Genomic DNA, 144,179 nt, shown 5'->3' with positions numbered 1-144,179 from the left:
GGAACACAACAACAGAAGTTTGGCGCGTGAATCTGAATGCTTGTTAGCTTTGTGCTGTGCTTCGTGTTTATTATTTATTTAGCTGTTAGTGTTTGTCGTGATAGTGCTGCGTTAAAGGATAATGGATGTGATACAAGATTTGCTGGTGAAACCTTTTGGAACAAGATCTTTTCAGGAGAAGTTGCAAATTGTTAATACAGGTAGGCCAGTGCCATAGCTTGAACTTATTTCTACACACAGACAAAAATCGGGAATATGTGAGGCATTTTCGCAAGCAAATTATGACAAAACACCATGGTTGACAGGAAGTATAAGTGTTAATAAGCTTTTTTGTTGGCCGTACTTACTTTTCGGGGCTGAAAAGAATGTATGGACGCATGGCGGATACTGTAATCAAAAATCAAAAAGTCACATAACTTCATTTGTTAAGCTGCAATCTTTCGCACAGACACGTATTGACGTGCAACTGGACAAACAGCGTGCTTTGGATGTGGTACGGCACAAGTAATCGGGTCCTGGAGTAAGTTGAATTTTGCACTTAAATTAATATTGCGGGTTTCTATTTCACTAGTGCACGTCTTCCATTTTATATTTCATAGGGTGTTTTTTATAGCTTTATAATACTGTCTTGTTTTATTATTTAAAATTCTACACGTATATTAAACTGCAATAACGAGAATTAATTGATTGTGGTCGTAGCAATAAGACAAACATTCCCACACAATATTCCTAAATCCAATATGGATCCTGACATAAATTGCACGGAAACGTTTGGAGTTTGAGGATCAAGGGTCGGAGATTACCCACTCGTTAGAACCAGCATACGCCACTACTGTAATTGAGTTACTTTTTAAAATGAGTAACTGAAACTGTAACTGTTACTTTCTTTTTAAGCAAGTAACTGTAACTGTAACTAGTTACCTTTTTAAAAGTAACTTTCCGAACACTGTTCACAGGAATTATAATTTTAAAATTGTTGTAACCCTTAACAAAAAGGACGAAAATACGATGGGAAAATGTCTGCTTAATACAAAGAAAACATATGTTAATAATAAGTTATCGGATAGGGCATTGCGTATAATAATAAATATCATGCGCTTACTCACTTAATTCATTTTCTTTCTTTGTAATTTGGGTAGTTTCCCCGATTCGTACTCCCGCCGTTGAATTGCACATACTCGGAAGTCGCAAGAAGAGGAAGAATAACTCCGATGGCGTAGCCGGACCCTGTGACCGAGTGGACGAGAGATTGGGAGTGTAAAAGCAGTGCTACAAATTAATAAGTTTCGAAACATTAGATTGCAATCACGAGTCACGTTTGTTAATGTATATACTCTTTCGAAAGTGTAGTTTATAGCCAAAATACTTCCGATGCAAATGCTTGATGTAACAAAGCTGAAAAGTGCAGTGAACTGGTTTGTGTGGAATAGGCAGCTCACGAGACCTTGTGTTTACATAATGCTGGGGGAGGCTTGAATCTTGGACACGTGCACCACAAGAGCCAGGCGCTCCGCATTCAAACGGACATAGAGACGATGATTCAGAGCCCTGATAGCCTTACTAGTCATGTTCTTCGAGACTGCTTGGCCCATATACAGTTGGGCTCCCCCATAAACGTGACTAACTTCCCCACAACCTTAGGTACCTCCGTGATACCTTAGTAGAGATCTGCTATGGCTTGTTACAAACTCCTACCCTGTCTGTTCCAGTAGTGTCGCAAATGTACAGAGGAATGCGTGTAGCGTCTCAACAGGCGGTTAAAATACAGTGCGTCCATTTCGATCTGCAGCCGAGAGATCGGGAGAAACGTGGCGGGCGGCGCTGACGGAGATGCCGACGTTTGAGGCTTGTAATGCCCGCTTATTTTTGTGGACATCTTGCAAAACGAGCACTAACCTGTGTTATAACACGCAAAAGTTCTTCTGTAATTCTTCCAAGTTCCACCCTTATATACACAAATAAATACGCTTTAGAAATTATATTAAGAGCCACAGATAATACTCTGTAAAACATTTTAATCATAGTTTTGACCAGTAACGTCCTGCTTAAGTTTATATCCTTGAAAGAGTTTTGTGTCGATGGGGATCGTTTGGAGGTTTCGAATGTGCAACACTGTATCAAGATTACGGTGCAGACGAACCGTTAAAAGCTAATGGTGTTCGTGAGCTTCCTTGCAATCCGAAATCTCCTAGCTCAAGTTTTTTGTTCCTTCGCGACTACAGAGCTGTGAATATAGTGGCAGGCAGATGTAAACCAGGAGCGTGTTAATTTCGTACTGTGCGTAAGAGTGTTATTCTTGGTTACTTGCCGTTACTTGTTTGTGTTATTGCAGTGTGTATGTGTGTTGTGTCAGTCAGACGATTGGAATGCCAGCCGCAAGGTTCACGTTAGAACAAAGAATTTTTATGTATGACACTTACGTGAAAACAGACTCGTGTCGAGACGTGTGTAGGCAATTTGTACAGAAATTCCCAGGCGTTTCACCTCCACATAGAGATACGGTTAGACGTCTTGTCCTTAAATTACGAGAAACTGGATCGTTAAATTTTAAAACACCTAAGCAAAAACGACGGATTCTAACCGAAGCAAAACTCGATGAAATTGGTGCAGCGTTAGAACGTTCTCCAAACAAACCTCTACGCCGTGTTTCACAGGAGATGGGCGTGTCAAAATCATCAGCACATACAGCCACTAAGCTACTAAAATTAAAACCGTACAGAGTTTCTATAGTGCAAGAATTACGGCCCCCTGACAACGTAAGGAGAGTAAATTTCTGTAATTGGGTTTTGCAGAATATTGTAGATGGTATTGTTGATCCACAGTTAATATTTTTTTCGGATGAGGCATGGTTTCACTTGCGTGGTCATGTTTGTTCACAGAACAATAGATACTGGAGCACTGAAAATCCCCGAATAATACACGAAGTTCCGTTACACGATGCAAAAATTGGTGTGTGGTGTGCTGTAAGTGCCAAAAGAATAATAGAGCCTATATTTTTTGAAGACACAATAAATTCAGAGAGGTACCGCACACAAATACTCGCGCCGTTTTTTCAGTTGTTATCAGATAATGAGAGACAATATGGGTATTTTCAACAAGATTCGGCCACAGCCCATACCGCCGCTGATTCTTTGGACGCTATAAGGGAGGTGTTTGATGACAGAATAATTTCAAGAGGTTTATGGCCTTCACGTTCGCCAGATCTTACCGTATGTGACTATTATTTGTGGGGAACCTTGGAAAATAGTCTACCGAAATAACCCTCATAGCATCGACGAACTAAAAGACAATATAAGGGCAGAACTAGGAAGAATTACGGAAGAAGAACTTTTGCGTGTGAATCAAAATTTCATCAAACGATGCCAGGAATGTGTGAATGTAGGTGGACATCACTTTGAACAACTCTTATAACACAGGTTAGTGCTAGTTTTGCAATATTTATATAAATGTCTGCATATGTCCATAAAAATATGCGGGCATTACAGGCCGCAAATGTCGGCACCTCCGTCAGCGCCGCCCGCCACGTCTCTCCCGATCTCTCGGCTGCAGATCGAAATGGACGCACGGTAGTTGCAAGACAGCCGGAAGTTCGTTGGGCTTTGGTGTGGAAAAATATACACGCCAGGCATCTCCCAACAAGAATACGATCGGCGTGGTTTGTTATAGTGCATCAAATACTGCTGACTCGAGTGAAACTCTATGATCTGCACATGGCAGATTCATCATCATTATGTTTAATATGTAACGTGCCTGATAGTTTAGTGCATAAGCTCAGTGAATGCTTAATAACCGCTACGTCATGGAAATATGTTGCGAAACTCGTAAGTGTCATCTGTCGTACGTACCAATGAGAAGAATATTACAATTGATCATCTTCTGTTTCCCAATTTTAGTTATTACCCAAAAAGAAACAGAACAGTATACTGTGGTTACTGGGGCACTATGATTGGTTTGCCTCTACTTATCAGCAACTTGACTTTCATGAATAAGTTGTGCATTACGTAAGGCACACATCTCAAAATATGTCGGCAAACAAAAAGAACAATGTCTATGCGAATTTTCTAAATGTAATATATCCTAGTTTGTAATAACCTGTATAGTAGTCATCAAAAGTTTGTTATAATCGGATGTAAATAGTAAAGGGGAAAAAAGTGGTTAGCTCATCGCGCTTATCGCGCTCCAATGTAAAGCTTAGGGCAACCAGATGACGAACGAAATTCTTTAGGAACACAACAGGTTTGATTTCATACGACCATGAGATGGATGATGCCGCCGGATCTAGATGGTAAAAACTAAGAATAAATTGTCATCAATTTTGAATTGCACTGCCAAACCTTTCCTCTAGCGTAAACGTTTGCCAGTGAACAGCCCCATTCTGTCGGGAACTGAATAAGAGAAAGCTTTCACACGATCGTCAAGAGGAGGAGGTACAGTGTAAATCTTTAGTAAGGCCTCACTGAGGCCTCACCTTTTACAAAAAAAGAAAAAAAACGATATTGAATTGGAAACACTGCAGCGTCAATGCTGGAACTCTATCCAAGATAAGGAAGCAATGCACAGCTGTCAGTCGTGAACACCACACAGAAGAGCAATGTTAACCATAAGTCATCAAGGAATTAGCACAGCGTTTCTTTCTGTGGTCATTCGGCCTCGGAAGAAATATTTGTTGTCCATTTTAAGCTCTCAAGAAATCAGGTTCTGAGCTGGCGATTTATTTCCTTCATGAATGAAAATAGTTTGTTCATCTTCTCTAACATCACATTTACTGCCACTTTTGGCTAATCGCTACAATGAAGATGAATGACTATACAGCAGTATTCGAAGTCGGGGTGCAGGAGGACACCCCCCCACACACACACACACTACCACCAACTGCACAATCTAAGTATCACCCAACCTGCACGATACGAGACGAACGTTTTCTTCTGTCCCATCTCAATTCGAAAACATTCACTTGTCCCATCTCCTTTTATGAGACAAGGCGGAAAATGTTTGTTGATTTATTGATTTAGTGTTTTAAGTCCACTTTATGCACAGTAAGGCTAATCAGGACTGGACCTACAGTTTAAAGTGGGATCCAAACCACTTGTGCCTCCACCGGATATCGAACCCGGAACCACTTGATTACAAGGCGACGACGCTACCACTGCGCCATCGGGGAGGCCGGAAAATGTCTCGTCTCGTGAGCAACACTAACATTAACAATAGAAGCATCCCCTTAGCTGTCCCCAAAGTCTCGAGCAAACATCCTCCCATGTAACAATTTCCAGTTCAATGAAATGTCACTCACAAGGAAACAGTCATGCCCAGGTCGAGAGTCAAACCTGGAACATGTGACTTCCTCAGATAAATCATGAATTTTGTGTATAATAATTACAACGCCAGTTCATTCCTGGTAATTCTGAATCTGCGGTTTTGTTTGCATATACAGGGTGATTGGTAATTCGACCTATTCCTGGAAAGGGGTAATGCTAGAGCACATTTGCAACAAATTTGACCCTATGAACCGGGGGTCGGAAATCAATGGGTTTCGAGTTATTGCAGTTTGTAGATTTTCGTGAAATATTCCGACTTGCGACAAAAAAACTAATAATTGTGAAAAAACTACTACACCCTGGACACTTAATCGACACGTTGCTAACAGCTGACGAATGAATGACTACTGGGGAAAAAATTCATGCCAAAAATTCCCATACCCACAGAAAGAAACAGTCATTGGAGCACACATCATGAAGAAATTTGGAAATTATCGTTTAAATCGAAGAGGATTACTCAAAAAATTGGCAACACACTTAGCGTAAAAATTACGGAAAAAACTTCCTCGTTTCATAAGCTCTCCAAAAATATACAAATGTTGTCAACTGGCACACGGGTTGGGGGAAGAATCTGAATAAAAAGCGGAGAAGGCGCGTTGTAGACCTCTTTGTAAAGTGAAAAGAAGTTGTCGGTTATGAGAAATAAAGGGACGAAAAAGAGTGAAATAATAATGTTATTTACCATTCTCATGATTCCAGGTTGTCAGAATTAACTGTTACAAAAACTACAAATCCTGTTAAAATTGCCTCCCCCGGTTACGTATGCAAGCACGCAGCCTGCGGCGTACTTCAGACACAGTCACTCGCGTTGACACTCTGTCTCTTATGTCTCACTTCTCTCTCTCAACTCTTCTTGGGAATCCACTGGTGTACTGTAGATGAACTCTTTCATCTGACCCCAAATGTAAAAGTCGCATGCTATTGAGGAGGGATATCCTGTCAGAAGGATGGATTTTTGTCGATTTTTACTACATACCGACACTGGAGATCCCCATCACCTGACAAGAATTCTGTGGACGGACGAATACAAATTCGACCGCGATGGTATTACGAATTTGCATAATGCTCATTTTTGGGCCCCTAAGGGTCATAACCCAAGAAAATCTAAAGAAAATTCTCACCAGAGAAGATTCTCACTAAATGTGTAGATGGGAATCATCCACAATCATGTGATCGGGCCATTCTTTCTGCCACAAAACCTAAACGGCATTACCTATGAAAACAGCATAAGGGAAGAATTGACGACGCTGCTGGAGGATATGCCGCTCGCCACAAGATGGGGTATGATTTACCAACATGATGGCTGCTCAGCCCACTATTTCCGGGGTGTGCGACAGCGGCTGGACGACAATTATCCCATGCAATAGATTGGTCGAGGCGGCTCGAAACCCTGGCCGGCGAGGAGTCCGGATTTTACGCCATGCGACTTTTGCATTTGGGGTCACATGAAAGAGTTCATCTACAGTACACCAGTGGATTCCCAAGAAGAGTTGAGAGAGAGAATTGAGACATAAGAGACAGAGTGTCAACGCGAGTGACTGTGTCTGAAGTACGCCGCAGGCTGCGTGCTTGCATACGTAACCGGGGGAGGCAATTTTAACAGGATTTGTAGTTTTTGTAACAGTTAATTCTGACAACCTGGAATCATGAGAATGGTAAATAACATTATTATTTCACTCATTTTCGTCCCTTTATTTCTCACAACCGACAACTTCTTTTCACTTTACAAAGAGGTCTACAACGCGCCTTCTCCGCTTTTTATTCAGATTTTTCCCCCAACCCGTGTGCCAGTTGACAACATTTGTATATTTTTGGAGAGCTTATGAAACGAGGAAGTTTTTTCCGTAATTTTTACGCTAAGTGTGTTGCCAATTTTTTGAGTAATCCTCTTCGATTTAAACGATAATTTCGAAATTTCTTCATGACGTGTGCTCCAATGACTGTTTCTTTCTATGGGTATGGGAATTTTTGGCATGAATTTTTTCCCCAGTAGTCATTCATTCGTCAGCTGTTAGCAACGTGTCGATTAAGTGTCTAGGGTGTAGTAGTTTTTTTCACAATTATTAGTTTTTTTGTCGCAAGTCGGAATATTTCACGAAAATCTACAAACTGCAATAACTCGAAACCCATTGATTTCCGACCCCCGGTTCATAGGGTCAAATTTGTTGCAAATGTGCTCTAGTATTACCCCTTTCCAGGAATAGGTCGAATTACCAATCACCCTGTATAAGCAGGATAATATTCAGTTTTTGAGGGCTGTACCGTCGAAACGAGGAAATAAGAAGAAGAAAGTTTTTCATTTGTATTTATAATGATAAGCCTTTGCATACGTTGTTAATTCGAGAATTGCCTTCCCAAACCGAGACGGATGTTTATAAATCGAAACGAGACTGTCAATGAGACATTTACAAATAAACACGAGACAGATATTTACAACTCTCAACGAGAACGAGACCAAGGCTGCCATGTCACGTCTCGATAGGATCCTTAGTGGTGAAGTTGTGAACCAACTAATTAATGCGCTCGGGGTAACGAGATGAAGCGGCTTTTCTCGCAGTACAAAATTCAAAATATATCGTACCATTTCAGTATGGGATATTGTTATACACATGGGCGTATATATAGTTCACGTGCGGGGGGGGGAGGGATGGATCAACTTTGGTATGATTAGGGTTGTTTTATTTCGTAAGTGAAAATCCAGGACACTGCTGGCCGGAAGCTTGTTGGGGAGCAGGGGGGGGAGGGGTGTCGACCCGACAAAGTTGTGTGTATGTAGTCGCGAAGTCATGCTACTTAGTATTGATACTTTTCTGTTCATCTTGTGTCACTACGTTTTTAAGAACCAAATTTCTTTAATATGACTCGAGGGGGGAAAATTACTGATTTGACAGTCTCAATGCAGTTTCTTATCACAGAAATTCCGAAACTCTCAGGAAATTGCAGACATTGGTCTGCAGTCCCATCTGGTGTGTGGAATTACGAAATTTCCTTCCCATCCGTCCTATACGTCTCTATTTAAGAGAATGAAATAAGTCCGAAGAAATTTTTATGAACAAGCGGATATAACAAGTAAACTGGTAATTTTATTGAACCAAAAAAAGAGGGGGGTTAAACCCGTTGAATCCCCCTTAAATACGCTCATGATTATACACATTATTTCCTTGTAATAATTATACATAAACTAAGTATAGATATGTACTGTGCAACTAATGTAATCTTCTCAGTGTAATTTCTCTTATCTGCACAAAAATATTTGATCATAATTTGCGCAACAGAAATGGAACACTAACAGAAATTGCTTTATGGAAAAGAAAGTTAAATAGGCTTTATAAATAAAGTGAAGAATGTGAAAATTCTTATTTTGCACTACATAGGTTACAGTAAATATCGATAAATATAAATTTAAAAAATATTTTTGAGTGTCTGGTCAGCAACCAATTTTATAAGCAATATTTTTCGCATGGCCTGAGAACACACGCAGCTGAACCCTTTCATTTATCTTGCAAGTGAGCAGCACGGATATTTCATAGAAGAATGATCATTACAAAGCATAGCTTTCCTTTCTACTATAGCTCCTTCTTCCATTATTTAAATCGTTACAGATTTGTAAAACTGCTGCACGTGTTCGCTCACCGTGGCCTACCCATCCGGTAAACTGGTCGCTCGAAGCAGACGACAAACTAGCTCTCCCTAAGTAGTGACGTATTAACATGGCGGCGGCGTGTTTTCAGCGCAACGCTAGCCTCGCAACTTTGGAAGTCTCGTTTTTGTCTTAAACTCAACGCAGAGAAACGCGAGAATTTGCAGGGGTCATTTTTCCAGGGTGTAGTTTTTAAAATTGTTGTAAAAAAATTGAGTGGAAATGTCCATTCTAAAAAAGAAACAATGGCGTATCAAGAGAATGAATTTCTCTCCATATTGCAAGTGAAAGCTTTTTTTTTATGTTGACACGATATTTGAAAAATATGAAGAATATGAATTTTCGGAATCCCATTTAGAATCAACTTCAACTTCAAATTACGGCAAATCAAATTGGAGTTTCAACTTTTCTGCTTGACGATTACTTCTTCAAACTGCCCTCTTCCCGTTGATATCATTTTCTATTCCATCGAAGTATGATATTCCCAAGATGACAAATCAAATAATTCTCCCATATGGCCAATGCATTTCGCCTCCTGGTAGTGTTGCCAAACCTGGTGCGCATAAAAAGAGCTAAATTTCACCTTAAATGGAGTTAAAATTGACTTTCAAGAAGCTAGATTTAGGAAGTGCTTCCTAGAGTAATGTTAGTTGCCAAAGGTATGGGGCGCTGCTATTACCGTTAACTCTAAATTGATGACAATTTATTCTTAGTTTTTACCATCTAGATCAGGCTGCATCATCCATCTCCTTGGTATGAAATCGAAAATAAAGGATTCCCTGATAAAAATATTATGCCAATTTCACGTCAACACGGCGCTATATAAAAAGTAGCTTGGGATATAAAAGGGGGTGGGGCGACGCAGCCAATATAACAATATCACGTCTCGTGCAAAGTGTATAATCATGGCAAAGTTGGTCTATGTGGGCCGGAGCCAGTGATGGTATCATAGTGAGGCACGGGGGTGGGCGCCCCAGTTCACAGCCAAACGAGTGCAAGAAAGATCCAGATCTGGCTCCAAGAGAGCTGAGTTGGCAACACTGACTCGGAGGGAAAAGCCGGGCGGAGACGTGGGTTTCGGAGCGGAGCGGATCAACGCTCCGGCTGCTGCCCACGCTCCGGAGCGAGGAGCGAGATTCTAAGAAATGGTTCGCTCCGCTCTGGAGGGGAGTGATATCTTAGCCAGCGGGAATCGAAAAAGTTCCCGCTCCGCTCCGGAGCAAGGAGCGAAATTTTAGGAAATGGTTCACTCCGGAGCGGAGCGCTACCTTGAGATGCTCCGCTCCGGATCGGAGTAGAGGAAGTTGGAAAATTCCTCTCTCCGCTCAGGAGCGAGGAGCGAAACTTTAGGGAACGGTTCACTCCGCTCCGGATCGGAGCGATACCTTGTGACACTCCGCTCCGGAGCGAGGAACGATATTCTAAGAACTTGCCCACTCCGCTCCGGAGCGCTTCGAACTTGGATAATACGAGTGTATACAGAAAACTAACGATCAAGGGTTCCGAGTACATTAGTAATTTTCTTTGTGGAATTTGTACGGCATTTGAACATCCCCGTTATTGTTGTTATAAAACTGATTATTACTAAAGCTAACGCCACGAAAACAGTCCAGTTAAGATCACGTCACTCACCTTACACAATAATCCTTACACAATACACCAGGGAAGGCACAATGAACCGCATGCGTACAACGCGCAATGTGTCAACTGTGAAGCGTAGAAGAAGTGTGGCAAACCTGAAGCGCCAGGGGTCTGGAGGAGGCAAGGGGAAGATTCGATCTTCACTGAACTGTTTTCGTGAAGAGAGCGATATTATTATTATTATTATTATTATTATTATTATTATTATTATTATTATTATTATTATTATTATTATTAATAATAATAATAATAATAATAATAATAATAATATTACTATCGTCATTATCACTTTCACTACTCTACTACTACTTCTGGGGACAATATATTTCAATAGCAGGTGTGCCACCTGTGGTTTTATAAGCTGAGAGAATGAAACCACTCTCTCATTTCCTGCCACCAGGATCGCGACTGAAACTCATTTCGGTTCAACTTCTGGTTCGGGCTAAGCACTTCAGCATATCGGCCCGACGTTACAGACGTTCGAGTAACACTGGCGAAACTAAAGGTAAAAAAAAAAGGTAAAGTGTTCCCCTGTGCATAGCACCACGCCATGAAGGCGTATAGGGGGTGTGGGGGTAACGCCCCACACTTTCTTGATCCGGTCGTGAGTGGGGATGATGTGATCAGCATCACGCCCCTGACCGCCTTTACCCCCCAGGGTTTCCCCCAGGTACCCATGTTATTCGACGCTGGGTGTGCGCCGGAGCCGCTTCCACCGTTAGAAAAGTTCCCGGATTTGAACCGGCCGGGGATCGAACCCGGGACCTTTAGCATGGTAGTCAGACGCGTTACCGACTGAGCCACCGCGGCCACAACACTGGCGAAACTACTACAGAGAATCTATTGGACCTTCTAAAGGCCAGGAGCGCGCACAGAAAAGGCGAAGCAACGTGTACGGACGAAGATAAAAGGCAGACAGGTGTTCATGCATAACACTCGCTGGTGCATGATTGCCATATCTCACTTTTTTTACGCTGGTTACGTATGATACTTTGAATGTAGCGAAAGGGGAAAGTTTGAAGTAATTGGAAAATTCATGTTGCTAATTTTAACTTTTCGATTTTTGAATGTATGAAGTTGAAAATCGGAATCATGCTTATTAATGTTACCGTAAACACGGCCAATTGGGAAACGTTTTAATTAGAAATAAACAGTTGTCATATCTAACTTTTTTAAATCCTGACACTAGAAAGTCGAAGAAGTTGTCGGTTGTGATAGATAAAGGAACGAAAATGAATGAAGTAATAATGTTATTTACCATTCTCATGATTCCAGGTTGTCAGAATTAACTGTTACAAAAACTACAAATCCTGTTCAAATTGCCTCCCCTGGTTACTTATGCAAGTATGCAGCCTGCGGCGTACTTCAGACACAGTCACTCGCGTTGACACTCTGTGTCTTATGTCTTGGGCGGCTGCCACAATTTTCTCTCTCAACTCTTCTTGGGAGTCCACTGGTGTACTGTAGACTAACTCTTTCATGTGACCCCAAATGTAAAAGTCACATGGCGTCCTTTATTTCTCACAACCGACAACTTCTTTCCACTTTACAAAGAGGTCTACAACGCGCCTTCTCCGCTTTTTATTCAGATTTTTCCTCCAACCCGTGTGCCAGTTGACAACATTTGTATATTTTTGGAGAGCTTATGAAACGAGAAAGTTTTTTCCGTAATTTTTACGCTAAGTGAGTTACCATTTTTTTGAGTAATCCTCTTCGATTTAAACGATAATTTCGAAATTTCTTCAAGACGTGTGCTCCAATGACTGTTTCTTTCTGTGGGTATGGGAATTTTGGGCATGATTTTTTTTTTAGTAGTCACTCATTCGTCAGCTGTTAGCAACGTGTCAATTATGTGCCCAGGGTGTAGTAGTTTCTTCACAATTAGTAGATTTTTGGTTGCAAGTCGGAATATATCACGAAAATCTACAAACTGCAATAACTCGAAACCCATTGATTTCCGACCGCCGGTTCATAGGGTCAAATTTGTTGCAAATGTGCTTTAGTATTACCCCTTTCCAGGAATAGGTCGAATTACCAATCACCCTGTATAAATTTGTAATTCTGTTTAACAATAAGAGACTTCACTTTCCTTTACATCTATTCACAAGAGTATAAAATACAACTTGGAAATTAATTTCCAAATGAACAAAATCTTATTCTTTTACGTGTGTGTGTGTGTTTTTTTCTTAAATCTGGCAAAGTCCTAATAATGTATTCATTTCATAAGTGTCTATTACATAACAGAAAGCATCATTGGGTACTCAATATCAGATGAATAACGAATTGCATGGGAATATTTCTATGAGTTCGTGGATGTGAGTTCAGCTCTCAACGACAAATGGTGTTGGTTTGACCCGTGTTAATATAATTGGTGTTTCCTTTGTGTTTGTTTCTCTATCACAGTATATTCCTTTTCCATAGTTTCGGTGTCCTATTTTTTTACCGACTTATCTAGGATTTGTTTAAAATTAAGGATCATGAGAAATATACGATTAAAGGCAAGGTAAAGTTAATAGTCCGGAAAAGACAAATTGAAACTTATACTTAGTTGAAAGGACAATTGGTCATTATTTATTACAATTATAGAAATAACTTGTTCGAAATACTTGGTTTTCTTTTACATACAATTTTGTAATTCTTTTTGTGCACCTTTCCATTCCTACTTGAACAGGTAGCCTATAAATAAAAACTCGGCATGATTTCCTTCAATTCATTATTTCAGTATAGACCTTCCATGACTCTCGATGCTTATGATGCATAGAACTAACAATTAAGGATTTTTTTTGTTGTTCTTGTATATTGATTTAATAAATCTAGTCACCTTATAATTTCATTAACCGAGACTGGTTGGAATGATTTCTCCATACGCATGGACGTCCGGAAGGGAGGGGGCCAAGCGGGACCAAGCGGGGCCACGTCACAGTATATGTTAATTATTGCAAGGGCGTTGCGGGAACATGATAACTTCATACTGAAGAAATTTTTTAAAGGGAGTAATACTATTTTGGGGAAATTCTGCCTCATTGTCGTCGTTCCCCCTCCCTTAGAACTAACAACAAAATGTAATATTATACTGCTTGTCCCTTCCAGGAAAAAATCCTGAAGACGTCCATGTATCAGCGGCGTTAAAAATTTCATTAAATGTCCATATATCACCGTTGACAAGCACACCATATAATATGCATGTAATGATACATGAGAACACAGCTTTTAAAGGCTTCTTTTTATGACAGTGAAGAGAAGAACAACACGCGCAAGTAATGCTTTTAAAAGAGAACAATTTAGCCAGAATTGGTGTTGCATAATTCTAATACGACTGGCAACAATTGATCTGTCTGGCAAAGGCGATGTCTCTACCATGTACGGATAAGTTGGACTCAACGTACAGCGCAGCGAACGAAGTTCTCAACCCAGAAAACACACACATACAAGCTACAAAAAAAAGTACCAGTTTCACCCTCCTCCCCTCTTGAAACGGGCACAAGACCAATGAGCTAGGCGATAGCACTTACATCAGTCACCTGTAAGGAACACGGAATGCGGCACAAAACGAAGCTGTTGTATGGGGGAGGTGGGTTGGACAAATCCGCAAAGCAGAAAAACTGATTGCTTGAAATGATTCGTAACCCATTCAACAAATAACATTCAAACTCTTATATCTAAGAGTCACAATACAAAATAGTACATCTCTCAATACAGAAATACTATTTACGTAATTCATATTTAAACTGACATCAAATGAACAATTTACGTATTATAGCTCTCTCTCTATATATACAGGGTGTTTCTAAAGGTCGTTTACAACGCTTGGGAGGTGATTCCTCACACGAAAACAAGCAAAAAGTCTAAGTTCCATTTTTACGACAGAGGCTTCGTTTCCGAGATAGGAGCCTCGCAAAAGGTGACAAAGTGAACGTCACACTTAACTGGGACGAATACTATCACAGATAGAGAGGCGGTTCCAAGGGAATCATAAAGGAATCGTATGTGCTCAGTCCGGAAGTCACTATGAAAAGTTCACTGCACGCATGCGCAATGGAGTCCTCAAAGGAATTGGGGATTTCCAGCAACAACAATGCATGGAAAAGGTATGTAACGCAGCAAGAAGGACCGTGACAATGAGAAATGCGTTCAAGACAACACATCCCGACCTCAAACATCAAAACATGACCACCGAACACAAAATCCGAAAAGTTGAGCACGGTTGCATACCCCAGTTACACGCGAGGAATGAACGAATCATGTCATGTGGCATACGAGAGACAGGAGGAGGGAAAGAAAAACACAATATCAGATGATTGCGACAACGTGTATTTTTACACGCGACAACTGCGTAATATCCCCCCCCCCACACACACACACAACAAACAACAAATGCTACAATATCTTACGCACAGACAGTCCGTGTCACTGTACACCAACTGAAGATGTCACTTTCACCACACAAAGGGGGTGGGGAGCAATACCAAAAGTGTTCTCACTGGTATTTGCCGAGGGCAATAATCACAGACGGTTTTCAAAATGTCTGCCGTTTACTTCTACGCAGAGATGACAGCGACGAATCAAGGATTGTCGAGTACGAGCAAACAAGCCAGGTGTATCTGCTACCGTCGCGGCGGCGACGTTGATGCGAGCAACGAGGTCCTCAGCTGATGTGACAGGTGTGTCGTATACGAGGGTTTTCATTTCTCCCCAGAAGAAAAAATCGAGAGGGTTGAGATCTGGCGACCTCGGTGGCCAAGGCACAGGCTCATCCCTACCAATGAACCTATTGCGAAACACGTCATGCAGGAAATGTCGTACATTACGATCGAAATGAGCTGGTGCACCATCGTGTTGGTACCACATTTCTTGCCGCAGTGCCAAAGGTACGGTCTCCAACAGTTCAGGCAGAACCTCACTAAGAAATGCATGATACGTGCGACCATTCAGGCGAACAGGGAGAATGTATGGTCCAATTAAATGATCATGTACTATCCCGCACCACACATTCACTGAAAACCTGTGCTGGTGATGGGCCACAAAAAGTGCATGTGGGTTGTCAAAGTCCCATACATGACTGTTTCTACTATTGAAGACATCCATCCTGGTGAAAATGGCTTCATCTGTCCACAATAAGTTTGCCCCGAAGTGAGGGTTTGTGTCCAGCTGATGCAACAACCATTGGCAAAACTCCATACGAGGGCGAAAGTCACGAGGTAACAGTTCTTGTACTTTCTGCAGTTTAAAAGGGTGCATTCCTTCATCTGACAACACTCGCCAAACATTCACATGAGACGTGTTTCGTGCCCGAGCGAGCACTCGCGTACTGGTGCCAGGATGTTCTGCGACCGCTGTTAACACATCTTCTGCAAACTGATGTGTGCGTACACTTCGGGGTCTTCCAACTTCTTGTCGCGGTGGTAACACTGACCCTGTTTCACGCAGTCGACTGTCCACTACCTGAAAGAAGGTGTGAGACGGTAAACGTCTATGTGGAAAGCGTTCTCCATAAAGACGCCTTGCCTCACGGCTATTACCACATGCCTCCCCATACATGAGATGCATGTCTGCTAGCTGCTGGGTCGTATACGCAGCCATCTGTGTAATAGGGAGCTGGAACTGCAAAGTATTGTTTTTGTTTAACACTGGCACACTGCACAAATTGGCCGTATCACCGTACGAACACCACAGACCAATTGTTGCGATACTTGACTTGCCCACTCCACCACGTCAACTTCTTTCAATGCAACATACTAGTACTCTTCAATGCGTATGACAACCTAGAGCGAACTGCTGATCATATCCCAGCACCTGCAACACGATTGGGACGACTGCCGGAGAGAACCAACCCTTCGAGCTCCTCTCGCGGGAACAGCAGTCATGAAGGTCAAACGTAGACTACGAGAGCCAGACTTGCCTGTGCAGCGCTTCCAAAACTGGTCTCTTTTACGTCACAATGATCGCGTGCGAACACTTTTGGTATTGCTCCCCACCCCCTTTGTGTGGTGAAAGTGACATCTTCAGTTGGTGTACAGTGACACGGACTGTCTGTGCGTAAGATATTGTAGCATTTGTTGTTTGTTGTGTGTGTGTGGGGGGGGGGGGGATATTACGTAGTTGTCGCGTGTAAAAATACACGTTGTCGCAATCATCTGATATTGTGTTTTTCTTTCCCTCCTCCTGTCTCTCGTATGCCACATGACATGATTCGTTCATTCCTCGCGTGTAACTGGGGTATGCAACCGTGCTCAACTTTTCGGATTTTGTGTTCGGTGGTCATGTTTTGATGTTTGAGGTCGGGATGTGTTGTCTTCAACGCATTTCTCATTGTCACGGTCCTTCTTGCTGCGTTACATACCTTTTCCATGCATTGTTGTTGCTGGAAATCCCCAATTCCTTTGAGGACTCCATTGCGCATGCGTGCAGTGAACTTTTCATAGTGACTTCCGGACTGAGCACATACGATTCCTTTATGATTCCCTTGGAACCGCCTCTCTATCTGTGATAGTATTCGTCCCAGTTAGGTGTGACGTTCACTTTGTCACCTTTTGCGAGGCTCCTATCTCGGAAACGAAGCCTCAGTCGTAAAAATGGAACTTAGACTTTTTGCTTGTTTTCGTGTGAGGAATCACCTCCCAAGCGTTGTAAACGACCTTTAGAAACACCCTGTATATTGAGCCAAAACAGCATTCTTGTATTGTTTTATCAATGTTTAATGTGCATGATTGATTGATTGATTTGGTTCATTTTTCTTCTCTTCTTTGTCGCTTTTGGCTAATCGCGAAGATGGGGATGATCGATGTTATGATAAAATTGATGAACGATACACACAAACATTGTACACTCGCCTCCGGCAGTTTGTTTCTTTATACAGCATATTTGCAGAAGATACAACTCAACATATAAGTGTATCAATATAAGTTCTATAAAACAAACTTATTACTAACTTCCTTGACCCTGCACAAGCCTATGCCGGGATTTGAACCACCCCACGGATCCCTGACGTCGTAGGGTGCTGTGCTGTAGAGCGACCACAACCAAAAAAGCTTCGGCCAAAAGTCCCCGCGCACCTCCCCCTTCACCCATTCAACTAGGGCCATAAGGAAGCATGATCATCTCTGTCCCTCCCCTACAAGCGGGGGCGATCATACAGACAAACAACTAGAGTACGATGCACAGGAGTACATGTAGTTCCACTATAACCACTCCGTCACGAAAGTCTGCTTTAATGTACTGCACATTCCCATTATTCATAGTTGCATTACAGCATTCGTGTAAAAAAAAAAAACTCCTAACTGGATCGGAGCGTGCGTCTAAAAAAGCTAGGGGTGTGCGGGATCCCGGAAAGTCGGTACCGGGATCGGGAAAAAAGTTCCCGTCCCGATTTCGGGAAATGAATTCCTGACTTTTCGGGAAATACCGAATAGTCATTTTAAAAAGTCGTCAATTCTCGACGTTTTCTGCATTGTAAATGTCTGGAACTTATCGAAAATTGTTAGTTTTTGTACCAGAAATGCAAAAACAATCACTTAAAGTGAAAATGAAGTGTAGAATTCGAGATTTCCAGAGCTTCGGGAAATTTTGAACATTTCCCGTCCCGAAAATTTCCCGACTTGGTCGGGAAATTGCGAATTATTCTCGTCCCGAATGTCGGTATTTTAAAAATTTCCCATCCCGACCCAAAAAATTCTGTCTCGCACACCCCTAAAAAAAAGCTGAACCACTCCGCTCCGGAGCGGAGTACCTACTGCTGTATCACGCTCCGCTCCGGATCGGAGCATGTGTCTCAAAAAGCCGAACCACTCTGCTCCGGAGCGAAGCGTGTCTCTCAAAAATTCGAACCACTGCGCTCCGGATCGGAGTGCTGTCATACGTACCACTTTCCTTGTAGCCAGGGTTGGCATGTTTAAAACAAAAGTGTTTAAAACAATGTGTTTTAAACATGTCTTTTTAGAAGTGTTTAAAACACATTTTGGTACTTGATATTTTATAGTCTGTGATAATTTTTTTTTGGTTGGCCACCCTGTCTTTGCACGGGTCTCTTATCGCACAACACTTGAGCAATCGTATGTTCTGACGTCACGGGAGAAAGCTTTTTTAAATTATAGGCCAAATGCCTAAGCCTCGCGTCAGGTCAAGTTTGCAGCAGGTTTTTGCATATGTAGATCCAAACGTGCGCGCAGAATATAGTTCCGCTGAGACGGGTTCCATTCCGACACAACTGGACACTTGCAAGAATAACAGTTATTTAATTTGTAATATATAGAAAAAATGATACATCCATTAGCAGGTATGGACTTGATCGGTTGCAATCACTGTGCAGACGAACTTGGATCCGCAGATTCGCCAACTGGAGTTTGTATTGCGCTGAAGAATCGCTGAAGATCAAGAGCGAGTCGAGCGAGACTGAATACGTTGCAGAGCGCGTGGAATCCGTGATACCAGTGTTGCACATCCCACTATTTTAACCCTATGTTTATCGTGATTCATAATCGTGCTATACAGTGGCGAGAATGGCTGAATCGAGGTCTCCTGTTCAGTGCCCGGCTTTGCCCGAGTATTATTTTGAGCATCATCCAAAGGAAAAAGCTCTTCAAAATCAAACAAGATGTTTTAAATCCATATTCCTCCTTAAGGTAACAAGACCAAAATAAAACAAGGCGTGACGTGATTTGCCGTTAATGTGTGCACGAACTGTGTCTCGGATGTTGAATGATTTGCGGTTGAGTTTAGGAGTAGGAAACGATTGTTTGTTGTTTGACGACAAAGGAATCTCCGCGGTATTAAAAGATATCGCCGTGAAAAAACAACATGTTAATTATTTGGACGAGGCATGCGTCAACGCGGGGCGTACATTGATTCGAGCGTGGGAGCGTGCAAAACCACCGACAGGGCTGAAGCAATCAACGGGGAGGGGGAGGCTTATTGTTTCTCCCACTGGCGGCAATGAAGGCTTTGTTGAAGACACATGTTTACTGTTCCGTGCAAAGGAAGGGAAGAAATGGACAGACCAACATTTGACTCCTGATTTAGTGGAGTGATTCATAAATTAAAAGCAAACCGGGTAATAGTAGCAGACAATTCACCACACTGTATATATCACCAATAACAAATCATGCTTTTTTGGTAGTATAAACTTGAAGGGCGTGTATCTTATAGTAACGTATGTATTGCGAACGAAGTAACCAAGATTTTCATAACTTTCTTTCTTTCTAAACGAGAAACAATAAATCGGCATTAAATTCAAGAGGGGCATGTCGTTTACTTTTACCTTTGTTTTTCTTCTTTTGTGCGTGCTCGACATATACATACATGTCCTCATGTTTCGTAAATAATTCGCGATTTATATTAAGTAAGGACACATTTATTACATAATTTATGCGCAGAAAGTACTTTAAAAATTGTATGGTTCAGCTGACAAAAAGAAGCAAAAATGCATTCAGCTTGACATGCATGTACGGATTTTGATGTGTTAAGGGGTTGGCAATACTGCCGATTCTCTCATTGTCGGCGGTTCAGACAAGACTTGCACGGATGATTCTGAGCTCCGTTCTCGCGCGGATTAATACATAAAACCTGCTGCAAACTTAACCTGACGCGAGGTATACGTTGTTAGGCAGGCTAGCTATGTATGCATAAGGTAGCAAAACTGTTGTGCGGCAAGAAAGACCCGTGCTTTACTGTAGAAATCGAAACTTCTCAGTTCTTTGTTTCGTACCGTCCTGTAACTTTGAGACTGGTGGAAGCTGAAAACTAATATCTGAATACACAATGCGTTATTTTGATCATGACGTGATTTTTTTCCTCTTGCGATACGATTCATTGGTTTGTATAACTGAATGAAGCGCAGATGCTTACTTTTGGTAACATAATTTTGTACTTGGAAAGATAAATTGATCTGGAGAATCTATTATGGCACTGCAGGTTGTTTTCTGCTATATAAACCATATGTATAAACTGTTCAGGCACCAGGAAATATTTCACCCTGATTTTTCTAGGACGAGGATAGTAATTCTATAGTATTTAGTTTCTTGAAATTTAGATGGATATGAATCCTAACCCACTTCAGCAGTGGCGGAAAAGGGGGGGGTTATTACCCCCAACTTTTGTCCCTGCAGTAGAGGTGTGCGGGATCCCGAAAAGTCAGGACCGGGATCGGGAGAAAAAAATTCCCGTCCCGATCCCGATTCGGGAAATGACTTCCAGACTTTTCGGGATCCCAAGCAGTCAGGAAATACCGAATAGTCATTTTAAAAAGTCGTCAATTCTCGACGTTTTCTGCATTGTAAATGTCTGGAACTAATCTGAAATTGTTAGTTTTTGTACCAGAAGTGCAAAAACAAGCACTTAAGATGAAAATTACGTGTAGAATTTGAGATTTCAAGAGCTTCGGGAAATTTCGAACATATGTCCCTACTTTGTCGGGAAATTGCGAATTTTTCCCGTCCCGATTGTCGGGATTTAAAGAATTTCCCGTCCCGACCCAAAACATTCTGTCCCGAACACCCCTCCCCGCAGTATGGTAAACCTTATCTCCAAAGGGACGTAAACTGTCCTTGCCGCCATTGTACTTCAGCAATATAGTTTCATAAAAATGAGGTTTTTTTTCTTTAGGGGGGTTCTAAAGCCATGTTAAAGCATAGGCCCAAATTTGAAAATATAATCGTACAACTAATATAGATTCGGTAAGGAAGAAATTTTCCCATATAAAAGATTGTTTTATTCACTAGAACATGTGAACCTTATAATTTTGTTGCATATATCTGCATCAGACGGGTCCTGTTTTTCCGAATCTCCCTCTTCAGCACTCTCCTGTCCCGGTCGTCCAATTTCGTGGGTCTTCCACTTCGTGGTGTATTGCTGCAGTGTCCCTTTTCCTTCCACTTCTTGATGACAAAGGCTACAGTTGATTTAGGGACCTGTCGGGCATCAGCTATGCTACGTATACTCATGCCTCCTATGGAGCAGCCTACTATGATCCCTCTTTCAAACATGCTGAGCTCTTTCCTGTTCTTCATTTTAACAGCGATTGATCTGAGAAGCCTCCTGCTGCCATATATATACCCGTCTGTACTCTCTTTTCCATGAGGAGTTCGTTTCAGAGTTGACCAATGACTTTCTTCCACATAGTGTATTAAATTAGGCATAATGCAGATATTACAGTTTTGTGATTATTACTAGAGCATAAAATACCTTAATATAGATTATATTCTGGCATTAAATCGATATTTCACAAAATGCTCTACTATCGTTCCTGGGAGATTATTTTCGTATTTCACTGGTGCTATTCAAATGTACGTACATCGGAATTTGTATTACAAATCAGTCGTTCATTATAGTTTCACTTTGCCCTTGTACATGGTTGGAACGAGTCGTTTCTGACCTGTTTCGAACAAGATTTTCCTCTTTTATGTTTTTGAAACTTGAACACAGTTCATAAAGCTCGCAAATGTTAAATGCATTAAGTAGGTTAAGCTGTTAGGTTGGATTGGAATAGATTTAATATGAGATCCCCGAATTTTGTGCAAGTTCTGGACAACGTTCTGTTATCTTCTTTCACAGAATCAGATCAGAAAACCGGTTTCGTAATCTGTATAAAACACTTCGGTTTTATCGCTCTTTTATAATTTTGAACGCCTTGTAATGGTAGTGCAGCATTTCCAATAAGTTCAAGCTTTATGTATTTAAAGTGTAAAAGTACACCCTAACAGCTAAAAAAGTAAAGTCCTAACAGTCTACCAAACAATAGTTTGCGTGTTTACTGAGAATTTACAAATTAGTATAGATTAGTAAGTATTAGAAGTTCGCATATTTTACAAGTGCAAGGCCAATCATTTATACTTGTGAGTAAGATTGATTAATTTTCAGAGAAATCATAATTTGTCCAGATTATGTTACGAATATTTGATTCAATAACCTACTGAAGTCCAAGTCATATTCATAGGCGTGCGCACGGTGGGAAGGGGGAGCTCACGGACGTTCGCAGATTTTTTCCACATAGGGACAAGCAAGATGTTTTTCCGTGGGGCATATTACCCCGATAATAGTGCTGCCCCCTCAAAAACACCACTTGAATTTGAAATTATCGCATACTTGCGTCCCTCCATTACATAATAATTAATGTAAATTACTATGACTGAAATCAAATTATACGTGTGAAATATATACTTTTAGGTATAGATTCTCTTTTTTTGAAGAGGAAGGTGTGGTAATCCTTGCCCCCCTTCTAGACGTTCCATGCCCTTATATTATTATACTTTCAACTATAAATTTAGTGTAGAGGAATCTTATGACTTATTAAACGATATTATTGGAGAAAATGAAGTATTTCAAGCCGATGAAAATTCAAAGCAACTACGGGGAAGGGGTTACAGTGGCGCAACCACAAGGGGGCAGAGGGGCATTGCCTTATCCCAACCTTGGACGGAAATCAATTCTAGGAGGGCAAACATTGAAGTAAGAGAAAGTGAAACTAGCAGAAATTAAGAGTAGCAGGACAATAGGATACTCAAAATGGAATTAGTTTTCACGTCTTTCTATCATCATTTTTTCCAGACGGCCAGAGGCACTTTGTAGGGTGTTACAGAGGGGCAATTGCCCCTCGACTTCAAATGTTATATACAAACAAAAATACATTTCGTAAAATTTTCTTGCTCGGTTCGCTCGCAATATCTGCTTTCCTTACAGTCTTGTCAAGGTCATAGTCATAGCTAGGGGAAGGCGGAAGTGTCCCTGGACGCTGAACAATCTGAATGAGAAGAATTGTAAAAGAGAACGCCATGGCGTCCCGTGATTTTTTCTTGCGCCATATTAAATCAATACAATTTTCACTTTGCAAAAGTTTGTATCGTGAAATTTTCTTGCTCGCTTCGCTCGCAATTTATTTTCCGTAGTGCATTGTAAATTACCAGAGACAGTGTAAGAACAATTAAGTACTTCAGACAGTAGCTCCTGTAACAGCATGGTTTGGAGGAAAAGGAGCGCGCATATTTCAGAGACAATTTATAACATTTTTGCTATTGGTTTGTTATTTGGCGGATGAATTGATTATGTAATGTATATAAATAATATGTCATATACACACGCGCACACATATACCCATCAATGCAATAGAACTAAAACAGTGAGATAAAGTGAAGTTTTTCTTTCCCGACTGAACTTTCAAGGCTTTTGCCCCCCCCCCCCCAATCAGAGGGTCTGTGCACGCCTAAGGTCATATTTAACATGCACTGTAAAGATAGATCTGAGTCACTGAAGTGATCTGATACCGTAAATCAAACCTTTCATAATTCTGTTATAAAAGGACCACTTCGTTAACCACTATGGTGCAGTTTAGATCAATTATATTCACATCCACTTACACAACATCTCTAAGTTGTTTTCATTTTATTATTAACTCAACTTGTCTGTGGATGTAACAATGTAATGATTTTTTTTTCATCTTTGTTAAGTTCATAGTCTCCTACACCATATTAACAATATTTTTATTTGCTCCTTTTGCAGATGAACATTTGAGAATCTATTTGATGTGTCTTCTAAGAATACCTTGAAATTTGTAAAAAGGTCAACAGATTTGACTAACAATGGCAACCCAATACCGTGGAAGTTTGTGGATATGCTTCTATGGAATAAAAATCGTCTGTGTGGATTGTTTGAACCGTACACAATTTTCACATTACATGGTTGGATGGTGATGGTTTACAAGATATCAAGAGTCCAAAATATACTCAAGAAATGATGTTGCAAGACTTCTTAATATCTGGTTGCAAGTAGTCAGCAATTGGGAATGGTATATTTGAGAAACTGAAAATAATGGGAATGGTATAACTTGTTTGTCTTGTCTGTCAAGTTATAGCACACATTCCTTGAAATTTTTGCTAGTTCCAATTTTGAAGGGTATTTGCCCAAGATCTTAGGATATTCATTGCTTTCTGAAAGGCATGATGATTTCAAGACAGCAAGAAGCATACACATCTATGAGAGAACCACATAATGTTGCAGGATGGGCAAGAAGGAGAATGAAGTTACATTGAAAGAAAAATGTTAATGTGAATTTATACGTATATCCCGAATATATAGTTTTAGTAGTCCCTTCATGCAATGATTTTTGAATGATTTGAATTTTATTCTAATGGTAATTATTACCATATTGTATCTTAGAAAACTTCTCTCGCAATTCTTATCTGAGAATTTATATTAAGATATCTTAATTATAACTATACTGGTTTGTATATTATATATTAATTTATATTATATATATATATTATATATATTAGACGCTGAGCTCTAAGATATCGCCAGTGTTTGGAAAGTTACTTTTCAAAAGTAATTCAAAGTTAATCACTTCAGAAATTAATTCAGTTATAATTACTGTAGCTTTAAAACGTACTAGTTTAGTTACTATTACAATTACTTTATTCTAGATTAGTTATATCTTGTAAGACATGGTTCAGAACATGAAATGCAAACGCACTATTTATTTCATTACAGATGACCACCAACAACTTAGCATTAAGTTTCATATATAATTGAGGACTAAAAGTGGTAAACATTGTAAGTGCCAAAAGCGAAAGTGTTGGGAAATCGCATCGTTCAGCACATCAGCCCGTACGAACGTGCACACTAGTGACCTATTTACACGCCCTTTGAACTACTTAGAGGTCTACCAGCCACATTTCCCATTTACCACATTATAAAGCATGGCACATTTCACAGTTCAACGTGGAAAACGGTGTTTGAATTCTTGTGGCACTTACAGCGTTTACAAATTTTAGTCTTCAATTATAACTGCTGGTGTCCCTGTTGGAGTGGTTAGAACAGCGCGTTAAGACGCTAGGAGTCTCTGGTTCGAATCCCGGCATGGGTATTCTTTGTATGTGATCCTTCATAAGTTTCATCATTCATCACTTATTCTCATCTTTGCGATTAGACAAAAATGGCAGAAAAGCGTAGTAAAATGAACTAAATCAATCAACCATATAATTATAACTAAGTTAATATATTTTATATGTAAATACACAGGCAATAAAATCCACATATTTTACTTAAATATGAAAAAATAATATTTTATTGTATTTTTGTTGAGCAAACAATATATTATTCAGAATTACTGTTGAACTGTGGTATACCAATGAGGATTGTTGGAGATTATATAGCCTTATGTCGAAATTATTCTAATTAAAATACACTTGGAATAGATACATTCTGGTTCTTGGCAATAAATAAGATTGTTCTCATGGTCTCACGATTTCAATAATCACTAATTCATTCATTCTTTCAGGCGAGGATATGATTCAACAAATTGTAAAAATGGAACAGAAGAAAATTTCTTTCTATGCGAAAAAATAGTAATTGTATACTTCTGTTCACATCAATTGGTACATACTTCAACTGTTCGACCCTATAAAGAGTGACACTTTATGTGAACAGGAGTGTACAACTAACTTTGAACTTAGTTAGGTGGAAAAATAACTGAATTTCAGGTACTAATTTCATAAAGTAAGTAGTTTACAGTTAATGTTACTCGAAAATGTTACTGTTACTTCCAAAGACAGCTGCAGAACAAACCAGTATAATTCGTGAAGAACTGTGAAACAGGACTTTGGACATTGTGCGGAAGCAACGTGTGTAAAATTGTACTTAAGTATTTTGAATCGAACAAACAATCACTCTGCTGCTCGTTTACCTTTATTCCCAGTTCTCAAATAAAGGCCTCCCCGATGGCGTAGGCGTAGTGGTAAAATCGTCGCTTTGTAGCTACTCAAGAGGTTCGATACAAGGTGGAGGCGCATTGCACAGTGGTTCGGATCCCACTTTAAACGGTAGGTCCAGTCCTGATTAGCCTTTCTGTTCGTAAAAATGACTTCAATCGTCAATTTAAGGTTTTCAAATAAAAAAAAAATCTTAAAGTATAGTAATTTGAGCTTTAATTTCCATTGTAGCACTGTTAAGCCTTGTTTTCATGTCATTAAAATGTTGACGAAGGAAAGCTTCCATAGTATAAAAAAAATATACATAAAAACGTGTCAATAAAAGGGTTATAGAATATTCGTCCTCTTCAGACGAATATTCACAATTGACAATAAGCAAAGATTATTTGGTCTTATCGTCATCCTGAGAAAATGGAACATTTTTTTGTATCAATTGGAATTCTGCAAGAAAAATACATTAAGAAACTGAAATTTACGGCCTTGTGGAAAAATTAACATTAATACTTTTAAGCATTTTTCAACGATGTTTATAATTGAAAAAATTGAAAATGTGTTTTATCTTTAATTTCATTTTACTAATACAGGGTGCGGAAAATAATATCTTGCAAATGGCATTTCAACAATGAAAGTACGGTGCGTTGCGTTGCGTTCTACCCAAGAATATTTTGAACGGTCGCTCCATACACAAGAAAAGAACTTCGCTGGAACAAGCGAACGAAAGCAAGTCTCTGCGCAAGTAGTGACGCGAGACGGCTCTACCAATGAACATGTGAGAGGGAACAGGATTGTGTGGAACAGCGGAAAGCTGCTGTAGTTACCAGCTTTCGCAGCATCGTGTACTGCTTCGCTCTGCCCACTCGATCACCCCCCCTCCCCTTTCCTCTGCCGCTATGTGCAGCCTTGCTGCAACAGAGATAGTTGGGACAGAGTATAAAGTCTCCAATCAAAAGTAGAAAGTACTGTCATACAAAATGAAGTGTACAGTCAACGCAGGCACGTATCCAGAAATTCCTTTCGGGGGGACAATATATTTTTCAGGGGTATAGATAGAACCTCACAGGTGTATATTTAAGGCCAGTGGTGCCCTTTTGGTGGCAAAGCGGGGAGGGGGGGGGGCAACAAGGAAAGTTTACTTCCTCTTGGTAGACAAGGCCTAGCATTAAGAGGCCATAGTGCGGAGGCAAAAAAAATGGGGAGCAACTGTCCCCTAAATAGTAGCCACCGTTTATGGCTGCCATTTTTATTACATGTTTGTCCGTTTCTTCTCATCAGGCATCAAAACATCTTTGGTGTCTTTGAGTGTCTTCACGAAGCTGTTACACAATGGATGGACAATCCACTCGACGATGCGAGATTCAAACTGTGGGCTGTGAACTGGATGCACACAGTTCTCGAATATTTCTCTCTGATTCGAGCCTGAACACCACTAATGTGTCTTGTCTTCCCATGTATGCAGTTCTTATAAAAGCTGAAACCCACCAAATTGTTCATATTCAGGCCTAAGCACTCGCAAGTGTTCAAAATTGTCCGTCACAGATTCCGCAGTCTTGTCATATATCGGCACGAAACAAGGGAAGTCTTCTCGAACACAGCTGGATCGAGAAACAATTAATGCACATTGAAAACCCTTCCGATCCCAACACATCTAATGTTTCGACTTCCAATATAATAAAATGCTCACTCATTTATCTCCAGTTGCGTGATGGGGGTCATAACCCTCCTTTGGCCCAGTATTTCTAAAAAAAAATGAACGTCAAAGGCAGAGAAAGATGGCAAAATGAAGACTGGCTACCGAAAAAAAGTATATGTAACACCCCTCCCCCTTCGAAAATCCTGGGTATGCCAGAAGAGCAACGGCACGACATGCCAGAAACCCTGGTTCGGGTACTGGCAGAACCTGAAAATTCCGCTAAAATATCTACATATGCAACATCTTCCTGCTTTCTCTTCTCGACATTCATATAATTTTCGGCTGTCCCTTTGTAGTAGTGTAGTAGTGTTTGAGTGTGTGTCGAACCCAGTTGGCTTAAATAAAAGTCATTTTTATCCCATGAAAGTCTCGGACTTCATACACGAAATTTGGCCCGGGCACAAATAAAATTACAGTTGATCTGTGCAACTTATTTAAGTCTTAATAAACCGCCCCAATATCCGGTACTCCTGAAATATTCACTTTAGACCTTCGATTTCTTCGGTTCATGACCTAAACTAGCACTACACTGAGGCTCCTAGAGTTCCACAGACGTCAATATATCTTCAACTTTGGACACGAACTAGAAGTAGACTTCGGTAGTTTACGGGAAATTGTCTCACTATACCTGCCGCAAAATTAGTTTGGTATTGACACTTGAGAACCACGTTTTGAAATCGGGTCTACGTCACTGCGGGAGGGTGGGTTGCTGGCATGCGAGCCAATCAAAATCTTCCCTAAGCTTCACCCAGGCCCTGGTTACCTAGCAACAGAAAACGTTTTTCTCGGTGTTGCCGCTTATCGGGCGATTCTTCCTGCGATCAGATTTCATGTTGTTGTGAGAGGACGTGTTGTTTGTTTGTTGCGTTGCGTTACTGTGATATTTTAACCAGTCCGTTTGTTTAGTGTTTATTGAATTTAGAGTATTCTTTGTTGTATATAGCGTGTTGTTTTAGTGTGATATTTTTTGTACATAATTTTCTGTGTTCTGCTTGAGTGTGTCGTGTGCTTGTGTGAAGAACGTCAGGCACAGGAGGCAATACTCGAGAAGACAATGTACCAAAGAGGCCATGCACTAAAAGAAAAAGGAATTCTTCTCAAAGGCCAAACGCGGGAGATGGTTTGTTCTGAGCGCAAATAATTTGAGCAAGAGAAAAACAATGGGGGTCGAATCATTTCTGTAAACAAAGTTCTGGACAGGACTGCTGCTGCTTTCGGCGTGTCTAAGAACAATATTGTTACCATAGGGAAAGAAAAATATAATGTGGTAGAAATAAATAAATAAATGCGAGGCTTCAAAATTGGAAACCCCAGGAAAGAAGAGGAATATCAGTAAACGCGTGACAAATTTAGATACTTTTCAGCAAGATGCTATTCTCGCCATATTTACTCTTATTATAGGAGGAAAGATCATCCCACTGTTGGGAAACTGCGCGTTTCGTTGAAAGATTCGGCATTTTTTCAAGGTGGGGAAACATCTTTAAGGAGTCATAAAATATCTGGGATTCTCATACAAAAAAAAAAAAATAATGGACCCAAAATAAACTATGGAGGCATATGGAGATGTGGAGGTAGAGCTCCACACATTCTCGACCTCGACCTAGGCCATATTATGGAGGTGATGCGGTGATGTGGTTCACCAACCGCCTTTACCACAGGTTTGCCCCAGGTACTCACTTGGGCTGAGTCGACCCCGGAGCCGCTCGGGATATTTGAAAAAGTTCCACAAACCACCGCGGGTCTCACGCGTGAAAGTCAGACGCCCCACCAACTGGACTTTGTGCACTTCAGTTGCGGTATAATTGAAAGACGGGCAGACTTTAACGGCGACTTCGGAAAGAAATGATTATTGAAAGTGTATATACAGAATGGATTGAAAAGGTAACCTGTAAACAATGCTCGTTTCATTAATTCGTTCATGTTGTAAGGGAGATGGAAATGAATAGAAAAAACAATAACACATTCATCATTGGTGTCATCATTGTTATTCCATTTTCCTCGAAAAACAATAACACATTTAATCATTGTTGTTCCTTTTCATAACACGTTTTCCTCGACACAGCGTCAGACGGCTGCAGTGCGTACTGTACCGCATGATATGGCAACACCGTGACGCGTGTTCCTTCAGCTCTCAATACGAAACTAATTTTGCGGCAGGTATAGTCCTCTTCATTTTCTAATTACTAACAGATTCTGTTGTACTGATCAACCGGGAAATTGAATCCGGGTATTTATGTCTTCATTATATTCTAGAATGTTCCGCAGGTAAAACGTTTCGTTAATATTACCAGTGGTTCGACTACACCTCTTATTTAAGAACGTTTCCCTTCCCGCTTTCCAAAGAATAAATAATACAAAGAATCGTCCTACTCCTGGCACGCTTTGTTGTGCAGCTTCCAAATGATGACACATCTTTACACAAAGATCGCGCTCGCTGCGACAACAACAATGAAAACGCAAGAAAAGTTTACGTGCAATATTGTCAATAAAAGGGTTATAGAATATTCTCCGTCTTGCCTCGATAATTACTCTCCTTAAATTATCGTCCCATTATTCAAGAAGCCAAAAAACTAATTTATCCAGTGTAAACTGATAAGATTCCCTGCGGGGGCTCGGCCCCCTGATCTTCACCTTGCATACGTGCTATGATCATAATATGGTTATGGAACATTCTCTACCTTGCCCCGATAATTATTTCTCTCCTTAAATTTTCGTCACATTATTTTATTTCACACACACAAGAAACCAAGAAGCCTCATTTTATCTAGTGTAAACCGAAAACTTGCGGGGGGCTCTAGCCCCTTGAGCTCCCTTGGAAACGTGCCTGAGTCAACGCAGCATTTGCTTCAAACGAATTCACAAAATGTTTTCAACTATTTCAATTACTGTCCTCACTTGGTCCGTTTCGTGTTTGAATTAACTACACTTATTATTGTATTTTCTTCTCTGCGTTCTGAATATTAAAATAAATACTGAACATAAAACAACGAATTTTATATTAATATTTAACTACACTCGTTATTGCATTTCCTTCTCTGCGTTCTAAATATTAAAACAAATACTTAATATAAAACAACGGATTTTATATTAATATTTCGACTATAACTACCTTCCACTGATGATATATTGCTTATTTCTGTAAGAAGAACATATAACTAAATCTCATGATTATAAATTTCCCTGATTTACTACTATTTTTTTAATTCACTAACTCACCTCTAACCAATATGGCGTCATCTCACATCGAGTACCCTAATCGACCTACCTGTATGTATCTATCTTGGTTATATTTACGCGGAGGAGATCTGGCAACATGGCCCTCGGTAGCTATGGCAAACGGTGCTGCCATCTGTTATCGAAAAATTACCACAAAATTGCCTTTACTACTTCAAGGCGCTGTACCTTTACTACGGGTTCTTTTGTTTAAAACATGTTTTTTTTTTAACTCATGTTTAAAACTATGTTTAACACAAAAAAACATGTTTTAAACAAACAAAAAGTTTCGTGAATCGCACTTTACTACATCTTTTACTACAAAAAAAACTACAACATCGTTGTGGACTCGATTATGTAGTCATTTTCGTGAATCGCACAGGAACGTGTGACAGACGAAAGTCAATCCAATGTGATTTTCGAATTGATTGTGAGCGAAATCGCCATTCATGTGTTGACAACACTGACGTAATGGACGAATGTATCATAATCATGGCCTTAGCAGTAGATTCTGTAACAATGCTTATGAATCAATTATCAAGAGAATTTAAAGTTTATGATGACTGGCTAGTTATGATCGGATTATTTTATGTAGGGAAATTTGCACTATCCACGACGTGGTCTTTGATAGATGGACTAAAGGCACATTTGGTACCAAGGATATGGTCCACAGTCGACTTGGTTTCTAGATATGGAAAATGGGCAGGTATGATAAATCCTATAATTTGCGCTCTACTGGTTAATTTTAATGTATAGCTTCGATTGATTTGAATCCCACTCGAAACTCTTAAGTGCTATTTTGTTTAACCTATCCGTGCATATGAATATAAGCAGTACCTATTTCTGGGGATTGACTGACAACTATCTATTTACTGTAGGAAATATATATTTTATGTGGTGTTCTGTTGTCCACACACAACTCTACACATCAGTATTATTATTGTGATTTCTTGTGCAGTATTTACAGTATATTTGCCTTCTCAATAGACCAAACCAAAAGGGGGGTCTTGTGACCTTGAAAATTTTTATTTTTTTAAAATTATTATTATCGATACATTTCTATGTAACATACAATTTATTTCAATACGCTGAAACCACAAAAAACATATATTTGGTCCTGGGGCACTGCACCATTTTTGCGTGAAAACCTGTTGTATGCACACACAAATAGTTCCACTGATTAATTTCAGTTTATAGTTTCGAGTGGTTTGAATCCCACCAAAATTACAGGAGAAACTACTTACGCAAATCATTTTCTGTAGCGTTGTTGATGTTCGGGAATGTAGTTTTCATCCATTTTAATACGAATGCATGTGGTTTTCTACGAAAATCTATTTCCTACGTGCTATTGCTGCTGCTGCTGCCATTTGCTAATGGAACCTAACCTAACGGGCCTAATCTAACCTAGTAGGCATACCTCGTCCCCGTGATGGTTCGTGGGGCTATCGTGAATTTTTGGGCTCACGTCAATAGTTTGTTAGTCTAACGTCAATGGTTTAATAATTACTCTTTATGTCAAAAATTCAATTTTTTTTTGGTTAAAAAAGTTCATGAAATGTTTTTAATTTTTTTTTTAATTTAGGTATTTTGGTAATGATTAGATAAGCCAGAGACACATTTCTTGAAATTTACAGGAGAAAAGACGAGAAAGTACTAATGGAATTGAGTTCTTGTGGACTTTCTGAAGCTGCGGAAATTGTTTTTTCGAATCATGCAACTTATTTGGCCTGAAAGTAAGGTATTTTTCTTCGTTCATGCATCTCCGTTGCACGATAGCTCGTGCCACCATTACCGTCGACTACGTGAATCAAATGTTCCGTGCGTTCGATTACGTAACCTCCTGTCAGTGCACCAACCACGCGGTAGTTTTACAAGATGACGTGTGAGCGAGATTTTTTTTCCAATTTAATTTTCTATGTTTGCCTAACCTAACTGAACCTAACCTAAACTTCCGGGAATGGTTTGTGGATTAATAACAATCATTTTTTGGTTAATAAGTGTTAGTGTAACAACCACGCGGTAGGTTTATAAGATGGCGTGTGAGCAGGATTTTTTTTTCCAATTCAATTTTCTATGTTTGCCTAACCTAACTTACCTAACCTAACCTTCCGTGAATGGTTTGTGGATCAATTTTCTCTTAAAAACCTTTTGTGAATAGTTTGTGCGGCATTTATCAGTTCATAAGTTTGGAAACACTGCACATCAGCTGACGATAGACAACGTGAGTCAAGATTTGCCCGCCGAATTAGCAACGACCAATAAATAATTATAATGTTAAAAATAACACTTTTTTTCAAGTGATCCAAAGTTGAAAAATGTTCAGCTATGCATATGAGGTAAGTGGAAATGAATTTTATTTGAAAATGAACGAGTTAAATGTGTCTCCCGCTTATCTAATTGGTACCGGTATTTTTCATTAGAAATTCATTATTTCACCTAAAGAAATGTTCCGCAATGCAGAATAGTACGTTAGCAATGTAAAAAATGCGAAATAAATCATTGATAGGTGTCTCCGGTATAGTAAAGTAGTACCCAGTATTATTCTGATTAGCCTATCTGTGCATAAAGTGAACTAGACTTGCAGACTAACAGGGGTCGGAACGACTTGAGATGACCGGACCCCTCTTCGATTTTCTTCATAATTGGTATACTCACTAATTGAGGCCTTCTAATCACGAATCTTAAGTTAAAATTTGTCGTAAACGTCTAGAAATTGCAAAATAAGCTAAAATAAGGCATTAGTTTTTGTAATGGAAAGCATCGATTTTCGCGAAATTTTTTGTTTCACAAGCAAATATATATATTCCTGATACTACCACGACACCAAATTTTAACTATGTTTGCCTAACCTAACCGAAACTAACCTAACCACGCGCCAATTGTTTGTGGGGCTAGCGCCAATGGTTTGTGAGGCTAGTGTCAATGGTTCGCAATTTCTAGACATTTCAGACAAATTTTTACTTCAGATTCGTGATTAGGAGGCCTCAATTAGTGACTATGTCAAATATGAAGAAAATCGGAGATGGGTCCGGTCATCTCAAGTCATACCCAGGGGTCTAATGTTCTGGTTGTTTAATTATGAACTAATCATTGTGTACACACACACACACACACACACACACACACACTAACACACTTACTCACTGTTAACATGGTTTCATTTATCTTCATGCCTTTACACACACATATTTTCCCAGGTTATTGATGTTTAGTGGAGAGAGATTTTATTCTCTTACATATAGGCCTACATCAATATGTATATCGCTTTTCTGGTGGCCATTCATTTACTGTTGTCTTGGATATGGACTTTTGCGGGGCCGTCGACCCACTGTACCCCCTCGAGAATTACGTCGATTTTTTTTTAATCGACAGATTTCAACGTTTTACGTAATATAAAAGTGGTTCCAGCATTAGGAAACCTCAAATAACGGAGATATTTGATCGCAAAGTATGACCTGCATAAGCACAAGAAACTCCTATTCAGGACTACTATTGCTCATTTTTCCCGTAAAAAATTCCCAAACAGCAGCAAAACTAACACTCCTGGCATATCCTAACATTACTACGACCCCAAATTTTAACTATGTTTGCCTAACCTAACCTTACATAGTTCGTGGTGCTATCCGTGAATGGTTTGTGGGGCTACCCGTGCATGACATCAGTGTCAAATTTTAACTGCAGATTCGTGATTACGAGGCCTAAATTATTGACTATGCAAAAAATGAAAGAAAATGGGGAACTGTCCGGTATTGTAAAATCATGCCACAACCATTTCCAATACGAACGTGAATATATAATTTTAAAAAGTATTAGCCTTAAAACAATGCACTTTCTGCTACGTGGTTGCCCAGCTAAAGAAAGCTACGATACTGAAAATGTTGATACACTCCCCAATATGCATTTTTAATTACAGAAGGTCGTTTCAGGTCCATGGTAACAAAGTTAGAACCCACCTCACCTTAAGGAAAACCGTGACGCCACGAGCGGTGGTGCTCCACGTGATACCCCTGTCTTGCAGCAATGGCCCTGCAGCGGAGTTTCCATTGGAGGAGACTGCGTTGAAGAACACATTGGTCCAAACGATCATATTCCTCCTGACAAGCTTTCCAAAGACCCTCAATAGTGCGGGGTCATCTGCTTCCCAAGGCTCGTTTCATCAACGGAAACCCACAAAAATCCATGGAAGAGGCATCGGGGGATTTCACAGGGATGTCTGTAAAGGGAATTTTATGAATGCCCGTTTCACGTGCCATCCGATCCATGTATGCCTGCGTGAACTTTTCCGTATGACTGGAAGCCTTGTCCTGGTGGATGACAACACGAGATGTATCGCTGCCATAGAGAGAAGATATATCATGTCTGTAAAGTGGCTCCAAAATATTCGTCTGGTAATAGGCTGCATTTATTTTAGCCTTTTTTTCCACTCTGCGCAGTGGAAGTTTGCCGTTATGGCAGTAACCACCAACAACCATGAACCCGCGTGGAAAACTTTCAGCACATTCACGTACCCACTCAGATCGACCTCTTGCATCAAGTGGACGATAGTAGATGGCCCTTTTTTTACCACATCCCGACAGCTACACCCATGCTTCATTCAGGGACACCACATACTTCCAGCGGTTCCCTGCCAGATGTCGTTCGTAGAGCTTCCGACTGTTGGTCTTCCTCTCATGGACATGTGAGGTACGAAACTTATGAAATTGAGCCTTGTGCTTCCGCACAAGTTGTACATCTTGGGCTATGATGCGATTTACAGTTGCAGGGAAACATTGCACTGCCTGTGCAATCACTCTTTGCGTTGCAGGGTTTTCACATCACACCAAGGATCTCACTTTCCGCACAACATCGGAGGAACACTTGAGCTTCCGATATGTCCGAGGCCCACTTTCACTGGTTCCAGCAACAGGTACAGTGCAAGCTTTATGGCGATTTAACACTACATTGATGCCCTTCTTTGACACATGGAATGCTTTCATGTGGCACTGTTTAATTATCTGGGCATAACTATAACCAATGCCGGAAAGGGCACAGATGTACCCCTCCCAAAAGACTGGAATTTTTGGTGCCATATAAACACTCACTCACACACCAACCATCGTCTTTGCAAGTCAACACACAGTACTTTCATCCTACTGGCTCTAGCTGCTCTGTGCTATGCCTACGTGCTGCTCCCTGGTGATCGAAATCATTACCATCAACGTGAAACAACCTTCTGTAATAGCACTTACCACACTAAAAACGCACGCCCACCTTGGAAACAAAATCCCAGTACCATGTGACATGAACCGAAACATTGTCTGCAGTAAATCTCGCGCAACCTGACGTAACACCAGAATTGCCAACTTTCAATCTCAGATATTTCCAACCCAGCTCCAAGTTACATAACACAAATAACGTAACAACATGTTCCTTCATATCACATGCAGATGGCACTGATGAAAATGACGTAATAAATTGTCCCATCAAAACTCTTATTACTCCACTATAATACATCTCCTAAAGCTAAAAACAACACACATTGCTCGTGTAGAACATAATCTTCATAAAGGACACAAAAATCATCATCTTATCGCAGGGGTATGGAGCGTCGATGGTACGACTTTTGTTACTACTACATCACATAACATAAGGTGCAAAGGCATTTTATGTTCTTAAATGCCTTCATCATTAGGTTAGGCAGGTCAATTTAGGGGTCTTAGTATTAAAAATAGGCCCAAGTTCCTTTTGTTTAATTGCAATCTCAGCATGCTACTCATGCATTTTTTACATGATTTGATTTTGATTTATGTCTGTTAACACATACTGTGGAGCTTTAGCGATTACTTACTACGTCTTTCCTTGAGAATGTTTTTTCTCTTCCATATTCTACATAATTCTTTACTTGCCACCAGCCATTAATTTACTGTCACCGTAGTTACGGAAGGTAACACCTTCTCAGTCAAGCACCATATTTCATCTTCTGATGCCAGCGCGGAATGCTTTCATGGCTAGGTTTAAATGTCTTGGCATAATTCCCCTACATTTAGCCTGACAATGAAAATATTTAACCTAACGTCAGATTTTAAGTTTTTTTTTTTTTTACTAAAAATACCTATTTTTTAGAAATTCAAACCATGCTAATTACTTTCAAGGAGGTTCATATTTGGAATTGCAATCATTGCCACAATTTTACGATAATTGGTCTTTATCCTAGAAGACTTTGAAAAAATCAGTAAACACTTGGAACAGTTGCCCAAACAACATGATATCTAACAAAAACATAATGAAGATATACACACACATCTTGGAAATATACATTTTTGCTATGTTGTTGCAGGGGATTGTGTCACGTGCGTCTCAACTCAAGAAAATATACTCAGGGCTCTTACTTGAAAAAATCACAAACTACAAATTTCCGTAACCTCTAGTAATTTCATTATCACCAAACATTAATAAGCACACAAGTTTCCATATCACAGTTAGGCACAGGGTAACGGTTCTAATTGTTTAATATTTTTATTTCAAATTTTCATAGGAGAAGATGAATTATTGCAGAATTGTAGAAATGATTGTTACAGTAAATTTGAACTTTTGTGAAAGTAATTACCACTATTTGGAATTCTGAAAAGTGCAATTTATTAATGAAAAAGATGAAAAACTACCTTATGGAAGCATCTGCACTTCCCATTGACAAGGCATTTTTCATTCATATCAGAAAGAGTAAGTATCGCAAAATAGTGGAAATGATTTTGAAAATAATTTGAATCTTTCTGAAAGTAATAGCAGTGTTTGCAGTTATAAAAAGTCCTATTTATCAGCAAAAACAAGATATAAAAGGTACCTTACCCCTGCTTCCCAGCAAACAAGGCATTCCACAGACTACTGCCAACACAAGGCTTGAAGGGGTGTTGTTCTTGAGACCAGCACTGACATGGTGAGATGTTGAAAGAATTTCGGGAAATTATTGTAATGCTAAAAGGTCTGTATCTGGGCTGCCTAACCTAAGCAAGAAAGCATTGAGATTTTATTTGAATACTAATAGTCCTAAATCTAATTCGCCTAACGTAATTACAAAACCACTTTGCACCACACATGTGACCTAGATGGCAGCAGCAGTCTGTAACCAAGATGACAGTAAACAAATGGCTGGTTGCAAGAAAATAAGGTATGAATGCACAATATAGAGAATGTCTCCAATTCCTCCCCTACTTCTTATACTCACTAAATATGCAGTCCTGGTAACGTATCTGGAGTTAAGATTTGAAGGTCACTTGTAAAAATTGTACACTTACGTCTATATATGTTGCAAAATTACGTTCTTCATTACCGCAATCATTCTCCATACATAAACATAACAACCATGTTTGATGATATGAACAAGTGACGTTCGGCATTCGTTGGGCTGTCTACAGTGTTGCCACACTGTTCCTTCGTTACTTGCAGATTATTAGTTCTTGCTTAGACAGTGAGAATGATGAGGTAGAAGAGCATGTGTAATGTGGACTTTGATTAGAGGTAGGTTTGGCAACAGTGTTCGAGCATTCTAGAAAAATGGCATTTTGGACAATGAGGAAGCTAGTACTACAAAACTTATATTTTGTTACAATATGTGCTCATTGGGGAAAGATTTAACTGATATCCCCACAAAACTTTTTCCAGTAAAGTTAAGGTTAGAAAGTATCTTTCATTTCGTTAATATTTGGTAGATTATCTAATTTTGGCCTTCTGATCAGTACATTATGAATGGGTAGCCGCACGAACCATGCACAGATAGCCCCACAAACCATTCACAGATAACCCCATGAACCATTTCCGGTATGGTTAGGTTAGGCAAGCTTAGTTAAAATTTTGTTCGTAAAACAATGCAATACAGCTTTAAAAAAAAATTCTCACAGTCGGTTACACGTCTGACTACCATGCTAAAGGTCCTGGGTTCGATCCCCGGCCGGTTCAAGTCCGGTAACTTTTCTAACGTTGGAAGTGGCCCCGGCACCCACCCAGCGTCGAATGACATTGGTACCTGGGGGAAACCCTGGAGCGAATTTACAATATAGAGATATTCTCCAATTTTGTTAATATTTTGCATACTCACTAATTTAGGCCTCACAACCATGAAACTGAAATTAAAATTTGGGGGTCACGTCTAGAAATCCGAAAATATGGGGGTACATGATCTCGACCAACAATGTAGAATTGCTAATTATTTATCGCAAGATCTATCGTTTCACAATGAAATATACATATTCCTGATATAGTACAACCACAAATGTTAACTATGTTTGCCTAACCAACTGCAACTAACCTAACCTTCCTGTGAATGGTGCGTGAGGCTATTCGCCAATCGTGACCTATACGTCCATGGTTCTACACTTTTGTAGGACGTAACTGGTGAAGAGATATTTTAAATCAAAGGAACTGAATCACCATTTTCAAACTTACTCCAATTAAAATCTGCATTCCACATGCTCTTATCAATACACGGCACGGTTTCTGTACAATTTCAAAGCGTGCACGCGTTGACAAATGTAACTACCCTCCTTCGGCAGAACACCAAATTCCATCAATTTGTTAACCAAACCACGACCATCTTCTTCTACACTCCACTTATATAACTGTAGGACGTTAACAATCTTTTCATTTCTCTCCTCCATTCTTCCACGACCAATGCTGTGAACCAAAGAGAATCGCTCTGAACAACGTCGCAACGCTCTAGACAGCGGAACGAACATTGATCATCATTTCTTCACATCATCAAACATGGTTGCTATGTTTGTTTACGGGGAATCATCACGATAATTAACAACGTTATTTTACAAGTTCTACAACTCAATGTTCAATTTAAACATGTTAACCCCAAATATTATGTCCATATAGGTAAGTACGACTGTATATTTAGTGAGTATAACAACTAGTAAAGTAATTACAGCATATCTCTATATTGTAAATTCTTACCAAAACCCTGGGGGGTAAAGGCAGTCAGGGGCGTGATGCTGATCACATCACCCCCACTCACGACCGGATCGAGAAAGTATGGGGCATTACCCCCACACCCCCTATATGCCTTCATGGCATGGTGCTAAGCACAGGGGAGCACTTTATATATATATAAAATATACACACACTTACATCAGCTTTTTTCATGATTTCCAGACGTGACCCCCACATTTTAACAACAGATTCGTGATTAGAAGGCCAAATTTAGTTAGTATTCCAAATATTAACGAAATTGGAGACATTCTCAATATTCTACATTCGCTCCAAAAATAATCATGTTTCGATTGTTTAATTCCGATTTCATTGTGGTACACAGGCATTTTTTTTTCATTGTTTGGTTTCTCTTTATGTCTGCTAACACTTACTTCGGAGTTTTAGCCATTACTTGCTGCATATTTGCTTGAGAATGTTTTTTCTTGTGCATATACTCCTATATGATTCTTCCCTTGCAACCAGCGATTTGTTTACTGTGTTCTAGGTTATAATAGGTTAAATATATTTTGTATTTTCTTTGGATAGATGCTTGTTTACACAAAGCTATCTTGTGAAAAGTCAATGTCCAAATTTTTTTATGGTTTCCCGGAAAGTTAACATATTTTCCTAATAATAATAACCTATGGTGTAACAGGCCTTGAGGACCAAAGCCTACCTACAGATTGCCAGCCTCACTTTCACATTCCAGTGATCATCCAACCAGTTACAGGGTGACACATGGTCAGTGTGACAAAACCCGGTCAGTACTGTAGGTTTTTTTATGACCAGGTTACTCTTCTCATTTGTAGTTCCCCAATTTCCTCACAATGGTGGATGGCCACAGGACACACACACTGGCTGAAATCTCCAGAGAGAAGTTATTATACTTCCCCCAGGAGACTAACAATATTTTTGGTAGTCTCCTGAAAAACATTAATTTGGAAATTTACTACACTTGGAACAATTCATGTCAGTGAGTAGTTGCAGCTTTCCACTAATGGTACCCTGCTTGTATGTCTTAACCTGTTCAGACAGCCCTATGTCTTACAAACCTTTCCATTCATAATAGCTATTAATGGGCTTACTATGTCATTCGTATGATGTAATTAATAAAAAGCAATCATTTGAATTGCACGATATTTCATTAACACATTGAGCACCATGTGTATGAAAAGTGATACACACTCCTCCACAATAATATATCATAGTTTGCATGTTTAGTGCCACAAGGAAATGAGTGAGTTGACTGTCCTGAACCAAGTTGACATTCATGACTAGGGAACAGATTTTAAAGTGCTAAAAAGAAGGATTTAGGACTTTATGAGCTCCATTTTAGGACTTTTAGGTTTTTATAATAAATTAATAGGCTCTGCAATTATTACTTAATAATAATTATATGAAATAACGAATTTTTGTACACAAAAAGGCACTATTTTCAGTGCCATGATTCTATTATTTAGTTATAAAAAAGATATGGTTTGTCTAATACAAAATCTTTGTATTATTTTGAAGCGCTGCATCACTATATGCTTTTCAATATTCTCCGATGTGAAGTTCTTCCAGTACGTGAGTAGGCACTTGTACAGTCACTGACACTTCTGGATTGTAACGGTACCATTAACTTTCAATAGAATCGTTACAACCCAGAATTGTTCATGACTGTAAATGGAGAACCTTCTCTCCGTGCCACAAAAAGTTATTGGTGCAAACTTCATAAATACAACTGCTGCTAATTTTGAAGGCAAGTTTGGGGCTCCCTGAGAAATAGTGGTAACATCATCACCTTTTAACGAAGAGGTCATAGGTTCGATATCCATTGGAGGCACTTAGTGGTTCAGATCCCACTTTAAACTGTAGGCCCAGTCCCAATTAGTATGTGTGTGCATAAAGTGGGCTTAAACAATTAAAGCTCAAACTGCAGACAGGTTCGCAACCTGGAACATGCAGCTTGAAGAATTAATACAGTGCATTCCCATGTGACTACATACACCCCTTGCATCCTCCCCTGGCAAGAATCCTTGCTGCCTGTGATATTGTCAAAATTGTTGCAGGCATGTTAGAACGGATACAACAGAGTTTCTTGCAACGCTGTCGTGCCTGCATCGATGCTGGGGGTCGCCATTTTGAACAACTACTCTAACATTTTCGTCATGGAGTGCTACGATACACTTAGTAATTTTGGCTTATAACTTTTTAATGAAATGTTTCTGAACTTGGGTTGCTTACCTCATATTGGTGCTTGGGTCAGTCCCCATCCACTCTGCCAGTTTGAATTAAGGTCACGGAAACACCCTGTTTCCATTTAATTGAATTAGAATTTTTGATACATTGGAATCACACAGACAGACCCTTTATATTGTTGAAATATTTGCATGTGTATGTGTGTGGGTGGTGAAAGGCAGTAATACGTAAAGCTGAATTAGAGAAAACATCTGCTTATACTCTTGAATTTTTGGAAAGTTTGCCTTGAAAACCGGGAATTATACTCGAATTTTATTGTGATCCTAGAGTGGGCACCCTGTGTAATGACTAGGGCTAGGATTTTGATGCAAATGCATCTTCTTTTTGGTAAGGCAGAAACGTTGCATAAGTAAGTAGGAACGTGTTTTACATGTAAGTGAATAAAATAGGATGACTTTGTTAGGGCATTTTTTTTTTTTTTTTTGCAGTTTTTGACCCTTTTTGGAGTAAAGGTCATTTTTTAAACTTTTTAAACTGTTTGACATTTTTCGGCCTTTTAAAAGTCATCTTATGCATTTTTCTACATTTTGGTGAAAGAAGGGGCATTTTTACATGCAAATGTAACCCTTTGAAGGAGAGAGGTTCCCGACTCTCGTCTCATTGCCTTCAGCGCAATTCTGAATGATTGTGTTTGAAGAAACAAAGAAATTCTGTGCAGTATTGTTGATACAAGTTGTTGTGTAACAATTCAGCTCAAACAATTTGATTTCCCCCTATATCAGTAAATACATTGTCACCAACCGAATGGGTTATTGTTCAAAATTCCTCTTTAGTTTAACTCCACGGTATTGAACGTGACTTAACAGCAAGTGATGTTGTTCATTTCAAGTACACTCCTCTTGTGTTGGTGGAAGTTGAGAAAAGTTTTTCCATGTACACTTCTGTTCAGAAGAACTGGCACACTTGATTGAGTTAAAGATCAGCTTCGGAGCCGATCGAGTGTGGCAGTACAGCTGAAGTAAAGGTTCGAAAAAACAGCACTCTGCAGTATTGCTTACCACTAAAGTTTTTCAATGGATGCAGGGAATTTTCTGACTTTCCGAGTGAAAAGAAACAACAGTTACAGGAAAGTCTTGCATTTTAAGTATTAATGCAATGCAGTGTCCAATTTTACAAGAGAATGGCTGGGAAAAAATCAAGAAAATGTGTTCTAGATACTAAGTATTCTATAACTAATAATAATAATAAAAAAAACTGTCTCAATCCCTTCGCTTGGGGATAAGCTCATATTCATTTGACAGCATAGGGGAGTGGATGGTGGTTCCATTACATCATTCCCTAGCTTAATGTAACAGCAACTTCGACGTTCACCAAGAGGACCCGGGTTTGAATTGACCTCAGCGTGGGTGTTCTTTGTGAGTATCCCTTCATCAATTTTCCCATATTATCATTTATCTTCTTCGTTGCGATTAACTAAAAGTGGAATAACAGTGATGCTAACAAAAAATAAAACAAATTGATATTCAAGATGCGGACAGGAGAGAATGAACAATCCAAGGCAATAAGAATATCTATCATGGCCTGAATGACGTGACTTCAGGATCACTTTCATTACTTTCTATTAAGTATGCAAACTGCTTTTCTAGCTTGTAATTTGAACACGAAAGTAGGATAAGAAATCTCCCAAAATCAGTACAGGATGGATGAATGTTTTCATATTTTCCTGAAAAACCACTCTTCTTCATCAAATAGTTAGTTTAAAAATATAATTATGTATGTGTGATTGACTTATAAGATTCATCGCCACATATCAGAATCTGCTATATGGAGAGAAGCTAGAGCACGAAGATTATTAATGGTTGGAAACACTAACCTTGCACAAAAGCACATCTTCGATCGTCTTCATTAATATACACACACAACGTTAACTTATAGTCTGCGAGCAATGTGTGCACAGCTTAGAGACACTATACCATGAAGCGTATTGCTTTCAATTTAATGTAGTTAGAGAGAAGGGACATTGAAAGTTTGGAACCAGACAGGTAAAAGTCCAATCTTCTGGAGAAATCACCCTAATAGCATGCCTTTTCGCACCGCGACTTGTGTCCATGTCTTTAAATTGCCAGCTTCGTATGCTGAAATCCTAGGTTCGATTCCCCATGTGGTCAAATCTTTTTTTCTTCATTTTCTGCCAAACGGGTGTCATGAATACATAGTATTTTACCGAGTCACAGCTTTATACTTTGTTGTTGTTCATGTGGCAAGAAGAAAATAATTATTGAAAGGACTATGCATGTAGCAAAATTTTGAGTTTGGAATGTATTTTTCTTTATTGTGTTGTTACTGAAACTCCTTGCATATAACTACCACTTCTGATGTTTTCTTCTGGTATCCAATCCCACTGTAAGATCAAACGTCATTCCTCTTTGAAAAAAAAAATCACAGAATTTATGTTCAAAACTTTGGGATACATCGGTAAGTAAATATTAATGTTTTCCGTTTTTCATTTACCACTTCCCTCATTTCATTCCTCACACACACACACAAACACTGACAGACTGGTTTTGATTCTATATCAATAATTCCCGAATGAGAAGAGGAATTTACTGTTAAAATTGTAAAGTCATGACATTCCTGTCTGCCTGATTGAAGGTGTTTTTATAAAAAACAAATACAAATAATCTTCAACTACTATTATTGGATGAAAATCAATTGATGTTATGTTAAGAAAACAAACGTAAATTGATGTTATTGATATAATTAGATATTTAGATTATTTTCAGCATATAAATAATTATTTGTGTCCTAAATTTTATGTTGACATGCAAGGGGAGGCATGCCACCCTAGCTCCTCTTCCTGACTAAGCTGTGTATGCTGTTCATTTGTGTCTGTGATTGAATCATTCACCTTACTGCCTTTCATTCTCATTTTTGCGATTAGCCAAAAGTAACAGAAAATCGAAGTAAAATAAACGAAAGTAAATCAGCAAACAAATTATCTAATTGAAACTTCCTCTTCTCGCGCTGTGGCCACAGTGCTAGACAAAGATAAGGAATCATGTGTTTTCGTCGCACCTGGTTCCTCACCAGGAAGCAAGAGTGAGGTTCCTTGCAGAACCCTTCGCACACAACGAGTGCATAGAGCGCATGCATCATGGGGCTGACACATCTCGTTTTACTCTTGAAATTAGAAGTCTGAAACTTCATGACGTGAGTTCGAACCCTGGTGAGATATATTTTTTTCCCCCCGTAGGTGAAATTAGACTCCATTATTTCGACTCAATTTGGCATCTATGAATATGATTAATGCATAACATAATTGCTAAAGTCACCAACTTTCAATTCAATAGCAAACATTCAGATGTCAAAAAGTAGTGCCAAGGAGAAACCTATGTTTTTTCATTTTTAGAGGGAAATGCACAAAAAAGAACAAAACTTCCACAGCGTTGCCGCATTGCTGCGAGAATCGCTCAAGTGCATTCCGTTGAGCCGATCCAAAGTATTGTCGCAGCATAAAATAATGAATGAAATATTTATCATATTGCAAATAGAGTACTGCTGTTTTTTTGGTTTTTTTCCTAGCTTTTATCTTCATTTGAACATCGTCTCCTTCAGTACCTGGCAAAGGTACATAGTGGTTCGGATCCCACTTTGAACTATAAGTCCAGTCCCGATTAGCCTACCTGTGCATAAAGTGGACATAAAGAGAACATCATTTTCCCAGTATTATTTTATGTCTCACATTTAAACAGATATATTGAGTAAAACAATGTTCAATGAGGACGATTTGAATGAAGTCAATGAGTGATCCAGTCTTCTCTGTATATAATAATAACGCACCTGCTGTGTACAGCGATTTCATAAGAAAGGGAAACAGCGAGGTGCATACTAGCGATAACAACACATAGAAATTATATTTAAAATATTTCGCATTTGAAGCCTTCATGCCAACTAACATTTTAATAAAATATATTTCAAGCAAAAATGCATATAAATTGTGTTTATCTTGCAAAATTAACTTAATCATTGTATTGAGTAGTGGTGGTGGTTTCAGTCTTTAATGCACCTGAAATATTGCTTTTATATTTTGGTCTGTTTCACAGCTTCAATTCTTGTAATAAGCAAGGGGTTGTGGGTTCATTAAGAGAGACAAAAGGACTAAAAAACATTAATAAATTTTCAATAAATATGAGTGAAAGGTAAAAGTATAAAATGCTGTTCATAATGGATTCTGTTGAACTGGATAATTAAAATAGAAGTTGTGTATCTTTCTTCTCACCACACCTTGGAAAAACTTGCCCAATAAAATATTGAGTTGATGCAAATTTTTTGTTGTTCCCTTCTTCTTGACATACCTTTTTCACTGTGCTGACGTAACCCCCAAACACACTGCTGTGCATTTGACACCTTGGTTTATGTCGTGAGATGAGCCTATTCATTTCGCCTGGTTGAAATATGTCTTGGCACTGACTATAATTTTTTTGTAACATTATGATATTACCGTCTTGCCATTTTCATGCAACAAAAAAATCACTTCACAGAATCGCCACCACTCAATGCAGTGCGTACGAACAAACATGTAAACTTGTGAGAGACCGACTGCCTGGATAGAATGCACGCAGGAATTATTATGGCTATGTTGGAGTTCAGGCAATAATTTATGGCAGAAATGTAAACACAGAAGTGACAAAAGAAAATTTCGGCATCTCTACAATGCTTTTCTTTGCACAACACTTTGTTTCGGTTCATTTCCCGTGTCAAAGGTGCTTGGGCACGGAGTTTAAAAGGCAAGCAGCGACGCTTGGCAACGCTCTACATGCATTCTTAACAACGATGGGAATTGCATGGGAACTGGTTGGCAAGGAAAACAATTCTCTCTGTTATTTTCAATTTGCACAGTATGCAAGAACGAGATATGAAAGTTTGATTTTTATTCCACGGCCTTCATTTTGATATGAATTTCATGACCATTGGGCTGACAATTGCTGAGATTGCAACATCATAATTAATCATTAATTGTGACTGTTCCACAGATGATAGTACCCTTATATTTGGCTGAGATATTTTTACATAAACGAGGTTCAATCACAAAGAAATCATATTTTTACAACTGCTTTACACGAAGCTACACATAATTGAATTTGACGTATGTAAAAAACACCCGAAAAATCTACACTTTACGAACATTTTTGTCTCAATAGAAAACAGAGTTAAAATCACCTTGTCTTGCTTTTGTCTAATTTTTTTTTATTTTAAAACATAAACTAAACGTAACGTTTCAAACTTCTAGCAAGGTCTTCTTCAGACTCTGTACCAAGTACAAGTGAAACAAGGTACAAAACAGGAAGATGTATATACACAAAAATCACTCCCCTCCAGACACAAAATTATTAGAAAGTTTTTTTTTTCTGGAACATTCCAGCAGGTAGCCTTCCCTTGTCAACTGTACTTTCACCTGACAGGCGATTTAGCTAAACATTTCCTATCATCTGGAAAGTGTTTGGACTCTTTATCTCATGCTCTTTTTTCTTTCTTTCTTCATTCCTCTTTCGCTCTTGTCCTTTCCACTTTCTCTAACACCTTCCATTCTTTGTTTATCTTCAGTCCCCCATTCCAGTTCATTCTGTCTTCTACTCCTGTCTTCTCTATTTCCTTGGCCTCCTTCCATTTTCTCACTAGTACTCTCTTCTCCCATCCTATCTGCTTAGCCTCATCCAACTCTATGTCATGTCCTGTTTGTCTCGTGTGTTTTAATACCCGCTTTCCTAAGCACTTTGCATATCTTTTCTGTGGTCTTCCCCATACTGCTTATTCCAAACCACCTCTCTTTTTCCTTCTCTTCCTCTTCTCCTCTGCCACCTTTCTTCCTTCTTCTGTTTATGTCCAGTCTATCCTCCTCCTCATAGCCATTCTTTTCCAGCTGTTTCCATTGGCTATTTATTTTGCCTTCTTTTTCACATTCTTTCGTGCATATGTTCTTTATTCTGTCCTCCAGAAAGAGGAGAGAAGATGGAAGAGGAATGAAGAAAGAAGGAAAAAGAGCACGAGATAAAGAGTCCAACCACTTTCCAGATGATAGGAAATGTTTAGCTAAATCAGGTGAAAGTACAGTTGACAAGGGAAGGCCACCTTCTGGAATGTTCCAGAAAGAACAATTTTCTAATAATCTTGTGTCTGGATGGAGGGGAGTGATTTTTGTGTATATATATATATATCTTCCTGTTTTGTACCTTGTTTCATTTGTACTTGGTACAGAGTCGGAAGAAGGCCTTGCTAGAAGGTTGAAATGTTACGTTTAGTTTATGTATTAAAATAAAATAAATTTCTGCCTTGGTCAGCATTTTGAGTGTTTAATAATGTTGTGTGTGTATATTAATGAAGACGATCGAAGGCATGCTTTTGTGCAAGGTTGGTGTTTCCAACCCCTAATAATCTTTGTGCTCTAGCTTCTCTCCACGTAGGAGATTCTGATATGTGGCAAGGAATCTTATAAGTCAATGGCACGTACGTTATTGTATTTTTAAACTAACTATTTGATGAAGAAGAGTGATTTTTCAGGAAAATATGAAAACATTCATCCATCCTGTACTGATTTTGGAAGATTTCTTATCGTACTTTCGTGTTCAAATTACAAGCTAAAAAAGCATTTTGCATACTTAATAGAAAGTAATGAAAGTGATCCTGAAGTCACGTCATTCAGGCCATGATAGATATTCTTATTGCCTTGGATTGTTCATTCTCTCCTGTCCGCATCTTGAATGTCAATTTGATTAATTTTTTGTTAGTGTCGCTTTTCTTCCACTTTTAGTTAATCGTGACGAAGATGATAAATGATGATATGGGAAAATTGATGAAGGGATACTCACAAAGAACACCCATGCTGAGGTCAGAATTCAAACCCCGGGTCCTCTTGATGAACATCGAAGTTGCTGTTACGTTAAGCTAGGTAATGATGTAATGGAACCACCATCCACTCCCCTATGCTGTCAAATGAATATGAGCTTTTCCCCAAGCGCAGGGATTGAGGCAGTTTTCTTTTGGATTAGATATGGAATACTGAGTATCTCGAAAATATTTTCCTGAATTTTCCCCCACCATTCTCTTGTAAAATTGGACACTGCATTGCATTAATAATTAAAATGCAAGGCTTTCCGGTAACCATCGTTTCTTTGCACTCAGCAAGTCAGAAAATTCCCTGCATCCATTGAAAAACTTTAGTGGTAAGCAACACTGCAGAGTGCTGTTTTCCCGAACCTTTACTTCGGCTGTACTGCCACACTCGATCGGCTCCAAAGCTGATCTTTAACTCAAACAAGTGTGCCATTTCTTCTGAACAGAAGTGTACAAGGAATTCTTGTCCGAAAACCATTCACTTTTGAAAATTTACATATGATTTTTGTTGTGTACTGCAACTCAGTACTTAAAGTGTAAAAGATGACAAAAAGTGAACTTTCTTAGTTTTACTACCATACGCAGTGAACATGTGATAGATACTGTAACGTTAATTTGTAATTTGAATTTCTCTTGGTAGTTTTTAAATTTGTTCTACAAATCTTTCAGAATTTTTAGGTCATTTTTCTTAGTTTATAGGGAATTTTCTTGCATGTGTTAGGTCATAAAGGCATTTTTTAAAAGTCATTTTTTGGCAATTTTAAGGTCATCAAAATCCTAGCTCTAGTAATGACCATAATCTGCTGGTTGAATGTGTGTATGCCTACCAACAACAGATCGCTGTCTTATCTGTCTAACCTTGGAACTCACAGTGTGCAGAGCGTATGTCAGAAACTAACAGAACTTTCATTACCTTTATAGTTCCATGAAAAGTGTTAACTTTTTTATGTAACTAGGCTTCTAGACTAATGTGTTTTTCAAAATACAATAATAATGAATGACAAATAGAAGTTAAGAAGAACTATCAGTTTAACAGTGTTGAATGCTTATGAAAAAGTTAGTGTTGTGAAATGAGTAATTTATTATGAATTGCCATAATGATTTCTTATAGTCATTGTTTGTACTACTACTAGTAGTAGTAATAGAAAGTAATTTTCTAGCATACCCCCAAAGCAAAAATTTTAATTCATGCACTGTTGCCAGCACATTTCATGAGCCACTGAAAATATCTCCTTGAGCTAGCTGTAGCTTTTGATTGACCGTTTTATGATCCCTGCTTTAAAATTTTCAAACATTCATTCCTTTCGTGCTCACGTATATGTATTTTTCATGCAAAAAATACTTGAATTTATTATCATGGTTACTTAGCATAATTTTGCACAAATTAATATTTTCTGCAACCTTAAAAGGTGTTAATCAGTTTCTCCAAGCTTGAAGCGCAATTTAAAACTCGCTTACAGTATTCTAAATGCCTTACTGTACAACTTGAAAAAAATCATAACCTACACTAACTTAGTGAAAATAGCACAAAGCTATCTTCACCATTTTGTAAAGTTTCGAACTCCATCTAACAAATGATGAATATAAGGTAACATAAATATTCTGCCTACATAATACATTGAATATCCAATATTAGCTCATTAATAGACTTTGGATTGATATACACTAGAAAACGTCAAAATATGCATGCAACTATGCACTAAAAATCACATTAATATGCCCTAAATATGCAATAAAGAAGTAAATATGCAATAAAAAATTCTGCCTTTAAATGATCAAGTTTATTGCAAGTACAAATGTGAATGAGTTACAGTGGCATAAGATATTGATGTATGTAAAAATTTAACATAGAACTCTACGTCTATTTATATAAAACAACAATTGGACTCAATGTGACATGTAATACAGGAAACTGTAATACACCGAACTGTACCTCTATTTACGATGAAACAACATTTGGACTCCAAATTAAAGTTACTGACCTTTAGAGTTGCAATACACAACTATGTATTTTTCAAGATTTTGTGGCAAAAATTTTTTCGTCTGTCACTTAACACATTTTTGTACACGGAACATGTTCTTTCCATCTCACAACTTGTTAGAGGGCAATATTTTAATGAAGAAATGTCACTTGCTGAGAAATCTAGAAAGTCTTGATTCCCTTTTCCTTGAAGCACCTGACTAACATGTTATACAAATTTTAATCCTGGATTTTTTGTAACAATTGATTCTGTCTTTTGAATAAATGCTGCTCCAACTGCCCCTGGAGGAATTTGGGTTGTCACTGATTGGAAGAGTTCCAATGAGGCAGAGAGTTCTAGGCCACGTTCTTCCAATTGTGTTATTCGTTTTGGAAGCTGACTGAAGTGAGCTTTGATAAATGCAAGTTGACTTTTGATATTGTCTGCATTGCTGGCCTCCACCGCTTCCTGAATACACTTAGCTTCTCCGGGATCCAATTTACTCAGTATCTGGAATGTAAAGTTTATCGTATCTTAAATTTGAAGAAAAACAAAAACATAAATCCATCAAAATGCTTGACAGTCCCAAGTTCAAATTCTATTTTTAAATTCGAGAACCCTACACTCACATTTGAGAGAGGGTAATTCTTCTCTAATTCTACCATTAGTTCCAACCCTGGCGTTAGGGTGAAGTTAAAAAGTATACCCTTGTGGGAAGAAAGTTTTGACTTTGCCCCAATAACTAGAGGCACATATTTTTGGTAAATAAAAAAGCAAAATTTCGGTACGAAAACGGAGTCAATTTCGGGTTCAAAAGCGGTAAATAAAATGAAATATCGGTGTTATAGCGGTGAAAAATTGGATGAAAAGTGGTATATAAAAAGACATTTTGATTTTAAAATTGTGAATATAATCCTAAATTTGATTTAAAAACTACACTTATTCCACAGAATTAACATTTCACTTCTAATAGCACATTTATGTAGTTATAAGAGTATTAAGTTTATTTCTGTGTAAAGGAGTCCATTTTTGCTTCTCCAATATTAACAGCAGAATTAATCAATTTTCCGGGAATTGCATAACTCACAGGATACTTCAGACTTCGGAAAGTGTCGCGTCGGTATATAAATGGTAAATTTCGTGTTTAAGAGTTAATTTCGCTTTTTGCAGTTAATTTCGCATTATTTCGTGACAAAACATGGTCACAAAATGCATCTCACACATTTCAAAAACATGAAAAATTAACACTACAACGTGTTTTTTCAAATTTCGTTTTTTCGTCAAAAACGAAATATGCATGCCCCTACCAATAACACAAATGCGTTCAAAAAAAAAATATATATATTCAATGAAAAAAAATCTGTCTCAATCATGTGAAATTGTTAGAGAGGGCCAGGCAATATTTGACCCACATTTATGTAATCGTTGACCCACATCTATTATACCACTTTGGTATATTTTCCAAATTTGCTAGTTAGCAGGAAATATAATAATTAACTCCTCCTCTTACTGCAAAGAAAGAAACAAAATTACAAAATACTTACAGAAGACATTTTCTCCATTAACTGATAGGCTTCCATCACCAGCAATCCACTGCTTGAGGAGAAACAATTTCAAAGATTTATCTTTTGGGATTGCGCACGATGTATTCACAACACAACTACTTTCTCAACTGGCTACTTGAGGTCAGTGATGTATGCCTGAAAAGGTGGCAGGTCTTGTATGAATGCGATGTAAATCACACACACACACACACTCCACATGACGCTGGAAATTCCAGAGAGGCATTTCCTCTGATAATCTGATAAAGATAAAGCTAATTTTAACTTTGAAACCAGGAAATTCTGTCCACACATTTCCAGGAACCGGTTTCAGTGAATGAAGTTTTTAAAAAGTAAAAAATGTACAATTGTTAATTGAATTATGCATTTATATGCATTAACATTAAATATATGCACTAACCTCCAAAATATGCACTATAAAAGCTGTGCCATTTGACCCCAAAACATCTAGAACGCATAGTTTTTAACACATCATATTGATATACCCTTGTAAAAAAACATGCAAATATGCTAAAATCCTAACTCTACTCATTAATTGCTGACAGTTATGTCACATATTTTCTTCACATGTTAATGTTGCAACAGTTCTGGTGTGTGGTGACATATCTTAAGGAGTAGACCAGAAAAGTAGCATGACTCTTCTGTAGTGATGCAGGTCCAACTTCCATATCAAATATGAGTCTTAAGAAGTTGAACAGGATGGTTACAAGGGCATTTGTAACATTGTAATTAAGTCTTAAAACAGCTTTGAAGCTTTTGGCTATATAATTTGTGTATTTAAGTTGCAGAATTCATTAATTGTGGTGACATTTTGCCCCAAAAGGTAAATTGTGAAATTTTTCATGTTCTTGTATACTGGCTCAGCCTCTCCATCTACACTATGTTTACATTTGTCACCGGACACCACTCAAAAAGTGCTTGGGATCATCTGTACACGTCATACAACCTATAAAAGGTGTTGCCGGTTGAGAATACACTCATACCAGCTACAGCAGTCAATATGGACAAACAACACGAACTGAGTGAGGCGGAACAAGGGATGATCATTGGAGCTCACAGGTTTGGGCATTTGACCTGTGATATTTCCAAAAAAATTTAGATGCCCCGGTCGACAGTGAGTGATGTTATCGTGAAGTGGAAGCGAGAGGGGGTCATGACATGCCGACCCAGACCCAGTAAACTGAAAATACCTACCTACCTACCTACCTACCTATGGCAATTCGACTCGTTTTCAGGCCATCGCCTCCCAACTTTCTTCCTCCAGAATGTCCTGTCTTGGTCTACTCTTCTCCAGTTTCTGATGTGAAGGATGGAGTCTGCATTCTTCTGGATACTATCCTCCCATCTGATCATTAGTCTTCCTGCAGGACTTCTTCCTCCCATGTTAGCTTCTAGCATCTTCTTCAGGATCCGGTGCTCATCCATTCTAGCTACATCTTTTTATTCTTATGTATATAAAGATAGGTACTTCCTTATAAAGTTTGTAAATTTCGTCATTACATCTAATTTTCACACTCCTTGTGATTGAATAGGGCCAAAGATCCTTCAGAGGATTTTATGCTCAAATGAGTCGAGTTTGTTAGGAGCTTGTTCCGTAAGAGTCCATTCTTCACATCCATATACTACAATACTACGAATGAGTGTTTTGTATAGCATCACTTGAGCTCTCCAATTGACATCTCTACATCTGATTCAAGTTAATATCGAGAAGTAGGCCTTATTTACTGTTTGAATACGTACTTGTATTTCTGCTATTTCTTCATTTTTTAAATTCAGTTTTGTGCCTAGGTATGAGAAGTTGTTGGTCATTTTGATGTTAAAGTTTTTTATTACCATGTTCTGTTCACAGTTTCTTCTTTTCCTTGACTGGATTAATATCTTTGTCTTATTCTTGTTTATTTTTAGTCCAACTTTCTTGCCTTCCTCATTCAGGTCCTTAAAGACTTTTTTTACTCTTCTTAGTGATCTACCCATGAGGTTAATATCATCTGCATATCCAACTATTTGTGTAGATTTGTATTGTAGAGTGCCTCTGGTATCAATTCGTAGCTGCCTGATAACGTATTCCAACACCAGGTTGAAAATAGTGGGGCCAATCCATCGCCTTGCTTCAGCCCTTGCTTTACTTCATAGAAGTCTCCCAATTTTGCTTGGATGTGTACAGAGGCAAAGGTACTCTTCATTGTCAGTTCTACCAATCTGACTAACTTTTCTGGTATTCTGAATTCTCTCATGACGTATCTATCATATCTCTATCTATGGAGTCATAAGCTTGCTGGAAGTCAACGAAGATTTGAAAAACATCTGTGTTATCTTCCCAACAATTCTCCAATATTTGTTTTACTGTAAATATCTGGTCAATGGTGTAGCGGCCTTTCCTAAAACCAGCTTGGTATTCTCCTATGATTGTTTCTGCATATGGTTCCAATCTGCTTCTTATTATTGATGTGAATATTTTATATGGTGTGCATAAGAGTATAGTTCTTACATTCCAATTTGTCTCCCTTTTTGTATATTGTACAAACTATTCTTCTCTGTCTGTCCTTAGGCATTTCTCTTTGATTCCATACTTCTGTTATCAATTGAAACAGTGTCTCTCTGAGTTTGATCCCTCTATTTGTCCATAGCTCTGCTGGTATGTCATCTATTCCTGGAGATTTATTGTTTCTTTGGGCTTTTAAACTTTTTCAAATTCTTGCCTTGTAAAGGGGGGTTCACTGGTTCTTCATTTTTTTTCTGGTAATTCTTTCCCTGCTAGTTTCTTTGTGGACATTCACTGACTGTTGAATTTAATTGTCTAGAGAAATACTCTTTCCATCTATGTTTGATTGTTTCCTTATCTCCCAGAAGATATCCTTATCTTTACAACAGTTTGTTCTGGTTTTAAATCCCTCTTTGATTGATCTTACTTCTTTATATGCCATATATGTATTGTTGGACTTAAATTGTTCTCCAGTATGAATTATTTTCTCTGTTATATACGTACTTCCTTTTCTTTTTCCAGCATATTGTGTGTACTTCTTTATTCCATCTATCTAGTTCTTGCTTTTTCCTTCTTGTTGGATGACTCCAATATGCATGGTATGCTTTATTTCTGAATTCAACAATTTCCTTGCAATCTTCATCAAACCATTATTTTGTGTTCTTCCTAATTCCTGTTCCAAGAACTTCCTTAGCTACTGCCTTGACCTTATTCTTCATTGACTCCCATTTATTCTCTGTGTCTTCTGTAGGGTGATCTTCTTCGCTCTGTAGTTTGGCTGATAATTATGATCTGAATTGTTTACTAGTCTCTTCATCTTGAAGTTTATCAATGCTGAGTTTTTGAGCTTTAGAAACACCATCCGATCTAGCTTGCATTATATGGCATCTTAGGATGGCTTTAACTAAGAAATGGTCTGAGCCACAAATGGCACCTCTCTATGTTGTTACATCTATTATGTTTGATGCCCATCTTTTTTCTATGAGTACATGATCTATTTGATTCAGTGTTGTGTTGATCCATCTGGTGACATCCATGTCTGTTTATGTATTTTCTTGTGTGGAAAGAGAGTAGAGCTGATTACCATATTCTTACTTGTTGGAAAGTCTATAAGCCGTTGGCCATTGTCATTGCATTCTTTATGTAGACTGTGTAAACCAATTGTGCCTTGGTAAGCTTGTTCCATGCCTATTTGTGCATTTATGTTACCCATAATCATTTTTGCATCATTAGATGGTATAGAGTCATAAAGTTGTTCAAGTTTATAGTAAAACTGGTCTTTTGTCAGTTCATCCTTGTCCTCGGTTTGAGCATAGGCATTTATAGTTACCATGTTGTACAGTTTTGTTAGAGAGGCTAACCTGCTATCTACTGGGGTAAATTTCAAGATACTGTTTCTTATAGATGCATCCACTATAAAGGCCACACCACCTTCTTTCTGGTCTATTGATTTGACACTACTAAATATTGTGTATGATCTTTTGTCCCAGATTTCCTCTTTGCCACTCCATCTTGTCTCTTGAATGGCGGCTATCTTCACTCTATAAGCTAGGAGTTGCTTTGTTAGTGTCTTCAATGCTCCAGCTTTCAGGAGAGTTTGAGTGTTCCATGTTCCAAATTCATAGTCCATTTTCCTGTGCTTGTTTCGTCTTCAGTTGTTTCCATCGTTCCGAGGCTTCTGTTGGGGTTTTGAAACAATTTGCATTTTATGGGGTGGAGTTTTCAGCCCAATGCTCAACCCCCAACCTAGAGGACAGGGTGACTACTCACTGGGAATTCCTTGAATTCTGTGAATTATGCATGAATTATTGGCTCCAGGAATTATGCGTGAATTCTACTTGAATTTTTCTCCGTAGACGTGAAAAATTACAACTTTTATTAATCCAAATCCTATTCAAATTATACGTGTATTTATAAATGCCCTGAGGCAATTTTTTCAAAGTTGAGTTTTCAAGTCTGATTATGTGAAATTGTAAACAGTGGTGCAACCACAGGGGCAGGGGGGGGGTAGGGAGTATCCCCCAAAACCTTGGACGGGAATGAGTTCTAGGAGGCAAACATTGACGACCAAGTGTACCTGCAGGGGGCAATTACCACCCACAACTTCACATTTTATGTAAATAAAATTTATTTTCATATAATTTTCTTGCTCACTTCGATCACAATTCCTACTTTACTTAGTCTTATCAAGTTGATAACCGTAGCTAGGGGATGGTTGGAGTCTGCTCTGGGCGCCGAAAGATCTAAATGAAAAAAGTTGTAAAATTGATTGCTTTATTTGTGGTGTTATGTCCACTTTATGTAAAGTGCTAGTCTTCAAAGCATCACCAGTTTGGTATCTTTGACACAACCCCCAGAGGAAGTGGACCAGACCCGTATCTAGTTTCGAGCCACCACCTGTTTTTCGGCAAATGCTGTTGTCACTTTTGCCTGCAATGTTTAGACATCCATTCATTCACTGCGACGTTTTACTCCCATGGTATTTATATTGCATAAAAAAGTAACACAATACAATAACACAACCTAGCAAAGGTAACACAACCTAGCAAAGAAACCGAATTAGTAACATCTCATTTACTCCACATGGAGCTGACAAGAGCTGTCATTTCTTGGACGAACGCTATTGCGGGGAAAGGTTTCTGGGGACGATTTATTGGACCCGGATTTATGGAACCTGGGACCCCTTGATCACAAGGCGACGATGTTACCACTACACCATCGGGGAGGCACAAAAGTTGTAAAAGAGAGAATGCATTGGCGTCCCATGAAATTATTTGCACCCTATTAAATCAATATTGATTTCAGACTGCAAAAATTAGATCAAAAAATTTTCTTCCTCGCTTCGCTCGCATTGTTTCATTGTGAGATGGATGTGTAATGTATTTAAATTATATATGTTGTATATAATATGTATTAAAGAAACTTTGAATACGTACACAATTTAGTGTCCGCATTGCTCCATGTTGCATATATCGTGCATGAAAGTTATACATGTTAATGTAGAAGAGAATTATATTTGGAATGCATTTATCAAGCATTTTCTGTCTCAAGAATAGTTTGTATGCTTGTTTTCCATTATTAATGTGAAATTGAAGGTGTTGAAAAAATAATTCAAATCGTTTGTTCGAACACAAATGCTTTAGCACCAACTTTTACCCCCTTTTTGCATAATTTACGAGGATATTAAAATCTTTGGTACTACTACTACTACTAATACTACTACTAATAATAACAACAATGTTGTTCCCAGGTTCAAATCCCAGCTTGGGCATGGATGTTTGTGAGTGTCCATTCATCAATTTCATCATATCACTCATCCCCATCTTTGAAAATTAGCCAAAAGTGGCAAAAGAGGCAAAGTAAAATGAAACAAATCAATAATAATAATAATGTTATAATAATAACATTTTTATTAAGACTATTATTATTATTATTAGTACATTTATTCTGGCACTTGCCCCCCACCCCTGCCCAGACAAAAATTTGTGGTTGAGCGTCTGATTGTAAATAGAAACTCAGCACCTTAAATTAATTTTTTTAATTATACTATTACGGATACCGTTTAATTGAGTTAGAATTTTTTGATGTTGGAATCACATAGACCTTTTATATTATTAAGATATTTGTGTGTGGATGTTGAGAGGCGGTAATACATAAGGTTGAAATAGAGAAACATCTGCTTGAATTTTAGGAAAGTTTGCCTTGAAAACCGGGAATTATACTTGAATTTTATCATGGTCCTAGAGTAGCCACTCTAGGCCAGGTCTTTGATTTTGGGGTTTCCGTCCCCCAGGATGGTTGCTTTTCATAGCTTCAGAGTCCATCCTACCCCTGGTTTTACATCAGAGTTTCCCTCTCCTAGCCTTTGGATAACGAAACTCTTCTGTACAAGTCAGCACAGTCTTCCTCCAGCAATCCAGGAGAGCCGATCGGTTGCTTCTTAGTCTGCCCCCCCCCCCCCCCCCCCTAGCTTGCCCAGCATGAGAAATCCTACCAGTAGCTAGCTCTGCTACCACCAGCATATCCTGGGAGATCGTTGAAGCACGGAAGCCCTACCACCAACGACAAGGTCCTGCAAACACTAGGTGAGGAGATTGAAAACTAGGAATGCAATTATGGCAACCATGTGTTCCTGGTTTTCTACAATTTCACTTTTTGGTTTCATTTATAATTGTATGAGCCAGCTCGGTGGCCAAACATGTTAAGTAGTTAACTTCCAATCTGGCTAATGAAGGTCCCAGGTTCAAATCTCGTCATTGGCATGGGTGTTCTTTGTGAATGTTCCTTCAGTTTCATGAAATTATTACTCTCCCTTGTCATCATGATTAGCCACAGAAAAGCAATGGTAAATAACTAAAATACAAAAACTGATAATTGCATGAAAAAAAAACAGTTTTTAAGTTTATATCTTGAGGAACAAAGAAAAAGATATGCAAACCATGGCACGGCTGTAATTTTTTGCACGAGGTAGCATGTCTCTCTTGCCCTCTGTACACACTGACTGATCTCTCACCTGCACACATTGCAATGTGCCATTCATGTCCTTCAAAGGTTGGACTAGTTCTTTGGCACTTTTTATCAATTTCTGTTGGTTCACACTGAAAGTCCAAATTAGAATTTGCCTCCCATGTGGTGTAGATTGTTACCCTGAAATACTTTGCCCCAAGAAGTAGTTTCTGAAATGAAGCAAACTGGAATAGTTTGCATGTGGAGCTTTGAATTTCAGTTTCTCTGGGCCAGAGCAGAAACTGCCAGCTTCAATTCCACTCCAGCATTAAATTACGTATCCAATTTTGGTTTTCTGGCCTGAATTAAAAGATACTCGGAGACGAGATGTCAGTTCGATCCAAACTAGAACTCGAACTGGAAATGAGTTTGTCATGATTTCTGATTGCTGGAATTAATATATGGGAACAATGAGGTTGTGGTTGCTAGAAGGTAGAAGAAAGATGTAAAGATACATAATTACATGATCACTAATTGGAGGTGGCCTGGACTAGAGGATGTGGGCCATGTTCATCAGTTCAAGAAGTGCTTCTTTGTGTCATTTTGGTGAAGGTAAGTTTTGTAAATGGGATATTCTTCTACAATAATAACAATGATGATGATGATTCTGCATTAAATTTCTCCTTCCCTAAACATTCTCTATTCCTCAAGGATCTTTTGGTACCCAGGTCATGTGCTCCCTGCTGCTCTACCTAAGGCCCTACCTGATCCACCCTCTCCAAGAATTCAGCCTCCAAAGTCCTAAATAAGCATCATTATATTTGACATCATTTTCAAAAACAGTATGCGATGGAAGGCAAAAGGACCCATCTTGTCCATTAATGCCCAGGTTCCCAAGATCAGTTATATGGCCAGTAATATGTTTGTAAACAATGCTGTTCTGAGGTTCCAAACTTCAAGCTGTTTGTTGCTGAAACTACTAAAGTAGTGCACCCCATGAAAAGATCTGTCTAATTTTATACCCTGCACAATGGAAGTTTTTAGGTGGAATTCCATTTTTGTCTCTTGTGTCAGAGAACTTGGAGGAACCAGGCAGGTTGTTCCAACTGCCATGGTGATGAGAATTTTTGTGCTATTCTGTGTTGCCAAACTTATGCCTGATAGCAAACGTACGGGGTTGTGCAAAACATGTTGTAAGGTAGACAAAAAACACAGCAAAGCCGAAGTGTCACACATGGTTAACAGACAAATTACTCCTGGTTCTGTGAGCGAAGGATGGATGTTGACAGAAGAAAATATGATTTTGAACTTTAAAATGCCCACATTTGGAGCCAAAAGATCTTGCTCTTATCTTTAGTGTTCATCAGACTATGGGTCTCCTCTTGAGTAGAATATGTCTGTCACGTTCTGAACCTCATCTCAAGTCATGAAATGATAGTGAAAGTAGAATATACAGTGTGTTGTCAAACACATTTTCATAGTATATACCTATATATAGAGACCATTTCTTTGTAACTTTTTTTGTTTGTTTGTATGACATCTCATTTTGATGCTATGTACCCTTGAAAAGCTAAATTCTATCCTGAATGTATGCAACAGTTGCCACTGATGGATTGACTTCACAATTACAATATATGTACATATATTTGACCTATCTAGGTCAGTGAATGTCACTGTAGTAACATTTATCTGGTTGGAGCTGCAGTTACATGTAAGTTAATGAGAATTTATTTATAATAATAATGATTAAGTGGTCGACTCACAATCTTGTCACTGGTAGTTCCAGTGTATGTCTCAACCTGGCATGAGTGCCCCTTCTTTAATTTCATCTAATTATCATCAAAGAGATTAACCTAAAGTGGTAGAAGAATGACTCAAAGTAAAATAAATACAAATACAAGGTTCAGGGTTTCAATTGTGTAATGATTTTTACAACTTGTACAGGAGTCTGAGAAATTCATTTAGAATACTGAAAATGATCATCAAAATAAACTAAATTGTGAATTTTAAAGACGGAAAGTATGTTGTGAAAGTTGATTGTTCAAGTGGACATACTCTTAATTCGGCACTGGCTGATGCATTCTTTTTCCATGGAAAATATTGTATACATGATCAGGAAATCAAGGAAAGTGCTTAAATACTAAGACAATCAAACATCACAATCCTAACCTACTTGAAACACACACATGTAGCACCATATGCACATGGGAGTAATTGTAATGCTAAGAGCACCAAACCTGACCTTCCTAACCTACTCCCATAAACCTAATTGTGCGTTTTATTGACAGCAGTGGTGTACCCATATAAATTTTGCATTTTTAATTCTCTGTGTTTCATTTTCATAATTTTCCTGGACTGCTATAGTCTGCATCACATGTTTGCAAGATGTTCCTAAACTGCAACAAATTTTTATAATAGGCCTATTCCTTGTTATTCCAGGTAGAGACTACCTGAGTGGAGTAGTACCGGATTGAAGCTGGGAAAGCTTTATACTATCATGCAGTAGAAATGCATACAAACACTTCATCCACACATTGGGTGTGATAAAACTTCAAATATGTTCATTTTGTGTTTGCTGCATTAAAGGATCAACTATTCATGAAAGAATGAGAGAGAGAAAGGTCAGTAATAAATGCTGAAAGTACAATAATTATGTATGAAACAAAGAGTAGTCTAACAGATCTGGCCATTACGATAGAAGTGATGCTTGTATTTGCACTTGAATGGCATAGATGTTTACCAAAGAAATAAGGTAAAGCCAAGTAACTATACACAATGATGATTATTCATTCTATGTAGGAAAGGGTACCAAAGCTTAGGGACACTTCTGATTCATTAACTTAAACTGCCTATGAAATGCAGTCAGATTGATATCTAAATCAACTTTGTTTGAATTGAAATATTTACAACATTCAGACTATCTTTAAAATATGCTGAATATATTGATGCCATAGAACATCATATTAATTCGTACTACTTGTATACAGATTGGCAACATATTTCCTGATTCATATTGAGGTGCAGTACAACACCGTGTAATTTAACAAGGTGGCTACGGATCATTTAAATGTTTCAGTGAAAACAACTGCCTGTATCTTGTATGCGTATTCTTATGTTTCTTTTTTTTTTTGTCGAATTTCTGTCACTTTTGACTAATTACAACAATAAGGATGAATTATGATCAGATGAAATTGATGAAGGGACAATCGCAAGAGAACACCTATGCTAGGATTCAAACCTGGAAACTTTGGTAGCAAGATCATGAGTCGATCACTAAACAGATTAATCAGTACCCGTGAATATAGGTATATCAGGGAGTCAGCATATTGGTTGTTACCAATAATTTTACTGATGCAATATTTCTGTAAAAAACCATAGACCTATATAGTCATATAGTTTATAGGAAAATCTTGATGTTTGTTGTCATTTTTATAAATATAAAAATGTACCATAGTTTTGTAAAGTAAAATATTCAATTGTGTGTGTACACAGCTGATGGTAAGGTGGTAGATAAATGCTAATGGTTGGTGGACACTCTGTATAAGCTCCATCGACCATGCCTTCTCCTGCTCATGAAGGTCCCGCTTTTTTTTTTTGCAACCCTAGTGTTTACAGGATCATCAAGATTAAACATCTTTGAAGTGTTGCTATTTCCAACATTGTAAAGCATACAATGCTCTTGTTTTTAAGGGGGAAAACATATATTGAGAAGCAACCCAACCCAACTTAAATAGAATGCATGAATGTTACAGTGTACACACATGTAGTTATATGTAAGATAAAGTACAAACTTACCCAGAGTTTTTGCTGGGAAAACTGGAAATATTTTTACCACACATCAACCTCACTAAGTATATTTTCCAAAGTCTGCCATCATGGCCAATATCACTCAATTGCAATGTGAGATCAATTGGGGCCATTGACCCACTGTACCCCCTCGAGAATTACATCGATTTTTTTTCATTGACAGGTTTCAATGTTTTACATAATATGAAACTGGTTTTAGCATTAGGAAAGCTCAAATAACAAAGATATTTAATCGCAAAGTATTATCCACATAAGTAAAACATACTCTTATTCCAGACTACTTTCACTTCTTTTTCCCATAAAAAATCCCAAAGAGCAGCAAAAGTAACACTCTTGGCGTAACAACAACATCAAATGACTATGGGGACCAAACCTGGCCCTCCTAACCTAACAACCATTTCCAATATGAACGAGAATATATAATTTTTCAAAGTACTAACAAAAGAACACCACACTAAAGATGCATGCCCACCTTCCAAACAAAAACAAAGTACAGTACCATGTAACATAACTGACACATCATCTGCACTCCCTGACAACACCAGGATTGCCAACCTTCAATCTCCGATATTTCCAATACAGTTCCAAGTTACAAAACACAAACAATGTAACATGATGTCAAATTCCTTTTGCATCCATTTCCCATTCTTCTGGCAAGACATAACTTTCAAAACCACTACCTTTGTGTACAAACACTACAAAAGTAATGCATAACTTAATGCCACAGGTTTAGTTCATTCCACATGGAGATGGCGAGGATGAAAATGATGCCATAAATAGTACCATCAAAAAACTCTCATTACTCCACTACAATATATCTCCATGAGCTAAAAACGACAGAAACCACACATATGGAACATAATCTTCTTGAATGACGCAAAAATTATCACCATCTCATGGGGGTACAGTGGGTTAAGGGTACCAATCAATTAGTGTACATATCTAACAGTTGTACACATTGTAGCTGAAAAAAAACTCTAATGTGTTGTTGTTTTAGTGGTCACAATATTGGTAACTTTCCTCCCATTTTGACACCCCATCCTTCATATATTATGAAGTTTTTAATGGTGATGCTCCAAAACAATTGTAATTTTTTGTTTCTCTGTCTCCAACAATGTGGTCTAGGCATAGATTTTAAAATACATATTAGCAGAATTTGGAATGCCCACAACATTGGAAAATTCTATTTTTCATCTGCCATCTTGAGACATTGACTGATTTTGGTCAAATGCGACACTGGATGAGTTGCAGGGCATACCTAGTTGCTGTGTGAATTTTAACTTAAAAACTCTAAATTTGCTGTAGTGATTGTGGTCAAATATTATTGGTAGTTACCTTTTCCTAAACTATGGATCACATAAAGTTTTGTGAAGAGCTTACAGCTCTAGTTATTCCCTAAATCTACTGAGATTTCCATTCCTTAATCTGAAAATGGAACATAAATATCAGCAAACTTGAAACTCTTGCAAGACACCAAAGAAATCCGGTTTTTGTCCACCATCTTGAAATGTCTTGACCAATTGTTCTTAAACACAATAAAGTACCAATATTTCATGGTATCTAGCACATGTAAAAAATTCATCTCAGGACCTTTAAATTTATGATAGTTTTTATGTTCATATTTACAGAGTTAATTAAATTTTTTTGTAAATTTGTTTCCTCTCACCTCCTGAATTATGCATTACCTTTTAAAATATCAAAAAATTGTGCTGCAAGAAATGTCTTAAAATTACACTCTGAAAATGTATTCAATGCAGTGTTTGTTTGAAAAAAAATATATAGTCTGATATAGTGTTCATAATAATGAAAAATAATTTTTCATCTGCCATCTTAAAATGGTTGATTTTACTCAAATACTATAGTGTACTTCTATTTTGAGGTGTCTATCTGCAGTATGCATTTTCAGCTTATTCATCTCATTTAGATCAGATGGAAATATATGATGAACAATGTCAGTATTTTTTGTCATGTTTCAACATGTGCTCATGGCACAGTGCACTCAAATACAGGGATGGCACCAGGAGGGCAGGAAGTGGTGATTGCGCACCCCCTAATTTTCCTCCGCACCCCCTAATTTTCTTCCGCACCCCCTATTCAAAACCTATGTTGAAAACATTAATTCTTACAGTATCATTTGTCATAGTCCCATTGAGTGCCTGAATGTTAGGTATTTTAGTGAGACCGCTGTAATTGTATACAACAGCCAAGCATTGAAATAGAAGCCACATGTATTTTCCTGTACTGACGGCAGTCTCTATAAAGATCAGAGGCCGTTGTCTTTTCTTTCATCAGTATTGTTGTTAACAATTGTTTCTTCTTTTAAGTGGCCTGTTTGTGTTTTTCGATATTTGCCAACTGTTCAGGGAGTTCTTTTTTGGCATTGTTTTATTGTTGTTCCTCTTTTCTCCAAGTTGCACTGGAACAAAAATTTCAGGTGCTTTCAAGATAGCATGAGGTCGTGCTCGAGAAATTATTTAACGTGAGTTGTAAAGTGACGGGTAGTTTACCTGTTAGTGCATTCTATATGTTCCACGTAACATCTTAGTTAAGTACCATTTCAAACTTTGCCGAGGAGCCCAAAGTTCTCGAAGAAATGTTACAGTACGTTGATGGGGATAGTGGTCAGAAGGGTATTTTAACAAAGATGAACTTGTCGTGTACACTTAACGTTTTGTCCTGAGCTGGGGAAGACGGAACATAACCAATGGCACAACCACAGGGGAGCATTACCCCCCTTTCCAACCTTGGTCGGAAATCAATTCAATGGGGGCAAACATTGAAGTTAAAGATAAAAGCCAGGCTAGCAGAATCTAAGAGCAGCAGGACAAAATGGTACTCAAGATGGAATTAGTGTTAATGTATCATTTATTTTCATCTTCCAGGTGGCCAAGTGCACCTCCAGGTGTGTGTTGGGGGGGGGGGGACACAGAGAGACAATTGCCATCCTGGATTTCAAATGTTATGCAAATAAAAATACATTTCGTAAATTTTTCTTCGTAAATTCATAAAGTTCAGAGCCGTAGCTAGGGGGCGGCGAACAATCTAAATAAAAACGTTATAAAAGAAAGAATGTGGGGCCTTATTAAATTCATATTGTTTTCAGTTTCCAATAATTTGGATCTAAAAATGTTCTTGCGAGCAAAGCGAGCAGCAATATCATTAGTTTCTGTAATGCATTGTAAATTACCAGAGAGGGAAGTAAGACCAACTATGTACTTCAGACTGTTGCTGCTGCTAAGCAGTTTGGTCTTAAATGCATGAACAATATTTTGGATGAAAAGAAGTGCACACATTTGAAAGATTTATATAATTTTTGCTGTCGGTTTGTTATGAGACGGATGAATTGATTATGTAATGCATTTAAATATTATGTTAAAGAAACTTTGAATACGTACACAATTTAGTGTTAACATGTTGCATATGTATTTTTTATTTTTATGTTGCATATGTGTAAAACATATGTTGTACATGAAAATTATGCATGTCATTTGTACAAATAGAAGTATATTTGTCACGCATTTTCTGTATTTAAAAAATACAGTTTGTGTGCTTGTGAATGTGAAATTGATAAAATATTTCAAATAGTTTGTCCAACATAAATGCTTTAGCACCGACTTCTCCCCTTTTTGCGTGATTTACGAGGATAATTATGTCTTTGATACTACTACTGTATTACTAATAAAAATATTGTCATTATTATTATTATTATTTGCACGTTTATCCTGGTACTTGCCCCCCACCCAGACAAAAGTTCGTGGTTGCGCTTCTGCTAAAACATGCATGCATATTTCATGCTTTCTTTATTTTCAACATCGCACCCCCTAATTTCTTCCACACCCCCTCAGCACCCCCAGATGACTAATCCTGGTGCCATCACTGCTCAAATACTAATATGTTAATTAGAAAAACATGAATACAATATCAAGGAAAGAACATAGAAACCTGATTCATTTGCTGAAGCTGGAATATAGTAATATTTCTCCTGTGACTAATTTTTTATATCTGTATCACAAATGACATTTCAAAGCAATTGCCATTTGGAAGCATTAACCAGCCCAGCCCCTTCCAGAGACCACTGTCTGCCAATTTGTTATCTTCTGTGTGCACGTGACCTAAGTAGGCACTCTTTTTCTAGTGCAAAACCCATTGTAATGGCCTGAATAAATAAATCAGTTATTTATGAAACATTTTTAACTTTATATCTGGTCAGTAGAATTTTGATTCAGTTAGAGGTGGAAGTGGTTGAAAGAAAAACTACTTGGGGGGGGGGGGGTACTTTTTTGGGGAAATAACTGAGTTTTTTCAGCAGCTTTTTTGGTTGGCTTCTTTCAGCTTTTTCCCCCGAAGTGGAAATGCATGAAATGAAAATACATTACTTGGCTGCATTTATCTTGTTCCACAGCTTTCATTTATATATCTACTGTAAAAAGACATCTAAATTGAAAATACATACAATTTTTGACATGGAATTTATAACTAGACAGACACAAGCAGTCGTTACAGAAATGCCGGCTTTTTGAATGGATGTTTTTTTTTCCCCAAGTGTTAACTTCATTTTCAGTAGGCTTATTAAATATATCTACGCATTCATGTAATTAGAGCAGTTTTGTACATATTTTGTAAATATAATCCAATAGCGTGATATAATTTTCATTGCTTGAATTTAACATACGAACATGCATATGAAGCAAAAAAAAGAAGAAAGAAAGAAAGAAAATAGTGCTACATCTTTTAACACACTTATCAAATAAACCCTCAATGATACAGTTTTTTCTTTATCTAAAATAGAAAATCTAGTATCAAGCCCCTTTACATTTGTATTTAGCATAGAGTATTTGTTTTCTGGCTTTCGAGTGCATCATGCATAATTTGACTTACTGGCTGGTAAACCTGGTCATGGAGCAAGTCTTGTATTTTGGACACCTAGTGTGGTTGCCAACCATTGTGAGACCACAGCATGATAAATTTATTTTGTAAAAGTCAATGCCCTGCTAAAAAATGTAACCCTTTCTAATTTTTTTTTACTTTATACATTAATATGTACCATTGAAATTAAATATTAATTAATAAATTATGGTATATGTCTAGGCTCGTTAGGAAATATAAAATTGGATTAAAATAGTTGGCAACCACTGGATATAATGAACTCTCATGGCCCGGTACTGGGTCACAGCCTGGCAGTTGAGAAATGCTGTCCTAGTGCACAGTGGCCCTAAAAGTGAGGCAGAAACTGAAATAGATTGGCCACAAATGCCGAATGAAAAGTTCATTAAAAAATCTGTCTTTCTCTCAGTAAAATTTTGTTTGTTAAGTCCAGTTTATGCTAATTGGGATTGGACCTACAGCTTAAAATTGGACCTGAAGCAATGTGCATTTAATGGGGCATTTAATAGTTTAATTAAACATTTAATAGTTTAATATTAAACATTTAATAGTTTAATATTAACATTTGCTTAATTTTTTGTGACGTCAGTGGTACGAACATGTGAATGTTTGTTTTAATCTCATTTTATGCTCAGATAGTCTAATCAAGATTGGGCCTACAGTTCTAAAATGGAATCCAAAACTTTGTGCAATATGTCTTCACTGAGCATCAAACCTGTGTTACTGTGTTACCACTATCCATTGGGTAGGCACATATATGAACTCACGTATGGTAAAAACAAATTTGTAACTGTATAGGGTATCCAAGAAGTCACACAATCGAGATTTTAACTTTACATAACTCGTATATTGGGTATTAATTTTGTCCATGTGCATATTTTTTAAACATTAAATTAGAAAATCATGCTGTACATTATGGGGAAAAGTTACGAAGGTGTAAAAAGGTTTTTATATGAAGTGAAAACAAAACTGGAAAAAATACACCTGTGGAGTCGCTGGAAAAAAATTCCGATGTATATCAATGGTCTCTTTGGGTATTTGCTGAATTGATAAAAGAACGATAAATCTTTACGCATTACAGATGATTTCTGGGGTTAATTATGGTATATTCATGAAGATGTATGTTTTTTGCATTACTTTTTGGGACACCCTGTAGAAGAAATAGCAAATATGTGTCTTTTGGTTGCTGCACCATGTAAAATTATTTAGCTAATTCCAAAATATGACATTAGAAACCTCTAAACTCTTAACTAACACTGCAAGTGAAATTGGTTAGCCACAATTGGTAAAATGCCAAAGAAGCCCAAATTTCCGTTTTTTCCCCAAAGAAACTGTTTTTTTGTCTTAAAAAACATCCATTCAAAAAAGTCAGCTTCTTTTTTGCTACTCTAGATTTGATACATTATTAGTTACCAGGTAAGAATGGTAGCTAATAAATATATAAATAAATATAACTAATATATATCATCCCTAAATATGTATATTATTACATCAGGGTGGCGACAGACCTGGAAAACCTGGAAAAGTCAGGGAATTGAGTAGGTAAAAAAAGTCAGGGAATTTTGTCTTGTTTGACAAATGTTTCTTTGTTGAACTGTAGATGCGATGTGATGCAATGAACCTGCCAGACATTTGATTTTGAAGAAGTCATAATAAGAAACAGGAAATCATCTTGCCAGCCTTTGGTGTAAACTTTAAGGTCTCTATTATGCATTGGACACAACCACGGTGCCAGAAACAAGTGGTGGAAGGTGATCAGGTGAAGGAGGAGAAATTTTCAGTGAGGCAGACACATTTGATGAACCTCTAAATGTCACATTTTAGATATATTGACATATTTTTTTCTTGTCTATGGGAGCTATAAGGGGTTGGACTTGTCAACCAGAATGGTGCACCCACTGGTACCATTAGACAGATGTCCAACACCATAGTACGGCATTGTGTGGACATTCTGAAGGAACATTGAAACGAATGAGGGCTTTTCTCCAACCTGAATTTTTTGTCGTATGCCGTGGAATGACATTTGATACGTCAAATATTTAAGCTCCATTGATGCATGTGATTTTTGTCTGATAAATCTGACTAATGAAAAGATTCTCAAAGGCTATTGACCAGGTGAGTTGTGGAAAAGATTCCAAGCTTTCGAAATCTAACGTCACTCTCATCTTCAGGAACTTCTACCCTGAAGATGAGAATGACGTTAGCTTTCAAAAGCTATGTTCCTCTGCCAGCTCTACTGAATTTTCACTTTTCGTCTACTGTTATTGAATTTAACAGGCTGAAGCTTTATACGAGGATGGTCCAGAAAGTACATTCCAATTAGCCATAAATTAAACCACAAACTTTGGTAATAATTGACATTTTATTGTCTTAATTACAGTGACCCATAACTTACTTTTTGACATTCACCACCATCCTTCAGGTGTGTGTTGTAGTGTGGCACAGCAGCATTATTGTCAAAATGTATGTCCTGCCAGAAACTGCTTCAGCTGAAGGAAGAGATGAAAGTCGTAGCATATGAGGTCGAGGCTCCCACTTAAAGTGATGCAAAAGAACCCACTTGCATTCAGGTGTGTGGAGTCGTGCATGATGTATCTGCCTTCCATAAATTGTCTGCACCATCGTCTGACCATACTGAAGAGACTTGCGGTCAAACAGCCAATTATCCCTACCGCTGTCCCCCCCCCCCTTCTTGAGCAACAATCGGCAACCTTAGAATCCCTCCTTCCTGCAGTGGCCAGTTGGCCAAGATTTTGCCAACATAACCAGTCTGCACTGTGAATACAGCCAGGAGATAGCTTTGGCCCTGGTATAACACTGTTCTCAAATCGACTCCCCTCACAACAATGCGACTGCCCCACATATCACCTCTTCCTATCTGTATGTGCGCATCGTGCTCCAACAACTAGTACAGTGTTCCAACGATATCGAAACTTACTTTCTGGATGTGCCTCATATATAAACGTAAGGACGCTGTTATTAACAGCATGGTCCTATCTTATCCTGTCTGATTAGCAAAATCAGATATGCCTGTGCAGTGCAGTAGATTCCCATACTATAAATTGCTTGCGTTAAGTTTTTAATATTATATATATACACACACACACACACTTTTTGCCAGCAATATAGGTAACAGTGTTGTGAGTTTCACAATACTTGGATAGACTGTGAATGTTTGTACTGAAAGAGAAGTAACATTAATAATGTAAGGTAATATGACACTTTGGTTTGTATAATTGCATTACTTTACTTTCAGAACATTTAGTCCCGAGAAGCAGGTTTAAGATATGTTAGGGTTTTGGGTGCCAATCAAACACCATGTGTTGCCATGTTCATATCAAGCAAGCCGCTAATTCACCATACCAATATCTCAATCATGTGTGCATGGATTAAGTTGTTTGTTTGCTTTATATAGAAAAGAGACGTAGATACAAGCGTTAATGCTTCGAAAATAAGTTTGCAGTCATGGTTCTTGCAAGCGGCAGGAATATCAACATGTAATAATGAGAAAGGCTTAGAAGAATGAGAAATTACAAAATTTCTTCATTGGAAACAACTAATTTACTCTAATCTCATTTAGTCATAACTTTAAAAATAATCAAATATTTTATTTAAGCCTGCTTGCAAATGAGAAAAGTCCTGTAAAAGTCCCTTCCTAGCTTGTGAATTGTAATAATTTTTCAAATTTACTATTTTTCAGAACAAATATAAATCATAGAGAAATTAAGTCAATTTCTTGTAAGCTAATGTAGATACTTAATACAGTCCATACCTGAAAGCTGTATGAGTTTATTTTCCATGTAGAAATACGTGGATTTACTTCAAATTTGTCGGGGAAAAGATGCAAAATTTGTCCTGGAAATCTGCTTGTTTGTAGCTACCCTGTTAAATGAAATAAGAAGCAAACACTTGCCAGACAGTAAGATGTGGGCTTACTACTTCAAGAAAATGCACAAATTTTGGTTTAGTTTTACCTTGATATCCCTCATACCATTAATAGTAGTCATGCAGTGGCGAAGATATAGTACAAGCAAAGCAAGCACTGCTTGCACTATTAAAATATTATTTAATGTACTTAACGTTGAGTGCATTATTTATTTTCTATCGCACTCGATTTCGCGAAATTTTACGGCCGCAAATTCTCTCCGCAGCCCATTGGCAAGCAGCAACCTCTCTGCTTGCAGCCACTGTGAGGGAAACAAATGCTTCTCAAGTATCATATGGCGAAGGGTAGATGCTGGTGAAGGTACGGTCCCCAAACCACTAATAAAAGCTCTGCTTTTCGGAGCTTTTCGGCTTCTCGAAAACACCCGAGCCAAGCAGAAAGCAGACACTACTATCAGAAAACATATAAGTGTTAACATGATCTCGAAGATGTATATTTGCTTTATTATAAACACAGAATTATTGAAATAAATTAATATAACTGTTCCAAATTCCATGTAGATAAACTTTAAAGCATTACTTTGAGTTTCAAGATTTGTAAAACGTGTCAATAATGTCGACGTTCAGGGATTAAGACAAACATGGTGTTCCGGCACTGGGGAGCGCTGGAATCTGCAGAACAGCTGGCTGTTGTCCGCTTCACACTTCTCTTGTCTCAAATTACAACGCACGCCAGTGTTGACAACTACCAAATAATTTACACTATATTTATCGTAAGTTTTCATAAAAACAATGAACTGATGTTTTTTTCGATAAAACGTATGTAAAAAAAAAGCAATGAAACTCTCTTCTGAGACCTGCAAATAGCAAAAACGTTAAGTCATAAATGCTATCCAACTCGAAATATTATTTTTATTAATATAATACATTATTAAAAAGAAGAACCAGCGCATGTTCTTCCTATTGTAATGGCCTATTATTCGAAAGCTTAATTAATTTTAAGCTTCAAGTCAGTTCTTTTACTCCCCGTGAACATTAATTTTTACAAAGAGGTTGACATCACTTTTCTGTTAGCTTCGGAGCTTTTCGTAATATTTTCCATTTGTGTGGGAAGAACGAGTGGTTGAAGTGAGTGTTCTCTTTTGTGAAACAAACATGAATATTTCAAATTTCGTACGGGAAGCTGTAAGTAATAGCAAGTATTTTATTATCAATAACGTGACAAGAATTTTGCAGTATGGCCGTTGAGAGAGGAGTTCATGGATATATTATTATTATTTATAATGTCCTTTCTTTCCTAGAAAAACTGGGGCAATGGGCTGTATAATTTATATACCCCCCCCCCCAATTTTTCGGAGTACTGCATTGCTTTCCTTCCTCTTAAGACCACGCTTCGCTACTGTAGTCATGTGGAAGTTTTTCATGTGTTGAATGGAGAATTTTCAGTTGTTCTCTAGTATAAGTTATCTGAACACATGTTTGCATGTTCATTTCTATTTTATGTCATTGCAAAACCCTGGACATTTATTGTGTACACGATGTAGAACATACAGTTGAAAACAAACTTGTAAAATGTACACTACACACTTTTAACTCAAATATTGAAACAAATTGTGCACAATTCCAGCCTCGTAAGGTAACTTCCAATGTGCATGCAGTGCAGGCCAGTGTGGTTGGTGCCAAATGTTTCGTCAAATTTGTAACAATAAAATTTTCTTTTGGGAATGCCCAGTAATTATGCAGGTGTAATGTGTGGAAAGAACCACACTGGAATAGAACAGTTGTGAAGGTAGACTGAGAAATTAAGCTGGTTTTTATGAGATAAAAATTTAAAAATTAGAAGGTGTGGGTGTCATATCAAGTTCAAATCTCATAGGCAAGTTACAAGAGCCTCACAGGAAATTTATTCAAAATGTTCCTGCAATAATGGAGAGTCAAATTCAGTGTGTGGAAATCCTTCCAGACATTCAGAAGGACAGACTAACATATCCAGCGAATATCTTCCTTGTATCAACAAGTTCAATGAGATGGTAATGTTTATAATACTAAGAATGCATAAAGTTATGATTATCATCATTCTACTGTATGTTTGTAGTAGCAATAAACATATGATTTAATGTCTCAAATGAATGAAACTTGGTATGATACATTTCCTTACTATCAAGCGCAGCTAATTCCAGTAATATGTAGGTGGTTTAAATCTGCCTGTCATATGAAAATAATGTGTTTAATTATGACTCATTAGTTCATCTCCAGTACACTCGCAGTTTGGAAGAAAATTGTGAAGAGAATTGCGAGAGAGAGAGAGAGAGAGCGATAGATGTTTAACTCATTTGTCATTTTTAACAATTCAAAGTTTGAATCCCATACTGCTAATGATGGTTGCTCCTGGTGAAGCTGTTTGTTCATTTCTCTCAGCATAGCACAATAACGGTCCAAATTCGTAGTTTCACCTTGAGTTGCCACATGGAGATCCATGTTTGATTTCTGGTGTGGTCAATTTCAGGTGGGAAAATTTTGCAACAATTCCCCTGCACGTGGCAGCTCCGGGGTTCACCCAGCCTGTAATAAATGGGTACTTAGGGCAAATCATGGGGGGGGGGGGTGGAAAGTGGTGCTCATCACATTATCTGCACAAGTGGCACATGCACATGCCTTCACAACATGTTGCAATGTGAAGTGGGTAGCTTTAGGTTTACCTTACCTTGTCTGGGCAAGGCAGACCATCACACAAGTAGCAGCACCTTTCAAGGATGGTCTGGGCAATACCTGGTATCAACTATTGATTGGTCACAATCCGTGCAAAATCCTTTCCCAATTATTCCTCAGCATATGAGAGGGGTACACTCCAAGTCACTGTGTCTAATCCATTGGAGTCAGGGTGTTTGGCATGCATATATTCAGCTTTTTGATGTTGTGTATTGTTGCCAGGCACCAAATCACTGTGCAATGGTGCATGTGCAGCCTGTCAGCAGTATGGCCCACTCTGAACTCCTGCAGAAAATCACACTCAGTCCATACTTCACTGTGATGGCTCACTATTACACCTCATGATCAAATGACCAGCACAGCTTATCGCATCTGTCTACCAAGTGCTTGATTCACACATGTGGCATCAGAGACTAATTTCTTTGAGCTGCCATTGTTTCATGAAAACTGATATTTGAAATCCACCATCCCAATATGTGACTATCATTTCCCAAATTCTGCAAATATAATTTCTCATATTCTGATTGGGAAATTGAAGTTCAAACTCAGTTTTTTTGGTAATGTATGATATAATTTACAGGGTCACTGTCAAATTGTATTTTCATTTATATAATTGTTATTACCATGGTTTGTGTTCTTTTAAAATATGATTGTATTATTTTCTAGTGATCACTGGTGCCACAGATGGGATTGGAAAAGCTTATGCCCAGGAATTAGCAAGAAGAGGTTTAAATTTGTTCTTGATTAGCAGAAACATCGAGAAACTCACAACAGTAGCTGAAGAACTTGGTATGTTTCAGAAGTGTGTTGTTTGTAATTGCTGTGGCATATTAGATGTATGAGATTACACCTCACCTCAGTTGCTCCCCGTGCCTTACCTCACTTCACCTCATATTGAAAGTGAAGAATGCATTGAACACTTTCTTCAGTCCAAGTTAACCATCTGAGCCACTGATCCAACAATGAACCATTTCAAATCCCATGATGCACCTTCTCAATCTTGTGATCAATACTTGATGTGAAAATAAAAACAACTAATTGGTTTAACTCTCCTTTTAGAAACCCATTGGAATTTTGGTGCTTTAAGAAAGTTACCTTTCAAGTTCATTCTAACATATGAATAGTACATGGAAACATATACGGATTTTTTTTGTTTATTAAGTTTGTTGATTATCCAAATAGAAGTCAATCTTATGTCCTTGTAGAGATATTTCTAAGATAACGCATAGTAAATGAAGCAGCTCATTTCATTCTTTATTTTCTTAATGGCAAATAAATCATCTGCATTCATTTTGGGTGGTTTTTACTGTAAGTTTCTGAAATGTGCTCTCCCTTGAACCATAACAGCAATTACTACACTGCTCGCAATGTTGTAATAAGCGTTTTCTCAATCCTTCTAAAATGTAAGTATATCAGGTAGTCTATTGTATCATTACAGTGGAACCTCGATTTTAAGGTTTTCAGGCAACCAAGGTGGAAAGAACTTGAAATGTGGGCATAAAATCTGGGAAACTTTTATAATGTTTTACTGTAATTGACTAAGAAGATTGAATGCATAATGCATGAAAATGTAATATTCTGGAATGTAAACGCAAGGCTTCAATTTACAATCGGCTATGCATTTTTCTAGCACAACTTATAATTGTCTTCTTCCTACAAAACTTTCAGAAAATGTGAGTTCAGGTGGAAGTTTTGTTGTGGAAGATTTAAATAGCCATTTCAATACATATGTAGAAGCTTTAAAACACATACATTCTATTAACACACATACAAAACAAATATGTAAGTGTGCTTGGAAATTTTCATTGGTCCTGCACTCTACTGGCATTTTTTTATTTTATTTATTGTTAATGATAAAATGTATACAGTTTGCATTGAGTAGATAATGAAATTGGTCTGCTCATTTTCCATAAATTTTAATAATTATACAATATTTATAATGTTACTGTTAAAACTACATATATTATGCATAATTAGATTTATTGTAGCATATCACTTCTGTTGCTCAGTTCAAATTTTTCTAAATAATGCCATATCCACAATGATAAACATCTGCTCGTGAGCATGCAGGTAGATTTGAAAATACTGTATATCTATGATAACAACTGTTTTGACCATTTTGCCTTCATACAAAAATTAGTGTATACATGTGTGTGCCCACGGTCAGTGGACCACTAATATACAGTGGAGGTGCTCATATGCTGGGAATTGTACATGAACTTAACTGTTTGGTACATGCAACACATTAACTACTACACTAGAACAAGAAAATGTTTACCTATGAAAGACTGTTAGCAGAATATTGAGTTTCTCAAACAGAAGTACACAAAGTATGAAATACCAGGTCTGCAGTGATTTTAAAAAGTTTGAGGACAGTAGGGAAATGCCTCGCATACAAGTAGCATGATTACAATAATGGACTATTGAGGTGCACAAAATGTGATTAAACTCCTGAATGAATCTCCCTCCACTTTTGGGTATTTAACCTCAGCAATGAAGAAAATTCTTAAATCATGCCACTTCTTCCAACTTTAAATCTTTTCGATGCTAAGCCTTGCCAATCCTTTTGAGGAAAAAATATTGTGCCAAAGTCTTTGTTTCTGCAGGAAAGAAAATTGTTTTCTTACATTAAATATATGCAACTAGCACACAAGTCCCTTCCTCAGTGTTGTATTACCACTTCAGTGTGGCTACCCTGTCACTTCCTACATTTTTCGAGAGCATTTGTTGAAATTCTCGATTAACACAAGTGCAGATTCTCAAAGCAGGTAATTATGAAGGGTAATTGTGTGAAAACAATGTGTGTGTATGCAATTGTTATCAGGGTGGATGTGGTTGCTGACCTTGAGGTCTGGTATTGATAAGTACCAACTCCCTGTTTATGCACAAGGAAGTCCAGTATCAGTGTGCTCATTGCAGACAATTTACTGAAGAATGTTGATGTAGTGTGTGCTCTTTTAGTGGTCAATAATATAGCATCTATTATCAACAGTATACACATTGTGTCTGCATGCTATGGGTAGAGTTTATAAGTTCCTCAGATAATTCCATTCAGATTTCGTAAAAAATTTGAAGGAGGAGCATTTCTCATTGCTTTTGTTTACTAAGTTTATATGGAGAACTCAGTTTCCTTCAGAAAAGATAAACTCATTTGATTTCAGGATAAGAACAAGCAAACTAGACTATACATTTCCTTCACATTCAATAATAACATTACAATAATTAAAGAATGTGTTTCTCAGATATTAAGATTATTAAGGTGTGCACCTCTTAGATACTTATTAGGGGATGATATAAATACAATTAAGAATAATGCTAAAATATTTTTCAAAGCAGCTAAAGATATAGGTTTGGAAGTTAGCAACAAAAGAAGTAAAGAAAAAAATTAAAGTTGCTTTAAGGAGCTCAAGATATTTTTTTCTGCACTTTGTTAATGTGCTCAAGTTCACTCTTCTTAGGGAAAGAGAAAGTAGTTGAGTCACTGGAACATTAAAACCCAAAGTCATTTGAATATAAGAACAATCTAAGAAGCTACCATAGCAACTCTTAAGTACAAATGAGTTTATGTTGGATGATGCTTCAAGATGTCTTATTCTCAGCACCACATTTTCTTTATGCAGACCTTCTATAATGTATGTTTTGTTTAAAAAAGATCACTATGAGAGGAACAACTTTTTAGAATCTGAAATCATCACTGCTGTACCTCCAACTTGTTACAGCTGTTATGCAAATTTTAAAGATTTCAATTTTTTTCAAGTTTCTGTAATTAAAGTGTTTATGTTCATCATTAACTCGGTTCACAAGACCTACATGGACAAGTGTCGTACATGGTGAAAAGAATGAATGATAGCATCTGGATTAGTATGTAGGAGTACATTTGTACTTTGATTTTTACTTTACTGATGTTTTAATACACAAGAGAATGTGCAGTGGGTGTATTGATTACTTGCACAAGCTATTGTATTGTCATTTTCCAAACTCCCATCTCCATCTGAGAATTTTCAGGATCACTTTCCTAGCAGTTGAGTCAGCAATTCTCCTCTTGCTGATGAAGGGAATATAAAGCTAATTACCACATTACTACAATGCTATAAGTGGAGCATGCAAAGAACGAACTGTTTTATGTTTATTTTGCATTTTTTTAACCCCATTCTAATTAATTATATCTTAGTTAGCTACCATTGTCATATCTATATATATACAGGGTGTCATTAAAATGGAACCTGGGAACCACATACTGCACTGATTCAGACAATACATGCAATGGGCAAACATGGTGATAACAAAATGCCCATCATAATGCATGATGGTTCAGTGCTGCCAACTCAGAATGAATTACCCTTCCCTTGGCAGTGTGTTTCCATTAACCTGTCCATCCTCTGTATATGTCTCAATCACCATGAAAGGTTTGGACACAGTATAGAGATGAAAAGCATATATATTTTTTATTATTAAGCAGAGCTAGCTAGAAGTACAAATATTTTTTCTCATCAGTCTACCGCAATGGACAGAACACACCACACCAACTTTCTTTCAGGTAACTGCTGCTACACATGTTGAAGAAATGTGTAATTTGAATGACATGCCATTACTATTTTTACATTAAAATGTTTGTTGGTTAAAATTTGTTTTTTCTTTCTTCACGCAGAAAATGAATTTGGTATTGAAACAAGAATATTAGATGTTGACTTCAGCTTGGGAAGACCTGTTTATGAGAGAATTGCTGAAGCCCTTGAAAGTGTAGATGTTGGGATTCTAGGTAATACTTTATTTGTTTTTCTAACATTTAGATGTATGAATGATGGTGAATTAATTTCATTAATTCCCCACAAGCTCACTTTTCCCCCCTCCTCTCCTTTTTTTTTTTCTTTTTTGCTGACTCCATACTCAATGTTTCATCATTTTGCTGCCTGTTGTGGCTTTTAAAACAAAAAGCTTTATTTTAGCGTGACTGTGTTCTTGCTCTTGATTGGTCGAGGGTCTTTTTCTCAAGTGCCTGTCTGTGTTTGCTTGCTCTGGCAGTTGAGAGTCCAGTTCTGATTCAAGGAGATAGCATGCCAGCATGAGAGTGCAGAGGGAGACAGGATGGTTAAACATAGACAGGCACTTGAGGACCCCTCGACCAATAAAGAGTGAGAATGCAGTCACATGGAAAATAAACTTTTTTGTTTTAAAAGCCACAACAGGCAGCATAACTGAACGATGAAACATCGAGTATGGAGTCAGCAAAAAAAAAGGGGGAGGGGAAGGGAAAAGGGACCTTGTGGGGAATGAATTAAATTCATTCACCACAGAATGTATTTGTCAGTATTATAAGTGTATTTCTTTTCTTATGGAGAGACCACAAACACATGCATCTTCCCCTCCATCTGTTCAGCTTGAACCATTCACTACTCTGAGTAACTCACTACTCTGAGTAGAATGTGCAGGACACACAGCTCAGCCCACGTTCTTTTGTTTGTGGTCCACTATACAAAATAAATAACTCTACCTCACATTTTCTACAGAATACAAATGGAAAGTCTGCAGTATATTGTTCATTGATTTGTGTTCAGATTTCTAAGTTTTCATTGAATCTCTGTGGTGTGCATTCTACATACAACAAATCACAATTATGTGGTTCATTCACTATCATTTACCCGCTAATAGGTTAAAAAATAGAATTAAAATGTAAGTCTTTGGTACAGTCAGAATTATCTGTGACTGTACAAGCATTAGTATAGTCGTAGTCGGAATGTTGGATTGGTTAACCTTTAGCAGACGGAGCGTCGCACATGCACGTATAGCCTCTCATGAACTTTTCAAGCATATGCTTTTCAGACTTGCCGCAATGTGCAAAAAAATTTTAGCTTGAGAACTAATTGTAATTTATACATTGTACCTACCAATGATTAAAGTTAAAGGAACAAGAAGAAAATCAAAATTAAAATTAAAAAGGATTCAGGATGCCCCTGTGGCCACCACAGTAGACCAAAGTGATTGAAAAATGTATTTAGCAGTGGTACATTTCTACAATCATGCATTTTTATTGAAAATAGGCTGATACTTCTTGGGAAAAAATAAGAACAATGTATAAAAGTATAAGTCTGAAGCTTTCCTGCTAATGAATAAAGAAAAGATTCTCTTGGGATATCAACCAGGTGAGTTGTGGAAAGCATACATATAACATATGCATAAAAGTGTTGTCACCTTCAAGAAATCTTCTTGCAATAATCTTCCATCTGTCAGATAGATTATTCTGCAAAGGTCACGGCCCGCTATCGCTGGTATACATACGTACAAACAACGCGTCAGTGTACGCGACTAGCGATCTGCCTGTCAGTTACGTGTGTTGTCGCAAGGTGTTCATCCTGAGGTGTGTGGTGAAATTGAGCACATTGCTAAAGTGACTGTTAGGAAGTACGTAGTGCGTACCATCTGTGTTGTCTGTACGGGGTGGACACCTGTGTGGAGTGTTCAGTGATGTAGTCGTGAACGGTGCATCACAAGTTAGTTTCGTACATATTCATGTGCTCCTTTGTGAGCCTGACAATGGCGACATACACCACCAACAAGCTTGCCGATATGCATCTCGTTTACGGTGAGACACACCAAAACAACCATTAGGCAAGGCGTGTGTATTGCGAACGATTTCCAAATCGGCGCCTACCATCACATGTCCTGTTTCAACAGGTGGATGCTCGTTTACGTGAAACTGGATCTGTACGACCTAGGGTGTGGGATCACGCAGACCGTGCAGTGTGTGCAGTGTCCAATTTGAGGAGGAAGTGTTGGACAGGATAGGGGAGACGCCAGGCACCAGCACCCATGCCATTGCCCATGTGTGACACACACACCATACCAATGTGTTACGCGTGCTGCACGATTATAGTATGCACCCATACAAAGTGCAGAGGGTGCAACACCTGCAGCCGACGGACTTTCCCCTACGCCTTGATTTTTGTCAGTGGTATTTGCAACAAACTCTTGCAAACCCCAATTTTCCAAATGCAATGTTGTGGACCGACGAGGCACTATTCACCAGAGAAGGCATCTTCAATACCCATAATAGTCATGTGTGGCATGTGCAAAACCCGCATGCAATCATTGAGCGTCATTTTCAGCGACGGTTCGCTGTGAATGTGTGGTGTGGCATTGTCGGGGACAACCTGATAGGTCCGTACATATTGCCTAATACTTTGTCCGGTGGGAACTATTGTGTGTTCCTATGGGAAGTTCTACCTGAACTGTTGGAAAATGTATCCCTTGCAATTAGGCAAGATGTATGGTATCAACATGACGGTGCCCCTGCACATTTTGACCGCCGAGCCAGAGCTGTACTCAACAATGCATACGGTGATAGATGGATTGATAGGCATAGACCTGTTCTGTGGCCACCTCGGTCACCCGACCTCACAATGCTAGATTTCTTCTTGTGGGGCGAAATGAAAAGGCTGGTCTACGAAACCCCGGTGGAAAGTGTGGAGGACCTCGTTGCTCGAGTTACCGTCACTGCTGGGATGATCACTGACATGTCCAACGTATTTGAGCATACCAGAGCGTCCCTGCTACACCGATGCCATCTGTGTGTAGATGTGGCTGGCGGACATTTTCAACAATGTCTGTGATATGTATCGTATGTCATTTCCACAGCCAATAAAGAATACTACTTGTGTACGTGTGTGTCATCATACACCGCTTGCACAAGTTGTCTGTGTCCCCTCTTCTCTGGGGAATTCCCTTCTGCAGCCTGCTTTTCGGACACTTCCTGGTGAAATGTTCTTCATGTGCTGTGACCTCCGTCATTTCCCTTTGTACCCCCATTCGATACCTGCATTCCATGTCGGACATATGTATTCCCGGGAATCCCTCACTTCTTGTGGGGAATCCCTGCCACATTCATTTTTGACATGCGATTTGTGCATCATTCACTAGCCAAGGTGTGTTTTCTTTGGTTATATCAGGGGTTTCCAACTGGTGGCCCGCGGGCCGCATGCGGCCCCCGTTGCCTTTTTCTGCAGCCCGCGAAGCCAGTTTGCAAAATACATTAATTTTATGTATTTTTATTAAAATACGTTCTTCTTTTACTGAAGGAACGGATGTTCTGTGAAGAAAGACAATATCACAGGTAGAATTGATTTTGCAGTCAATAATGATAAACAGAAGAATCTAAAGTGACGTAACTTTCTCTTCACACCATGCATTCCATCCCTTCGCTGCGTGGAATAAACTCTGCCGCTTCCGTGAAGTCTTCACTCTTTGTGTTTAGAAACAAACTGCAGAGAGGCGCTATAGAGATCTGTTTTACTACGCACGAAGTACGAAGAGATTTCCAGTGTTCCAACTCGGATTGTACTGTGACGGATTGTTAAAGTTTGTTCAAATATCGAAATGAGCAATATCTCCAAAAAACGTAAGATTGAAAATTAAAACAGCTTCTCTCCAACTTGAATTGCGTGATTTGGAAGGCGATGTGTTCCTTCAAACTAGGCAAGAAAAGGGGCCAGAGTTTTTCAAATATTTTTCAAACGAACGCTTTCCAAACCTTCGTAGTTTTGGGCAAAGAATGACATCGATGTTCGGCAGCACATACACGTGTGAAAGTGTTATTTCTACAATGAAGTTCATCAAGAACCGCTACAGAAGCAGACTGGCAGATTTGTCACTGCTTCATCTTCTGAGACTTTCAAATACAGAAATTCAAATACAACTTTAATAAAAGAAGCAGATCGGGCTCAATTTTCACATTGAACACTTACTATGACGGATTCTTATTTGCATGGCGTGTCTTTAATTTCTTTCAATTCATCAATAAGTGTTGGGTGTTTGTGAAATAAATTGTAATTATACAATTTTGATTTGTAATTCCATTGTTTTATTGCCTCATTTTAGAAATTTAGGTCATGCGAAAGTACTACATTTTCAGTTCAGTACTTACAATTTTTGTAATTTTTAATCCCTCCCCCCCCCCCAAAAAAAAAATGCGGCCCGCCTATCAACTGCTGGATATAATTTTGGCCCTCGGACCTTTTGAAGTTGGAAACCACTGGGTTATATCATGCCGCATCTTCTTTATGAGTACTATTTGTCAGCATATGGAGATGTGAAGTCCATTTTCACACGATTTCGGCATCCTCTAGCTCTGACATGGTGCGTCATTCGACAAAATTCCATTTACATTTTTGTCTTCATTTCACTTGGTGATTCACCTCCTCCGCGTTGTAAACGGAATTTTGCACCACCCTGTATAATCTGTGCTTTAAGCTGAGGTGTGTGCCAATTCAGGAGCCACATGAGTGTTTTTCTTGACTAGGTTATTTTAGGTAATTTTTCTGCCACTTTTGACTTATTGCAATGAGGGGATTGAGTGATGATAGTTTGAAATTGTTGAAGGCATACTCAAAAAGAACACACATGCCCAGGTTGGGATTCGAAACCCTGGACTCCTGGCTTCTTCCATTTTGAAGTCTTGCATTTTTCTTTTCTATGATGACTCAAAAATACGTTAGAGTATTCAAATTGGTCTACTTACGCAAGTGAGTATGTATTCTTATGTGAACGACGTTTCGGAAGCTTTACTGCTTCCTTCCTCAGGTTGTCGTTTTCGGCTCGGAATATCAAGCCACGTCAGAGAAGTGTCATGTGAGGATACTGGGTGAAAGGTTTGGGTTAAAAACACTTCATAGTGCTTGACCTATACAAAATTAAAAAAGAATGCTTTCTAAATAATGATTTCGAAATGGTTAATGGGAACCCAATTAGTAAAATTAGAAATGAGATTAGACGTGGGATGGAAACCAGCATAACCTTAGGCAGCGGGGAAAAGAAGAAGCTCATTAAAGAAGTGAAGGAGGGGAATATCCCCACAGCATTCGGCATTCCAAAAACGCACAAGGCACTGATCCCACTTAGACCAATAATCCCCACCTATGAACACCCAGGGTATGGGTTGGCAAAGGAATTAATTAAAAGAATGAAGAAGATTAATGTTAACACCCAGTATAGCGTTAAAAACTCCTTTGAGGTAAAAAAGTCAATTGAAAATTTAGAAATCGGGAGGGATGACCAAATTAGCAGCTTTGATGTAACAAATTTGTACCCTAGTGTACCGAGAGAGAAAGCCGGTGACTGCCTTCAAAGATGGCTATTAGACCATGACGTGGATATATTGGTAGCATGGGAATATGTCAGGTGGTTTTTTCTTGTAACCGGGTACAATTATTTCCGCGTAAACGATAAGATTTTTCGACAGAAAGAAGGGTTAGCGATGGGCAACCCGATATTGGGTTTTGCGGCAAACATTTTCTTGCATTACTTAGAAAAAGTGGTTATGGAAAGGGTGGGAGTAAACATAAAATATTACTGTAGGTATGTGGACGATATCCTTGTAGTTGGAAAAGAAAAAGATCTTAACACTGTTTTTGCGGAGTTAGGAAAACAAGAGGACAGAATAAGCTTCACTAGGGAGAATTCGGTAGAAGGTAAAATTAACTACCTGGACCTAAGGATTACCAAAATTGGAAAGGGGATAAGGACAGGGGTGTTTCATAAACCCCTGGCAGGCAGTCTTTATATTAATAAGGCATCGGAACATTCAAGTAGGGTCAAATCGAATGTTTATTTAAACTTTTTCATAAGGGCTGAGAGGTTATGCAATAATGCCGTAGAAAAAGAAAAGGAAATATCGTGGATAATAGAGGTAGGAATGAAGAATGGATTTTCCGAATATGAAATGAACGTGTTAGCTAGGAGAGCAAGGAAGAATATTTCAAAGGGGAACCCCGATTCTGATAGCAGGTTAGAAAAGGAGGAAAATGAGGAGGGAGGGTTGGATAGTAAAGTTAATTATGTTGGGATACCGTACTGTAAAGGGCTCACGGAGAAAATTGAAAAAACAGTGAAAAAGTATGGTGTGAAATGTGGGACGAGAGCACCTAGAAATATTGAAAAGCATTTCACGGATTATAAGAGGGGGGTAAAAATTCGAGATAACCCTGATGAACAAAAAGGGGTGTATAGGATTGAATGCAATTGCGGGATGGAATATATTGGACAAACCGGCCGGAACATGCGTATTAGATGGGGCGAACATATTAAGAACATCAAAGAAAGGGATCCGAAAACGGGGCTTGCAGAGCATATAATAAACAGTGGGCATAGAATAATAAAAAGAGAGGTTATCAAAAGAAGTAATAGTAAATTGGATAGGAACGTATACGAAACGGCATTTATATGCGCGGGACACAGAAATAAACTGAACCGGGACGAGGGCAATTTAGATGACGTATGGATTAGCTTTTTTAAAAAGTGGGACAATTTGAATAATAAAAGGGCCCCGATGGGCTTCCATGTCACGTCGGAGGTAAGGAAAGCAGCCGAGGTGGAACGGGAATTCTCCTTGGATTGGTGACGAGGGGAAGAAAAAGAGAGGGGAGGGATCTCTCGTGGGAGGGGAAATACCATTCCGCTGGGGGTCGCCATCTGCCCGCTCGCTTCACTTTGACAGGGAGTTTAGGCTCTCAACGGCCACTCCAGTTTACCGTAGCGGTGGTTTTTACATGTTTTATTGTGAGTTTTAAGGGGTTTTTAGCAAAGATGTTTTAATTTTGTATAGGTCAAGCACTATGAAGTGTTTTTAACCCAAACCTTTCACCCAGTATCCTCACATGACACTTCTCTGACGTGGGTTGATATTCCGAGCCGAAAACGACAACCTGAGGAAGGAAGCAGTAAAGCTTCCGAAACGTCGTTCACATAAGAATACATACTCACTTGCGTAAGTAGACCAATTTGAATACTCTAACGTATTTTTGTTTATTGATAGTGAGTAACACGCACGTAACCAATATACTATGATGACTCAAAGCAGCAAAAGGAGTTGTTTTGTCTTATCTTCTTTGAGTATAAAGATGTTCCTTTGGAGACTGGTGAGGATTGGATTGCTTATACACTAATATCATCACTGTATTACAATTTTCAACACAGCCATGGTAGCTCAGTCATTAGGGCATCTGACTACTATGCAAGAGACCCGGGTTAAATCACTGGCAGGGTGTAACCGGGATTTTTTCCCACCTGTTCAAGCAGCTCCGGAACCCACCCAGCATCATATAAAGTGGGTACCTGGAGGAAACTCTGGGGGGAAAAGGTAGCCAGGGGCTTGGTGCTGATCACATCACCCCCACCTTCGGCCATGATCAAGAAAGTGTGGGGTCCTAACTCCACACCCCCTATACGCCTTCATGGCATGATGCAAAGCACAGGGAAGCAAGTTTTTTTACTTTTTATTACAATTTTCAAGCATCGGCATTGGTATTGGCATCAGTTCAACCTCAATATACAGTGTTTCTAAAGTCACTCAACCCAAACTTTGATCACCAGTACCGTGAAAACCATAAGAAATATTTACACCTGATTATCTGCATTATAGAGCCTCATCCATTGAGATATTTCTCAATGCTTAGCATTGTCAGTATACTCCATTCAGAAAATTTTATAAATTAATAACTGGCAGAAGTCAGCATTATTTTAATGCACTTTTCAGTCAGAAAAATAAAGAAGATATTTTCGAAGGGTCATAATTAGCCATCCGAAGACTGATGAGACATTAATTTGTCATTTGCAACCAATATGAGTCAGGTGCAGCATTCAATAGGTTTGGGACTGGCAATTACATGAGTTGAGTGAAAAAGTTCCATTTTAGGGGCATGTTGCCTAATTGGTAGGGAGACAAATTTATGGTAAATAAAAACTGAGGAGAGCGGTAAATAAAATGTTAGATCAGCGGTATATGCCAGCGGTGGAAAAAAAAAATTGGCACACACTTTTTCATCATGAGAGGAAACAACATACAAAAGAGCTATACATTGATAAACTACTTCATTTTTATATACTGTACATATACACAAGTACTTAACTGTCCAACCAAAAAGAAAACATCAACACAAAATCACTTCATTTCTAAATTGCATATCTCAAGTGATTTATTCATTGTATGTATTTAAAGGATATCCTTGCTGTCCAACAAATAAAATAATCACTACTGCACATACACAAACACATGTTGAAAATCACATGATGATAAACAAAATTCATTCATGACTGAACACAAATGACAAAATTGTTTCCCTTGATGTGCGGGAACAGACTAATCTTATGGCTGCTACAGCTAATAGCAAGTTCAATGAAACTGGAAGTTGAGTAGACATTCAGGGGAAGAAAGAAATGCAGCTTGACAAGGAGCAAAGTTTTCGTACTGAGATTATGTGCATGGGAAATCCCAATTGCAGCGTCTTCCTGATGTGATCGAAGATAGAACGTTCTTCAGCTGCAAGTGGTAGGAAACGTTTCGTTACAAATCTACAGTTTGCGTGCACAATCTCGATTGCCGGTTTTTGCGTGTTCTCTACTTAATTTGATGATATTTCACGGTTATTTCGCGAAAAAGCGTTCATTTCGTGGAAAAACACACATTTCGCATTACTTTGCGAATAAAACGCATGCATATTTCGTCATTGGGGTGTAGTTACGTGCAGAATGTTCAAAATTGCATCTTTTTTTCACATTTCGCGCGTCGCGAAAATTCAATGTCCCTAGTAATTGGTAACACTAGCAGGTCAAAATTTTGTCAACAGATGCAAGAAACATGTACCTAAATATGGGCCATACATTTACATGAAGCGTCATAAATCCTAATTTCACACCAAAATTTGAGTTTTAAGTGTAAAATTCTATTCACCTGGCAACTCTTTCATTGTGTGCTTGTTATGAAATGGCAAGACCTTTAGGGCAAGAGTGAGCCACAAATGCAGCTACTGGACTTCCCGGTTAAGTCGAGTCAAGCCTATATATTCCTTTTAATCGTGACTGCCTTTTTTAAGTTACAGTTTAGACATTAAATATCCTGATTAAATCATTAAACTAATAATTTATAAATAGCATATTTTGGAAAGAAATGCGAAAATTTCAGGAAATTTATTCTAATTACAATGCATGCCTTCTCTCACTGCTGCCCCCTTATTATTTAAGGGTTGAGGATGAAATTTTGGTGAATTGTATTTACATGTTTGTACTATGAGACTATTTTTGATTGGTGTCAATTAGGGGGCAGGTGAGATATATCCAATTTCCAAGTTTTGTCAAATTTTTGCATTTTTTCCCTCAAAGGCTGTTTTGCTTTTTTTTAATGTGGGGATGCAAGTATCATGTCATTGAAGACTGTTTTTGTGTTGTGATTACCTGCAAGTTTGCCTCCTGAAGTCCAATGCTAGAGCCGAATTCCAAAAACATGTGTTTTTTGTGAGTGTCCCTTCATAAATTTCATGTAATCATCACTCATCATTGCTACAGCCGAAAATGACAGAAAAGTATTGCAAAATTACAAAAATAAAAAATACAAAATATAATACTTTGCCAAAGTGACCCAAATACACTGAAGTAGATTTATATGCTCAAAGCATATGGATTTCATGAAAGTAAAGAAACATGCATGTTATTTAACCTTTAGCCACTCTTACCAGAGCCAATTTTCAGCAAAATGCAGAGTTTTATAAAAATGACTGTAGACCTGACGCTAATTGCCATAGATGGACAAATGATATATCGTTTTACTTGGAATGAACCATAGATTCGGACTATATAACATTTATGCACATTTGGCATATATATGGAGGGAGGGGGGAGGAAACTGAAAATTTCAAAATGTTTGAAGAAAAAAAATGGGGGTTTGCCCCCCACCCCCACCCTGACAAAAAGTACAAGACATTGTAACAATACACATGGAAATAATCACTGGAGTGTTAGGAACAAGAAAATAATTGCACTATTATCATATGATCAATAGAACAGGACGTGTACCCCCAAAACGACATGTCTGCGTGCCACTGACTCAAGTCTCGAATTTCAACAAAATGCATAGTTACCTTCAAACAACTGTAGATCAGATGCTAATTGCTGTAGACAGACAAATGATATATCTTTTTTACTCGGGAATGAACCATAGATTCGGACTATATAAAATTTATGCACATTCAGCGTATATATGAAGGGAGGGGGGATGAACCAGAAAATTCAAGAATTTTTTTTGAAACAAATGGAGGTTTCGCCCCCTCCCCCACCCACGACAAATCGTACAAGACATTGTAACAATACACATGGAAATAATCGCTAGAGTTTTAGGAACACGAAAATAATTGCACTATTATGATATGACCAATAGAACAAGACTTGTACCCCCAAAACGACATGTTTGCGCACCACTGACTCTTTAAGAATATACGTAAGTATACATTTGGTCAAAAAGTCATTGAAAAAGAATTACAAATATGATGTCTTTTGTACTTACCTCTGCTGCTGCAGCTCCCATGCTTGGTCTGGAGCCATGACTCTCACTGATGGTACTCCATAAAACATGGCTCCAGACACAGCAGCACATCACACGCGATGCAGCAACACCTGCTGCGGCATTTGGTTCGTGGCTCGCACAGTGCACATTGTTGCTGTTCTCTTACCATTTTGGGGAAATGGCAGAAGCCACGAACCTCGTACTGCTTAGCGTGTGTAGAAGATGGTGTTCTGGCCCCAGATGGTCCGGGCTGTGCCGCTGCTAGGGGAGCTGTAGGCCGGGTGCCTGCCCCGGCACTTGTCTCCAAAAGACTTATAGCCAACCGATGGCGGAACCCCAAGTGCCTCACGTTCAGATGGAAAGTCTTGAAAAGCAAAAAGGCATTTAGAATGGACTGGTCGAGTAAGTGGAAGAACAACTTGATTGTCCACTTCATTGTCCTTCATTGGATATTGTAGGAGTTAGTCATATGGTTGGCCTTGTCAACGTAGCCCATGTGGCTACTGTATTCACATACAATAGCCGACTTGAGCACGTTGCCATTGCCATCGTGGAAATTTCCCTCAGGTGGTGACTGATGCATGTTCGTCAACAGATACACCTCTCTCTCGTCTTTCCAGCATATCACGGTCAAGTCATTCTTCACCCGAACACGTAGGTCACCTCTCTTCAGCTTCAAGTCAGTCTTTGAAAAGTAGGGGGGAGGTCTTTTCATCGGGGATTGATGGTCCCACCACAACACACACCTTTTGCTACAAGATCATCAAATAGCTCAGGAAAAGAGAAGTAGTTGTCCATAAATAATTGATGGCCAACTCCTTGCATCTTCCACGTCATCGCTACAACAAGAGCATGAGTCGAGGTCATGTCATATCCCCAAGAATCACAGAGTTTGTAGATCTTGATCCCAAACCTCTTGTGTTTGTTTGTAATATACTGTTTGAAAATGACTTTGCCTTTGTACAATACCATAGCTTCATTGACTGCTAAATGCTCTGTAGGATAGTAGCATTTAGAGCTCAGCTCATTGATCTTGTCAAAGACAAACCTCATCTTCCACAGCCTGTCAAAATTGGAATCTTGGGGGGAGGGGTTCTTCATATTGTCCTCAAAGTGTAGGAATCTGAGCAAGTGAAGTAATTGGTTACGTAACATCGTCTGTCCATAAAACTGTGTGTGGAGGTGGAGTTTCGTAGACCAGTAGTCGCACCATTCTGCTCTGCGGTCATGTCCCATCAGTAACGTCAACCCAATGAAAGTCTTCATTTCGTCAAGGGTCACGTCACGTTCGGGCTTTATTGTTGGGTGCTTTGCGATATGCTGGCAGTAGTACCTGTTGGTCTCAGTCACCAGATGAAGGAAGATTTCCTCTGAAAAAGTCAGCGTAAAAAAGTCATGGGGAGAGGAATTGTTGTCAATATGTCGAGCCTTCAGTCCAGTCTGTCCTATAAAAGGTTGCAGGTTTGGAGTGGTCCTTCCAGTTCGGGGTGGGGGTTGCCAGTCGACAGGAGATGCAGGAGGGGAGGGGGAACGTGTGTCACGTTTTTGTGACATATCATCAGAATCTGTGTCCATTGCCTCAAGCTCATCTCGAATTTCATCCAAATGGAAATCACTTGGAGAAACCATGGTCAACTATAAGCCTTTTGGAAACACTCCAGACACTATTAGCACTAATGGAACTTGAACAGCTCGTTCCCACAAACACACACACTCGGAAACTAATTGCTGAGGTCATATAACAAACTTCACACAAAATAAGCCAACTGATGCACGCACGAAACCACCACCGCTGATCTAGGGGATGTTGCTAGAATGATAGCCAGGAAAGGCCTGATGAAAGCGTGCCATATCTTCCCCTTTCTTGCTCTGTGGCACCTTTTTATTTTTAGACAATACAGGTCACATTGCAGCAACTTGAAAAACATGTGCTTGGCAACCTGTTGTCGTTTTGCTTTCGAACTTTTCTTTGTAATGGCGCAGTTTTCCTCAACCCTTCTCCCCCCCCTCCCCCCCCCCTTGTGGTGACATGGGGAAAATTCCTCGTGTACCGTGAAGCAAACTTTTCACCCATCTAGTTTCCAGTGGTGGAAGAAAAGAATTGCCAACAAATCTGGCCTTTGTTTGTCGGAATTATTTTTCCTTTGTGAGGAAGCTGCACAAAAAAAGCTGCCATTTTCCCACCTTTTTTGTTTGACGCCAAGACGTGCAAGAGTCATAATTGTATAATATGTGTGTTAACAATAATGTAAAAGAAGAAAATCTAAAATCCAGCCAAAAATAGCAACATTATAACGTAAAAACTATGACCATGCTAGAGGATCTTGATCGAGATGTTCGGGATGGAAAAGGTTAAAAAATCTGCCCACCTCGTTATCACATGGTCAGGGTGGCGACAGACCTGGAAAACCGGGAAAAGTCAGGGAATTTGAGGTGTCAAAAAAAGTCAGGGAAATGTCAGGGAATTTCGTCTTCATTGACTTCGAACACTCTTTTGACGGAAATTGTTATAACTCTGGCACTATGGGAGCAATCTACTTCGGATAACTTTTGTTTTGCAGCTAAAACATCAGCGCATGTAACGGTTTACAATTTAGAACACCGGACCGAGGAAGGGGGCTTGGGGGCACGTCCCCCGAATTTCAATGGAAAAACAAAAATCTGGAGTTTGCCCCCTCTTCTCCCGCTATTTTGGTGAGAAGGCGCGAACTTTAGTATTCTTTTTAAACAATGGACATTTCTCAAGAGAATGAAACATGTTTTATGTTCTTGGGTGCCATACAAGTTGAATAATAAGCCAAAATGTGATTTTTTTTACGAAAAATAGGTAATTTGCATTTTTGGAGGAAAATTGTTGTAACTTGGGAACTATGGGAGCAATCTACTTCGGATAAATTTTGTTTTGCAGACATCCGGTCATGCAACCGTGTACAATTCAGAATGCCGAACCGAGGAAAGGGGGTTTGGGGGGAGCGACTACCGAATTTCAATGAAAAAAAATCTGGAGTTTACCCCCTCTTCTCCTGCTATTTGGGAAGAAGGCGCGAACTTTAGTATTCTTTTCAAAGAATAAACATTTCTCAAGATAATGAAACATGTTTCATGTTATTTGGTGCCATACAAGTTGAATAATATTCCAAAATGTGATTTTTTTTTTTAACGAAAAATAGGTAATTTGTATGTTTGAGGAAAATTGTTATAACTCTGCTACTATGGGAGCAATCTACTTCGGATAAGTTTTGGTTTGCAGCTAAAACATCAGAGCATGCAACCGTGTGCAATTCAGAACCGAGGAAGGAGGGTTTGGGGGCACGACCACCGAATTTCAATGAAAAAAAAAATGGAGTTTACCTCCTCTTCTCCCGCTATTTTGGGGAGAAGGCGCAAACCTTATTATTCTCTTCAAAGAATGGACATTTCCAAAGAGATTGAAACATGTTTCATGTTCCTGGGTGCCATACAAGTTGAATAATGAGCCAAAATGTGAAACTCTGTTTGGAAATGTGGCATGGATATGTTGCCGAGAAGGGGGAGGTTGGTCATCAATATGAATTTCCGAGGCTTGCTCCAAACCTGCGACAGAGTTTCCACCCAAACAAAAAGCGTATGAAGGTCCAAAAAGCACATTCATTTCGTAATCAGCACCATGATACCATATGGTATCATTGGGCCATACGACCTTACTCTGATGATACCATATGGTTGGTATCATCGGGGGAGTAAAGGTTAAGCCTCTAAATATTACGTGGAAAATGCATTGAATTATCATTTTTTCTTGTGCGTAAGGGGACTTGTCAACCGATGGAGGGGATAAGAGGATAAGAGTGGGTGGCGCCGTCCGATAGTTGTCGGACATCGTAGTAAGGCATTTTGTTGGGCAAACTGAAGGAACATGGAAACAAATATATTCATTGATACATACGATTTTTGTCGAATATCGCCACCCGACAAAGTATCTCACTACAACATGCGACAGAAATTGCATGAACTGCAAGATCCAACAAAAATCGCATGAATAAACAAGAAGAGCTTTAGACTGCAAATATGCTGCTGGAATTTTATTACTCTTCTGGCTCACTTCACCTTATTGAATGTAGCAGTGCTTACGAAGGCTTTCTTTCTTCATCCTGACGTATTACTGGTTTCGCACAAGTTAATATACGTTTACAATGACATTGCAATATTCTTAGATATCAAGAAGAATCCAACCAAACGGGATATATATTGAATACTATCACGAAAAAGTGAAACATAAATCTGCATTGGTGAACCTTATAAAAATTGGCACGTGCATGCTTCCAACCTCAAATTTACTGCAACACTAGTATTGCAATGAAATGAACGCCACTCTCTGTCCTGTCTGTTTAAACTTGTGAGAGATGGTCTTAAATCTCTCACTGAGTGAAGTTAATGTCCAATATTATGAAATAAAATACTAATAATAAATACGTAAATATTACAATATCATATTTGCTTGAATCATTCAATCATAACAGCAAATCACTTCCTTTAAGAATTGACTTTTCTCTGCCAGCCCTGCTAATTTTTAACTTTCCATCTACGAGGGGTGGCCAGAAAGTAATTTCCAATTAGTAGATACATTGATTTTTCGCGAACGCCAAAACTGTGAAAAATGGTAATTGCTGCGAAATTATGTATAGGAATGTGCAGTGATGTTTGGACACATTTTTCGCCCGTTCGAAATATATGCGAATTTGCAAAAATGCAAATAATGCGAATTTGGCAAAAAATGCGAATTGTTGGCATTTTTAGCGATTTTTTTAAAAGAATTGTCCTAAAACAACGAAAAATTCCATTAAATACAACATCCTTGTCTTTTCTAGGCCATGTTTGTGTACATAGAACATGCAAGTTTTCCAACATTTTACTCAAGAGTAAACTATAGAGTTATATGTACATGGAATAATTCCGACAGCCCACGATTTTTTCAACTTCTATCAAAACCATTTGCATCACAGAGCAAAGTGGCAGGGTTCTAACAGGAGATCGAGAGCGTATCTACCGTCACACGGGAGCCACATCTTCGTATTTGTAGCACGAGATATGTTTTGAATTACCAAGCTAAGTGCGCACTATCGGCATTTTAGACTACATACGAGCCTCGCCAATCCAATCCAATGCTTGACAAATCTACAACTATATTGTAATATTTACGTATGCGTTGTTCTATCGTATCTCACAAAACTACCATAATCATGTACATCAATCTCAACATCCGTGCGTGAATGTCCTGCTCAGAAATGTTTAGTATGTGTGTTTTAATGTGTGTGTGTGCGTGAATGTGTTTTTTCTCTCTTTCTTTTTTACGTGTTGTCTTGATTTTTTTTTGATTTTTTTGAAATCTCATCTTTGTTCTTTCCTTGTAACCATTTTTTATTGTTTTTTCTTCTCTTTTTTTGATTTTGTTTATGTACACTAGGTAAATGTCAAATGGGGTTAGGTGGGAGAACAGCCACAGGCTGAACCTCACCCTTTAATAAAGAAAATTTGAATTTGAATTTGAATTTGTCGAGCGAGTAATAATGGAGCTCAAGTCGTTAGGGTATCTGACTATTATGCGAGAGATCCTGGGTCGATCCCCTGTGGGGGAGAACCGGGATGTTTTCCGCCTATTCAAATTGCTCCGGCACCCACCCAGCATCATAAAAAGCTGGTACCTTGAGGAAACTTTGAGGGATAAAGGTAGCCAGGAGTGTGGTGCTGATCACATCACCTCCACCTTCAGCCGTGATCAAGAAAGTGTGGGGCCCTAACTCCACACCAAAATTCCATTATCTAAAATCCTTACCATAAAATTAATAAAGGGGTATGGAAAATAACTTTCCCAAAATAACTTTCAAGATATCAAACTCTCGCGAAGAGGCGTATGCCATGTGACTTACAATTTAAAACAGTAGTTTAAAAACACCATGAAGGTATAATTTAAGATATTTGCCTGAAAATGCGCTAAAATGAAAATGTGAATTTTGGGGAAAATAACACTGTATAGTAAAAAATAAAAAAATAAGAAAATACACCAATTTGAAAAAAAATAACAAAATATCAAGGTCCCTACCAATTAGGCATAAATAATACAAGAATATCAGTTGTAATTTATTGCATTAGTAACAGTGAGTCCTAACCTAATTTGCGGCATAATCACCACCGTTGTTCTGGCATTTGTCGTAGCATGGCACTAAATTTTGTATACCCATGGTATATGTGTCTGACAGCAAAGACTGAAACTATCTCTACCACAATGTAGCTGTCAAATCCTTGCCCTGCCAGAAACCTCTTCAGTTAAACAAAGAGATGAAAGTCGGTACATTCAAGACCAGGGCTGTACGTACAGGGAGTGGTCTAAGATCTCTCACCTGAAGTGATGCAAAGGGCCCGTGTGTATTCAGCTGTATGGGGTTGTGCACATTCGATTGGCCTTCCGTGAATTGTCTGCACCATCGTCTGACCATACTATCATTCACGACGTCCGGTCTGCACAACTCACACGATTGCTGGTGTCTCTGTGCCAAATTCAGAGCGTGCAATGTAGGCTACATCGCAGTCGGTGGGAGACTTTATGAGAGCTGCAATCTTTAACCTAGAACTGTCCTAAAGCGGCTATATTGCAACTGTACCAGATTACAGCTACATGCCACTTCTTCCTGCCTGCATGTGGGTGTGTCGCTCTCCGACCACTAGTTCTGCGTATAGGCACCATTGGAGCTTTTTCAGGATGCCCCTCGTATATGAACTTTCAGAAGCTTTTATTATTAGAGTGTTTCTGTTTGAATGTGTTTGTTACCTAAATCATGTACCTATACAATGCAATTCTATAAATTCCTTGCGTTAAATTTCTAATACTTACATACCCTTTTCGTCATCATTAATGGTATAACTCCATGTTTTCAGTTTCACAGCACTTTACTTGAATATACTGTACTCAAGCAGAAATCCCATCGATAACGTAAGGTAATATGACACTTTCTCTTGTTCGATTCAGTTGTTTCACTTATATTCAAGAGTTAAGTTGTTTGCTTTACAGAGAAGAAGCTTTATGCATTGAAAAATGAGTCCGCAATCATAGTTTTTGGAAGCAGAGGGTTCCAAACCTCAGTGGAAATATCAACATATAATACCGAGAATGTATAAGGAGACTGATAAATTACAAATTGTATTTCTTAATCAATCACTCTTCACTCTAATCTCATTTAGTCGTAACTTTAAAAATAATCAAGTATTTTATTTTAAACTTACTGCGTATGACAAAATTCCATAATCCTTCCTTAGCTTATGAATTGTAATAATTTTCCAAATTCACTATTTTGCAGTTTGAATTCAAATCATAGAGAATAGAGAAATTAAGTCAATTTAATAGAAGATAATATTGGTACTTAGCAAAACCATTCATGGATCTGTATGAGTTTATTATTTCCATTTGCAAAAACATCGATTTAGTTTAGTTTGTAATTGTCAGGGAAAAATGTAAATTTTGTCCTGGAAAACCTGGAAAAGTCAGGGAATTTCATTTCTGCGTGTTTGTAGCCACCCTGATGGTGTAATGAACAGCCTGAAAAAGCACTCAGATGTCAACCACTCTTCCATGAAGTACACCCTGGAACTGCATGCTTCCAGACTTACAGGTCTATAACACCTGGATCAAGAGCCAGTTTAATCCTTTGTGGTATTTGTGTCTTTTTGTTTGGTCCTTGTGTGGTTGTTCCATCATTCATCTATTCAACATTCTACCTTATCATTGTGATTAGCTAACAAAGTAATACAAAGCTATCAATTAATCAAAACCTACCAGGGTGAATCAAAAGTTTGTTCGTTTTTGCACATGAACATTGAGACTGGGGACACAATGTGTGACAGTGGACTTATTCGGCAAAGTATAGGCCATTCCATTGTATGGTCTTCTGCCAACATTCCATGAGAGCCACAGTCCCATGATGATACCATTCGGCTGGTTTTGAGGCCAAAAACTTGCGCACCCCTGTCTCCACAGCATCCAATGTGTTGAATTATTATCCTTGCAGGAAATGCATGAGAGAGCAAAACAAATGGTAATCGGATGGCACAAGATCAGGGCTGTACAGGGGATGAGGCAACACTTCAATTCCCTCCAAGTCCTGCAGTTCCTGGGTAACAATTCATGACCAGTGACATGGGGCATTATCGATCTGCAACAAGGCTCTCTTCTGACGCATCAATGGTGGGTACTTCTGGAGCATAGCACATGGACTTGCTGCAGTTGTACACTATAAAGGTTCCCATTGACAGCATGACCATCTGGTACTAGTTCCCAGAACACTGGACCATCAATAGTCTGCCATATGCACAACAAGACCTTCTTTCCAAACTGTCCCCTTTGAACAAGTGGCATTGCTTCGTGCCATGCTTACCAACCACTGGCAGAATATCCTAGAAAGATCCATTTTTCGTCACCTGTGACAATTCAACTCGAAAACCTTTCGTCCCGTAGATTTTGAAGCAATTGTTGACAGATGGAGATGTGTCGTTCAGCCTGTTGTGGTGTCAACTCATGGGGAACAAGTTGATGCCGTCAAGAGACAAAACCCATTTTGTGAAGAGAGCGAACCACTGTGCTTTGGAACAATCCAACCTGTTGTGCCAGTTGCTGTGTACTGACACTTGTGTTGGCTGTCACATGCTGTAGCAGGACATCTGCATCCATGGCACCTGGTCTCCCATATCGGGGCTTGTCTTCCACACAAATTTCCCTCACAGCTTTTACCCCTTTTTCCCAATAATGTCATAAGAAGATACACACGGCCAATTTATCGACCTCCATGACGGACCACCGTAATTGCACTGTGCCTTGTCGAAATGCTTAGTGCCTGTGTGAATGTATGTACAGTGGGATCCATGAGTATTACCTTGCAAATTGTCCATCACCATGTTTGTGCACTTTATTTAACCCAATAAGAGCTTCAAGAATTAAAGGAAAACTCAAAACAAGCTGTTGACAACTTCTACACCAGCATACATAAAAATCCATCACTTAAAAATACATAGGATGTAAGAGAAAAATTAATGAAAATAGTCATGGACAATTTGCACAATAATACTCATGGATCCCACTGTACCAGGTGGCATGCAAGTCACGTGCCCACCGTGAGGTGCTCGCTTGGCTTTCCAGGCTTCTTCTCTGGCTTCACTGTTTCCCACATGAAAAAATGAACGAACTTTTGACTCAACCTGGTAGGTATTTCTTGTTGACTGTAAATTATTTTGCATAACTAAGAAATTTATAACCCACGTTTATTAGAAACAACTAAAAATGGAGACAAGGAGAAAGTGGTGGTGGGAAAATGCAAAGGAGAATTTTAAGTAAAATATGCCATCCATCTGTGAACTGCTCTCAGCTTTCTTCATTTCCTAAACTGTGTTAAATAATGCATGCACCACAACTAGAATAATAGATTGTGGAAAATATCCAGATTTTTAGTTTTTTTTTAGGCAGAACCTTGAAATTTGTTGATTTATGTAAGTTTTTAATTATTTTTTTATGGTTTCTTCTTATTTTCTGCTTACTTTTACACATCAAGTAAAATATATTTTTTATGCATAATTCTTCCCCCAGCCATTGGCTCACTCTGTCAATTTGTCAATTGAGCAGTCCCTAACCTTTCTGATTTGCACCAAAATCTTAAAATATATTGCAGCAACCTCAGTGGCCAAGTGTGTTGAGCAGTCGACGCATGGATGGGTGTTCCTTCGTGAATGTTCCTTTCATCAATTTCATCTAATCATCATTCATCAACATTGTAGTATTAGCCAAAAGTGACATAAAAGTGACAAAATTGTTTCTAAAATTGTAGTTTCTGTACCTGTTATCTGTTGTGAGGTAATGTACAAGGTAGAACTGCTGCAAAAGGTATTTGTATCACTTGGTCTACCAGTAGATCAGGCCAACCTGCATGGTGGAGTGGTTAGCACAGCATGAAAGGTCTCACGTTCGCATCCCAGCCTGGGTATGGATGTTGTTTGTGATTAGCCAAAAAGTGACAGAAGCATGACACTAAACAACAAAAATCAAACAAAATCAAAATCTCAGCCTACCTAGTAGAATTGACACTAAAAATAACTCATTGTTGATGTAGCTGTTTCTCAGAATTTATAGGCATGTGATTTATGCTGAGAGATATTAAGTTAATATTAACCTTCAGTGGACAGCTGGTAAACCTGTCCTACCAGCACATGTATTGCCAAATGGATAACTTTTTTTCCTGTCTTACTACCTTCACAAGGCAGCAATTAACATGCCATTTCTAAAACTATACACAGTTTTCAGTTCTGTCTTTTTTTGTTCATTTGTATACACATGAAGGTGTGGCTTACTTGAATCACAATCCATTGTTACTATTATTAACAAAAGGAATTTGAAAATGGTGATTTTTCCCTCTTGAGTAGTATGGGATAGAATTTATAAATGGGCTACTACTCTTCAACCACTGCTTTTTGATGATATATTTTACTCTTTGATGTAATAATAAAAACAAATGAACATGTTCGCAATATGCAACAATGTAACCCTTCATTGGTATACATCTTCCAGAGTAACGCAGTTTTTATGCGGTGAGTGTTGCGCTCACATGTGAATTTTATTGATTTTTGTCATTTGAATATATTTTAACATTATTCATGTGAAAAATAGTTTATAAATATGTATTGTCTAACATATATCACTCATATGTTAAAATATATGTTATGTTTTATATAATAACAAAATTATATTCTTTGTTGCAATATTACTGATTGCCTATTACGAGAGACAAATTATCAAGAAAAACATAATGTTTATAATTTTTTCATAATTTACTTTTGATGTTTACTAATTTGTAAAACATTAGTAATAAATTCAATATTTTTTTACTTGTTGACAAAAGAGGTATGTATTCTATTTTGTAGTTTCCTCCCGCTCAATATATTGCGGGAAAAGAACAGGTAAAAAATAGGTTCATTGTCATAAGGGTGATTCCATCTCAAATTACAGGTGCTGTCAACTCACCATCATGGATTTTACTGAAATAAACATATGTTAAAGGACCATATGACATGTAAAGTAAAAGTAAAGTAAAGTGCTCCCCTGTGCTTTGTACCATGCCATGAAGGCATATAGGAAGTGTGGAGTTAGGGTCCCACACTTTCTTGATCACAGCCGAAGGTGGGGGTGATGTGATTAGCATCATGCCCCTGGCCACCTTTACCCCCCAGAGTTTCCTCCAGGTACCCACTTTGTACGACGCTGGGTGGGCGCCGAAGCTGCTTGAAAAAAATAAAATATATTTCTTTTCTGATGATTTGTTACAGCTCACAAAGGAAGACACTATTTGGTAAATAAAATTACGGAAGGGAAATAATGCAATTTCCAAACCACTATAAATCAAAAACTAAAAATGATAGAGACTTCAGGTTTCTTTTATTTGAAAGCTTCTTCAAAGTACTAACAAAACCTTATTAACCTTTTGAGTCCCAAGGCCATTTTCACAAGTAAGCCTCATGGTCCCGAGCCGATTTTGAGCAAAATGCAGAGTTTCAATTAAATGAGTGTAGATCGGAGACTAATTGCCCTAGAGAGATGAGTGATATACCGTTGTACGCGGAATGAACCAGAGATTCAGACTATATGAAACTTATGCAAATTCGGTGTATGTATGGAGGGGGAAAGAGGGATATCCCCTGAAAATACTTTTTTTAAAAAATGGGGTTTCGCCCCCCCCCCCCCTGCCCCCCGAAAAAAGGATATGAAAAGTTCAAAATGCACATAGAAATTATCGCTGGCATCTAAGAAACAGAAAAATATTTACATCATTGTCGTATGACCAATGTAACTTGAGTTGTACCCCCAAAAGGAATGGTGGGCACGCCACTGATTCAAGCTTCAAAATGCAGCGGTACCTTGAAATGACTATAGCTCAGAAACTAAATGCCGTAGAGATATGAAAGATATACCGTTGTACGCAGAATGAATTACAGATTCAGACGATATATAATATATGCACATTCGGCGTACATATGGAGGGGGAAAGGGGTGAAATCCCCTCAAAAATACTTTTCGTTAAAAGAATGGTGTTTCCCCCCCCCCCGAAAAAAATGTCAAAATGCAAAATTTATGCAAATTTGGCATATATATGGAGGGGGAAGGGAGAAAACCCCCAAAAATTATTTTAAAAAATTGTTGAAATGTTTGAAATTTATATTTTCCCTTGAAAAGAGATGCAAAAGAGAAGTCCCTTTTCCCGCCTTTTCACCTCCATTTTCATGAAGAAAAAAAAAGGGTGCAAGAAACATTTCTGTTAAATACATGTGTTAGGAACAATATATATTTAAAAAATTGAAATTCTAGTCAAAAATAGAAAAGTTATAACGTAAAAACTACGACCTTGACACAGCGTTTCGATCGAGATGCTTGGAACCGTGAGGGTTACTTTTAGGTATCTCGATCGAGATGCTTGGGATCCAAAAGGTTAAGGAACATATTTATGCATACCTCTTCAAGTCTAAAATTAAAAATCAAAATACGAAAATTTGAATTTTTTTATGAAAAAGTGAAAAGCTACAGGACATGAATTTTGCTAGGATTATAGAATATGGAAGCTGTACTAACTATTATCATCACCAATTCTGTCCTCACTTATTACGTTATGTAGATAATTGTTTCTGAAAAATTTTAAAAATACATTTTGGCTAGTATCACCAGGCCATTGACATTCCAAATGACAGCTACACAAGACCAAAAAGTGATGTTATTATCTGGGCCTGAAAAACTTACAATTATATCCCAGGGTGAGCACTGCACTCACATGTATACCAACAGAGGGTTAAAGGATGACATTGCTGTTGTAAGCAAGTTTAGATAAATTTGATTCTATAATATGTAAATAGAATTATTTTATAAATTGATATAATGGCTAGGATTTAGGTCAGTTGAATATAATTATTCTTTATATCTTACAGTGAACAACGTCGGCGTTATGATGCATCGCCCAATGTATTTAACAGAAATGGCAGAAGATGATATTTGGAATCATATCAACATAAATATTGGTGCTGCTACGATGATGACAAGAATTGTTCTTCCAAAAATGGACAGCAAGAGGAAAGGTGCCATTGTTAATTTATCTTCTGCTTCAGCTATTGGACCCATCCCTTTATTAAATGTTTATGCAGCTACAAAGGTAATTTTGTGATTTGGGTTTTATTTCTTTCTCTGCATGTGTGTGGTTACCTAGGTCTCTGCAAATAGTGTGACTGGAGTTGAATAACTTTCCTTGATTTTCTTTTCAAAAACTTGATTTTTTCAGAATGTTTAAAACAAATATTGGGACAGGTCCATATTATGTTGATGGGGGGACTTTTGTGGCATTTTCCTACAAATCTCAAGCAATTTAAGGAGGAAAAGTTAAACTTAAACTCTCTAATTTGAGCCTACCGGCATCTCTGCTGGCATGATAGTGTTTCCACAGTGTACATTTTATTTCAATATGTTTTCCAACAAGAAAGAAGAAATTACATTAAGAATCAATGGATCTGAAGTATGGGAAGCATGAATCTGAGGAGCATGGTTGTTTATATGCAGGATAGAAAATGCCACTCTTTGAGATCTGATAGCATGAAAACAAGGCCTGAATGAGAAAAACTCTATGCAGAAAAGTTATTTCTTGTGGGTATTCTCTACACACTGTGAAAGTTTTTCAGTGTTGTATGGCAACATCCTGTATATTAGCATGCTTAACCCTTAGCCACATTAATGTCGTCCCTTGTAATCAAGGGGGCCTGGGTTCGATGTGGTGGAGGCACAAGTGCTTCGGATCCTACTTTAAACTGTAGGTCCAGTCCCAATTACCCTTACTGTCCAAGCTGGCCCCCGTGGCAGAGTGGTTAGCACATCGCACTATGACGCCAGGGGTCCTGGCTTCGAATCCTGGCCTGGGCATGGATATTTGAGAGTGTCCATTCATCAATTTCATCATATCATCACTCATCCTCAACAGAAGATTTGTTATCCCTAATTTAATTTGCATATTTTGCAGCATTTTTCGTGATATTTGGGATTCCAAACAATCAAAAATTTGCCTCCTTAATCTACACAGATATATTTCAAACACTTTATTCTGTTTTCCTAAACTTTTCGGTGTTATCGTTAAATCGAAAACTTCACGTCCCCAACTATTACAGTACTTGGATTTTTAAATGCATTTTATTTTACACCCCTCTCCCCCTATCTAAACGAATTAGATATAATAGAAATAAATCACCATGCAAGTGAAACAAAAATGTAGTGAGACAACTTCAAATTTCCCTGCAACTTCAATGTTTGTCATGAAAATTTCCCTTATTCCCAAAATTTCATGTAGAAATGTTGCCAATGGTGCAACTGACCAGGCAGGCTGTGTGTTTTTCAATAACCACCTGCCCACTTTTTCTTTGGTTCCCTCGCCCTCCATCATGTACAATCTGGGAGGAAACCCAGTCAATGGCATGCACAATCCAGTCTTTAAGTTTTGAATAATTTACTTAAATGTGAGTTTAAAAGCTTGTTTTAATAGTCTGCATAATATATAATGAGCGATTGCCCATATATTAAAGCACAGTGTATAAAAAAATATGAGAAAATTGGTTTACCAGCAGTAAACACAGTAACATGGAGAATATGCTACTGCCTTGGGAGAGAAAAGTCAAATAAACCTAATTGGAAAGCTTCAAGTATCTATTTTTTAATAAGCGTTATCTAAAAATTATTCTTCATTCCATTTTCTTCTTATAACAAACAATTCACTAAAAAGTGTAGTTTTTTTTCTTCCATTTTGCAAGAAAAGGGGACTTTACACCATACAATTGATAATCAATTGTAGATATAATATAGATATTTTGTGTACTTAAAGTTGGAATATATTTGCACCTGTGTAGACAAAATCAAGTGCCGATCTTTACTATATACTTCAGAAACAGAAATTTTATGGAAACATGCAAACTTCAAATGCATAATTGAAAACTCAATGAAATTGAAAAAAAAAAATTGACATAACAAATTTGATGCAAATCCAGATGTGTGTATCTCAAATATGACTGGGCCCGACCCTGTGGTCGAGTGGTTAGCACATCGCGCTGCGACGCCAAGGGTCCCGGGTTCGAATCCCAGTCGGGCTTGGTTGTTTGTGAATGTCCATTCATCAATTTCATCATTTCATCACTCATCCCCATCTTCGCAAATTAGCCAAGAGGCACAAAACGCGAAGTAAAATAAACTAAATCAATCAATCAATCAATCAAATATGACTGGAAATATTAATTATTGTTTGTCACACCTATTGTGCTAAATGGGTACATGACATAGTGGGATGTGACCAATCTCAGACATGCAGTTGCAGGCAACTTTCACAACATTACCACCCCACTACATGTCATACAGGAATCCTGGAAGTACATTTCCATTGGTCCAATCCATAACCTTATTGCAGTGTATGAATAAAATATTTGTCGTATTCTGCATGAAAGCTATTTTTTTGTTGTTTGTTTTTGTTGTGCAATATCTAGAAGACCAAGTGCTGCATCTTTGATGCATGTTTACACACCCCACCCTATCCACTGCCTTGGATCGCCCATATTGGATTCAACCTAAATTTTTCAAAAGGGGTAAGGGAATGTGACATATTAAAATCATATGAAATTTTCTGCCAAATCGAATGGTGAAATACATGTTAACATATTTCTAATCACTTTCATGTTATTCTGTATTAAAGATAAAGAATGCTGTTATTAACCCTTAGACACCGCTTAATGCCAAGAGCGTTTTCAAGCAGGGAATTTGAAATTCACCAAGATGTGAATAATATTTTTTATCTTGGAAACTGAGAACACTAGAGTTACAAATTTTCCTCATTTTGTTCAGTAAAGATTAGGCTATAACCCTATAGTCCAAGAACCCTAAATTTCCTTTATCAAATAAAGGAAGAAGAAGAAAAAATTTAAAATCTTTTTTTTATGAAATTTTAATTTCGTAATTAGATTATGAAAGATTAATAAAGATTGTAAAGATTAATAAATACAATAATTCCAATTACATGATAATTCATTGAAAGTAAATATTTCTTTGTAACTACTAATGTAAATTTGCCTGTTTCTGACCAACTTTGCCTTACTGTAACTTTGTTGTCGATGGAATATCAGTCTTGATTTTTTTACAGGTACCTCTTATAGAGTACTCCTTAAGCTGTAAATATAAAATTGCTATTACATCCCCCACCAAAGATAATAGGGCTCATATTTAGAAAAAAAATGAAAAACTAGCATTTTTAAAGAGCTGTAACTAAAAGAGGAAACCCGTAACAGAGCTCAAATATTTTCTACTAAAACTTTTAATGTATATGTTTGCTCCATGAAAGTTATAGCTCTGATATTACATTACTTCCCTGCTAAAAATAATCCTAAACTTTAATTTTTATTCAAAATTGAATATCAGTTTTTTTTATTCAAAATTGATTATCAGTCTTTTTATTCAAATGGAATATCAGTTTTGTCCCTAAAACTCAGCCATTTTGCATTAGAGATGGTGAAAAAAGGCACAGAAGATAAATGTAGCTTGAAATGTACTGAAAACAATGTTTTTTACTGCAGCTTTCTATCATTTTTCTTAGCCGAGTTGCAATTATTACAACTGTCTGCAATAGCAAAAAAATGCCACATTGTACAATGGGATCCATAACTATTACCAAGCATATTGTCCATCACCACAATTACTCCCTTTGTTTTATGCAATGAGAGCTTCAAGAACTGACAAAACACCAAACCATAAGAGGGGTTACAGCTCTGAAAAGCAACGTCAACACTCAAACAGCTAGCGGGCTAGCCCCATGAAATAAGAATTCATGCACATTCAATTTAACACTTCACTTGACTGAACAGGTGTGGGGATGAAAGACTTAGGAATGTTCGTTTACCTGTAGCGCCTTTGGAAGATCTCGTCCTTGCAGGTCCTTGCTTCGATGTGGTCCTACCCTGTAATAAAATGCAACTAGGGAGCGTAACTTGGTTTCTCCCAAACTGCCCTAACGTAATCCCGATTTCTAAACTATCTCTTATTAAATGTAATTCTGTCCTTTTCCTTTGACTTCAATTATTTAGGAGCTCAGTTACTATGACTTAACTTCGATGTACAACAGAAACCAACTAAGCGTGACACTGGAGCTCACTAGCAATTACTGTATTCGATGTAGATCTAAAAGCAACTAACAACGAGCTTTTCTCACATGGACTATTTATTCAGATTTTGAACTTTTGATCGCTAAATCCGTTGCCTTGAGCGCATCTCTCAATAATGGCTTTTTTAGCATAAAGCTGTGTTTGCTTATTTCCCCTGCGAGTTCCGGTAGAATTCGCATCAGCGGAGTTTTCAAGATCCGCTGAAGGTTGCCGATGTTATGTGTTTGAAAGAAGCTCTTTCCAGCTTCTTTCGTAACCGGGCCCTTTTTATGAAGTGATTAGCTTATTAATTTATGATGCAGGGGTCCTGGGTTCAACTCATGCCTGCGGTGTGATACGAGACAATCTGCTTTCAACCTCTGAACCAGTATATGTAAAAATACAGTCCTTAAAAATATGTAGGATGAAGATAAAAACCAACAAAAATAGTTATGGACAATTTGCTGAGCAATACTTATGGATCCCACTGTACTAGGGAGAGTCAAAAGTTATCCGCTCTTTTCACCATAACTTTCTTTAGGTTGACCACACTGCCTTCAGTGCTTGCGTGCTGAAAGGTGGTACTCTTGTGGTTACGTAGCCAAGGTTTCAAATTAATTAATTAATCACTCCATTTTTCTTTCTTTTGTAACAGAGTAAACATGGCCGTGCTGCTGGCAGTGTGCACCATGGGAAAACAGTGATCTGAAGGTTGTCATGGATTTCCCACACAGAACCAGGATTAACAATGGTGTGCCCAGGATTTTTGAAAGGGGAGGGAGTTATGCACACTTTTTTTAGTAGTCTGTCCTCATTTTGCCATCTTATCTTGCCTTTGACATTCTTTTTGTTTAGGAACTTGCCTAAAGGGGAAGGAATTATAACCCCCACCAACCTTCCCCTCTCAGTTATGCCACTGATTTTCAGAGAGCATGCCACCGGATCGACTGCCACCCTGTAACCTGTCTGTTCATCAGAATCCTCTCTTGAGCTTGTTGAACCTTCCGATCAGTGGTGGAGGTTGATGGGCATCCTGCTTATCTAGTCATTTTTAAACCTCTCGATCCACTTGTACACATGTATGTGCTACAGCACTGTCCCCATATTGCACTGACAGCCTACAGTGAATTTCAGCCCCTGACACACTTTTGAAGCAGAAAAATGCATCATTGATCTCCGTTCTACCTTGGTTCACACTGCCAGCAGAGTGGCCATTTGTACTCTGTTACAATAGAAAGAGAAATGAAGTGATTAATATGAAACCTCTGCCTCATAACCACAAGAGTACCACCATTCATCATGCAAGCACTGAAGGCAGTGAGACCAACCTAAAGAAAGTTATGGTGAAAGTGTGGATAATTTTTTACTTCCCCTCGTATATTCACATTTTCTGGTTCAAAACACACATAATTTCGGAAATAGTTCATATGCACAGCAGAATACAATTATATTAGTATAGCTTTCTCTTTTAGGGAAAACATTTGGGAAAAAAGTTCAAATTTACTGTTTTTTTTGTGTTTTTTTTGTTTGTTTTTTTCAAAATTTGAGCCTGATACAGAAAAAAACTGATTGCATATCCGAGTTCAGCAGAAACAATACTTTCAAGAACACCTATAACTTTCCAGGAAAGAAAAACCTTATAATGCAGTGTTATTTACGTAATTTCATAATTTTCCTAATAATTTGACTCCCCATCACAATGAATGATTGATTCCCTATCACAATGAATGCTCTGATATTGTGTTTGATGTGCATTGTGTGTAAACAGTAGCTAAGAGCTGTATTTAGACATAGCAACATTTCCAGCATAATTTTCTCCTTACATTTACATGTTATTTTATCCACACACACACACACACATACAGGACATGAAAATTAACTTGCGTTTTTGACCTATATATACAATTTCCAGAATGCTTAAAATGCTTTCATGTTATTTTGTTTTTACATTGGTTTTCCAGATCCTAATATTGTTGTTTATTGTATACTTTAACAGGTTTATGTGGAGCACTTTTCTCAAGCACTCAACTATGAATACAAGTCACGGGGAATAACTGTGCAGACACTTTCTCCTTCATATGTAAGAACACGTATGGTATCATACAGTCCCATTCTAGAGAATGGTGGGTTCATGGTTCCTACACCATCTCTCTATGCAAGAAATGCTGTTGCAACTTTGGGGATTAGTGACAGGACAGCAGGATATTGGTTGCATGGTTTTCAGGTAAGTTGTAAAAAATGTATTTACATCATCTACTTTCAACTGTAAAACTGTCTCAATAGGTGACATAAATTCAATTTAAATGAAGTGTGTTGTGCATGTAATTTATCAGATGGAATTGTTCCAGTCTCTTTACACAGTGCTTAGTAGACTGTGGTATTTCATTATATAGTACACATGCATGTATTTTTACACTTGAATGTTTGCATAGGTAAAAGTACTCCATGCAATTTGCCACATGCCATGAAGGCATGATTGATCATTACAAACCATGCTCTGGCGAACTTTACCCCCAAGGGTTGTCCCCAGTCAGAGGTCTGCAGGAGACTCAGAAGAAACCCATTTTCAAGTAGTCTTTTTCCAGTGCAATGTGCACAACCAGCGCTAGGTGTTGGATATTGCATGATCAAGCTTCCTTGAATGAGAATCCACGGTCCTTGAGGACTGTCAGGTTTTTTTCCCCAGTAGTTGCAGAAGAACTAAGTAGCCACTTGAAACCCAATGTAGTTGCTACAGTCCAACACTAGCACCACTGTCAATGTTGCCAACAACAATTAAATTTTGTTATACATGAGAAATTTCAATTTATGTTAGTCACAGATGCTTTGAGATTATAACACTGTTACATTTTTAAACTCTTTAATTTATTATTTTCTTGTAAGAATGTTTCATGTTTATACCAAACACGAAAGGGTTTTAAGGGTCTTGAAGTATGGGTTTGTGTGTTTTGGTTTATTTCCACCGCTTTTCTCATCTTGAAATTGTAAGTCATCTCTCAGTTCAATTTTGACTACTTATTTTACATCATTTGTTTGTTAAAATGTGTGGGTTTGTTGGCACTGCTGGCTGCAGTCTAGAAGTAGGTAACTTACAACAACATGAGTGAAAGATGAATTGGTGAAATAGATGACAATTCTCTAAAACCTCTTGTACTCTAAATACTGATTTTTAGGATATTGTTTTTTTGCCCCACCATGCTCTAGTGTTCAGTGTAGTGTGATGTCAGAAATGTAGTGGTTAAAAAGTACTACATTGTACCTAAATCGGAGATAAAATTCCTTTCAAAATGAAATTTATGGAAACTAAACCAACCTACCTTTGTGCTCTAGGTAGGATAATAACTCTTAAGCAAGTCACAGTAGTATAACTTTATAAAAAGATGAAGCAGGATATCTTGAGTAACTAATTCAGATATTGAATACAAAATTGCACCACACACAGAAAAGCTACAGCAACAGTTTTTGAACTAAGTTTTTGGAAAAATAAACTAGCTTAATGTTAACACTCCAAGAAATGTGCAAAAAAATTCACAATAGTTATTACAAATGTTAAAATATTTTTATATTAATATATAAAAACCTAAATTACTTATGACCAGTGAGTGTCATTTGTTGAAAAATGCGACGTTTGGGGGGTCTTGCCGCCCCCTTCTTCAGGCTTTCTTTAGGCACGAATCACCACCATGCCATGTCAAGTTGTATCAAACAAGGAAGAGGGTGCATTTTTTGATGAATGATACACACTGGTTGTAAGTAATTTAGGTTTTTATATATTTTTTATATTTTTATTAATATAAAAATATTTTAACATTTGCTAAAAGTGGGTAATTTGCACAATGCAAAATTTGAAGTTATTACAAATAAATATATTGTAAATGACAAAAGTGATCTGCTATTTTTTTCCAATTCCAACAGTTGGTTTGTGGATAAAATGTTGTATTTTCCATTATTGAAAATAATTGTTAATGTTAGACATTTCTAAGGGGAAATTACTTCTCCTTCTTTTTTCCACCCAGAGAAGGAATTATATATAATGGCAAGTGATGTTTCTTATATCACCATATATTTCCACTGTCTTTCCCTGTTTTTCTTTGCTGTGAAGTTGCTGTGTGCATCAGAGGTGCATTATCATTGTGTAAAGAAGCTGTCAAACTAGAGGTCACAGGTTTGAATGTTTGAAAAGATCTTTCATCAGCTTGACACAATATGGTAAACTCACATTGTAGAAAGATTGAATAAAAATTACAAATGCTATCATACAACATATTTCCATGTTACATTTTTAGTGGTTTTCCAATGAACGAAGGTTGCAATGTCTAGAACAAAGATAGTTGCACATCATTGCTTTGTTTGTTCCTGGTTGGCAGTAGTGGTCCTTCAAAATTAATCTGAAAACCAATAGAAACTCCAACACAGAAATATGGAATTTTACCTATGTAGATAAGTCATATCAACAGTTTTATACAATTTCATTGAATTTCCATTTATGGCTTTGAAGCTTGCATGTTTTCCTAAAATTTCTACAGGGTGTTTCACTCGCTCTCGGCCCCTGATTTTCACTTATGAAAATCAAACTATTGTAATGAATGTAATGTAATTTGTTACGGACATACCTTGGTGTAAGAGAAGTATGGTGACATCATTGGAGATGGTGTCTCTCTAGTCCTTATGTGCACATTTGCATGCATCTGGGCGATTCTGCCATTAAATGTCAATTGTATGGATGTGTGCTTTCAATCTGAGTCCTTGACCAGATTTATTCATATGGGGCATGCTGAAAGGAAAGATCTATCACAACAAACCACAGACTATGGTGGAACTGCAAGACTGCATGAAATTGATGCTGTGACTCCTGATGTGTTGGTGGCTACCTTCTGTAACATGGAGAGGCATGTGCGGGCATGCATTGATGCTAATGGCAACCACTTTGAACACTCGCTGTGACGTCACCATGCTTCTCATACACTAAAGTATGTCCGTAGCAAATTTCATTACATTATGACCAATAGTTTGATTTTGATAAGTGAAAATAATAAATAGATGAAGTGAAAAATAATTTTCAGATTATCCTTGTTACACCTTTTCAATGAGGTATATTGTTCCTCCCATGGAGTCAAATTTAATAAGCATGTAAACAGAGACCTCAATATTTTTGACAGGGATCGTAGCTCTGGTTGCACATAATTTTGTGTAGTCACCTCCCATTGTAGCATCTAATAAAATATTGTCAGGGTGGTAGCAGACCTGGAAAACCAGGAAGAGTCAAATAATTTGATTTTGTGTTGTAGAATTCAACCCTTTGCTCTTGGTGAATTCATGTTAGATTATAGCATTAATTAGTAGCACGTCTTCTGTTGGCAAAACAACCTGTACAAAAAAGTAGAGAATTGAAGTGACAGTTTCTAACGTTCTACTTGTATGCAAATATATTTAATGAAAGGGAAGCATAAATTAATCACAGAGGCCAGGATAATAAATTAAATTATGGTAGAACATACAAGTATTTGTGTGTGAGGTTTTTGACACATTTTTCACGGCACCTCAAAGTTCAAACGAGAACTTCACTTTGCTGGGCTTAGCAGAAAAAGTAAAAAAAAAAGTAAAGTGTTCCCCTGTGCATAGCACCATGCCATGAAGGCGTATAGGGGGTGTGGGGGTAACGCCCCACACTTTCTTGATCCGGTCGTGAGTGGGGTGATGTGATCAGCATCACGTCCTGACCGCCTTTACCCCCCAGGGTTTCCCCCAGGTACCCATGTTATTCGACGCTGGGTGGGCACCGTGGCCGCTTCCACCGTTAGAAAAGTTCCCGGATTTGAACCAGCCGGGGATCGAACCCGGGACCTTTAGCATGGTAGTCGTACACGTTACAGACTGAGCCACCGCGGCCACCAGAAACATCACTAAAAATAAGACTAGGTCAAAAAAAGAAAGTAATAACATTTGTGGATTGCACCAACAGATTGTAGGTAACGATACCAAAGTAGATTTTGTCGTGTTACGCAAAATGAATCCAAGATTACAAATCCACTACATTACCAAACGTAGCATCCACAGTACATGATTTTATCATCCCACATTTTTGTAAATAACAAGGTCAAAATTTTGATTAACCAATGTTTAACATGTGTTTATTTTCTTTCAATCATTTCATGACATATGACAATCTACTTTCTTTTAAGTACATATCTTTTGAATGGCAACCATGTGCTTCGCTTGTAGTCATAAAAAATGTTTAACAAGCTTGATACAATTGGACGAATGCACTTTTATAGGTGCTGTAACTTTTATCAATCAAACATCAATGTTAATGATTAATTAAAACATTCATTGGAAATCTACAGTGAGTATATAACAAGTGAAATATAAGATTTAAACTTCCATAAATAAATCAGTGACAACATGTTTTGCATTAACCTTTTTTTTATATTTCATGTGTACCTTAACTATCGTCCTGCGATAAGTACACGTTTCTTTGCATTACAAGATTAATTTTGCCCATCATGATGAATCATGTTACTTCTACAAATAAATTACATCATCACTGAAACTACAGATGCAAATTTGACAAAGTTAACAAGTACACCTTCATATAGGTAGACATTAAACTTTACGATTTTTTTTTTATGACCTTTTGTGCATTTATGGCTTTTGTCTTCATGTATCGTGGTACTCCACGATTAAACCAAAAATTCTCAACTACGTACATAGAACCACCAATTCAAAGTTTTATCCTTTTATCTTTTTACTAATATTCTTCCGACACACATTTATACATTTATACAACTGCACAAGTTTCTTACATGACAATTACTAGGGCAAACGAAATCACGTTGTGATAATTTTTTTTAATTGTAACTGGGTTGTGTTTCATCTCACATTGTATCTATAATTCGTACCAGTCTTTTTTGACTAAATACCATTTGATACATTTAATTAATGACTCATGTCTAGTAGGCGATGCACAATACACATGCAAGAATGATCATTTTACTAGTTCTTGGCATTTAGCCATCTTTGTCATGTCGATTTCAAATAGAAGCAAAGCAATTTCACCTTGACGAATACAGTTTGTACCAAAATAACAAGTACTTCACTAACTTAATCAAGACACCATATCCACAGGTTATTTGGTATTTCCATAATACAATGAAGGTTCATCAAGCACTTTCATATTACACCAAAATCATGTAAAGTACAGATACGCATTAAATGCATGTGAAAAATCCAGTGGAAACTTCCACTACAAGACGTTACCCTCAACCGTTATACAACTACGTGCAGTCGACTCGTCGAGCACTTGAAGAAGAGAGATTCACAATAATGAGCAAACCAGTAATTTAGACTAACTTTGACAGTTCCCTGCAGATGGCACTGTTAGCAACGATGATTCATGAAACGTGGTGCCATCTATTGAGACTATAATACACTGTGTAGTAGTTCAAGCTCTCAATTTCTGAATGCGTAAGCATCGAGCAAAGCGATGAGACCTGTAATGATTTTCAATCAAGATTTTATTATCGAAAATAAATGATAATGAGAAAATCACTACAAGTTCCAATATCACTGTACACATCTTTTTTAGTATAACAACAGATAACATCTCCAAGAAACAATGCATAGGCCAGCTTGATTAAACTTTGCATCCACATTTTGCCCCAACTTGCAATATAAATTGGTGAAAGCGGGCATATTCAGAACTGTGATGTATTGTGGGTAGGGTAGCACACTGTTGGAATATGGTGGGGGATGCTGTATTTATCCTGATTCAAGCAAGAAATCTAGTAAATGCAGAATAGCCTTACAAAAGTTTGCTACTCTTACATAGATGAATTTTGTATTAATTCCTGGTGGATCAAGCTAAAAGAGAAAAAAGAAGAAAAAACAACCACCTTGAGTGAATGGTAAGTTCAATTGAAAATCAATATGGAGAACATTTTGGGTTTTGAAGTTATTCCTAGACTTTCTTACACTCACTCTCTCACTCCCACTCACTCAGCTTACTCTCTTTTCCCTTCCCCCTACCATATGTATTTTATATTGAGCAGGGAAAAAAAATCATATTTTGGCCTGAGAAACCTGGGAAAGTCATTGAATTTCATCATGACTTTTCTGTACCTCCCTGATTGCAGAAATTATATTTTCCACAGGGGTGCTCCTTTTTTTTCAGAGGTGCAGAAATAAATTAACTTTCACAATCTTTGTTGTAAATAGAACACTCAAGCTTCCCATTGAAGTTTTTTGCTTCTTCTTTTTCGCCTATTGAGTCAAGAGCCACAAATATTTATATTGCTATGGTAATCATGTCAAGGTGAACTGTTTCTTTCATAAGCTGATGATCATCACAGAAATAAACATTAAGTCATTCTTGTGAGATGAATTCTTAACGTCTGATTTCTTGTTACATTTTTCCATATGCTTCACACAGTTGCCAGTGTGGTACAGATGATCGGAAGTTACTTTCTGGAAAGCCCTTGTAATTCTGGATAATATTTTAGTGTTTGTAATTACATTACTTGTACCTTTTCACTTAAAATGTATTCAGCATGCATCTCAATTCAATAGTTTTTTACTTTTATTGCAGAATTGGCTTATTTCATGGATTCCAACGAGTGTGTGGATACCTATGACTGGAATGCTCCAAAAATATTTCAGGAAAGAGTACTTGGAATTGAAGGACACGTAATGCTCTTGTTTAGTGACAGTAGTTTGTTAGAAGGGGATTGCATAATTCAGTCAAATAGGGCAGATAAAGTGTATGTTTGTTTCTTACATTTATTATTATATGTTGTGACAATTTGGGACATAATATCTCATTATTTCCTTGCTATATTGTAATGTTACCTTACAATGTTAGCATTATTCCAAAACAATACATTTATCCCATAAATGTTATGGGTTTTGTTACATTAATAGAATGTGTATTAATTTTTTCACTAGTTGACTTTGTAACCATAGGATATTGATCATTTCTGTGTTGAAATTTATTCTTTAATATTTTGTGTGTTTTATGTTGTTTTTATCAGTAATCATAAGATACTGTTTATTTAGTTCTCAATAGATTCTATGCCAAGAATTACGTGTGATAATGTGAGACATGAAAATACTAATTCAAATGTTATTTGAGCATAGTGAAAGCTGAAAGGAAAGGAGATCAATTGCACATAAATGAACGTTGTTTGTTGGTATTTAGGATGTTGAATTAGTTTTGTGTGTGAGAGAGAAAGAATGAGAAAAATATAAAAAGGGAATTCATTATTACTTGTACATGTCCTTTTTTTTTTTAATATAGTGGATATGGGGGCCACAAGTGGAACAAATCTCATAATTAAAAATCACCATGCATACAATTAGTCTTAGCCTTGTAGTTTAAATTTTGCTTTTATAATAGTACAAAGGTAAAATGCATACTTTAAATGTTTTTGCCATTCATTTAATGGTAATTTGTATACTTATAGAAAAGCGTTAGCTATATATAACCTTTTGAGGAAAGTGTCAGTTCTGCAATTCTCTGTAGGCTGTATGTGGAAAAAAAGAACTCGTGGAAATTTTATTTGTTTATTGCTCGCAAGCAATATTTACTTTACTGTGATAGTTATGTCAATCTTACGTGTACTTTTTGTTTCAAGTTCTAGTCCTCAGCAATAAGCATGCTTGTTTTTCTTCTCAGAAATTGGTGATTTGTGTTTATTACTCGGAGCTGTGCAATGATTATTTTTTTATTTTTTTATTTTTTTTTTTGTTAATATTGTAGTTACTTTCAGTACAGCTTGTACTACATATACCACAGAGGAGTATATCTAATCACAACACAAGCAGAGGTTGAATGGAGCAGAGGGGAAACTTATTTGCAAATAGTTGTGGTGTGAAATGGAACCAAAATAAAATTGCTCATGCAAGTTTCTCATTCATGAAATTACCAAGGGTTTTTCACGTCATGCTATGTTATTCTGCTTCATTTCACTCAGCAGCTGAAACTGTGGGTTCCAGACAATATAATCTTTCCAATGAAATGAAACAAAACAAGTGAGATGATGTAGTGAATTGGAAGATGAAATAGTTTAAATGAGAATGCACCCTCCTTTCTTTCCCTCATGGAAAGGATTATGTTTACCTTATACAGTGAAACCCCAATTTTACATTTCCCCACATACATAATCATCATAGCCCAAGTCGAGCATATACTGTAAAATTTTCTTGGATTTTATATTTTCCTACATCTTAACTTCTTATATCCTGGTCCCCTGAAAAACATAAACTTGAGATTTGACTGAATGACAGTGTACTTGTCCATTGCATGTGGTTGTGGCTATCACAGTCCTCTGTGGAATGATCAACGTGCTGAGTCGGTAATCTCTTACGTGTGCTGTCTTAACAAAAGGAAGAGGTAGTGTTTCATTTGTCCACACCATGATCAGATTTTTGCTTTTATTTCATGACTAAAGTATATTCTGAGCATCAAGGTTGACGTATGTCACATAGTTTGGGGCTCAGATTCCACCACAAGGTGTACGTTGGCTTCTGAAGTAGTCCAGGAACAAGCCAGGCATCTGTCTTTAGTTTTCTTTTTGATTGTATTATTTATAACACTATAGACCTGTATCTAAAGCAGATGTTGTGAAATTACTTGTGATTTGAACGCATGATTACTGTGCAGTACGGTACTCTTAACTACCATGCAATTGATCCTAACTCCATACTTTCTGGTGAAGCAGGGGATTTACATAATTCCCTTCATTTAGTTTTGCAGTTGTGCTCTTTATTGAACACAGTTTATCTGTGGATGTGCAGGGGGATCTGGGTATAACCATCACCAGATCAGTGAATCTACCCAAAACAACCAAGCTCACCTGGTTGAAATGTGATGAGGAGAAAAAAATAATTATCAAAAAGAGTGCATTACATTCATGCTCACTGTTTTGTACTTTAGGTTAATAACAAACCACAATTTATTACTTGCAAAACAAAGTTTGTGGACTGCTGGGACAACATTTATTCTTTATCTTCAAGTTATGAGATATATGTAGATTGTATATCAGGATGCCAATACATAGTAAGTGGCATTTTCCTTATGCATTTGCTTGTTCAAAAACAATACATCGCACAGTCTATACTTGACTCTACATACAGAGTTATTACTTACCAATTTGCAATTGCATATACCTTGAACTCTGACAAATTTTGGGGACAATTCTTCTGAAGCATCTTATGACAGTGATGTGCATGGTTGCAGCAATGTGTTATAGATCAGCTTGATCTGCATTTCTTCTTGCAATGCAACAATAGTCAACAGAATGACAGCTGCACATTCAGTGGAATTGTACCTGTTGAAAGGTCAAACTAATTGTGGTTCTCCTCACTGAAATTTGCCTAATGCAAGGTACAGATTGTTACCACAAACCAAATCCTAAATATGATGCTTCAAAATTTTAAGTCCGCTGTGCTTTTATAATGTTTCTGGATAAGAAACAAGAGCATCAAAAGATTCTTAGTACCTCTGATCGATGCAAGCCGATATCTTGCAGAAACACTTGCGATGAGTTTATTTCAAAACCAAACAAAGACTGATGTAATCTCACAATGTAAAGAGATGTCTATAACAATTAATGTTAATTTTAGAGCAATAAATTTTGTGTACTACATTAAACATTAAACAGCAACATGCATCAGAGGAAAATGCTTGAGTAGTTTGGTGTTTCCATTCACCACCATAAACGTGAAATGATAGTGGAAGAAGTTTCAGTCTGCCCTCAAATAGAACTTGAATGTTATTAGCCCTAAATTTTTAGTGTATATTTTTGCCATTATCTTGTGATATGTATGTATCAACTTATTTGATTATGAGCTACCAATGAACAGTGGCACATTTAGAATGCCATTTTAGTGGTAGCTAAGGGTATTTTTGCAACTTATTTGATTATCAGCTACCAGTGAGCAGTGGTGTATTTAGAATTTCATTTCAGTGGTAGCTAAGGGTGGTTCTTTTTGTTGTTGTTTTTTATAACTATAATATAATTTTGGTTGAAGAACATTTTCAAGGATGGAGCTCAAGCCCAAAAGTCACCTTAAATATGCCAATCCCAGCAAGATGTTGCCAGATGTTTGCCATGACTCAATTTTTCTTTGTATTTTATTTTGTGAATTTTGCCTGTTCTTTGGCATTTTGTATTCATCATAGTGTTTGTATTGTAAGTTACACAATTTGTAATGTTATTTTATACAGTGTGATATTTGTGGGAAAATTGAGGGTGGGGTGGTTGCCAGTAACTACTTTCCAATTATATGTATGTATAATAACAAACCCCCAAGAATCAAATGAGGAAATTCTCCTCATTCCTCCCCCCTAAACATACCACCCTGTATATGTATGTATGTGTGTGTTGTATTTTCTATAAAAAATATAAATTAATACTTACCAGGTTTTCAAAGTTACTTATATGAGAACTGTCCAGTACATATAAGAAATAATGAAAGTGGACTATTTTGACTATGGTTGAATACAATTGTTTATAATGAGTATGTGTTTCAAAATGTAATGGCTTAACAGTTCTGTATGTTTGTTGCAATTCTGTGTTACATAGTCTGAAGCTATTGTGGCTGCATTTCTTTGCTATTTGACATAAAAAAATAGATTATAGTTTTCCCACAACTATAATCCTGTAAGGACCACCAATAAAAAACCATTCATGACTTTTACATTGTTTTTTAGTAAATTTAAAAAATATATTTATCAGTAAGAAAAGGGTATTTTCAACCTGCTCTGTTCTGAATTAAATATGTAGTGCTTTACTAGGTTCCAGTGTGTGGTTGATAATGTATGTTAGATTCTAGGCAGGGCTCCCACATAGCGAAGTGGTTAGCACTCTTGCCTTTGGCTTTGATTCCCGGTGGGTGCTCCCAAAATTTCGATGTTGACCCAGTGTCGTCAGGACAATTGGGAAGTTACTTCAAGAAGTCACCAGTTACTCTGGTCACGAAAGACAGAAAACAGTGGCGATGTGACTTGATGCACTGACCACGCGTCACCCAATAAAAAGCCACTTTGGCAGGCCCTGGCCCTTCGATGGCTGTTGCGCCACGGAGTTTAGTTTTTAGATTCTAGGCTCAGTGGCAGAGTGCCTTAAGTGGTTTATTCAGTACTGAAATTCACTGAAATTCCTGCATTCAAGTCCTGACCTGGGTATTATTTGTGACCGTAACCTCATCTAATCATCACTCATCCTCATCATGATGATTCACAAAAGGGGCAGAAAGCAATGTAAAATAACAATGTATAATGAATATAATATGTTTAACACATTCATGCCCATCTCTGGGAGGTGCATTTTAAACAGCCAGCCCAGGTATTTCCTGAAACCAAACTTACCTAAAATAAAAATGTGGCTACCATCTTAAATTTTCGAGTTTTTCGAAATGACTGCAAATGGCACTCTCTTCACGACTCTTTCAGCCCGGCAGATAAGAACCCAACCTCTTTGAGAGTTCTTGCTGGTGTCCCCTACTGATGACCCCCCATTGGTCCTCCAAGGATCTGAATGTGTTGGGGCCCCCTGGTGCCCTCTGTAATTTGCACCCCAGACATGCTCTCAGGTTCCGCATCCCTCCTCTCGCAAAATCACATGATGCACATTTTTTGCTTGCCAGTCAACATGGGTGAGAGAATGCCAAAAAGAAATTAAAAAATGGACACCTTAGCTAAATGACTAGTCATTTACAGACAAATATAAGCACATACTTTAAAACGGGCGGGAAAGTGAAATCTCAGTTATACATTTCATGATAGTACATTTTTTTCATTAGTATGTTTGTTTTAGTTTTTGTATGATTTTTTTGTTGTTGTTTTTTCTGTTTTTTTCTGGTGGTCTGTGACTTCAGTTATACATTTTCAACAATTACTTGCTCGAAAGAATGCTGCTTTTGGAGTTCAAAATTTCCATGAAGATAACATGTTCCACCTGGTTCCATGAAGCTGTTGCGGCTATGACAAAGGAAGGGGATTCTTGACTTGGTATTCTATTTTTGTTGCTTTCATCAGAGGCAGGGGAGAGGCAATTCACCTTTGAATTAGATAGGTCAATGCTAAATAGTCCTGTTTTTGTTTGTTGCATTGCCTTGGGCAAGTCTTATATGCCTGAAGCAGGTCAGAAACATAACTTTCAAGCTGTCAGACAAGTAGAACACAGATAGTCTACAATTCTGATATCAAATTCCAAATTGTTCATTGACCTCCTTTATGAATGTATGTTACCAGATGAACAAAACTTTTGCAATGCAAAAGAAGCTGCATGTTTAGATATTTACTTTAAAAATGTACGGAATGGAGATTATTTGTTTATATCCATAAAAATTATAACGAAATGGAACAGTAGTGCACTAAATTGTAAGATATTTATAGATATAGTGGATTGGTAAAGTTATCTGTACTTTTACTGATAAACCAATCCACCGATATGCCTATATCGGCTGATACCGACAGAGTACCGATTATTCTGTCACATCCCTAATAAAGTGGGAAACAATAGTTTTGGCAAACTTAAGATGCAGATAAACGTCGTAATGTTTAACATGGTCTTTTGCTGGGACCTGAATGATTCAACATATTAAAATGGGAAAACCTTGCTTACATCTCCCTCTTCCCTTGATGCCTTAACTATGTTTCTCATGATTTCGTGTATCTACATTAATGATTTACAAGGTAACCAAAAAAGTTCTTGCCATTTTTGACGTCCCATTAATCATGCACACTCAGAGAGGAAATGAAATGACGCATGTGCCTGCCAAACGATCCGGAGTTAGTCTGACCATCCGCTGTCAGTAATACAGGCACATTGTGCACATACAGCAGTCATAGCTCATCCAGTGTCGAAGAGAAATGGAGGTATCAAAGCATCTTGTTCGCGTGTGTTTGTTGTATGACTTAAAGTGGGCTTGTCAGCTGCCACATCAAGTCGCCGCATTTGCCAGGCATTTGGGGAGAATGCTGTGAACGAACGCACTGCCAGGCATTGGTTCCAGAAATTCCGTTTGGGGGATGTGAGCCTTTCGGATGACGAGTCCCTGAAAGCAGCCATCGAGGAGGACAGTGGTCTAACGTGTGATGAACTTGCAGAAAGGTTCCATGTTTCCGCTGAAACAGTCAGACTGCAACTGCATGGGATAGGGAAGTCATACAAGTTAAGCAAGTGGGTACCCCACACATTGTTGGCAGCCAACCAGGATCAACGTGTGACAGCCTGTTTGTCCTTGCTCACTCAGCACCTGAACACACCCATTATTGATCGCTTGCTCATTGGTGACGAAAAGTGGGTCCTCTATGACACTCCCAAGCGTACCAGACATTGGTTGTCGCCACACGACCCTGTCCTTCACACCTCAAGACCACCACTGCACCCACAAAAGGTTATGCTCTCTGCATGGTTGAATTTTCGGCAAGTGGTGCATCACGAGCTCCTCCACCTGGTCAGAACATCACTGCTGACTTCTACTCTCAGCAGTTGCAAAGAGTGCACCGTGCATTGCGGCAGAAGGAGCCGGCATTGGTGAATCACAAGGGTGTGCTGTTCCTGCACGACAATGCCAAGCCACATGTGGCAAAGAGGACCCGGGAGACCCTTCAGCAACTTGGCTGGGTATAATGGAAAAGGATGTACACTGGCGAACTTTAAAAAAAAGGTCTCCCTCCTCTCAGATTGGAAGCAACAAACAAGAACCGATATTGAATTGGAAACACTCCAGCATCAATGTCGAAACTCTATGCAAGATAAGGAAGAGCTGCACAGTTGTCAGTCATGAACACCACACAGAAGAGCAATGTTAACCATGAGTCATCAAGGAATTAGCACAGTGTTTCTTTCTGTGGTCATTCGGCCTCGGAAGAAATATTTGTTTGTCCATTTTGAGCTTTCAAGAAATCAGGTTCTGAGCTGGCGATTTATTTCCTTCATAGGTTGTTCATTTTTTTGTTTCTTTTCTCTCTTTTGTCATTAGCTCTAAAACAAATATAAAAAGAAAACGAGCAAAGAAGGTCATTTATTTCGGCACATGACAGGCATATGTGGTAACTTTGCTATTTTTACGACCATATTATATCCCTCGAGAATATGCGGTGCCCTACTAGCACATCCCGTAAATGTGCATTCATGGCACATTGCTATATGCACGAGGAACTTTACCTAACCTTTACTACTACTAACTACTCATGCCAGGAATTTTGGTATTTTTTATACTTTTTTATTTGCCCATTGCTAACCTGGTTCATTCCCAGCCATAACAGCAATTAGTCGATGCAATAAAAATACGCCAAACTTAAAAAGAAACGGGTGTCGGCATGTGCTCTCGCACGCACACACACACACAGAGGAAAAGGGGGGGGGGGTAGGAACACAAAAGTCTTCCACAAACTGCCCAGATCATGCCTGACAAGACTCAAACAGAAAGCTTTCCGGAAACAAGTGTACGTGTGCATAAGGTAGTGATGGCCTTGTCTGCAACTGCCTTTCCCCACTTTCTTATCCAATCTAACTAAGAGGAGTGAGACCTTTTTTTAAAGTTCGCCAGTGTACAAGTTCAAATCTGTTTAACGTTAGGCATGGATGTTCACTTATGTTGTGATTGAATAAAAATAAAAGAAATAAACGTACCAAGATAATTAAGACACGGAGAGGTACATCGTGTTGACGGTCCAGAGCTCGGCCAACGGATTAGGACGCATACGTTCCTAATGCGTTGGTCTTCTTTCACGAGCCAAATTCATGTGAAAATTATTATTGCAAGAAAAAAATCAGAAATCAGAACACTGAAACATATTATGACAGAGTATTTAATAGACTGAAGTTGATATACTTACAACACCTCGCCACCCATCTCCACACACACCTTGCAGACAAAATATGATCACTTACCCGTGATGCACTGGGTCAAAACAATTTAGCAGTGGAGGCCGCTGATGGCAAGCATTGCACACAAACAATAGTCTTTACTTACGCACCATTTCTTAATAAGTTAAAAAGTGTGACGTTTTTCCTACGCTTTTGTATTTTCGCGTGGAAAAGCATCACAATTCCTCATTTCTTCGTACGCCTTGCGTCTTGTATGTTTTTTGGTTGTTTATAATAGTCTCCGCTAGAGGTCTCCACCGACCTCTCGCTCCGTGCTCGCTTCTCGAGCAGAAGGCTACAGCAGTTCCGATTCCACAAGCTTCGCGATAACAACGACGTGACTTGGGTCATGGGTGGGAGAGAGCCTTTCAGTGTGTTGCATGGTTAAGTGTGCAAGTTGCCTCGCGGGCGAGACTTAACCTTTTTTTCTGACTTCATTTTTAGCACGCACTTTACGATATATTCTCTCTCCGAGTTTGGACTATTCACGCGAAGCAGAACTCATTTTTCCCTGATTAACTTTATACGCGTAAATGGAAAGTTGCATTTGACGAATGCGTGAACTTTATCGCCGTCCTGTTTGATTTGGGTATTTTTCCCATAACCCGAATCAGGATCCAGATTTGTGACTGAGAATGAATCCATGGACGTTTCTAGACGTGATGCCAATGTTCTGATGACGGAACGTGAAGGAAGGCAGGACTTCTTTTGACCAATCGTCCTTAGCAGTGTTGAATTGGTGTCTGGTACTTCATGTGCAACTTAATGGAGGTATGTACAGTGTCGTCTTCTCCCCCTCTATTTCTGCAAAAATCCAAAGATCGTGAACTGTGATAGATTGGCATATCTTTAACTTAATTGAGTCAAAGGTTTAAATGAGTATAAAAGGACTAAGTGGAACCGACGAAAACACTAGTTGTTTTAAATTGGTATTAACGTACTTTATCTAATTAAATAGCAACGAGTTGCCATACTGATTGCGTATCAATAATAACGCGAATGAACTTGCGGAGTTTGCCTGAATTATTAATGTTTCCCAAGGCGTATGCGAGACACTTGAATTGCACCATTGCGACTTTTTAAATGTTGAAATACTAGTAATAACGAGGCTGGCACAAGTTAAAATTAAAATACTGGGAGCATCAAATAGGAGTAGGGAGTATAGTATTACTTATTGTCAAAAGGAACGATATGTGGCAAAACTAGGTCATTTATTGATAAATTGTAAATGTTTGAATTCTTGGCATGTTAAGTTTTAAAATGGCCAATTAAGAGGGTTCAATTGGAACTCGTGCGTGTTCTAGTACTTGTTAGAATTTTGTAACGTGCATAAATGTATGTACATATTATCGTCATGCCAAATGATAAATGAAAGAACGACAGTAAGAGTTGTTAATGTTGCAATTGAGATGAATTCTTAAATGATACGTAAAACTAGATTTGTACACGATAAGAATATTCTTCATGTTGTTGTTATTTGAGAAGTTAATTGTTCTTGTTTCAAGATTGAATATAATAAATTTGTGACTCAAAACAATCTTCGAAATTTGCGTACTATTCTGTGCCACCCTATTGCTTATAAACCTTGCGTAAAGGAAAAGGAGAAGGAACAAAATTATTATCGGTAAGAAAAACACTAGTGACGAAGTGTATGGAGTGACATAGATTTATACATGTGTTTATATTGGATTATTGTGCGTATTTTTTCTAAATTGCAGGATCTCTTAAGAATTGATCAAGCCTGAGTGAAATTTTCCACGATATTTTGTGACCACATATTTTTGTATATAATTCCCCTTTTTTTTTTGATTGTGTGAATTGCGGACAATTACCATTTTATTCTCCTTAAATTCGCACAATAATAATTATTGGTTCTCTTTTAGAGACTGAGGCGGCAGCGCTAAACGCAGGCCATGACCCTCAACAATTCGAATTTGTAACTGTTGGTTGTAGCTTAATCTTCAGCGGGTACATTAAATTGATCCCGGACCTTCCCACGCTTTCCATGAGGCTATTTTGCCCCTTTTTCCACGTACTCAACCAGCAGGTTACGAAAGTTAAAATTGAAAACTGAGTTCAAAACCAAGAGAGTAAACTTTGTCGGGTGAGGAGAAAATATTTTCCTCTCCGATATGTAAAGGTGCTGAAGCAAGTGTGTTCTTCAAGTTCTTCCTTCGTTCTTCATTTCCAGACTTCGATGCTCCGGGAGGAATTGTCCCCTTTCTCTATTGGTCATCGAACTTTTAACTCCTCCCACACGTGGTCATGTTTACACTGAAATACACTGAAGGGTGATAATCGCGTAGCACAAAAACACAATAACACCTTGTTTGAGAGCTGATTTCGAGGACGAAAAGTATCTCGCTCTAATTAATTTTTACTGCTCACAGCTCGACACTTCGTTAAAGTTATGCAGACAGCTCGTTAAAGTTATGCGTTCTGTGGCTCTAAACTTCACTGAGGTGAAGAGATATTTTCGGGCAGGGTTGTAGTTCAAGATTCCATACTATTTACCCTTGTCACTTCACTGTCACAGCCAAACTGGTCGGCATGTTTGCAGAAATTATGTCCGTCTGGTAGAGCCTGTTATGTGTAGGACGATTGTTTTGATTCCGGGCCTGACCGGCTGTGAGCTCCCTTGAGAACAGAGGATCCTTGTTCAGGATGAAGGCGAGAGTCTCACTGGGGTTTTTAAATTTTAAAATGCCTCAAGTTCCGTGATTAGATGCATCTCTAAATTTCAACCATCAAGCTAAACTTGAATTGATGGTGACGTGAGTTGAATGTGGACTGAATGGATACCAAAGGTTATTGCGGGGACACACTGGCTTCTTTCTCTCAAAGTAGGTGCGGTGATATATGCAGGGCTTCATGGGAAAGAATGCTAGTTCGTTCGAGACGGCTGTCCTTTTCTCAGAGAGCAGAAAAATGAAATCTTGGGGGAAGTGCGTAGAAAGACCGATGGTAATGGTTATATGTTATATGGGAGACACTGTGCCATCCACCATATTCACCGGACCTTGCAACAACAGATTACCACCTGTTTCATTCCCTCAACAACCACCTCCGTGGGAGATCCTTCGCAAATGAGGGAGACCTGTGGAATGCACTCACGGACTTCTTTGCATCCAAGCCTGCCGAGTTTTATCACCAGGGTATTGTGCACCTGCAGGAATGTTGGCAAAAGGTGTTGGATGCTGATGGAGATTACTTCGAAACCTAAAGGTACATACCATCCACTGTATTGCTCTTTGTTTATCACTGCTCTAGAATGGCAAGAACTTTTTTGGTTACCTTGTAGAACAGATTAGTTCAGTGCAAACTAGGGCTGAGCTGATACTGATACCAATGTATCGGTATCGGGTGATACCAGGGGTATTGGTATCTGTAAGTATCAGTTAATTTTTTTCTATGATACCAAAGATTTTGAGTGGCTAGAGCGGCCAAGAGAAACAACTCATTTGTCAAGATTTGTCCTTTTCAAAAGTTCGTTCACCCTTCTTTGTGACAGGTTGGGGTCCCGCACAAGAATTCCATGTACATTTCCGAAAATGATGCACCCTCCTGGGAAACAGATGACAAGATCAAAGGCGGGGCTGAAGTGAAAGCGTTGCACCTAAAAGTGACATTGAAGGCATCTAACTGCCTGGTAGTCAACTCTATGTGGAAATAAAATAAACCATTCATTGCCAATTGTTGCTCGCAAACTCATGGGTTAAGAACGTGGCATTTTCAAAACCATCATTATTATAATTCTAGGCTCATTCCGGAGTTCCTAGGAAAGGGTTGAATGTTGCTGTGGGAGGGAGGGTTGTGGATTTTCTTTTTGTGTTTGCTCTACCCTTGTGTGTGGTGGCTGCCCGATGCCGATACTGCAGTAACTTGTTTTTATCGCAAATGACAGAATAATGAACAGCAGGGCACATACAGAGCTGCCAAATGAGCATTAAATACCATATTTACTCATGTATAATGCACACTTTTTCCAAAATTTATGCTCCCAAAAACTGTGGTGCGTATAATCCACGAAATAATTCGGACAGCCAACATGAAACCGTACAGGGCCATTCCATGATTTTGTAACACTTGCATTGGTTTTTCATGTTTACAGAACACTATCATGTTATATATCATTGTAAAGCTTAAATCCTGCAGTTTCTGAATATGACAACAGCATTCCATTCAAGATAGCAACACTAATGTGCAATGCAGTTGAAATAAGCTCATCACAAAATGAAGGAATGTTCTGATTTTTATGGTACTTTGGATGAAAGAAAAGATAAGGAAAAAGAGAATAATAATTAAAATGTATTACTGGCCAAATAATATGACATATATGGAGTGTGTAAATGCCTTATTGGAAGAAATCTTGTACTGCTAACTGCTAGTTTGAGGGTCCTGAATGTGTTATGTTATGTTAGTTATGTTATGTTAGTCATGGAAAATATATATGTTTTCATTTTTTTTTTTTTAGAAAATAGTAAAGATGGAATGAGCAAAACCACGTATAAAAGTTTAAAGGCCATGTCCCACAATGTTTCCTTTGGAATGTAATGTTCTGACACACCAAGAATAGCAGTGCCGTTTTGGTGGAATTCAAGCATGCACCTTCCGTCACTTGGGATGCATATCACCGGTATTTGTTGTGCAAGAAATAATAGAAAATAACTTCCTAAACACTGCAAATCCATAATGTAATTTTAATCTCGCTTTCTACTATTACAGAATAAATAACGTGGTTAAAGAGTGAAAGCTTTGGGATTCTAATCCTAGTGAAGGGAGAGTAGTGAAGGTGGCATGGGTTTGTGAGTTATTGTTTACACAAGAGGATATTCTCCTCTTGGTCCACATAGCAACAGGTGACTCATTGAATAGGAAGGATATCATTCACTTTTGATCAGCTTTGCAACAGGTTTATGACCTACAACTAAGAAAGCCATTTCTTGAACCTGGATTATATTGCGCAGTATATACGAGATATAATTTTTTGTCACTTTTCTCCATCAAAAACCAGGGTGCGCATTATACACGCGTAAATACTGTATATATCTGTATTTGTGTATATTTTTAATGTCATTTTCCTCCCTCCCCAGGTTAATCCAAACGATAAGAATGTTGTTGACATTTGTATTTATTTTGCATTCCTTGTGCAAGCTGTGCGCTATACACACTACATAAATTTTATTTTACACACTATAACTTTCTCACCCCTTAAAGACATGTATAATGAAATTGGGGATCATGAAACGAAACAGGGACACTTATAATAATCCACAGACTTTTTTGGTGTACCTGCAACACTTTAACAATGCTTGCAACATTTCAAAAACTACTACTTCTTCTTCTTCTTTGCATCCTCTGGGGTTAGAAAGAAGTTCACATAAAATGTCACAGGAAATTTTAAGTGATACAATGTTATATGAGATTAATTTGGGAGTATTTGATATCATTAATTGAATGTGATGTGATGAGTTTTGTGACTCGGTAACTAGCCTTTGTTATTTTAAACTGGAATTATATAAGTATCGGTATCGGTTGCAATCAGTTAAGGTATTGGAATCGGTATCGGTAATGGTGATATTGGCTCAGCCCCAGTGCTAACCATATTTTTGCATATGTAGCACATACTTTTTTCCAAAATTAGTTACCCCAAAAAAAAACTATGCACAACGATTCTGACAGCGAACATGAAACACACATGTTTTTTGCTGGCACTGCATATAACATGTGTATATCAACATGCGTAAATATGTATGCCAATGAGTTTGTCAACGTTCGCAGGAAAATATTGCAAACAACTTCATTAAAAATTGATTCCTCCGTTATTTTTTGCTTTATATTGGAAAGTTTTGTGACACTGAATAAGGCAGCACAATTCTGGCAGTGATGGAGTGCACACCTCCTGTCACATGGGAGTCAGATCATCGGTATTTTTTGTGCAAGATATATTGGAACAAAAAAAAAATAGTTTCCATGTTAGAAACTTGTCAGAAACTGATGATAGTGATCACAAACAGATGCTAGCAACTGCTAGGTACTGCATATAATACGTATATATCAACAGGCAGAAATACAAATTACACCTACGAGTTTGTACATGTTCACTGGAAAATATCATAAGCAACTTCATTGAAATTTGCTTCAGTGGTATTTTTTGCCTTTTATCAGAACATTTTGTGTCACTGAACCAAGCAACACCATTTTGGCAGCAATCGAGTGTGCACCTCCTGTTACATGGAGTAATATCATAGATATTTGTCATGAATGAATGGTTACGATCATGAACAGATGCTAGCAGTTCCTGGTCACTGTGTGTAACATGTATTACCAACAAGAATAAGTACAAATTATACCCATGTGTTTATCAATGGTCACAGTAAAACATCATAAACAACTTCATTAAAAATTGATTCCTCGGTGTAAAATGTTTACATCATTTGTACCATCTTGTTTATCATCTTGTACTTGTATGCAGTAGTAGCTTCTTCCTATTCGCACGTGCGCACCCAAATTAATCTGCAATGCAATTAACCCTTTTGGTGCGTATGGATATAATTGGAAAGTTCACAACCAACGTATGATGTTTTACCCTTTTGTGAAAATTAATTGCTCTGTTACTATTTGCTATATAGACATGAAATTTTACACACTGATTTAAAATACTAAGGGATAGAAGTTATCTTACAGAAACGTTATGTATATTTCTTCAAATGTCAGTGTTGCCAGCCCAAAATATATTTCAAAATCTCAAAAAAAAAATTTTTTGTTCTTACATATCTCTCTACTTTTCCAAGTATTCAGTGGATTATGGATATTCATTACAGTAAGGTAACATTTTTATTTATTATTTATCAATTATTATTAAGTATGATTACATTTACATCGGACACGTAAAGCAGTTTCAACATCACGAGAAATAGTAGATTTACCATTCATCTGGGAAAAACAAGGTGACATGAAGCATACAAAAATAAAGTTGACATTAGTATACAAATATATCTTCAGATCCTCGATTTTGTGTTTGAATACAAAATACCAAAGTTTACAAACTTTTCTTCAAGCATCAGTGTTGCCATTGCATAATAATAGAAATTTCTAAACATTTTCACTATCATTTATTTTTAAAAAATATTTAACTAATGATACATATTCATCCAAATAAGGTAATTTTTAATATTTTTATGTGGTATAATTTTATAATTTCGTCAGTATTGCAAACCAAAAGCAATTACAATATGAGTAAGAAATGTAAAAATCAGCTCATCATAAAAACAAATATGTGGTATGAAAAAATTAGAAGTTCAGTTTACTATGGCATCCAAACATATGCTACGTTATAGTTTGGATTTTTGATAACGTGAAATGAACAGAAGTTCACTTTCGTGTGATAGTCTTCAAAGCATCCTATGAGGCACAAAGGAACTAGTACTTAGGTAAATGATTTGTGAAATTTCAGGAGGAGAGATGTAAATTGTCAAAATATTATGTTTGTAAATAGTGGTACTATAGTGTATGAAGTTTATGATGTCTAGTGTAAGTGTCTAGATGTTTGCTGCATTTTGTGAAAGGTGGTGTATATGTGAATGGCTTCAGCCCTTGTCTACATGCTCTATAAGTATTATGTTACAAAATTTGTATATATTTCTGACTTTCTGTAATTTTTCTTCATTTAGCCTCCACCTTCAAATGCGGAAGCTGATGCTGCTTAGGTGGCTAGGTTGGCTAGACATACAAATATAATATTAATCCCTAGTCATACAGCGAATAATACTTATAATGTAATCATGAGTTATGGAAAAGCAAATATCTTATCAAGCATTTGCTGTTTCTATTTGTTGTGCAGTGGTTAACAAGGTGCATTACGATGCCAGGGGTCCTGGGTTTGAATCCCAGACTGGGCATGTGTGTTCTTTATGATGGTCCTCTCATTAATTTCACATCACTCATTGTCATCTTTATCTTCACGATTAGCCAAAAAGTGTCAGAAAAGCGAAGTAAAATAAACCAAATCAATCATTTATATATTTCTATATTACGCCGCTTTTCTACCTCTTGGGTTAAATGCGACGATGAGGATGAATGATGAGCCGAAGGAATGGTGATGGGACAGACATGATACAACCATACCTGTCCCATGTCCAAACCTTGGACCTCTGGTTTCGTAGCGTGTTATACTCAGTGGAATTCTTAGGAAGAAAAACTGTAAAAGTAGGGTGAAAAGAAGCGAAGTTGTACGATGCATAAAAAGCCATGTTTAGTTCTTCTAAAACCTTCCAATTATTGAGTTCGTGTTTTAAGTCCACTGTGTGCACAGTAAGGCTAATCGGGGATCCGAACCACTATGTGCCTCCACCGGGTATCGAACCCGGGACCCCTTGATTGCAAGGCGGCGACGCTACCACTGCGTCATCGCGGAGGCCGAGAAAAACGTAAAATTAATATTGAGGGACAAGGTCTGCAAAGAGTTCTTTCATTCGGTTGCGCGTGGTCATCACATCGAGTCCCATAGTTTCGAGAGCAGAATTTGCTTCCATATAGCTTTCAAGTACTTCCCAAATTGTCCTCACGATGTTGGAACAGCACAGAAATTTTGGAACTAATACAAGCAGGTACATACCCAGGGAAGGGGCTCGGGGGCTGCAGTCCTTTCCCGAAATCCTGGAAATATCTGATTTTAATAATGTGAAGTAGTAATTAAATTTACTTCATTAACATGATTAAACATCTTGTATATGGTAAGTTGCAATATACCAAGAAATTCATCTTCAACGCATTTACTCCTCCCCCCAACCTTTTCATCTTTAGATGGCGGCTGCCGATAAGGGATAAATAAGCCCCTTCCGAAATCAAATTCTGGCTACCGGCCTGACCACCAGCGATCGAACCTTGAACATTTCGATTGATTGATTAATTGAACTGGTGTTTTAAGTTCACTTTATGCACAGTAAGGCTAATCGGGACAGGACCTACAGTTTAAAGTAAGATCCGAACAACTATGTGCCTCCATCGGGAATCGAACCCGGGCAGGTTGTTGAACCTGACGAACCAAAGACGAGAGCTTAATTATTTGAGCGTGTGGGAACTTTGTTTTATCCAGTGCCATCATATATTCAGTTTTCCACACACAAATAAGATTAATTTTAAGAAATTAGACGTGTGCATATAATTTCTTATCATCATCATTTCGAAAGTGAACAATCAGATGCCATAGAAGACTTGGGCCCGCCCTTGAACTAAGAGATACCGGATTCGATTCTGGTATGAACTGTATACATGAGATGCCTAGCCCTTAACAGGAAGTATGATTTTTTATTACATAATTGGAAGTATGTGTCTGACAGACACGGAACGCCGAAACTTTTGTTTCCTTGCAAAGTATTACATAGATTTATTCTTATAATCTAATATTATAAAATTTATTTCAAAATACATACACAATGCAAGTGCTACGTAAGAAAAAATAACTATTATTGAGAAAAACTTTTCTTTTTTTATGAAAATGCAACTTTGTTTGTCTCCTTCCGTGTTTCTCTTGTTTCAGAGTCGTCAAATCAGAGGCAGAGTAACAAAATTTAGAAACGCTTCACTGACATAGCTGATCTAAATATGGGTCTACCCATAGAATCAGTAGAAAATAGGAAAACCATATCCTCATGTCCAGACTTACAAATTGATGTAAGCATAAATAGAGCTAAAAGTGCCTTTATTTTACACTTATCAGTTGGTCTGTAATTGCTCTTTTGATGCTCTTTGACTTTAATTCTTGTTTTCTCTAATTTTACATTTGTCCACAACACAATATGATCAATAATGTCGTCATCAAAAATTAGAGACCAAATATCTTCTATTTGAGGATTTTCACCTAAATTTCTAACAATCTTTGTCAAGCCTGGAATTCCTCGTATTATATTTTGACGAGGAACACGTCTAGTCTTTGTTGGTTCTTTAGATTCCCAAGAATATCCTTCCTTATCTTGAAAGAAAGCTGGAACGTCATTCTCTTTATTTGTCCTGCAACTTACAGACGAAATACTAGCTTCGATATTACGACAATCTTCATCATCAGTGGAAGAACCATATGTCACAAGAATGAACATGGAGTCCACATCGGAATCATCATCAGAAAATAGATCTTCCATCTCCTCTTCTAGCCCGTCTTCTTCTTCCATTTCTTCCCACATTTTTGAAACCTTGGCGCAAAAATTGGGTTCACCCACTTTCGCTACATCGCTTAGTTTCCTTTTCCTAGATGTAGAAGGTCCTTCCTCCATTATAACGAAGTTCTAATCATCATCATCAATAATACTTGTGTGCAAGAAAACTCCACAACTGGAAGTATGTGTCCAAGGGACACGCAAAAAAACTTACGTTATTGGAAGTATGTGCCTCTCAGACACGGTAGGTTACAAAAAAGCTCTTATCAGCTAACACACAAGCGCGACCGACAACAATGAATCACACCACCAAACTAAGAAAAAAAAATTATGAAGGTATTGAGGAGCTCGCTTCACAGAAACATACAGAGATGCCAGCACAACGAGAAAAAAAAAACATGCGTGTCTGTCAGACACATACTTCCAGTAAAGGGCTAGTTTGAATTCATTATGCACACATTTCATATTTGCACTGTTGCCAATACTTGTAATTCTGGTTTCAGCACTTTATACCTAAAACCACGGAGAAGGGTTTTATCTACTTCTCAATTTTTTCCCATCAAATTTACAAATCTAAAGACTAATAACATTGTTCTTGGTGTATAAGCCATTAAGCTAATGAGTTCATTCTGCATTAGTTTCCCGAATAATGGCTGTGTATTTCGAGAGAGTATATCCGTAGACTGTTGGGGGCTACAGAAGAAAATGATGTTCCTTTCCAATTTATTGATTGATTGAGTTGGTGTTTTAAGTCCAATTTATACACAGTCAGGCTAATCGGGACTGGTTCTACAGTGTAAAGTGGGATCCGAACCACTATGAGCACCCACCGGGTATCGAACCCGGAACTCCTTGATTACAAGCTGACGATGCTACCATGCGCCACCGAGGAGGCCCTTGATACTTTTCTTTCCAAGACTATATACAGGGTGTTAATTTTAACTTGACATGAAAATTGCGGGAGTGATATGCATGTCAGGAAACTTTGGTCCAAACAAACCATGATCCTTGTCGGGGGGGAAAGTTAATGGCGTACAAATGAGCCCCCACATAGGGCCCCCCTGGGGGGCAGGGGGCACATTGTGTTTTTCAAATAGGAACCCCCGAATTTTGTTTCATTTTGGGATTCGCGGAGTCAAAATAAATAATAATTATGCTTGACATGGGTGCAACAACATGCGAAATAAAAAAGATATGGCCATGTGTATGTTTGGAAACACGTAAATGTCGTGCATGGAAAAACGGTAACAGGCCCCCACGAAAATACGAAGAAGTACCAAAAGAAGAGTGCGGAGGGGATAGGGGGAGGGGGCAGCATGCAACGAACAAAGTGGAAATACATCTGCTGGATTAATGCAGATGCGAAGGATATGAGGGAAACAAAATAACGAACTGTGTCTGTGCCAAAAAAGTGAAGGGGTAGGGGATGTAAATCGTGTTTCCAGAACTCACGCGAAGAGTATGTTATCGCCACCGACGTTGTCGGATCAGCTGTGTTATCAGACGCCAGCCACACGTAAGGTACAAACTAGGCCATTTGACCTTGCGCTGAAGTCAGCTCTCTGGGCCCATGTTTGCTTGGGGAAATAGGTGGTTATTGGGCGTGAGTGCTTCGGAAGGTTAGTTGACGTGCCCGTGTTTGAAGTGAGTGCAGGGTAAAAGTGCAGGTATACCTAGGACGATGGAGCGTGTATCTGTGGAAGACAGAATTGAAATGATATTCATGTATGGTGAATGTCGACGGAATGTGGACAATGCTGTCACCGAATATGCCAGACGCTATCCGAACAGAGTGCGTTCGCGGTCGACTTTCGCCAGGGTTGTCAAACAATTTGCAACAGTAGGAAGCGTGTGTCCGCAACAAAGACGGCGTCGAAGAACTGTCACTGGGGAAAATAATGAAATCGCTGTATTAGCTGCAGTGGCGTATGATCCCCATTCCAGCACGCGTAACATACCTCGCCAGAGTGGGATGTCCCATGTCAGTGTTTGGAACATACTCAAGAGGCACAAGTTTCACCCGTACCATGTGTCCCTGCACCAGGAACTTCATGGTGATGATGGTGCACGGATGGTGTTTTGTGAATGGGCATGTGGACAAATACATCGAAATCCGGCATTCTTTCGGGACCTTCTGTTCTCCGACGAAACAACATTCACAAACCATGGTTAGGTTAACCGGCACAACATGCACTACTGGAGTGCCGACAACCCACACTGGTTGCGTGAAGTTGAACATCAACGCCCGTGGTCAGTAAACGTATGGTGTGGCATCATGGGTGACAAACTCATTGGTCCGTTTTTCATTGACGGTACATTGAATGGGCGAAAGTATGGCAATTTCTTGCAGGACGAACTACCGATATTGCTGGAGGATCTAAGCCTTGCACAGCGACAGGCCATGTGGTATCAGCATGATGGTTGTCCGGCGCATTATGCTGCCATAGTTCGGGAAGTATTAACGCCCAAGTTCCATCATCGCTGGATCGGACGACATGGTCCTGTCAATTGGCCGGCTAGATCACCAGACCATACTGCGCCAGATTTCTTTTTGTGGGGTTTTCTTAAAGGAATGGTGTATCAAACTGTACCCACAACGCGCAATGATATGATGCAACGAATACGAAATGCTTGCACACAAATTGATGCCGCCACACTTTTGCGTTGTGAACAGTCATTTCATGCAAGAATAGTAGAAGGTAAACGCGATAGTGGCTGTTTGTGCCCTCGGGCGATTAATATTCGCAATTCATTTGTATGTACTTATAACTAATTTGCACTGGTTTTAATTAATTTGCACGTACTTAGAATTCATTTGCAAGTATTTAGAGTACTTTACATTTATGTATTTGCATGTTTATAACTTTTTATGAATATATATTTATTTATTTTATGAAAAATATGTATATAAAAGGTAATTAGAGGTACTAAACGCTATGCATATGTTTTTATATTCATTACTGCAAAGTATGTAATGTATGAAACTATAATAATTAATGTTTATAGTATTGAAAATAAGTTTTCTATGGTTTATGTACCGCTATGAACGGTGGTAATGGGTGTAGGTACAGGTCCAATTACGATTGGGGACGGTCCCGGTATTCGAACCCGAGATATGTAATATTATTAATTAGTACTATGCAGTAATTTCATCATGTTATGAAACACGATGGTGGAACACGCTAGACAGAATACTGTCTTAGAATCTCGACTCGGCTCTGATGCCAGACAGAGAATGAATTAATATTCAGCGCAGGTAGAGGAGAAAGGAATTTTGGGGAAGAGCGGTCAAGGTCAAATGACGTCAGAACAAAGGAAGAACCTGATTCACCAATCAGAGAACGCGTCGGTAGATTTTCAGAACCGGTTTTTTCAAGGTTAACCAGTACGCAAGAACAGGGGAAAGCTATGCAATACTGTAGGGCAGGGGAGGTATTCAACCAGACAACAAAGGATGTCTGAGAATGCGCAGCAAGGGTCAAATCTCTGAAGCTATGCGGTTTCCGCCGCCAATTAATATTCCGCTCAGGTTTGCCTTCAAGGCACAGGACGCTTTAGCGCAGGTTTTTTTTATCTGTACTATGAAGAAGGGAGAGCTATTAGGGACGGGGCCTACAGTTTTCACCATTTGCTTTTATCACGGGGTAACGAACCTAGGACCCTTTGATTATTGATTTAGGTAGTAAATGTATGTTACTGTGTGCTATTTAACTTAATTTTGAGTTTATTTTTTACCAAAATTTGACTTTATGTCAAACATTTTCACAGCTTATCCTTATTTTTACAAAAATAACACTATTTGTACTATTCAGGCAACATTTTTTATTAAATTTTGGACTCGCAAAGATATTTTTACAACTTTTTAACTTATTATTTTACAATTTTATGTTAATTTTTTACCAAAATAACACTATTTGTACTATTCAGGCAACACTTTTATTAAATTTTGGACTCAAAGACATTTTTTCAACTTTTAACTTATTATTTTACAACTTTAAGTTAATTTTTTACCAAAATAACACTATTTGTACTATTCAAGCAACATTTTTTATTAAATTTTGGACTCACAAAGACATTTTTTTTCTACGTTTAACTTATTATTTTACAACTCTATATTAATTTTTTACCAAAATAACACTATTTGTACTAATCAGGCAACATTTTTTATTAAATTTTGGACTCACAAAGACATTTTTTCTACGTTTAACTTATTATTTTACAACTTTATATTAATTTTTTACCAAAATAACACTATTTGTACTAATCAGGCAACATTTTTTATTAAATTTTGTATTTACAAAGAGATTTTTTCAACTTTTAATTTATTATTTACAAGTTTAGGCTTATTTTTATCAAAATAACACAATTCTATCTGTTCAGGAAAGACTTTTAAGTTACATTTTCGACACACAAAGTGTGTGTTCTCAACTTCTATCTGTTTATTTCACAAGTTTAGGCTTATTATTACCAAAATAATACAATTCAATCTGTTCAGGAAAGACTTTTAGTCGCATTTTCGACACACAGAGTGTGTGATCTCAACTTCTATCTGTTTATTTCACAAGTTTAGGCTTATTATTACCAAAATAATACAATTCAATCTGTTCAGGAAAGACTTTTAGTCGCATTTTCGACACACAAAGTGTGTGTTCTCAACTTCTATCTGTTTATTTCACAAGTTTAGGCTTATTATTACTCAAATAACACAATTCTATCTGTTCAGGAAAGATTTTTAGTTACATTTTCGACACACAAGGTGTGTGTTCTCAACTTTTATTGGTTTATTTTACAAGTTTAGCCTAATATTTACTCAAATAACACGATTTGAACGTGTTTTTTATTACATTTTGGACACACACACACACACACACAAACATTCACAGACACACACACAGACACACCATCACACACACACCCACACACACACACATCCACACACACACACACACGCACACACAGAGAGAGAAAGAGAGAGAGAGATTTTTTCCAAGTTTACAGGATTATTCTCTAGTTTACTCAAATAACACAATTTAGATGTGTTTTGAATTATATTTTGGATGCAAAAGTATGTTTTGACAAGTTCTACCCTTTTATTTTACAAGTTTAGGCTTATTATTACTCAAATAACACAATTTAATCCAGTCAGGAAGGATTTGTTATTATATTTTGGATGCACAAAGAGATGTTTTCAACTTTTTTACTGATTTTTTGCAGGGTATGTATTAATTTGTATTTATTTTGTTTCGTATCATATATACATTTACAAATTTTTAACTTAGAGTTTAGTATTTATTTAATTTTTTTTCAAAAACACTAAAGAAAAAGTACTTTTAGCTAAAATGTAAGCCACAGAATATATTATTATTATTGTTATTATTATTAGGGTTTACTGATGTCCACTATGCTATTTTTGGTTCTGTATTTCTATATGTATTTATTTAGGGCAGGTTACGCCTGCCACGTAGGAAAGTTTGTTTATTTTAGAGTTTGCTGAGTATTTTGTTACTTTTGTACTAGGTAAAGTTTTCTGAATATATCAGGTAGGGCTCCATCCATATACTTTTGTTTTTGCTATTTTGGAGATGATGCGATCAGCATCACTCTCCATCTGCTTTTTATTTTATGTACCCAATATTATTTTGAGGCTTAGTGAATTCTAGAGCCTATTTATGCAGGAGAGAGGGCTTGAAAATTTTGATCTCAGACAACCCACAACTATTTGTCAGAGTATTTTAAAGGATATTTTATATTTATTATGTGCCACTAGAATATCAAACCTTGCTTAATTTTTATGTCTGTAACGCTGTTATTGTATTTCTAGCTAAGCCTTACTGGATAAAGTACACGAAATGTTTATCATTTCGACTATTTACCTTAATACGAGGCCAAATTTTTAGTGTAACGAAAATTATTGTGTGTCTATAAAGACTGAAATTCTTTTACCGAGGGGTCCACAACTGGACGCTTACCAACATTGTTTTTTTTCTTTTTTAAATATAACCATTTATCAATATATTGACAATTCACAGGACAAGACGAAGTTCACACACGACTGACTATATGAACCATAGGTCCACTTGCTAAATTTTTTTTCTATGCTAGAAGAATAATTTAGCCTTATAGCTTTTTTCAAGGTATTTTGAAGTATAACTGGTTTTTTGGGTGCATCAACACTTGGGTTATTTCCATTTGGTTTATTACACTAGGCTACAATCACTATCTGAACACTGAAATCCTCTGATTGAAACTAAAAGCTTAGGCTGTAACTAGGGATTTAGTATGTATATCGACAATTTATAGGACAACACGAACCTTACAAAGGATTGTAGGTGATGTAGGCCCACACGCCAGAGCTTTGTTAACCTGCAAGAAGCATTTACAGCTAATGCTACGAGGAAATGAGGTTGATTTTTTACTGTTTCACAAGAATGCTATTTTTTATACACCCAATATTTGCTTTTCAAGTAACTACATGTACCAGAAGCACTTACAGGCCAACTCTAACTAGACTTCGACTTATTCTATATCAGGTGCTAAATTTATAAAGAACTATGATTGTGTATATTTCTGAGGAAGTACGCAAAAGCAGATTACCCGATTAAAGTATCTGAAAAACATATTTTTCTATGCAAGTATATTTTTATTGACTGGATTATTTAACAGATCAAACAGGAAGACTGCAAAATTCATTAAATGTAGTTCTATAGTATAGGTGGTTTCAGAGATATAAAAAGAACAAATATAAGATTTCGCTTTTTTTTTGCTTCTGAGGCTAATCGCGACGCTAAGGGTAAATGGCCAGGAAATGTAACGGAGGAGAAACAATCCCAAAAGTTATGGGCTGCATGTAAGTTAATACCACAGAGATATTACAGTAGGTGTAGGTTCTTCCACCAGAACATTTCTATCATAATAATACTGGTTATGCTGTACTGTTAGCTAAAGATGCTGATATTTGAGAAACTTAAAAGCTTACTCACGACTTACTGTTGCAAAAGATCCGATGACAAAATTTAAAAATTGTTATCGTCCAGACAGGGACTCGAACCCTGGACAGATAGGTTAAAAGCCTAACGCTATACCAACTAAGCTATCTGGGCACAAGGTATTCTTTTTTTGAAAAGTTAGTTATGTTAAGAAATATATTGAAACACTTGAGAACACTTTTGGTCTGGTTCGACAGACAAGGAGACAACATTTCTAAATTTTTAGACTGGGTGTATTTTTCCACTATAGAGGCCTTCACTATATGTAATTCGAAACGCTAAAGTTCAGCTAGCTTCCAAAATTGAGGTAAAGATTGTGTTTGGCGAGATTAACAAGTTACAATTATATCCAGTTACGGACAAATAAAGCTAAAACTCTTAGATTTACTGTACTAGCCAAGTTTTAGTAATATTTTCTTCACTTTAGTACAAATACCAAAGAAATAGGTATATTTTATTTATAATTTGACAAAATGTACTAGTATTTAATTTACAAAGTTAGGTAAAAAGCAGTATTTTTTAAAAATATTGTTACTGCCTTCAAATTTTATGTTATTTAGCCACTAACAACTGATTTACACTGTTTGGCATCCTTTAAATAGGAAAAGAAGGAATTATTTGTTTATTATTTTTACTTTATATTTATATTTATTTAAGAAAACAATTCTACAGTTTAACTTAATTTTAACAAATTGTTACTAATTTATATATCAAAGTTATGTTATTTAGAGTGTATCAAGGCGTATAAAGTTAATATTTGTAGTTATCAGTTCAACTAACAATTATATTTTACACACAAAAGATGATGTTTACAGTTAAATTACTTGAATCAGAGAATAATATTTTACAGTAATTGATTCATTCAGCACTAGTCAGTACTTTTATGCTTCAGAAAGTTTTCTTAATTTTCTATTACGCATGCTATTTTGGGCTATTTTTAAAATGTATTTCTAAGGCAAACTGGTTTAATTTTCTGCTTATAATGCAAAGTTGACATAGTTTTCGCACAATGCTTTGTACATTTGTTATATTCTCTACTTACAATTCAAATATTATGCTTATTTAATGTATAACTAACTAACTCTCTAGCCTTCTTAAACCCAAAGGTTCATGGCTGCAGCAACACATGCCTTTCATCTGTCCCTGTCCTGAGCAAGATCTATATACTCCTTTCCTTCCCTACCAATTTCCTTTTGGTCCATCTCTACATTATCCCTCCATCTTTGTTTTGGTCTTTCTATTGGTCTTTTACCATCAGGTTTCCCAACAAGAATCCTGTATACTCTTCTTTCCTCTCCCATTTGTACCACAGGATCTACACACCTAAGTCTTTTTGATTTAATCATTCTAAAAATATCTGGACATGAATACAAATTACGTACTTCTAAATTATGTAACCTTCTCCACTCATCTGTCTCCTTATCTGTTTTAGGCCCAAATATTTTCCTAAGGATTTTATTTTCAAATACTCTCAATTTATGTTTTTTTTTTTTCAATGTAAGGGACCAGGTTTATATACTGTATTTAACTTTTATTTTTTGTAATTAACAAAAATTAAAAGCTTATACTGTAGTTATTATACCTTTTTCTATCAGCTTATTTTGAAATTGATATTATTAGGTATAGTCTTTGATTTATAACTATATTGCTTTTTTTATCAATTTATCTAAGAGTACACGCAGACAAACACATGTGTACACACTTTTATGTAAATAGATATGCCTTTTTTCAATATTTTAGTATGAAGATTGCACTTTAGTTATTTAAGCAAGGGTAGGAAAGGTAGGATTTCTGAGAATTTGTTGCAGGATTTTGTTGTCCAAGTATAGATGAGAACTGAGCTGGGAGACTGTTTTGAACCTTTTCATGAGGTTTGCATGTGAACTGTATGCAAATTGAGCACTATTGACTGTGCATGCTTCTAAGTTTTGCTGTAATTTCACATCAACTCTGTGAGACTGTAGACAGTTTTCCCATTTCAAGTAGTTTTTATTGATTGTATTTGTATATGTTTTGGGGACTTAGCAGTTTTATGTTATGAGTCAGTTTGTTTTAGAATATTTTTACATGATTGTTTTGAGATATTGAGTGTCTGCTGTTTTACTTTTTTTATTTTTTTAATATTCTTTTACATAAAAAAATTCAAAGTACATTGTTAAAGTCAAAATGTTTTAAAATTCAATTTTTCAAAGTTAAAGTTTTAAAAATACAATTTTCTAAAATTAAAAGTTATAATAGTATATTTTTGTTAGTAGAAGTTTTTATACTAGAGCAAATTCTTTTGTTGTTAATGTAAAATTAAAGTAATTAAAAATCAATTTTTCAAAGTTAAAGTTTTAAAATACAATTTTCTAAAATTAAAAGTTATAATAGTACATTTTTTGTCAGAAGAAGTTTTTGTACTAGAGTAAATTATTTTGTTGTTAAAGTAAAATATGTTAGTTAATGTAAAATTAAAGTAACTAAAATTCAAAAAAATAAAAAATACTGAACAAATAAACAAATAAAGATCTTAAGAAAAAAGCAAACAACCTAAGTCAAATTCAAGCAGCAAGAGGAATACACAGAAACCAACATGGCATCCAGAAAGAGAAATCAATAGTCACACCCATAGCACAGTTTAAAAAACTACATAGCTGAAACCTTAGAGAAACATAAAACTGCAAACACAATATATCTAGATTCTTCCA

General features: G+C 37.7%; 1 protein-coding gene across 1 annotated transcript; it reads left to right on the top strand.

Annotated features, from left to right (window-relative positions):
• The first annotated feature begins 31,552 nt into the window (after positions 1–31,552).
• LOC145984087 (inactive hydroxysteroid dehydrogenase-like protein 1) lies at positions 31,553–120,157 on the top strand. The gene is made up of 6 exons (XM_083117493.1): positions 31,553–31,897; positions 75,612–75,734; positions 79,594–79,704; positions 103,249–103,469; positions 109,469–109,696; positions 116,057–120,157. The coding sequence occupies exons 1-6, from the start codon at positions 31,663–31,665 to the stop codon at positions 116,156–116,158; spliced, it is 1,020 nt and encodes a 339-aa protein (XP_082973619.1). The 5' UTR covers positions 31,553–31,662; the 3' UTR covers positions 116,159–120,157.
• Positions 120,158–144,179: the final 24,022 nt, after the last annotated feature.

Source organism: Lepisma saccharinum, chromosome 2 (genome assembly GCF_977018435.1).
Source record: "Lepisma saccharinum chromosome 2, izLepSacc3.1, whole genome shotgun sequence".
Classification (NCBI taxonomy): Eukaryota; Metazoa; Arthropoda; class Insecta; order Zygentoma; family Lepismatidae; genus Lepisma; species Lepisma saccharinum.
This window is presented reverse-complemented; position numbering and strand designations above follow the sequence as displayed.

Bases quoted from the DNA above. Each gene is read 5' to 3' on its own strand.
- LOC145984087 (XM_083117493.1), top strand. From the start codon at position 31,663: ATGGACGAATGTATCATAATCATGGCCTTAGCAGTAGATTCTGTAACA. The intron at 75,735-79,593 runs GTATGTTTCAGA...TTCTTCACGCAG, and splicing joins AACAGTAGCTGAAGAACTTG to AAAATGAATTTGGTATTGAA. The intron at 103,470-109,468 runs GTAATTTTGTGA...ATACTTTAACAG, and splicing joins ATGTTTATGCAGCTACAAAG to GTTTATGTGGAGCACTTTTC.